The 144,179-nt window shown below is 36.8% G+C and overlaps 1 protein-coding gene and 1 pseudogene across 2 annotated transcripts; one reads left to right on the top strand and one right to left on the bottom strand.

The window, feature by feature from the left end:
- The first annotated feature begins 32,895 nt into the window (after nucleotides 1–32,895).
- On the top strand, nucleotides 32,896–136,369 carry RBM41 (RNA binding motif protein 41). 2 transcript variants are annotated; one of them, XM_054576922.1, is made up of 8 exons: nucleotides 32,896–32,952; nucleotides 36,018–36,134; nucleotides 36,703–36,895; nucleotides 37,179–37,383; nucleotides 39,337–39,408; nucleotides 85,787–86,190; nucleotides 132,957–133,104; nucleotides 134,975–136,369. In XM_054576922.1, the coding sequence occupies exons 1-8, from the start codon at nucleotides 32,945–32,947 to the stop codon at nucleotides 135,139–135,141; spliced, it is 1,314 nt and encodes a 437-aa protein (XP_054432897.1). In that variant the 5' UTR covers nucleotides 32,896–32,944; the 3' UTR covers nucleotides 135,142–136,369. The 2 variants fall into 2 exon arrangements, with proteins under 2 accessions (XP_054432897.1, XP_054432898.1); XM_054576923.1 differs by lacking the exon at nucleotides 39,337–39,408.
- On the bottom strand, nucleotides 56,976–57,864 carry LOC129073227 (AP-1 complex-associated regulatory protein-like; annotated as a pseudogene).
- Nucleotides 136,370–144,179: the final 7,810 nt, after the last annotated feature.

Raw genomic sequence — 144,179 nt, 5'->3', positions numbered from 1 at the left:
AATCAGTTGATTATAATTAGGAGTGGAACCAGGATTTGGGTAGGTGAATGACAAATACGAGGTCTGCTCAGAAGGCATCCAGCCATGTAATTTGTAAAATAGAGACATTTACTGAAGAAGATACAAGATACAAGAAACATTGTACATAGAACAATGACACCTTAGTCCCCTTCAAAGTAGGCACTGTAGGACCTCACAGAGTTCTCCTATTTGCCACCAGCTGCTCCGTTATATTTTCCTGAACCTGATCAATAGTCTGAGCTCTCTTCCCTTTTAAAGGTGATTTTAGTTTTGGGAAAAGCCAGAAGTCAAAGGGCACCATATCTGGACTGTAGGGGGGGCTGAATCACCTGGGTGATTTGATGTTTTACAAAAAGACTCTGCGCAAGACATGATGCATGAGTGGGCACTTTGTCACGATAAATCTGCCAATCACCAGTTGCCCATAGTTGCAGACACCTGAATCATCCAAATAGTTTCCACAGAGGAATGTTCAGGCTTAACGCAAAATCTGATGCAGATTTGTTGCTCTGTTCACTCAGTCATGTTGAATGTGATGGCCACACAGAACACATGCTTACTCAACCGTGTCTACCGCCCCCACTGACTAGTACAGTGAAGTTGTCATTGTTCATGTGAGTGCATTCCAGTCCACTCTCCTTGCCTTCCAGGTTACATATATGCCAAGAAAACTGCTCTTGTTATATTAACAATGCCTGGAATTTTTCCGCACAGACCTCATATATGTATATAATTCGTAATTATTTTTTAGTAAGCTCTTTTTCCAATTATATACCGACAGATATTTATCTACATACATGTTACTAGCTTTTTTAATTGTAAAGAGACAGTGTAGTGTATTAAGAAAGTAAAAGATGTGCATTTAAGTCACTTAATCTCTCTGGGTCTTGGGTCCTTCTTTTGCAAAATACAAGGGTGAACAAAATGATCTTGAAGTCCCCTCCAGCTAAAACATTATGCCATTCTCTACTTTTGGTGACTCTAAAGTTGAACAAAGGAAAATACAAATTTACTTGGTATTATCAATGCTACCATCTCCCTGTGTCCCCACAAATGATGAAGAGTTGACATAATATAGCTTTTCCTTTTAATGAAATGTTAGATCACTGTTGTGATTCCAAATTTCAAAATTATTTTGCTGTAATACAATTAAATGCACAGTTATGTATATGCAGATTTAGGCATGAAGCAGAGCTGATATCTAGTCTCTGTGTTGAATTAATATATGTTCAAGCAGAGTAAATAAAAGGAGACTGTAATCCTATCCTTATCCTTTTTCTCTATTTAGCTTTGGCTTGTTTTATTTTATTTTAGTAGTGGGGAGTAAGTAGTTTCAGTCTTGTGTTTTTGTTTTACCTTGCCAAGGAGATTGGATGTTCAAAATTAGAGAATGAAAGGATAATTTCTGCTTGATAACCAGACAAAATAAACAAGAAATCAGGAACAAGTCATCTATCTCCTCAGATAGCATAAACCATTAACCAGTAAGCAAAGAACACACTTGCTGAACAATAATATTTTATAGATAATTTATTCTAACCAGATCAACAAAGCTTCATTGCTATGAGCCATATACCAGGGTAGAAAAATAGGAACTGTGTTTAACAGTATTCACAGTGAACTGTGATGAGAGTTACTTCTTTATTTTGACCTTTTTAAGGGGGAGAAGTGAGAGCCCACCTAATAGCTAAAATTTTTATTAAGCAAGTCCATTATATGGTGAATGATGCTCAGTCACATTTTCTTACAAAAACTCATTTATCCTACTACAAATTATATTTCTATTTGTTATTTTAGAATACACTAAATTTGCTGTGATCATTACATATAACTGTTCTTTTAAATTTGGCTTAGCATAATGCTCTCCAAGCGAAATAAGCCAGGGAGCGAAAGACAAATACCATAGGATTTCACCTATAAGTGGAACCTAACCAATACAAAGATGCAAGGAAAATAAAACCAGCAACACTGAAAGGAAAAGAAACCAACAGAGACAAGAGGGAAGGAAGGGGGTGGGGAAAAGGAAGGGAAGGGGAAAGTCAAGGAACATACAGCAAGGACTCATGGACAAAACCAAAGGGGAAGAGCTGAGGGAGGGAATGAGGGAGGGGGCAAGGGAAAATGATGGGGGGGTAGGCAGAGACAAATGTATTTGAAAAAGTAAAGTAATTAATTAAAAAAACAAACAGATAAAAATTAAAAAAAGGAAACATTTTTATTTCCTATTTTAAATAACATCTGGACTTTGCAGGAAAATTAATCAAAAATGTTCTAAAATTTTTTAAATGTTCAGTATTTTTTATTGGAAAGTTAATACATATATTTGTTAAATGTGTTAAGCTTAGAAAATATGGAAATCTGTAAAGAAAATTAAATCACCTATGTTACTAGTACTCTGCTAATATATTGGTTTATTTCCTTCAAGTCTTTTTAATGATGCTGATAAAAAATATTTGTTTTGAACAGCACTGGAAACTTACCTATATAAAGTTTTGTATTCTGTCTTTATTTAATATTCTTTCATGGAATTTTCCCAAAATTGTAACCATTCTTTGAAAACATTTTATTTTATTTTACATTTCTTTCAGGAGTACAGCATAGTAGATAGACAATTATATTTATGAAGTAACCCCTCTGATAATTTTAATACCCACCTGGCACCATACATAGTTCTTACAATATTATTGACTATATCCCATATGCTGTACTTTACATTCTGGTGATTATTTTGTAACTTCTTACTCCCTACACTTTTTTTACCCATCCTCTATCCTCCTCCCATCTTGAAACCCTCAGTTTGTTCACTGTATCTGTGGGTCTGTTTCTGTTTTGGAAAATATGGTTTTAATGACTCTATAATATTTTACCAGAGATAACCTTACCATAATATATTTACTCATTTTTTATTGATGGAGATATCATTTTCAATGTTCTGCCCTGTAATAACTAGTTATGTTTAGATTTGATTATTTCTTCTGGATGGCTCCCAAGAAGTTGAATATACTGGGTTAAAAAGTATGAATATTTTAAGACTTTTGATATAAAATGTACAATGTTACATTTTGAAGGATTGGATCAATTTATATTACTATTGGCTTTATATGAATGTACCTATTTCCCCCACACACTTGACAGCTGAGTATTACCATTTATTTAAAATTGCCAATTTAGAAATGATGCCATTTGTGATACCGTGAATGGACCTTGAGGGCATTATGCTAAGTAAAATAAGTCAGACATTGAAAGAAAACATTGGATGATTTCATATATATATATGTAGAATTTTTAAACAAAAAGAAACTGAGCTAAAACATACAGAGAACAGATCTGTGGTTGTCAGGTGGGGATGGGCAAATTGAGTGAAGGAGTACAAAAGTTACAAACTTTCAGTTATAAAATAACGAAGTCATGGGGATGTAATACACAGCATGGTGACTATAGTTAATAATACTGTATTGCATATTCGAAAATTTTGAAGATTGTAGAACTTAAAAGTCCTTATCACAAAAATATTGTAACAATTTATGGTGGCAGAAGTTAACTAGACGTATCGTGGTGATCATTTCACAATATATACAGATACTGAATTATGCTGTACACCTGAAACTAATAAAATGTTATAAATCAGTTATACCTCAATAAAAAGTGCTGATACAGTTGAATAATGGTAATATTTTAAGTTTTTACATGAGTTTCTTATCTTGTGAAATGTCTCTTAATGTTCTTATGTTTGTAATTTAGTAGTCAGTTTCTTATTTAATTGTAGGAATTGGAGTCTTGACTGTTGCAAAGTAATTAGATTGAACTAATATATAGATGCAGTGAACATTACAAATATGATATAGTAAAAGAAGCTGTTAATATTTAATACATTCACAGTCTATTTTTTTACCAGAAAAAAATGAAGTCTCTTTCTAATTTCAATTTTTTTTAAGATTTTATTTATTTTCAGAGAGAGGGAAGGGAGGAAGAAAGAGAGGGAGAGAAACATGGATGTGAGAGAGAAACATTTTGCATGCCTCCAACTGGGGACCTGTCTTACAACCCAGGCATGTGCCCTGTCTTGGAATCGAACCCACAACCTTTTGGTTCGCAGGCAGGCACTAAACCCATTGAGCCACACCAGCCAGGGCCTAATTTCAAATTTTTGTTTACTTTGTGTTTACCATATCAGAAATTGTAATCTAAAAATCTTGTTTTGTTTTTAGTTTCAGGAGATCTACGGAATTTTTAATGCTCATATCAACTCTCTACAGTGGATTAGCCAGAATTCAAGTGGAAGTTTCTTTGTATATACCAAGCTATCTGTACTGAAAACAGAAAATGTGATACAAATCAGGTTTTTGCGCACCATAAGCACACTCAAAAAAGAGTTCACTTATAGGGGTATTGCTTAACTCATGGTATATTAACATTATTTCTAAAGAAGTATAATTGCTTATTTTTATCAAAGGAAAAACAATGGTAAACTAGAAACTAATGAAAATAGGGGATGTATAGAATTGTTGTGGAGGAGACAGGGATAGAAGCAGGACTTCTGTGAGTATACCTTTTAATACAGTTTTGAAGTTTAGCCTATATAAAAATTTAAAAAAACATCAGTGTACAGACAAAAATAATGGGAAGAAAACAAGTGTTAAATTTGGATACCAACTGAAACCAGACAAACCTGTGTAACTAATTTATAAAATACAGTTCAAATAGCTTTTTTATGCTCCATAATTTTATTTTTTTAATTTATGATTCAGTTACAGTTGTCCTGCCTTTTTCCCCTTGCTCACCCCAGTCCCATCCCCGCAATTCCTACAGTCAATCCCCCACATTGTCTGTGCCCATGAGTCCTCTATTTGTGTTCCTTTGCTTGCCCCTTCCCCACTTTCCCCTCTTATCCCTCTCCCCCTCCCATCTGGTCACTGTCAACTTGTTCTTTATTCCTAGTCTCTGGTTCTGTTTTGCTCATATGTTTGTTTTGTTGATTAGGTTCCACTTGTAGCTGAGATCATATGCTATTTGTCTTTTCTGCCTGGCTTATTTCACTTAATGTAATGCTCTCCATGCTATCAGAGAGTAGGAATTCCATCCTTCTTTCTGCTATGTAGTATTCCATTGTGGATATGTACCACAGTTTTTTGATCCATTCATATACTGATGGGCAATTAGGCTGTTTCCAGTAGTTGGCTATTGTAAACAAAGCTGCTATGAACATCGGGACATTGCAGTGCATAGGTTTTTTTGAATTGGTGACTCAGAATTCTTAGGGTATAGTCCCAGCAGTGGGATTGCTGGATCAAAATGCAGTTCCATCTTTATTTTTTCCATACTGTTTTCCACAGTGGCTGCACCAGTCTGCATTCCTACCAGCAGTGTACAAGGGTTCCATTTTCTCCACAACCTTGTCAGCACTTGTTGCTTGTTGATTTATTAATGATAGCCATTCTGATCCGTGTAAAGTGGTATCTCATTGTGGTTTTAATTTTTGCATCTTTCTAATGGCTAGTGATGATGAGCATCCTTTCATATGTCTCTGGGCCCTGTTTATGTCCTCCTTGGAGAAGTGTCTGTTCAGGTCCTTTGCCCATTTTTTAATGGAATTATTTGTCTTCCTGGAGTGAAGCCATGTGAGTTCTTTATATATTTTGATCAAACCCTTATCCAAGGTATCATTGGCAAATATATTTTCTCATACATTTGGTTCCCTTTTCATTTTGCTGATGTTTTCTTTAGCCATGCGGAAGCTTTTTGGTTTGATGTAGTCCCATTTGTTCATTTTTCCTTTTATGTCCCTTGCTTTAGGGGACATATCAATGAAAATATTGCTGCATGGAATATCTGAGATTTTCCTGCCTATGTTCTTCTCTAGGACTTTTATGGTGTTGAGACATATTTGTCTTTTTTCCACTTTGAGATTATTTTTGTGTATGGAATAAGTTGGTGGTTGAGTTTCATTTTTTTTTTTTTTTTGCATGTAGCTGTCCAGATCTCCCAACACCATTTGTTGAGGAGGCTATTTTTACTCTATTATAAACTCCTGCCCCCATTTTTGAGTATTAATTGACCATATAGACATGGGTTTATTCCTGGGTTCTCTATTCTGTTCCATTGATCTATCTGTCTGTTCTTATGCCAGCACCAGACTGTCATGATTACAGTGGCCTTGTCCTATAGTTTGATATCAAATATTGTGATCCCTCCTACTTTGTTCTTCTTTCTCAAAATTGCTGGGGCTATTTGTGGTTGTTTATGATTCCATATAAATTTTTGGAATGTTTTTTCTATATCTGTGAATTATGTCATTGGTATTTTAATAGGGATTGCATTGAATCTATAGAGTGCTTTGCGTAGTATGAACATTTTGATGATATTAATTCTTCTAGTATTGGTTTCTAATGCCATTCCCATTAAAAAGAGTCAAGTCTTCTTGGGGAAGTATTTGATCTCAGGTCTCAGGCAGGAAAAGTGCAGGGTGAGTTTGGGAATTTTTATGTCAGAAAACAAAGATTGTTCAAAGACTAATGGGGTTATATCAGGAAACAAGATTGTGCTGGAATGGGCTCCTACCAGCCAAATTAAGATGGTTTGAACATCAATAAGAATAATCACAGCAATCGATTCTAATACACTGGGTGGGGGGGACCATGAGTTCACACTGATACTCCAAGACAGAGAGAGAAATATGAGGTGCAGGGATAAGACTTTATAGAAGCATATCATCTAGTAATTGAAGAAAGTATGAAAGAATTGGAGAACCACCATTAAAATAATTTCAAGCCCTGGCCCAGTGGCTCAGTTGGGTAGAGCATGATCCTGTACACCAAAAAGTTGTGGGTTCAATCCACAGTCAGGGAGAGTACCGGATGCAACTGACTCTCCCTTTCTTCCTCCCTCTCCCTCTCTCCGCTTTCTCTTTCTCTAAAGTCAATAATAAGATACCCTCCAGTGAGGATTAAAAAATTATAAAAGGAGAAAAAATACCTTTACAACAACAGAGTTATCTGACAAGTAACACTTTAATCAAGTGATGAGATATAATATCAGCAATAGTGGGATAACTTGACATTATGTTCCTCTTGATAAGAAGTACACAATACCACATATGTAGTATTCTTATCAAAAATGTTTAACCTGAATTTAATCATAAGAAAATAATCAGGTATTTTTTTTGCAAGTCAACAATATTTATTGCTGATCAGCTTGGTGCATGTTATTTATTAGGCACTGTGAAAGTAAAGGGAGAGTCAAAAATTCCCATGCATACATATGGAAATGGATTAAGGCATTCTTTGTGTGACATATCCTGAAAGGTAATGTAGTATTCTAGTCAAAATGTTTAAGTGAATCAAATCACAAGAAAATCAGTCTATGTGTGAGACATTGTGAAAGGTAATTGGCTTGGACTCTTTAAAAGATAGTCATGAGGAAAGAATTCCAAACAAAAAAAATTTAGGGGATTGTTTTAGATTAAAAGATACATAATAATCAAGTCTACATATTAACTTTGATTAGATTCTGGATCAAAATCAAGAACACATTATTTAGAACAATTGGAAAAAACTGAATATGGACTACATATTAAATGATATTAAGGATTTTTAAAAATTTCCTATGTGTGTTATTGTGGTTATATAGGAAAACATTTTTATTCCTAGAAGCTGCATTCTATCAATACATTATTAAAAACAGTGTCATATCTATAGTTTTCTCTCAAGTGGTTCAGTTAAAACCATTGTGAATAGAAAGGGATTGAGCAGTTTGTGGCAAAATGATAACAGTGGGTAAATCTAGATAAAGGGCATACAAGTTTGCGATTTTTATTTTTCTCTTAGATATTTGTTTATTTATTTATTTATTTTTATTTTTATTTTATTTTAATTTATTTTTTCAAATACATTTGTCTCTGCCTCCCCCCCCCCACCACTTTCCCTGGCCCCCTTCCTCCTTCCTCCCTCCCTCAGCTCTTCCCCTTTGGTTTTGTCCATGAGTCCTTAGTTAAAATAAAAATTGGGGGGAAATCATGTTTATAAAATTTGACCTAAATATACAATTTAATGAGACTTCAGTAATTGAGGCAAATGGGTTAGTCAGCCATTAAGGTTACTATTTTTAAAGACATAGCATGAAAATAATACAAATTTTCTTATTTGGAACTCTAGATTCTTTTTTTCTCTGCATTAATAAAGATCATCAAACATGAACTTCTTCAGCTTCTATCCCTTCATACATGTATCATCATCCATCTTGACTTTCATCTCTTCTGTGTTAGAGTAAAAAATGTCCTGTCCTTTTTTAAACTGTGTTTTGAATCATCAGAAGGATGTTAAATTCTATATTGCTTTATTCTTGATTACCTAATCAGGAGAGGTTTCTAAGTCAGATAGATATGGGTTCAAATCAAGACATTGCCTCTTAATAGTTTTGTGATCTTAACTGTTACTTAATCTCTCTGAGTCTGTATACTCATTTTTAAAATGGGGGATAATATTTTCCTTGTATGGTTTTTGTAAAGATTAAAACAAGCAATGTTGAACTTTCCTTGAGAAGTGACTGACCCATGGTTGATGGTCAGCAAATGACAGTGGCACAACTGGTTATCAGCGTTTACTATGAGTATGTGATGCATGTTTGTGAGTGAGAGAGAGAGACAGAGAGAAATGAGAGAGAGAGGGAGGAAGAGAGGAAGAGAGAGAGAGATCTTTGATTCAAAGGTAGCTATTAAATTAGGTAAGAGAAGGTAGATTATCACTGAAAGCCACTTACCTGGATGAATTGTAAGAACAGCTGGGATATGGGAGAATGTCAGTGGCTAGAAGCACTGAGGAATGATTCTGTTGTCTTACTGTCACATATTGTCCTACAATGAGGTGGAGTTGGGGGGGGTGATATCAAAATATAATTAGGGATGGAATCAAGATGACGGAGGAGTGAATGGAAGTCACAATGAACTCCTAATGACCAACCTGGAATTACAACTAAATTGTGGAGAAATCACCTGGAACAAACAACTGAACAATTGTGAGAGAGGAGCCTTATAACCTTGGACAGACAGAAGAATAGGCTTTAGCACAGTCTAACTGGAAAGGAGTGCGGTAGAGACTCGAGAAGGTGGGAGGGGCACCCATGGGCGGCAACACCATAAGGATATTGAAATTGTCAGTTGGATCCCCCTGAGAACAGCAGGATCTAAACCATAGTGGGGATCTCCAGTCTACAGCACCAGAGCCCAAAAAGTACACAGATAACAACCATCTGCGAAAAGCAACAGGGTGGCTCTCTGCCAGAGACAGGCAGCAGGAGTTGCAAAGAACCATTTACAGGGCCAATGCATAAATTTTTATTTCAGCCACTTACAGTGGGCTTCAACAAAGGTGGGGCAGAGTGGGCTAGAGACTCTGAAGGAGAGATGGGATGGAGGCTTTGGGGAGAGAACTGAGAGAGCAGCGGTGGGATCCTGGCGCTGACTCATTCACCGCACAGCAACAGCCATCTTGCTCAGGCAGACCATGCTGCTGAGTGGCAGAAGCATGAGAGGACACAACAGCCCCGCCCCCAGGAGGGACTTGGCTCTGATGAGTACAGAGTGGCAGTCACAGGTAGTAGATCCCTGGTTAAAGAGGGTGCACAGTGGGCTGGAGGCACTTGAGGAGAGAATGGGGACAGGATTTGGGGAGAACGGAGAGAGTACCTGGTGGAGTCCCAGTGCTGACTCCTCCCCCATATGGCAGCAGTGTGAGAGGACCCAATAACCCTGCCCCCATGAGGGACTCTGCCCCTCCCTGAGCTGTCTAATGCTGCCTTCTGAGTGCAGAGTGACTAGATTAACAGCTGAAGGAAACAGCCACAAACAGCAGATTCCTGGAAGTCCCAAACAGATTGACTAAGGTCAGAGAGGGATGACATCTGACATCATCAGAGGCAGATTCAGAAAGTAAAAACAGCCATCTCCTACCATAGAAGTTCACAACACAAAGTCAGGAAATCAAGACAGATCAATTTAAGAAGCAGACGCAAAAAAGAAATGTCTCACAAATAGTGGGAACACAAAGAAATGACCTCCAATGGAAGGGAAAGGAAGAAACCCTAGAAAGAGAACTAAATGAAAGAGAAGCAAGTAAACTATCAGATATTGAGTACAAAACAATGATTCTAAAGAAGCTTAGTGAGCTCACTGTGCTCAAAGAGAATTACCAAAAACTAGAGGGAAACTACAAAAAACTCACTGCAAACTATATCAGCATGAAACAGGACACAGAAACTATCAACAAGAAGAAAGAAAGATTAAGAATAAAATTTCTGACTTGAAGAACACAGTAGAAGGAATCAAAAACAGCCTAGATGAAGCAGAGGACCGAATCAGTGAGCTGGAGGAAAAGGTAGAAAAAATGTCCCAGAAAGAGCAAGTAAATGAACAAATACTCAAAAAGACTGAAGAGTCATTCAGGGAAATGCAGGACAACCTGAAAAGTAATAATATTCATATAATAAGGAGACCAGAAGTAGAAGAGGATGAAGGGATAGAGAACCTGTTTGAAAAACTAATGATGGAAAACTTCCCTAATTTGAGGAGAAAAAAAGTCACACAAGTCCAGGAATCACAGAGGATCCTTTTCAAGAGGAACCCAATGAGGTCTTCTCCAAGACACATTATAATTAAAATGGGAAATATCAAAGACAGAGAATCCTAAGGGCAGCAAGGAAGAAATAGATAGTAACATATAAGGGAGCCCTGTTACAGCTAGCAGCTGACTTCTCAACAGAAACACTGCAAGCCAGAAGGGAATGGCAAGAAATATTCCAAGTCATGAAAAGCAAAGGCCTGCAACCAAGATTGCTTTATGCAGGAAGACTCTCAATTAACATGGAAGGTGAAATAAGGAGTATTCCAGACAAAAGAAAGCTAAAAATGTACCTCCACCAAACCAGCAGCACAAAATATGCTAAAAGGACTGCTTTAAGAAGATGAAGAAAAAGAGGCTTTGAATGAATACCCAGTTCCTTTCACAGTCACCAATACTAGATATTACCAATATTTTTAATCCTTAATCTGGTTGTGACAATTATGTGTTATTTTAATTGTCCCTTGATTATTTGTTGAAACTAATTTCCTGTTTTGTAGGTTTCTTTGCCTATTTCTATTATTTTTAAAAAAGCTTTAAATGACTTTTTTGGTATTCTTTATCCGTTTTTTGAATAAATGTTTGTAGAATTTCCCCCCCCCAAAAAAAACCCAAAATACTATTAACCCATTTTTAGATGTGTTGCAAATACTTTCCTATTCTATTACTTGTCCTTAACTTTTGTATATGTATATTATATAGTCTTAAATGTTTAATATGGTCATATTGTCAAGCTTATTTTATAGGTTCTGGGTTTGATATTTTACTTCAGGGTACAAAATATTTTGTATTTTCTCCTAAAACTCCTTAGATTTTACATTTTGATTTTTAACTCACCTGAATATTTTTTTGTATAATGTGTGAAACAAGGCTCTATATTTGTTTTATTTCAAGTGATAGTGATCCATGTACCTTATTTGTTGAATAAGCTTTATTTTCCCCACTGATTTGAAATATCAATTTAATCATATATTACATTGTTAGAGAGATATATACATTTGTCTCTACAATGCTCATTTCATTGGTCTACATGATTATTGCTGTGCTGGTGTCATGTTGTGTTAATTGCTGAGACTTTACAATAGATTTAATTTTTTTTCATATTTTATAATGAATCTTCACATTTAACATAAATAAATAAAATCAATCTGCATTAGAAAAAAAGAAGAAAAGAAGGAACTCCTACCTTTTTCTACAACATGGATGGAACTGGAGAATATTATGCTAAGTGAAATAAGCCAGTCAGTGAAAGAAACATACCATATGATCTCACCTTTATGTGGAATCTATTCAACAAAATAAACTGATGAACAAAATGAACCAGAGGCAAGGAAATTTGGAGCAAACTGAAAGTGACCAGAGGGTATGGCTAATGAGGACAATGGTGGAAAGAAGGAGAAGGGACTAAACAAAGAACATGTATGAATGACACATGGACATGGACAATAGAGTGGTAATTGACTGTGGGAGAGGGGGTTGGTGTGCATCAGTTGAGGTAGGCAAATGGGGAAAATTTGAGACAGTTGTAATAGAATAAACATGATATTAAAATAAAAAACTAAAAATATTGTAATTAGGGTTGTAGATTAAGATTATAGTGATTTTTTCACCCTGACTAGATTCTCTGTGTCATAAATGAAATTTCAAGGCTCTCAAGAAGTGTTTTCCTTTAAAAAAAATCTTTTATTTATTTTTAGAGAGAGGGGAAGAGAGGAAGGGGGAGGAGAAGAGAAACATCAATGTGTCGTTGCCTCTGCACGTCGCTTACTCAGGACCTGGCCAAAGGCATATGCCCTGACTTGGAATCAAACCACTGACCCTTTGACTCACAGGTCAGCATGCAATCCAGTGAACCACCCCAGCCAGGGCAAGGAATGTGTTCTTAGTAATAAAATGAAAATTGGTCACTCTGCAAAGAACTTGACTTTATGTGAATGAAAGAGAACTATGGCCCAAAGAGGTTAAATGACTTCCCTAGGAACACACAACTAATTCATGGCAGAGCTAGGACCAGAATCCAAATTTCCTAATTACCAGAACAGTATTCTTTCTATTATGTTCTCAGAAGAGTTCTAATGTAGGCATCACTGCTATAAAAATAAACTTTAATCATGTACCTAACAGTAGAGGATGAGAATATGATGATGTTAGTACAAGTACGTTAGGTGGAATATAATTTCTAGTTGTCTAGGTAAAATTCTCAGTCAACACAGAGTAAAAAGAGTAAGAAAATGGAGAGTAATGATTACTGGGAGTTTTCTGCTAAATATTCAATTGAGCTGTAGAGGCAGTGAGATCTATAGGTTCTCAACTGAGACAAGGAGGCCATGATTAAGAATGGGAAAAAGCTTGGTAATTCTTGATACTGTGGGCTCCTTTTTGCTGTTCTCACACAGGGAACCTTTCCTTTTCATATCAGGAAATGACATGAACAAGTAATGGAGAGTGGCAGGGTTTAATTATGCTGTCTAAGAGTATTTTCTTTTTGGTTGTGGGTGGCTTCTTTAGCTTTGTAATGGTTAATGGCATCAAGCCAGCTAAATGGTCTGCAGACTGAGAAGTTTCAAGGTTAAAATTCCCAATAAGTCCATGTATTCTGATCCAAATAAGAGTTGTAAATAAACCTAATGCATGTCTTACTTTAACAATAGAAATAGTATATTGTTTCTACTAAAGAGAAATCTCTAACATATTTTTAAATGATTTTACAGTTAAAATACGTATTTTAAAAGATTTCTGGGGAATGATTTTATGATTTAATATCTTTGACATTGGTACACTTTTTTTACTATAAAACATAGCAACTGTTATGCTAATCGGATCATGTGTTTAACTTAAAAAATTAACTTTTAGGGAGTGGAAAAGATGGCCGAGAAGTGAATGGAAGTCACGCTGACCTCCTCCCAAGACCCAACTGGAATTGTGACTAAATTGTGGAGAAATCAGCTGGAGAACAATGGAATGATAGAGTGAGAGCTGCCTTGGTGCCGCGGAAAGACAGTGGAATCAACTTTCACACATTCTAATGGGTGAGAAGTGCAGTGGAGGCTCGACAGGGTGGGCTGGGCACCCACAGGCACCAGCACCAGAGGGACATTGAAATAGCCAGTTGGATCCCCCTGAGAAGAACAGGGTCTGAATCATAAGCAGGGACCCCTAGACTAGAACATCTGAAACCAGAAAAACACACAGACAAAACACAACTGTCAAAAGTTAGGGGGGTGCTCTGCCAGAGATAGGTGGTTGGAGATGCAGAGACGTTTAAAGGGCCAACACAAAAATTTGCAGTGGCAGCCGCCTTCCTTGATCTCTGGATATAGGTGGCAGCAGAGTGGGCTGGTGCCTGAGGAAAGATTGGTGAGGAAAACTTTGTGAAGAGAACTGAGATGGTGGCCAGTGGAGCCCCAGTGATAACTCACCTCCCACTCTGCAGCTACCATCTCACTCAGGCATAGGTGAATCAATAAACCTGCCTTCTGTGCGCTCCACCCAGGGCTTGCACGCGCGTGGGCTGGGGTGCTGAGTGCAGCGTCGCTGGCAGAAATAGAGGATCCCTGGCCAAAAGTGTCACAGAGCTGCCTAGCGACCTTTGAGGAGAGACTGGAGACAGAGGCATTGGGGAAAAAACTGGAGGAGTAGCTGGGGCTTCCTGGAGCTAACTCCTTCATCATTCCAAGTCTCCAATTTTAGAAGGAAGACCATGCCCCAAACAGGCCGCATTGGGAAAGGAAATAATAGCCCTACCCTCAGGACAGGCCGGCCCAGAGAGGAGTTGCATGCAGGCCTTGGTGCTGAGTTCAGAGCTGCCTCCAGAGATACTAGACCCCGGGCTAAAGGGAACACAGAGCTGCCTAGAGACTCTTGAGCAGACTGGAGACAGATATGTTGGGGGAGATAACTACGGGAGTATTCTGCGGGGGATCCCGGTGCTGACTCCTTCCCCATTCCACAGTCTCCATCTTGCTAAGGCAGACCACACCCCTGAGTGACAGCAGCCTCTAAGGACACGATAGTCCTGCCCTCAGGAGGCACTGCAACATTCTGTGGTGCCTAAGATTGACAGCTGAGGGCAGAGTGACTAGATTAACAATTACAGGAGACTGACATACAGTAGATTCCTGGAAGGATCAAACAAACAGCCTACGGTCAGAGAGGGTCAACAACTGACATCATCGGAAGCAGACCCAAAAAGAAAAGAATAAACAAACAAACAAACAAACAAAGAAACCTGCCTACTACCACAGAAGTTTAATCCACCATTTCAGGAAATCTAGATGGATCAATTGTAGCAGAAGCAAAAAAACAAAAACAAAAAAACCCAAAAAACAAAAAACAAACAAACAAAAAAACCTCTCACAAATAATGGGAAGGAAAAGAAATACCCCCAAAAGAGGGGAAAGGAAGAATCCCCACAGAGATAGCTAAATCAAATAGTGGCAAGTGAACTATCAGATATTGAATGCAAAACAATGGCGATAAGGAAGCACAATGAGCTCAGCAAGCTCAAAGAGTACTATGAGAAACTACAGGGAAACTATCAAGGACTTACTGCAAACTATATCAATCTGGAAAAGGGCATAGGAACTATCAGGAGGACACAAGAGGAAATGAAGAATACTATTTCTAAATTGAAGAAAACAGTAAAAGAAATCAAAAGCAGGCTAGATGAAGGAGAGGATCAATCAGCGATCTGGAGGACGAGGTAGAAGAAAGCTCCTAGAAAGAAGAAAAAATGGAAAAGAGACTCAAAAAGAATGCAGAGGCATTTAGGGAAATGCAGGACACCCTGGAAAGCAATAATATCGGCATAATAGAGATACCAGAAGGAGAAGAAGGAGAGCAATGGATAGAGAACCTGTTTGAAAAAGTAGTAATGGAAAGTTCCCCCAATTTGGGGAGAGAAAAGGTCTCATGTGTCCAGGAAGCACAGAGGGCCCCATTCAAGAGGAACTCAATGAGGCCCGCTCCAAGACACATCATCATTGAAATGGCAAATATGAAAGACAAAGAAAGAATCCTAAAGGCAGCAAGGGAGAAATGGGTAGTAACACACAAGGGAGCTCCGATACAGCTAGCAGCTGACATCTCAACAGAAACACTAAAGCCAGAAGGGAATGACAAGAAATATTCCAAGTAATGAAAACCAAAAGCATACAACCATGACTGCTCTACCCAGCAAGGCTCTCAATTATTATATAAGGTGAAATAAGGAGCTTCCCAGACTAAAGAAGACAAAAAAAAAAAAAATACGTCTCCACCAAACCAGCACTACAAGATGTACTAAAGGGACTGGTTCAAGATGATAAAGAAAAAGTGAGAAAGAGAAAAACACTGGTTCAAAGGGAAAAAATGAATAAGTTTCTATCAATAATAACTCTCAATGTAAATGGACAAAGGGCCCCAATCAAAAGACACAGGATAGCCGAATGGATAAGAAAACTTGACCCACACATATGCTGCCTACAAGAGACCCGACTCAGAACAAAGAACCTACACAGACTGAAAGTAAAGGGATGGAAAAAAAAATATCCCAAGCAAATGGGCAAGAAAAAAAAGCAGGGGTAGCAACACTTATATCAGACAAAATAGATTTCAAAACAAAGGCCATAAAAAAAGACCCTGAGGGACAATTTATAAAAAATATTTAAAGGAAGAATCCATCAGGAAGACATAAACATTGTAAACTTATATGCACCCAACATAGGACCACCCGAATATATGAGGAAAATATTGGAAGACTTCAAGAAAGATATAGAGATCAAAACACTGATAGTAGGGGATTTTAACTCCCCACTGTCAAAAATGGACAGACCTTCCAAACAAAACATCAACAAGGATATTGTGGAGCTGAATAACGCACTGAATCAAATGGACTTAACTGACATATATAGATCCTTTCATCCCAAGGAAGCAAAATACACATTCTTTTTAAATGCAAATGGCACATTTTCAAAGATAGACCATATGATAGGACACAAAGCAAGCCTCAACAAATTCAGGAACTGCAATACTAAAAAGCATTTTCTTAGACAATACTGGCTTCAAACTCGAAATCAACCTCAAGGAGAAACCTCAGAAACTTGCAAACTCATGGAGACTGAACAGCACACTATTAAACAATGAATGGGTCAATAATGAGATAAAAGAAGAAATCAAAAAGTTTCTGGAAACAAATGAAAATAAACACACAACACTCCAAAACCTATGGGACACAGCAAAGACAGTCCTGAGAGAGAAGTTCATAGCAACACAAGCCAACCTAAAACGGATAGAAACATTTCAGATAAATGACCTAACACTACAACTTCAAGAACTAGAGGAATAATAGCAAATAAATCCCAGAGCAAGTAGAAGAAAGGAAATAATCAAGATCAGAGCAGAATTGAATGACATCGAAATGAAAAGAACAATTCAAAGGATCAACCAATCCAGGAGCTGGTTCTTTGAAAAGATAAATAAAATCTACAAGCCTTTAAACAGACTCATCAAGAAAAAAAGGGAGAGGACCCAAATAAATGATATCAGAAATGAAAGAGGAGAAATAACAACTGATACCACAGAAATACAGAGGATTGTAAGAAACTACTATGAACAATTATATGCCAAGAAATTTGAAAATCTTGATGAAATGGACAAATTTCTACAAAAGTATAATCTTCCAGCACTGAAGGAAGAAGAAGCAGAAAGCCTGAACAGACCTATAACAGCTGGGGAAATTGAAGCAGTAATCAAGAAACTCCTGGCACTCCAAAGCCCTGGACTGGACAGTTTCACAGGAGAATTTACAAAACATTTAATGAAGAGCTAACCCCTGTCCTTCTCAGACTATTCCAAGAAATCCAAGAGGAGGGAGGACTATCAGACTTTTTTTTATGAGGCCAGCATCACCCTAATCCCAAAACAAGATAAAGACCCTAGAAAGAAAGAAAACTGCAGGTCAATAGTGCTGATGAACCTTGATGCTAAAATCCTCAAGAAAATATTGGCAAACTACATCCAGCAACATTAAAAAGATTATCCTCCGTGATGAAGTGGGATTCATCGTAGGGATGCTAGGCTGTTTCAATATATGCAATTAGTAAATATGATACATCATATAAACAAATGCAAACAGAAAAAGCACATGGTCATCTCGATAGATGTTGAAAAAGCATTCAATAAGGTACAGCACCCATTTATGATCAAAACACTCAGCAAAATGGGAATAAAGGGGGCATACCTCAATGTAATAAGGCCATATATGAAAAACCCACAGCCAACATCATTCTCAATGGGCAAAAGCTAAAAGCTTTCCCACTAAGATCAGGAACAAGACAAGGATGTCCGCTGCGACCACTTCTATTCAACATACTATTGGAAGTCCTAGCCACAGTGGTCAGACAATAAAAAGAAATAAATGGCATCCAAATTGGAAACGAGAAATAAAACAATCATTGTTTGCAGATGACATGATAGTGTACATAGAAAACCCTGTAGACTCCATCAAAAAACTCCTCAACCTAATAAGTGAATTTGGCAAAACAGCAGGATACAAAGTCAGTATTCAGAAATTAAAGGCATTTTTGTACACCAGCCATGACATAGAAGCAGAAGAAATCAGAAAAAAATACCATTCGATATAGCAAGAAGAAAAATAAAGTACCTAGGAATAAATTTAACCAAGGAGGTAAAAGACCTGTCCTCAGAAATCTATACAGCATTGAAGAAATAAATTAAGGAAGAAACAAATAAATGGAAGGATATACTGTGCTAGTGGATTGGAAGACTTAATATCATCAAAATGTCCATACTACCCAAAGCAATTTATAGATTCAACACAATCCCTATTAAAATACCAATGATGTATTTCACTGACATAGAACTGACATTTCAAAAATTTATATGGAACCTCTAAAGACCCCAAATAGCCACAACAATTTTAAGAGAAACAAAGTAGGAGAGATCACAATGCTGACCATCAAACTATATGACAAAGCCACTCTAATCACAACAATCTGGTACTGGCACAAGAACAGACCCACAGACCAGTGGAACAGAATAGAAGGTGCAGAAATAAACCCATGTCTCTAAGGTCAATTAATATTTGACAAAAGGGGCAGAAGCATAAAATGGAGTAAAAATAGCCTCTTCAACAAATGCTGTTGGGAGAGCTGGACGGCTACATGCAAAAGTTTGAAATTTGATCATCAGCTGACACCATACACCAAGATAAACTCAAGATGAATAAAAAACTTAAATGTAAGTCATGACACCATAAAAGTCTTAGAGGAGAACACAGTCAGGATGCTTGGATATCCTACATAACAATATTTTCACTGATATGTCCCATAGAGCATGGGACATAAAGTAAAGAATAAGCAAGAGGGACCTCATCAAAATAAGAAGCTTCTGCATGGCTAAAGAAAACATCAGCAAAATGAAAAGGGAGCCAACCCTGTGGGAAAATACATTTGTTATTGATACATCAGGTAGAGGTTTGATCTCCAAAATATATAAAGAACTCACACAACTTCATTCCAAGAAGCCAAATGATCCAATCAAAAAATGGGCAAAGGACCCGAGCAGATGCTTTTCCAAGGAAGAGATACAGAGGGCCCAGAGACTTTTGAAAGGATGCTTAGCATCACTAGCCATCAGAGAAATGCAGATCAAAACCACCATGAGGTACTATCTCACACCGGTAAGAATGGCCATCATAAATAGATCAACAAACAACAGGTGTGGCGAGTCCATGGAGAAAAGGGAACCCTAGTGCACTGTTAGTGAGAATGCAGACTGGTGCAGCCATTGTGGAAAGCAGTGTGGCATTTCCTCAAAAAGCTGAAAATGGAACTGCCTTTTGATCCAGTGGTTCCCCTGCTTGGACTATACTCTAAGAATCCCAAAATGCCAATTCAAAAGATCCTATGCACCCCAATGTACATAGCAGCACAATTTACACTAACCAAGGAGTGGAAGCAGCCTAAATGCCCATCAGTAGATGATCAGATCACCAAACTATGGTACATTTACACAATGGAATACTATGCAGCAGAAAGAAAAAAGAACTACTAAACTTTGCGACAGCATGGATGGAACTAGAGAGCATTATGCTAAGAGAAATAAGACAGGGGGCAAAAGACAAATACCATATGATCTCACCCATAAGTGGAATCTAACCAAGAAAACAAATATGCAAGGAAATATGTCTAGCAACAGTGAAAGAAAAAAGAATCCAACAGAGTCAAGAGGGAAGGAGGGAGGGATCGGCGGGGAAAAGGAAGGGAAGAGGAAAGTCAAGGAACATATAGTAAGGACTCATGGACAAAGCCAAAGTGGGGAAGGACGAGGGAGGGAAATGGGGGCGTGAGGCAGGGGAAAGTGGTGGGGGGAAGGTTGAGAAAAATGTATTTGAACAAAAAAATAAATTTAAAAAATTAACTTTTATTTTAAAGTCACTTGGAAGTCATACATTATACTTTCAATGTTAAAATATTACACTGTCCAATCAACTTGTCAATATCCTTGAGCAAGTTATAGAGAACCAGTCCCCTTTCTCCCTCTAAGCTGTATAGAACTGGCTGTGATGGAACTGATTTGGGAAGGAGTCCGAGATTAGTATTAAATTAAGGAGTATCTAAAGATGTGCCTTTATTGATGAGTTTTCTCATTTTATATTTATCCATTGTTTAACATTATCTATGCCTCTTTTCCTCCAGATTAGTATTGATAATTAAGGATTAATAGTAACTAGTCCAATAACAGTTCCCTTTCTTGTCTTTCTCTTTGTATAATTTACAGCATTATTTTGAGGTTGGTTGATGGCAGTGCTGCAGCCACCCATATGTCTTCTAAGTAGGCAGTCACTGAAACCACAGCAACTCCAGCTCTTCTGGGACCACTTAGGACATATCTGAACCAATTTGTTACTCATTTTAAAGTAGATGGAGCTATGCCCTGACCGGTGTGACTCAGTGGGTTGGGCATATTCCTGCAAAGCAAAGGGCTGCAGGTTCGATTCCTGGTCAGGGCACATGCCTAAGTTTAGATTCAGTCCCTGGTCAGGGCGTATACAAGAGGCAATCAATTGATGTTTCTCTCTCTCATCTACATTTCTCTCCCTTTCTTTCTCCATCCTGTCCCTTTTCTCTAAAAATGAAACCAAAAAATAGTAAATATATGGAGCTACTTCTTTTAGAGAGGGATGTAGGAATGGAGGTTAAGCATTTTTTGTTTGTTCGCATCCTAAAGCATTGTGTCTATTAATATTTATCAAACATCTCAATAAAGGGATGGGCAGTGGAAAATCTTACACTTGCCATTATTGAAAGTTCCTTGCATTTTGTTACTTTCATGAAATGTCCTAAAGCTATGTAACTTTGGACACTTTGCATAATCATTGCAGTCTTGAATGGGTTAGAACCTCATAATTATTTAATAGCTGCTGACAACATTTTGACTGCTATTCACAGCAGAAAAGAATTCTTAGAGTAATTGAAACGCCATAAGAAATTTTGTGACATTTCCAAGATATAGTCCCATTAATACTGGTCTATGAACACCTTATTATTATTATTTTGATATAAAACATTCTTAGTCATCCAGTGTGATATAACTAACTCTTGGCTAAAATTCTTTCAGGATCATTTTAGAGAAGCAGAGCAGCCTTTTTGTGATATGTCATAATCATACTTCATTTTTATCCAATGTCAATATTTGTTGTTTGAGGGATTTATTTTAAATTTGATATTTCAGGATTTGGTATTTTTTCTTTTTCCTTTTTTCCATCACCAGTTATCCCCCCAATACCCACTTCCAACTCCACCCACCCTGGGTATTTAAAAATGTTTTTAATTGAGGTATATTCTATATATAACATTATATTAGTTCCAGATGTATAACACAATGATTCAATATTTGTATACATTGCAAAATGATCACCACAATAAGTCTAATTAATATCTGTCACTTTATACAGCTATAATTTTTTATTGTGATGAGAACTTTAAGATCTACTTTCTTAGCAATTTTCAAATACACATTATAGTATTATTAACTATAGTCCCGATGCTTTGATCCAGATAAAAAGTGCTTTATGGTGTGTGTGTGTGTGTGTGTGTGTGTGTGTGTGTGTGTGTGTGTAAAAGATTCTATGTACTTATTTTTAGAGAGGGGAAGAAAGGGAGAATGAGAAGAAGAGAAACATCGATGTGAGAAACATGGATCAGTTGCCTCTCACGTGTCCCCAACTGGGGGCCTGGCCCACAACTCAGGCATGTGCCCTGATAGGGAATCGAACTGGCACCCTTTTGGTTCACAGAACAATGCCCAATCCACTGAGCCACATCAGTCAGGGCTAAAAATATTTTTATCAATTACTTTCAGCCCCCTCACGTATAAAGAATATCAAGTGCTGAGATGTCAAAAGTTGCCTTTAGCTCTGGCTTTTGTGGCTCAGTGGATTGAATGCCAGCCTACAAACAAAAGGGTTGCCAGTTCGATTCCCAGTCAGGTCACCTGCCTTGGTTGTGGGCTGGGTCCCCATTTGGGGGCGTGTGAGAGGAAACCACACATCTATGTTTCTTTCCTTCTCTTTCTCCTTCCCCCCTCTCTAAAAATAAATCAATAAAATCTTTTTAAAAATTCTTTGGGAAAACTTAGTGACATTGCTTGATCAATGAGGTCATCTCTTGTGTTCTGGAGTATAATGTTTCACTTCAGACTCTTTAGAGGTGAATTCTCTTGATCTGCCAGAGAAGTGGCAACACAAACAAACTCACTTGAAGGATCTTTAAACTCAACAGAGACAAGTACTTACTTGCTTCTCCCCATCGCAGTTAATTGACAGGTATTTTATATCTTTCCACTGTTTAATGAGCTACGTGCTCTTCTCTGCTCCCCTTTACAAAATGGACTCATTGTCACACCATTGTTCCTTGATTCTAAAAAAATTCTTGTAGGTTAAAGTACTATGATTAAAAATGATCAAGTTGTCAGCCCCTGTTAGGAAAGAATGCATGATACTTAACATTTGCAGAGCTCCATTTCCCAAACAGCCTTTTCTATAGGTAAATCCAGATTTGAAATACAGTCAATACATCTGCAAAATTAGATTTCTCACTAATTTTACTTATGTACATTTTGTGCTCAAGTGAATTTCCTCAAGCTGGAGAGCCTCTCAGATAAATTATTTGTAACATGACTTAAATCACTCCCAAATAGTATAATTTATATTGTTTGTGACATATACAGATTTTTCTCCAAAGCACTTTTCTTCCTGCTAGTAGCTAAAAACTATAAATATATTGGATCCTTTTTATAATGCTGTTTTTAGATCCAGTACTCTTTTGCCACCTCATAGGTAAAATGGCCTGATAGTGTTTCACCAACGAAATCTCCCCAGATGGTACTCAGATAGCCCTATCTTATTTTGGGCACTTCAGTGTGTGAAGGGACAACAAAATAGCATTATTCTGTGGTGCCAATTATTAGCTCAGCCTAATACTTTTTATTTAAAATTTTCACCACATTCAACAGATAGGTGCACTGTAATATAAAAAGTACTCTTAATGGAAGTCTGAAGATACTAGTACTAGTTTTGTTTTTGGTGATATTGGATGAGTCAAGAAGTAAAGTTGAATCCTAGGTTTATGAGATGAATATTTTAGGTGTTGCCTTTAAGCTCCATGAGAATTTTTTTTTTTTACCTTGAAAAATTTACAACATTCCTATTACTAAATAAATTCTTTCGCTTTGACATACTACAATTCCCAGAGCCACGCTCTCCACCACAATCATTTAACAGTCTGCCACACAGAGTTCTGGGACTTGAAGTCTGTGGCCTGTTTATCCACATTCAAGATGGGGGCCTGTCCACATTCATCATATAATATTGCAGTTATATACTTGCATGTCTGTCTCCCTTACTGGAATTTAAGCCCCTTGATGATAGAGATTATATCATAGCTATTTTTGTATCTTCACAACTCAAAAATGTTTGACATGAGCTTAGGAGCTAATATACTTTAAAAAAATTGACCCTGCTAGGTACACAGCACAGTGTACTCAGCTTTTTGTGGAAAAAGAGATAGATAGCTAACAGAAAGTTGTACATGAATATCATTTCATACTATTGAATATTCTACATTTGCATGGCTGCTTTTTTTAATTATATGAATATATCATAGTTTAACTATTATCCCAGTATTAGGTAGTGGTTAATTGTTAGGTATTAGTTTCCAACATTTTGCTACTTTCAATTGTGTTATAGTGAACATAGATGTAGCTATATTTTAGGGTAAATATATGGTTATTGGACATAGATAAAAAATTTTAGAAGTTAAAATGCTGGATTAGGAGTAATGCCTTTTTTAAAGACTTTTTATTTATAGTTCTTTTAGTAAGTTGTACCAATTTATATTTTCACCACCAAATCATTAGGGTTCCCATTTTTCACATTCTTACCACTACTACTACTATAATTATCACTACCACCACCACTACCTTTATCATTCTTTGCTAATGTTTAAAGGTGAAAATAATATTTCCCTGTTTTAATTGCATTCCTCTGGTTACTAATGAGGTTGGGTATTTTAAAAATGTTTATAAACAATTCATATTACCTTTTCTAATTTACCAATTGGTTTCTTTTGACCATTTTTTTCAAGATTTTTTTTCTTATGGCTCCAATTGTTTTTATAGAAGGAGAATAAGAGGTGTACTATAGAAGTGTTTATGGAACTACCTTGTTTAACGTGGCTGGTGTGGTTCAGTAGATTGAGTGCCAGCATGCAAACCAAAGAGTCTCTGGTTTGACTCCCAGTCAGGGCACATGTCTGGGTTGCAGGCCAGGTCCCTAGAAGTGGGTGTGCAAGAGACAACCTCACATTGATGTTTCTCTCCCTCTCTTTCTCCCTCCCTCCCCCTCTCTCTAAAAATAAATAAATAAAATCTTTAAAAATATTTTAAGAAAGTACATTGTTTATTTGAAAGTGAATTTAATATCATTTAATAATATTTATATGCATACCTTAAAAATAATTACACTAAAAAATCTATGTTTGGCTTTAGTGACCAGTTATTTTTATAACTTTCTGTGACAGTCTTTTCATCTACCTGAAATATTTGCAATAGGCTAAGATGAAGAAAACATCTGTCCCTTAAACAGAACGGGACTGGCTGGGAGAAGTTTTACCAAAGCCTTTTTTTTTTTTTTTTTCAGGGAGAGGAGCAATTTTTAAGAAATATAGGGTGGGGCAAAAGTAGTTTTACAGTTGTTCATATGGAAAAATAATACAATAGTTAACATAACAGTACAAGAATAAACTCTGTGTTTGGCATACTCACAACTGTAAACATACATTTGCCTCACCCTATATTTTAAATACACAGATATGCCATTTGAACCAATAGCAGTTTAACTGAAGCTATAGAGCTATGCAAACATCACATAATCCAGTTTTAAAACATTTCCATTACTCCAGAAAGTTCCCTCTTAACTGTTTGTGGTTAATTACCATTCCTACTCCTAACCCCAGGCAACCACTAGTTTACTTTCTATCATTATAGATTTGCCTTTTCAGAAAAGATTATTTAAATGCAATCATATAATATGTGGCCTTTTTTGTCTGGATTAATGTTTTCAAGGTCCATCTATGTTGTAACATGGTTCAGTACTTCACGCTTTTTTATTTCTATTTGCAATTCCAATGTGTGGACTGGACTACATTTGTTTATCCATTCATCAGTTGATTGACATGTGTTTTATTTTCCACATATTGTTTTAGTTCCAACATTTAGATCAATAACCTACCCTGAGTTGATATTTGTGCATAGTTAGAGGTAGGGGTTCAGTCTCATTTGCATGTAGATATCCAGTTTTCCCCACACCACTTGTTGAAAAAGATTATGCTCTCTTCTGTTGAATTGCCTTGGCATCTTTGTCAAAAATAAACTGACTATAAATATAAGGTTTTTATTTCTGGATTTTCTTTCTGTTCCATTGATCTCTGTGGCTATCCTATGTCAGTACCACAACGTCTCAGTTATTGTAGCTTTAATAGGACATTTTGAAATTGGGTAGTGCAATTCCTACAATTTATTCTTCTTTTTCGAGATTGTTTGGCTATTCTGGGTCCTTTGCCTATGTAAATTTTAAAAAATATTTTATTTATTTATTTTCAGACGGGGGGGGGAGAAGAAAGAGAAGGAGAGAAACATCAATGTGTGGTTGCCTCTTGCACACCCTACTGGGGGCCAGGCCTGCGACCCAGGCATGTGTCCTGAATGGGAATTGAACCATCAACCCTTGGTTCACAGGCCGGCACTCAATCCACTGAGCCATACCAGCTAGGGCTACCTATGTAAATTTTAAAGCTTGTCTCCTTCTACAAAAATAGTCTGCTGGAATTTTCATAGGGATTACACTGAATTTGTAGATCAATTTGTGGAAAACTGCCATTTTAACACTGTTGAATCTTTCAATCCATGAACATGGGCTATCTATTTATTTAGTTCTTTAGTTTCTCTTAGCAATGTTTTGTAGTTTTCAGTGTACAGGTCTTATACTTCGTTTGGTACATTTATTCTTAAGTGTTTTAATTCTTTCTGATGCTATTGTAAATGGAATTGTTTTCTTAATTTTATTTTCATATTACTCAGTACAATTATTTTTAATAATGTCAAAATGTATATAGCATATTTTCCCCCAAATTCTATTTACTAGCATGCAACTTCTAGTATGACATATAATTTAGTAGGTCTACAGAAACCAGTCACTGAAACATATTATGGAACTAGAACTCAAGGTGGTTAATTGCCTAGATGTAGATTTTGCCCGTAAAGGAAGAAACTCCTAAAAAATGTAAAGTATGTTAATATAGGAATAGTCCTGATAATTCAACTTGAAGACATGACAAAATATTTATAGTAAGGCTGTCTTAATAATGCTGACTTGTGTTTCTTGACATTTTATTGATTCTTAAATTTTTAATAAATGTATTGCTTTGCATTTATTATGTATCAATCAGCAAATTAAGTATATTGTGTTTGTGTTGATTCTGTGGCCTCAAGTTAATGATTTGTTGTAGTGTTCATTTACGTTTCTTTCACATTAAAAAAATGTTATTTAGAAGGAAAAATTTTACCCTACAGTTAGTTATTACTACAAGAAGGAGATGTGTTTTGCCAGGCTCAATGTACATTGTTTTTCTTGCCTTTCAGGAAACAAACATTTACATCACTTGTTCATAGGTGTAACCTTAAGGTGCCTATAAGATATGATAAGGTATTATACTTTAGAAACTGAATAACATTGGGACATTCCAATTGGCTGAATAAAATTAAAGTATATTGTTTCAAATTTTTAGTTTTTCTCTTACAAAGTTTTTCTTCAATTTTTGGCAACACTATCTCTTATCACCTAGTGAGCATTAATAAACAATAGAAAAAATGGCCAAGTTTATTCATGCATGTTAAAAGAAAATTCAGATTATGGTGCTTACTTCAAAAGCTTATTTTTACTATAGAAAGTTCCTGTTCTATATGGTAAAATTAATGGTATTTGTGTTGCTATGCCGCTGAGCAAATTTAAGGGCCACCAGGTTAAATAAATCATTAAAAAGAACAGAAGTGTGAATATACTCAGTGTACTAACTTTCTTATAGGCCAGCAAAGACCTACAAAATTGATACCCCCTATTTAATGACCACTCCATATTGTCACTTTTAGGCTGTAATGAATAAAAAGCAGTTAATACTTATCTTCAATAAAACATAAATGTCAAATTGAGTACTATCTGCTTGCAAGCTAGGAAGAGCAAATCAAGAACAGTCTTGTCCACTGTTTTCATAGTTTCCAAACAGATGGATGAATCTCTTTTTTATTCTGTGTTTTATAATACTTAAAGCTGTAAAAATCAATATGTAAAGTTTTATAAATCATATGTTGAAGGGACAATGTAAGTTATTATGTTCCTGGCATTTTTTGATCTCAGATTAATAATGAATGGCTCTTTCCCCCTATAGGCATGCTACAAATGTAGGTAAAAAAGGTAGCTCAGGGTTTCCAGGATCGTCTTCATAAGGAGCAAGAATGCAATATCAGGGTTGCTTTTGATTGAATGACCATATCTTTAGTATGTTATTTTTGGTTTATACATTATCTACAAATTTTGATGGTATTACAATCAATTTATAATATTTGGTTGCAATAAGGTATTTTTTTCCATTTAATATTGGCTTTTAGTGTTAGCAAATCATAGCTATATTCGCCCTTTTGTGTAGGAAGCAACCTATTAAATGTTGACTCTGTTTTGTAATTTGTATCTTACTCTCCTAGATTCCATATCCTGCCACCACGACACATTATCCTTCTCATCCCCACTAGATCATGGAGAAATGCTTGCCAAAAAATAAATGCCAACTAGTTTTTGATGGGTGCATATTACATAGTAGAAGTAGATATTGTAAAGTCTCTCTTCTTGAGAGAACTTGCTATATAGCTTGAGATAAAATTATTCCCCATCTGTATAAAAGCAATATAGACAATACAAGGAAGTGTGCTATGAATTACAGAAAGTGTGCTATAGAAATTCAGAGACAGGAGGAAAAGTTAGAATGGGTTTGGGACTTGAATTAGTTTATTTTTAAAAGGGCAAGTTTTGAGAAATTTGTTTATTCTTGATGTACATTTATCCTGGTGTTTTACTTGTTCTGAGCTCGAAAACAATCTTACCTTTTGTGTTTCATGTTTCACCTAAGTCACAAATAAAGGTGATCTTCTAAAAAATAAAAGTATATCACCAAAACAAAATATTCGAAAGTTTTTCAGTGACAAAAGCTTAGTTCCTTAGAATTAGTGAGTTGAATTTCTGTTGTACTAAGTGCACATGACCATCCCGAGGGGTACATATTAAGGGAAGAAAATATTTTTCAAATGAGTATTAGTGATTTTCATCACCTTATGAGTAAACTAAATAGAACTTACACGGCATCATTTTTTCCTGCCCAAACTTCTCAGAATAGAAGCTTCTTGTTAGGTAAGTTTCCGTTACCACTCAAATTCTAGAATATGAAAATAGTCCAGAGACCATTTAATTTTGTGGGTGATTTCCATAGGTAAAGGGTTTTTGAGTATAATCTTGAGTAATCTTTATTTTTAAGTCCACTATTATTACTATTATACCCTATATAAAAACACATTCCCTATTGTTTTTGGAGATCCAACTCCAGTAGTCTGTTCATAAATTAAGTTGCACATTCAGTAGTGGAGTAAACACTAGATTTTGTCTTGTTGCTTCTTAATTAACTAGACAATTTCTTTTAGACATTATTTTTTGTCTATAACATGGAAAAGTTGGATCATGTTAAATTTTTCCCAACTGAAAGTTTTCATTTTTTGAAGTTGTGTGATTCTTTTATGTCTCTTCCCTACCAATAAGTGTTTACTCTAAAACTCTAAACTTTCTTAGTAAAATTTTAAAAAAAGAAGGCTACAGTACTATAGATTTTGTACTGAAAGCACTAGTGTTTTTTCCAGGACATAGAAGCGGTCAGTGGATGAAGTGGCTGTAATATCAATACAGTAACACTGAAGAACTTACTGGTAGATTTCAATGTACTGTCTGGAATCTGGAGCCTTGGACTAAATCATCTCTAAGATTCCTTCTGACTTTGCTCAACATATTGTTAAACAAATATTAAGTAAACGATGAGAAATAACATATTTTTGCCAGTAATTTAAAGGTAATATTTATGTAAGGTGCTGGACTCTTAAGCCCCTCCTAACCATTGTTAAAGACCAGCTAAGAGTTGCTGAAGGAGAATTTTTTTTTTTAAGATTTTATTTATTTTCAGAGAGGGGGAAGGGAGAGAGAGAAACATCAATGTATGGTTGCCTCTCACACGCCCCTTACTGGATACTTGGCCCGCAACCCAAGCCTGTGCCCTGACTGGAAATCAAACTGGTGACCCTTTGGTTCGCAGGCTAGCACTCAATCTACTGAGCCACACCAGCCAGGACTGAAGGAGAATATTTTAATTTGTTGTGTTTACACTTTCCCAGTGCTTGAATATTTTTTTTGTTCTTTGAAAAAGATGCAATATTTTTTCTCTGTAACAACATTTATGCTATCTCATTTTGGGAACATGAAAGGCATGTACAAGCCCTAGCTGGTGTGGTTCAGTGCATTGAGTGCCGGCCTGCAAATTGAATCCCAGTCAGGGCATATGCCTGGGTTGCATGCAGGCGAGGTACCCCCGTAGGGGGACCCATGAGAGGCAACCACATGTTGATGTTTCTCTCCCTCCCTTCCCCTCTCTGTAAATAAATAAATAAAATCTTAAAAAAAGGCATGTACAATTGTTTACACATAATATTAGACAAATGATGCTATCCCTATTCAAGGAAAGATTTTTGGTTTTAGCATCTTCCATTTCTGGAAATTACAATTGCTTCATACTCTATTCATCAGAAGCTGTGAACAAAGCGCCCAAAAAGAACAAATCCTGAAAATATGTCTATGTTAAGGAGAAGCTTCAGGCTTAATTAAACTAACCTTGTTAAATTGTCTGAAAGACAAATAATGCATATTTTTCAGTTTGTCATAAATTCTTCTACGGATGAAATTGCCTCCTAGTAATATCTCTGTGCCCATGAATAACATCTAGAAACCTCAAAGCTTTTTTTATATACTGTCTGATGTCCTTTTAAAGTGGGGAGAGGGATTTCATGGGAAACAGAATAGCTATTATTCCACTGTTAATGGGTTTGTCAGAGCTAGAAATAGCCTGGTTTTCCTTCTAGTGCAATTTTCTGAATGTTTGTCCCTTGGTACCTACCACTTGGTCTGCCTACAGACATACACAGGTACATAGAGTATTTCCTTATGACCTTGCTTTCCAGTTCCAATTTCAGCCTATGTGAGTATATATTTTTAGCCATTTATTCTCCTTTCATCCCACCTAGTGGTTTTGTAATGTAGTATGTACCACATCGGTACCAAGGGGCTGTATGTTTTATTAGAAGTTGTGTAAAAGTCTGGTATGATGGTCAGTATAGTTTGGTTTCACCCTTTGCCAACTTCCCAAGGGACAAACACACTAGCAGCATTGGTGTATTTTTCCATTTCCTTATTGATTAGTGTGTAAATTGGACATTTTGGATGAGTAGCAGAATTCAGCCTCACCACCATATAGGATTTACCTGGTGCAGGCTATGATATGACCCACACTAATGCTTCTTATGAGATTCTTCAATCTGTTAGTTCACAGGATAGGAGATACAGTATTGTCTAGTAGCTGCTCTTTGGTTTTGTCTTCTAAGTTGCGGTATGTCTGTACCTACTGGATAACCTTGGAGTAACTGGATAACTCATAGATGACCACTCTGTCAAGTGACTTTAAAACCATAGTTTTTAATAGTACTTTATAGTCACTCTATTCTGAGGTATTATCCCCATTTTACAGATGAGGAAACTTGCCTAGATAGGTTAAAGAAACTTATTGAAACTCATATAGTCTCGTAACTTGCCAAAGCAAAAGTTCAGGTCCAGATTGGCTCTTATGCTCTGTTGTCAATAACTGTGGCAACTGAGAAATCCAAACATTATGACAATCCCTGCCAAATCCTTGATCTTTTTCCTCTTTGGCTTTTTGTGATATAAAAAGCGGTCCATTTAACTTAAAAATAATTAAGTAATATAATTATGTAGTTCAAAATTCAAAGGGTACAAAAAGATATCAAGAGTTTTTCCCACTCTTGTCCCTTGCCATCCAGTTCTCCTACCTGAAGACATTCACTTACTACTTGCCTGTATGTTTTCCCAGAGGTATTTTATGCATATATAAGCAAACACATACACATATCCCCCCTTTTTACTCAAATGTAAGCATACTATAAACATTGTTCTGCATTTTGTTATGGCAGTAAATATATTTTAGGATTGTTCAGTAGCAGTCCATAGAGAACTTGGTCCTCTTTGGGACGGCTTCAGTTTTCCTTTGAATGGATATATCACATTCATAGATATTTCCATTGTTTTCAGTATTTTGTTATTATAAGCAACATTGCAGTGAATATATATGCACATACATACTTAAGGATATGTAACATTGAGGATAACATTCATACACATTCAATTGCTGTGCTAAAGAGAATGTGCATTTATGATTTTGATTGCTTTTCGCAGAGGTTGTACCAATTTACGTTCCTAGTAGCAATGTATTGAGAATGCTTATGTTCCCTCAATCTCAACAAAACAAGTGTGTTCTCAAACTTGTGGATGTTTACCAATGTGGTAGGTCAACAATGTCACTTTAGTGTGCTTTTTAAAAATAAACTTTATTTTTTAGAACAGTTTTGAGTTTACAGAAAAGTTGCACAGTACAGAGTTCCATATATCTTCACTCAGTTTCCCTTAGTGTTAACATCTTAACATTACTGTCACAGCTCATGAATCTTATCATTAAGTAAAGTAAAAGTTTATTCATATTGCCTTAGTTTTTACTAGGGCCATTTTTTCTGTTCCAGGATGCCATCCAGGTTACCACATTATATTTAGTCATTACCACGTCTCTTTTGGTTCCTTTGCCTGTGACAGTTTCTTAGACTTTCCCATGTTTTTGATGAGCTTGATAGGTCAGGTGTTTTTTAGTCAATGTACTTTGAAATTTCCATGTCACTTGTGAGATTAAACAACTTTCTTTTCGTACATTATTTCCCTTTCTGGGAAGTAAGAGCTCATGCTCTTAAGCACTATGCTAAATCCCTCTTTTGATTCACTATAATTAAAATGTTCACGGGCCTGAATATATATGGAATTCTGAATGTGAGGAAGTAAACGTCTTGTAAACCTCTGTTACAAGAGGAGCACCATTATTACAAGTGATGTCGTCAAACTTGTTTCTGAGCATTCTGGCTGCATTGGTGGATTGACCAGAGGCTCCGCTGGAAACAGCAGGTAGGCCGGATAATATGTCCTTGGAGGCAGAAGCATGGCTAACCAGGATACATTTGAGAGAAACTGGAGGCGCCAGGATTTGGTGATACCGAATCAAAGAGTCAGGAAGTCAAAGGTGATTCCTCGGTTTATGAGCTGAATATTTTGGGCGTTGCCTTTAACTTCTAAAAGAAATTCAAGAGAAATACTTGAACGATTTACAAGATACCGGGTTACTCAATAGGTACTTTTCCTTTCCCTTTCTTTAGTTCTGCGTTACTACAATTCCCAGAGCTCCGCACTCCACCACAATCTCCTTCGAGTCGGCCGCGCAGAGTTCTGGGACTTGAAGTCCGCGGTCTATTTACCCAAGTTAGAGATAAGGGCCTGTGGAAACATGAAGAGGTAAGGTCTCGTCTGAGAGCAGGCGACGACGGGAGCTCTGTTTTACCTTTTAACTTAAAATGGCTTTTATTGTTTTGTGTTTGGGGTATGTCACATTCTCGGGGTGCGGTTTCGTGGGGGGAGAGAAGACAAAAGAGGATGAAGGGGAGACAGGCTAGGCGGGCCTGCAGGGCGAAGTTGAGGGAGGGCCGCCGCGGCTGCGGGTTCCCATAGGAATGCCCGTCCAGCCCAGGTATCTAAGCCACGGCGCGGGCGCCGGGAGCCGGACGGACGCTGTGGCTTTTTCCTATTGCACATGGAACCCCTCAGGTAAAGGTTCTTGGCCGCCTGATGTCTAGCGCCTGAGAAACCCAGGCCAGCTCCAACCCTGTACCTCCACCCTATTCTCACAAAGGGGACCAGGGTGGGCCCTTTATTTGTAGTATTTGTGTATGAAAGAAGAGTTGCTAGGGCCCCGCGGGCAAGTAGCGTTTTCAAATCTTAAAGTAAGTCATACTTTGTTTCTGCAAATTTAGAAGGGAAGTACAAAACCGGTTCAGGGTCAGGAAAAGGAAGGCATTGCTATGAGCAGTTCCCCCTACTGGTTTTCCAGGAAATGGCAGCTTTAACTTGGCGGGTCATTGTTAAAAGCCTGAGCTTTTCAATTAGCACACAAGCCTTTTTAAAGGATCCTCATTAAATGAGTTTTGTATTCATTCTTAAAGGAAGATAATTGCTCTGACATAGGGCGGTGTATTTAAAATTCTTACTGTTACTGTGCTCTCCTACAGTGTCATTTTCTTCATCTTTTAAAAAACTGGTTCTGATTTACCCTGCCTCAAAATGACTTTTTAAAAAATATTTCTTATCATATATCTCATACATGCAAAATAATGTATATATAAACTTTAAAGAAGAATACTAGACTCATACCCACTGCAAGCTTTAGAGCTGGAATAGTACCAGTACCTTAGAAGTCCCTTGTGTGCCCCATGCCATTGCTTCTCTCTCCGTCCTGAGGGGACCACTATCCAGAATTTTGTGCTGACCATTCTTTTGCTTTAAAAAAAGTAGTATTACCACCGAGGAATTTATCCCTAAACAAAATGTTGCTCCTTTTATCCATATTTAACTTTATATCAATCGACACATATTGTATACGTTTTTCTGTGACTTGCTCTTTTTTACTCAACATTTCTTTTTGGGATGCATGTGTACTGATATATTTAGCTATGATTTATTCATTTCAAAGCCACTTTAAACTGAGTAAGAACTTTGTGAATTCTAAGTAACAAATAAAAATTAAGATATTTAAAAGGAATTTTTTAAAAACCCTGGGCCTAAGTATATTTTAACATATCCCAAAATAGGTATGTCTTTCTAGAGCATGACATTTTTCTTTTAAAGATTGTAAGGGAGAGAAACATCAATGTGCAGTTGCCTCTCCTGCGCCCCCTACTGGAGGCCTGGCCTGCAACCCAGGCATGTGACCTGACTGGGAATCCTAACCGGGACCCTTTGGTTCGCAGGCCAGTGCTCAAACCTCTTCCCTCCCCTCCCCTCTCTGCCACTCCCCTCTCTGCCAGGCACATGGACACAACAGCCAGGGCTGAAAATCTTGCTTATAATCATGAGGCATACTGTCCCTAGGCCCCAGTAATAAAGGGTTATTTTATAAGGAAAGTATGTTAATATTTATTTTCCTCATGGAGTTAGCTCAATCTTTTTGTCTTTTATAATCTGTTGCCTATTTAAATGGTTCTTTTATTTCATTATACTCTAATAAGTGTTTTCAGTTGTTTACAGTGAGTTGGCTCATGTTAGCATTACCTAGATTTCTACACTGCAGTACCTAGTCTATAAAATGTTAAGACCCTTTCACATTTGTTTTGACACTTTTTCCTTTGGAGATCTCCTCTTTCACAGCTCTAGATCCTGACACTACTAATGACTTGGTATTTCCACGTTCAGCCTGAGACTTATCTGTGCAACAATTCTCTCATATCTCACTTTCCTTTTAGCCAATATCACTTATACTGTCACCTCGGACTCAATATGTTTTTTAATATTTCCTGGAACTTCATGATGGTGTTTCAATTGTAATAGGTAGCTCTCTCAACATGGCTAAAACAATACTGATGTTCCCTTTCCAAACCATTTATTTCATGTGGAGCTCCCTCTTTCTTTCATTGCTACCATAGTTCTCTCAGTTTCACAGCTTGAAATCTTGGACTTATCTTTTACTTCTCTTTGACCCCTACCTTCAAAAGGCCTCTCTCATCTATCTCTTCATTTATGACCACTATTAGCACTTCAGTTTGGACTTTCATCACCTTATCCTTGATAAATTGAATAGTTTTCTAGTTAGTTTTTCTGATTTCTTTCCTACTAATCCATAAGGCATGTTATGACCACATTCTTTTTCCTAAACCATCACTTGTACCATGTCGCTTAACTACCTAATAAATTACTTTCTAATACCTATAAATTAAGGCCCAGACCCTTTAGTTGGAGTATTTAAGGTCATTCACAATCTGAATCTAATTACTCCTCCAATGCCAGCTAAATTGCACTTGGCATTATCCCCCAGAACATCTCCTCATACTTGTTCTCTGTCTTCTTTCCTTCATTTACCCTCCTAGCACCTAATTATATCTTTCTTCTGTGAACTCCTGTTAATTTGGCATATACTTCTTTGTATTGTCATTCTTCACCCTTCCTGTCCTCTTCCCTCCCCTCCCCTCCCCTCCCTTCTCCTTTCTCCTACTCTCCTCTCTTCCAGGCACACGGACACAACACATACACACATATATGGTCCCTCCCCATAAATAAGTTGGGAACTCCTTGAGGATAGTGCGTATGTCTTGAAAATACTTTCGAGTCCATTGGTACCTTACAATGTGCTATGTGTAAGTAGGTATTTAATAAATGTTTGCAGAATGAATAATAAAGGGCAATGAATTGTTAGAGAAGGGTCTTTGAACAAATGAGATCACTAAAAGTAGATAATATAGGTAAAGAATATATTTTGAGATTTCACTATCTCTTCTACTTTCTGTATCTATCCCTGCATCTATCTACTTCAGGGTAAACAGCTGTGTGAAGAGTGATGAGCATGTCCTGGAAGAGTTGGAAACAGAAGGGGAGAGGCAGCTGAAAAGCCTCCTTCAGCATCAACTTGACACCTCTGTCTCCATTGAGGAGTACGTATTGATTTTGCAAACAAGTGGAATGTCACAGACTCTCACCTCCAGGTGATATCTTCTAAAACCTGGGTGGACCACTCCTCCCCTACCCCCCTTTCTTTGGCGAACATCTACATATTAGGCAGGGTTTTGCTTCTGTGCCTCTTCCTCTACAAATCCTCCCAAATTCCACTAAGTACCTTTCCTGTGTCTTCCTCTAACACACATAGCACTTACAACCCAATATTATCATTGTTTGTTTACTTGCTTCTCCCTCTACTGTTTTTCCACAGAAGCAGAAACCATTTTTTAATCTTTTTTCACTCTTAAATCCTCAGTACCCAGCACAGTGTCTGATGTATAGTAGGTACCCAATAAATAAATATTTGACTCAGTTATTTATTAGTCCTGGATGAGGGGACTATTGGTGGAATTCCATATTGTTGCAATGGTACTTCAGTCTAGAAACAGGGCATGAGAACAAGTTGCCTGTGAGTTTCATCATGCCTCTTTAAATGGTGAGCCCCATTTCTGTGAATTGTGGTAACCTGAAGATGTTCTTACTCTTTTCCTTCTTGGTTTGCAGATGTGTATCTAAGAAGGAGAGCTTTGCTCCTGGTACTATGTACAAGCCCTTTGGGAAGGAAGCAGCTGGGACTATGACTTTGTCCCAGTTCCAAACTCTACATGAGAAGGACCAGGAAACTGCTTCTCTCAGGGAACTAGGGCTCAATGAAACAGAAATCTTGATATGGAAGAGCCATGTTTCAGGTGAAAAGGTGAGTGGAGCAATTTTGTTTTGGACAATAAAGAGTAATATCTCTGCATTTGGCACTGAAAACCTTTTTATTTTTAGTTATCTCATATCTGAGTTTTATGTCTGAATCTTCTTTAGTTTCTAGGACAGGGACCTAGGGAAAAGAGAAGCTATTCCTTGACTTATTAGCTACCACATTGATAAATGCTCATTTCTGGGCTATGATCATCTTTCTTGAGGCATCAGACCATCCCTTTCAGGGTGTGTCCTCTATGATGTATGCCCTCTCCTTTCTCTGGTTTCAGAGGACGAGACTGAGGGCAACCCCTGAAGCAATACAGAACTGTCTTCAAGATATTGAAGAAAGGATCTCAGAGCGTCAGCGCATCCTTTGCCTGCCACAGAGATTTGCAAAGAGCAAACAGCTGACCCGGCGAGAAATGGAAATAGAAAAGTCTTTATTTCAGGGAGCTGATCGTCACTCCTTCCTTAGGGCCCTTTATTACCAAGGTATGTGATCTCCACTAACTTTGATATGTTCTTTCACTGAGAGAGAGATTCACCCTCAGGGCATTATATATGAAGAGTTAGCGAAGGGGGTAGAAGAAAGACAACCTATCACTACTCTTGAAAAATGTGTAGTCATGTATTTAATTGCTGCCTGTAGACATGTGAATAAAATACTGAGGGAGCACAGAACATAGAACATCTAAGTCTAGCTGGAGGAGTCAGGAATTGACAATTGTACTAAGTCTTGATGGATTAATGGGCATTTGTCAGGTTAACAAGGGAAAGAGGGAATTACCAGTAACAGGTGAATAGGAACAGGCTTGTAAAAGGACCTGGTATGTCTGGAGAACAATGAAAAGTTCAGTGTGGCAGGCAGTATAAGGCTTGGTAGGGAATTACAGGAGATGACACTGGAAAGGTAAGTGAGACTAGACTGTAAAAGGTCTTTGCACTAAACTGTAAATTCACACAAAATATATAGAGTGATGGTCTTTGTCTTAACCAGAAAGTATGAGTTTAATAGATAAGCTTTGCTAGGCACTGGGGAAAGTGCACAGAAGTTTAAGAAATGGTTCCTGGCTTTGCACCAATTACAGTCTGATTTGAGAGAAACATGACATTTTAGTAACAATGCTAGGTACGGTTGTTAAGTGCTGTAGGAGTTCAGAGGAGGGAAAGGCTACTATGCATTGGCATGACTCAAGAAGGCCTCTCAGAGGAGGTAAGATTTAAATGTTCTTTTAATACTACCTATTGTTTAGGAAGCAGAGGGAAAAGCATTTCAGTTGCAGCAGATGTTGTCAGCACTATGGTGTATTCAGGGGTGTTGTGATAGACAAGGTAAATAAAATATTTTACCTTTCTTTGGTGAGCAGTATAGGCCTGTACAAAGTAATTCAGTTAGTTTGGATATGGTTAAAGGTTTTTAAGCCAGGAGTAACATGAGAAAAACAGTGTTTGAAAATGACTACTCTGGTGACCAAGAACTACAGGGTGGCGCAAAAGTAGGTTTACAGTTATTTTTATGGAAAATAATACAATAATTAATAAATAGTAATACAAGAATAAACTACGTGTTTCTCATACTCACAACTGTAAACCTACTTTTGCCCCACCCTGTATGATGAGAGAAAGGAAGAAATGGGAGCAGGGGAAATGATTTAGGAGGTAATACAGTCATTTAGGCATGAAGATATGGACTGGAATGATGGTAATGGAATTAGAAAGAGAAGTAGGTATGGTTGTAAGAGACATTACACAGGAAGAATTGGTAAAACTTGTTGCATGAGACCTAAAGGAGGGTCAGTGGAGAGGAATGTGTCAAAGGCAATCCAGATATTTCAAGGCTGTGTGACTTAATAGTTGTCAACATTAAGAAAGTTTTATGGGGAAATTTTGAGGAAAATGATGAGTTTGATTTTTGAACATGTTGAATTTTTGAGAATGGCAGGATCATTAAACGCAGATATTGAGGAGGCAGTTCGAAATGCAACAGTTGAAGCTCAGGAGAGAGGTCAGAACTAGATCTACAGAATTGGGAATCATCTATGCTTAGATGAGAGGTAAAGCCATGAGAATGAATGAATGATTTGTTAGAGACCATAGACCTGGAAGAGCAGTGGTGAAGGAAGGAAAAGAACAAATGAACAGGCTTTTGTAGAGAAACATAGCACACTGATTAAGACCATGGGTTCTGCAGGCAGACTCCTGGGAAATTTCTGGTTCCCCACTTACTAGCTATAAGATTTTGGGCAAGTTACCACTCTATGCTTCAGTTCTTCATTTGTAAAATGAGAATATATTAATAGTAGCTATATAGTAGAATTGTTAGGAGGGTTGAGGTAATACGTGTAAATCACTTAAGAGTAGTGCCTAGTATTTGGGGGGGGGTGGGTGGTGTATGAATCTGTTCTGTTTCCTATCTTTGAAACTCCTTGCTTTAAACCTTCACAGCATACCACAAAAAGACAAGTGCAGACAAGTACATGACCTCAATGAAGAGGAAGATAAAATTAGGCACAAAAGGCAAGTCGAGAGTTTTCTTACAGTGTTAGATTTAGGAATGTAACCTAGGGTCCCAGACTTCTAAGTTGAGTGCTATTTAATTCCATATCCAGTATATGACAATGTTTAATAGGAAATGATCCAGAGGGAGCATATTATCCTGATACAGAATATTAAAGAAAGGAGCTAGTAGAAGTTGTAAAACTTTTACATTTAGTGTTGTTGATTTTTTTCTTTATACCTTTAAGTTTATTGTACCAGGCATAAAACAGCCTTAATGTTTTTGAGATCCTATTTCACAAGTAATTTTGAATATTTTTATTAATCAGTAAAATAAAACTATTGATGATAATGATGATATAATAGCTAATATTTTCTTTTATTTTTGAAATGAACTTACAATAAAATTGCCTGATTTTTTTATGGTGTACAATTCTGTGAATTGTAAATCATGTAAGTTGTGTAAATTCATGTAATCACCACCACAGTCAGGATAGAGAACAGCTCCATCACCTTAAAACTTCCTCATACTGTCCATTGATAGTCACTCCCAACTGCACCCATAATCTCTGGCAATCACTGATCTGTTTTCCATCACTGTAGTTTTATCTTTTATACAATGTCATAGAAATGGAATCACATGATATGTAATATTTTGAGAGTGGCCTCTTTCATTCAGCATAATGCCTTTGAGATTCATCTAAGCTGTGTGTACCAAATAGTTCATTCGTTTTGCTAAGTAATGTTCCATTGTATGGATGTTCCAAAGTTTGTTTATCCATTCACACACTGATGTGTATTTGAGCTATTTTCAGGTTATAGTGATTATGAATAATACTGATATGAACATTCTTGTACAGGTTTTTGTGTGAACATAAAATTTTTATTTCTCTAAGGTAAATATCTAAGAGTGGGATTACTGGGTCATATGGTAAGTGTTTGTTTAACTTCATAAGAAACTGCTAAACCATTTTCCAGAGTGGCTGAACCATTTTACATTCCCACCAGCAATGTATGAGATTACCAGTTGCTCAACATCTTTGACAGCCATTTGGTATTGTTGGTATTTTAGTTATTCAATTAGCTGTGAAGTGGTATTTCATTGTAGTTTTAATTTGCATTTTCTTAGTGGCTAATGATGTTGAACATCTTTTTATATGCTATTTGCCATCCTTATATCCTGTTTGCTAAAGTGTCCAAGTCTTTTACTCTTTTTTAATTGGGTTGTTTATTTTCTTCCTGATGACTTTCGAGAGTTCTTTGTTCTAACCACAGTTCTTTGTTGGATATCTGATTTGCAAATATTTATCCCAGGTGTATAGCTTGTCTTTTCATTCTTTTAACTCTGTCTTTTGCAGAGCAAATTTTTTATTGTGGTAGAATATATCTAACTAAAAGTGATCATTTTAACCATTTTGAAGTGTTCAGTTGTATGGCATTAAGTATATTCACATTGTTGTACAATCATTACCACCATCCATCTACACAACTTTTTCATCTCCCCAACCTGAAACCCTGTACCAATTAAACAGTAACTCCCCATTCCCCCCCCTTCCTCTTCATCCCTGACATCCACCATTTTACTTTCCATCTCTATGAATTTGACTCTAGGTGCCTCATGTAAGTGGGATCATATAGTATTTGTTCTTTTGTGTTTGGCTTATTTCACTTAGCAGAATATCCTCAAGGTTATCCATGTTGTAGCATGTGTTAGAATTTCCTTCCTTTTTGAAAAAATATATTTCTTTACTTTTAGAGAGGGTGAAGGCAGGGAGAAAGAGGGAGAAAAACATCGATGTGAGGGAGAAACATCCATCTGTTGCTTCTCGTACGTGCTACTGAACCCGCAATCCAGGCGTGTGCCCTGACCAGGAATCAGACTGGCAACCTTTAGCTTTGCAGGATGACACCCAACCAACTGGGCCACATCGCTCAGGGCAAATCCTTTTGAAGTCTGAATAATATTCCATTGTATAGATACATCCCGTTTTTAAAATCCATTCATCTGTCAATAGACCTTTGTATTGCTTTTACCTTTCAACTACTGTGAATAATACTGCTATGAACCTGGATGTACAAGTATCTGTTTGAGCCCCTGCTTTCAATTCTTTTTGGTATATACTCAGAAGTAGTATCATATGGTAATTCTGTGTTTAATCTTTTGAGTAAACACTGTACTGGTTTCCATAGAGGCTGTACCATTTTACATACCCACCAGCAATGCACAAGAACTCCAACTTCTCCATACCATTGCCAACACTTATTTTCTTCTATTATTTTTTTTACAATAGCCATCCTAATGGTTGTGAAGTGGTATTTCCTTTTAGTTTTGATTTGCATTTCCCTAGTGACTAATGTTGTTGAACATCTTTTCATGTGGTTTTTGGCCATTTGTATATCTTTGGAGAAATGTCTATGTAAGTCCTTTGCTATTTTTTAAATGGGTTGTTTGTTTAGTTGTTGAGTTGTAGGAGTTCTTTATATATTCTGGATATTGATCCCTTATCAGATATATGTTTTGCCAGTATTTTCTCACATTCTTTAGGTTGTCTTCTCACTCTATTGATAGTGTCCTTTGATGCACAGAAGATTTATTTTTGATGAAGTCCAGTTTCTCAATTTTTTCTTTTGTTACCAGTGTTTTTGCTGTCATGTCCAATAAATCACTACCAAATCTAATGTCATAAGGCTTTTCTCCTATATTATCTTCTGAGAGTTTTATAGTTTTAGCTCTTACATTTAAGTCTTTAGTCCATTTTGAGTTACTTATTGTATATGGTATAAAGCTCCAACTTCATTTTTTAAATGTTAGTATTTAGTTTTTCCAGTACTACTTGTTGAAAAGACTGTCCTTCCCCATTGAATGGACTTAACATCCTCCCTGAGAATAATTTGACCATTAATATGAGAGGTCCTCCATTCTGTTCCATTGGTATACTTGTATATGTCTGTTTTTATGCTAGTGCCACACTGTTTTAATTATTGTAGATTTGTAGTAAGTTTCAAAATCAGTGAGCGTAAGACCTTCACCTTTGTTCTTTTTCAAGATTGTTTTCTCTATTTGTGGTCCTTGAAATAACATAATAAGTGTTGGATGGCTTTTCCTATTTCTGTAAAAGTTGTCATTGGGATTTTGATAGAGATTTTACTGAACTTGGAGATCACTTAGGGTAATATTAACATCTAAATAATATTAAGTCTTCAATCCATGAACATGGGATGTCTTTCCATTTATTTGTTCCTTTTTCTTTCAGCAACATTTTGTAGTTTTCAGTGTACAAGTTTTTTGCCTCAGAGCAAATGTTTTAAACTTTGATACAATCCAGTTTCTTATTTTTTTCTTTCATGGATCATGATTTGTTTTTTTTTCATATCTAAGAACCCTTTGTCTAATACCAGATTATGAAAAAGATTTTTTCCTTTGTCTCCTTCTATCAGTTTTATAGTTGTATATTTTACATTTAGATCTGTGATCCGTTTTGACCTGATGTCTATATAAAGTGTGAGGTTTAGGTTGAGGTTCATTTCTTTTCCTATGAATATCTAATTATTCCAACATTAATTGTTCAAAAGAGCATTCTTTCTCCATTTACTTGCTTTTGCATTATTGCCTGAAATCAATTAGTCATATAGTTATGTTAATAGTGAGCATCGTAATTAATGGTGAAAGGTTTAAAAATTTCCTCCAATATCAGGAATAAGACAAGGATGTCCACTCTTACCACTTTCATTCACATTAGAATAAAATTAAAAGTCAATGATAGAAGGACATTAAGAAATTTACGTATATGTGGAAATTAAATAACACTCTACTGAATAACCAGTGTATCAAAAAAAATCACAAGGGAAATTAGAAAATACTTTGAGATGAATAAAAACAAAACTTAACCCTGGCTGGTGTGGCTGAGCGGATTGAGCACCAGCCTGTGAAGCAAAGGGCCACTGATTTGATTCCCAGTGTAGGGCACATGCCTGGGTTGTGGCCCAGGTCTGCAGTAGGGGGCACGTGAAATGCAACCACACACTGATGTTTCTCTCCCTCTCTTTCTCCCCCCACCCCGCTTCTCCTCTCTAAAAATAAATAAAGTCTTAAAAAATGTTAAAAAAAAACTCAAAACAGGACATCTTAACTTATGAAATGTAGAAAAAGCATTATTTAAGGGGATATTTAAAGGTGTAAGTGCTCATATTAGTAAAGAAAGATCTCAAATTCATAACCAAAACTTCTACCTTAAGAAACTATCAAAATTTGTTCAAACCTATAGAATGTTCAACACCAAGAGTAAACTGTAATGTAAATTATAGACTGGGTAATTAAAATGTGTCAATGCAGGTGCATTATTTGTAACAAATGTACCACTCTGATAGGAAATATTGACGGTGGAGGAGGCTATGAATATGTGGGGACAGGGTACTGTGTGGGAAATTTCTATACCTTTCTTTCAATTTTGCTGTGAACCTATAACTGATCTAAGAAAATAAAATCTTAATGAAATAAAAATGAAACTATAAAAAGAAGAGCAAACTAAGCCCACATAAAGCTTATGGGAGGAAATAATTAGAGTCAATATAAATGAAATAGAGAATTGAAAATATAGAGAAAATCAACAAACCCAAAGTTGGTTCTTTAGAAAGAGCAACAAAATTCAGAATCCTTTAGCTAGACTTACAAAGGTAAAAAGAAGGAAGACTCAAAATTCTCATACCTTGCTCTACTTTGCTGCTTTTTTTCATTTCATTTCATATCTTTTTTCTATCCTTTTACTTTCAACCTTTTTAAAGCAACTAAACTGTAGACAGCAAATAGTTAGATCATGTTTTCTTATTAACCCATTCTCCAATTCAGTAAAGTGTTTAGTTCATTTATATTTAAGGTATTTAATTGAAGTCAGTTAATAAAGTAGTCTTTATAAAATCTGCCATTTTGATATTTTTGTGTGTATATGTCTTATATCTTTTTTGTTCCTCTCTTACTCCATTTATTCCTTAATGTTAAATGGGTTTTTCCAGTATATCATTTTAATTAACTTGTTTCTTTTACTATTTTGAAAGTTGTTCTTTTAGTAGTTGCCCTGGGGATTATAATTAACATCTTATCTTAAACAAGTTAGTTTTTATTAATACCAACTTCAACAATATTCAAAAACTTTGTTTCTATTTAGGCCTGTTCCCTTTCTCCTTTGTACTGGGTCAGCCAAAAAGTTCTTAAGTTTTTACTGTAAAATAAGACACATTTTTTCATTTTCACCAGTAACTTTATTGCTTTAGGTATTTTGACTATTTTGGCCATCTCCCATGGTGTATAACTGATTGTTTTCAATGTTTCAATTTGATTGCTGTCAACTTCGACTGGTCTGCCTGACTGTGGAGCACCATCCCGCGAGAAATCTGTAGCCTGAAACTTCATATACCATTTTGACATGTTTGATCAGTCACAGCATCTTCTCCACACACTGCACCAATCTTATTTTTTGCATTTCAGTTACGTTTTTACATTTCTTGAAATAATAAAGCATAATAAGCCAAAAAGGTTGCTTATTTTCTTCCACCTTCAATATTAAAATGGCTACACAAAAACTCACCAATTTTGATAAGTTTTTTTAAATGCACACTGTTATGACAGCTGTAACAATACAACCTAACAAAATTGTTTCGAGTGAAGTTAAAGACAACTAAGCGCTACTAGAGCCATCCTACAGAAAAGACCAAAAGAACTCTTTGGCCAACCCGATACTATTATTGTCATACAGATTACCTTTTTATTAATTTTAAGCTCATCAACAGTTTTATGATTATTGCTTTGCGCCTTTATCTTATAAGTCAGATAGGACTAGAAAAAGTTGCCCCCCACCTCTCACCCCCAATCCTACTCTGCTTTGGCTTTGTCCATGGGTCCTTTATACATGTTCCTTGATTTGACCCTTCCCCTTCTTTCCCTCTATACCCCCCTACCCCAACCCCTCTGGTTACTGTCAATTTGTTCTTTATTTCAATGTCTCTGGTTATATTTTGCTTGTTTGTGTGTTTTGTTGATTAGGTTCCACTTGTAGGTGAGATCGTGTGGTATTTGCCTTTCACCGCCTGGCTTATTTCACTTAGCATAATGCTTTCCAGTTCCATTCATGCTGTTGTGAAGGGTAGGAGCTCCTTTTTTCTATCTGCTGCATAGTATTCCATTGTGTGAAGGTACCACAGTTTGGGGATCATTCATTTACAGATGGGCACTTAGGCTGTTTCCAGGACTAAACTATTATAAATTGTGCAACTATAAACATTGGGGTGCATAAGTTCTTCAGAATTGGTGTTTCAGGATTCTTTTGCTATAATCCCAGCACAGGAATTGCTGGATCAAAAGGCAGTTCCATTTTTAGTTTTTTTGAGTGAACACCATAAAGTTTTCCACAGTGGCTGCACCAGTCTGCATTCCCACCAACAGTGCACTAGGGTTCCCTTTTGTCCACAACCTCGCCAGAACTTGTTGTTTGTTGATTTGTTCATGACAACCATTCTGACTGGTGTGAAGTGGTGTCTCATTGTGGTTTTAATTTGCATTTCTCTGATGGCTAGTGATGCCGAGAATCCTTTCACATGTCTCTGGGCCCTGTGTATGTCCTCCTCGGAGAAGTGTCTGTTCAGGTCCTTTGCCCATTTTTTAATGGAATTGTTTGTCTTCCTTGAGTGGAGTTGTGTGAGTTCTTTATATATTTTGGAGATCAAACCCTTGTCCCATGTATTGCTGGAAAATATATTTTCCCATACAGTTTGTTCACTTTTCATTTTGCTGATGTTTTATTTAGCCGTGCAGAAGCTTTTTATTTTGATGAAGTCCCATTTGTTTATTCTTTGCTTTAGGTCCCTTGGTCTAGGGGACATATAGGTGAAAATATTGCTGTATGGGATATCTGAAATTTTCCTGCTTATGTTCTCTAGGACATTTACAGTGTCAAGACTTATATTTGTCTTTTTTCCATCTTGAGTTTATTTTTGTATATGGTATAAGTTGGTGGCTGAGTTTCAGTTTCTTGCATGTAGCTGTCCAGCTCTACCAACACCATTTGTCAAAGAAGCTATTTTTACTCCATTTTATGCTTCTGCTCCCTTTGTCAAATATTAATTTACCATAGAGACATGGGTTTATTTCTGGTCTCTCATCTGTTCCATTGATTTATGTGTCTGTTCTTATGCCAGTACTATACTGTTTTGATTACAGTGGTCTTATAGTATTGTTTGATGTCAGGTATTGAGATCCCTTCAACTTTGTCCTTCTTTCTCAAAATTGTTGTGGCTATTTGGGGTTGTTTATGGTTCCATATGCATTTTTGGAATGTTTGTCCTATATCTGTGATGTATTTCATTGGTGTTATAATAGGGATTGCTTTGAATCCATGAATTGGTTTGGGTAGTATGGACGTTTTGATGATATTAATTCTTCCAATCCATGAACATTATATATGCTTCCATTTATTTGTGTCTTCCTTAATTTCTTCAGTGTTGTGTAGTTTTCTGAGTACAGACAGGTCTTTTACCTCTTTGGTTAGGTTTATTCCTAGGTACTTTATTTTTTTTTGTTGCTATAGCAAATGGGTTTTTTTTTTTCCTGATTTCTGTTTCTGATATTTTATTGTTGGTGTGCAAAAATGCCTTCAATTTCTGAATATTGATTTTGTATCCTGCTGCTTTGCCAAATTCACTTGTTAGGTTAAGTGATTTTTTTCGTGGACACCAATAGGGTGTTCTAGGTACACTACCATGTCATTTGCAAACAATGAGAATTTTACTTCCTCCTTTCCAGTTTGGATGTCTTTTTTTTCTTTTTCTCGTGGGATCACTGTGGCTAGGACTTCCAATATTATGTTGAATAGAGGTGGTGAAAGCAGACAACCTTGTCTTGTTCCCGATCTTAGTTGGAAGGCTTTTAGTTTTTGCCCGTTGTGTATGATTTTGGCTGGAGGTTTCTTGTATATGACCTTTATTATTTTGAGGTGTGCTCCCTCTGCTCCTTTTTTGCTGAGTGTTTTTATCATATATGGGTCGTGTACTTTCTCAAATGCTTTTTCACATCTATTGATATGATCATGTGGTTTTTGTCTTTTATATTGCTTATGTGATGATGCATTTATTGATTTGTGTATATTGTACCATCTTTTCATTCCTGGGATGAGCTCCACTTGATCCTGGTGTATTATCTTTTTAATGTATTGCTGGATATCATTTGCCAAATTTTGTTGATGATTTTAGCATCTATGATCATCAGTGATTTTGCCCTGTAGTTTTCTTTCTTTGTTGTGTCTTTATCTGATTTTAGATAGGATAATATTGGCCTAATAAAGGAGTTTGGGAGTCTTCCCTCTTGGGTTTTTTGGTACAGTTTGAGAAGAATTAGGATTAGCTCTTCCCTAAATGTTTGGTAAAATTCTCCTGTGAAGCTGTCTGGTCCAGGGCTTTTGTGTGCTGTGAGTTTTTTGATCACTGCTTCAATTTTACTAACTAGTTTTGGTCCATTCAGTATTTTTCCTTCTCTTGACTCAGTTTTGGAGAATTGTATGTTTCTAGAAATTTGTAAATTTCTCCCAGGATTTCAAATTTCTTGGCATCTAGTTATTTGTAGTGCTTTCTTATGATTCTTCATATTTCTGTTGTATCTATTGTAATTTCTCGTCTTTGGTGTCTGATTTTATTTATTTGGGTACTCTCTCTGTTTTTTCTTGGTGAGTCTGGTTCAAGGCATGTCGATTTTGTTTATCTTTTCAAAGAACCAGCTCCTGGGTTTTATTAATCCTTTGAATTGTGTTTTTAGTCTCTATTTCATTTCATTCTGCTCTGATCTTGATTTTTTCCTTCTGTCCACTCACTCTGGGCTTTGTTGTTGTTGTACCTCTGGTTCTTGTAGATGCAGGGTTAGGTTTTTATTTGAATTAATGATGTTAAGTTCTTTTGAATTAGTCTTTCAGGATTTTTAGGGTATAATCCCAGCAGCAGAACCAGTGGCTCTGAAGACAGTTCCATCTTTAATCTTTTGAGGAAATTCCATACTGTACTCCACAGTGGCTGCACCATCTGGATTCCCACCATCAGTGCACTAGGTTTCCCTTTTCTCCATAGCCTCGCCAGTGCTTGTTGTTTGTTGATTTATTAATGATGGCCATTCTGACAGGTATGAGGTCATATGTCATTGTGGTTTTAATTTGCATCTCTCTGAGGGCTAGTGATGTTGAGCATCTTTGGTTATGTTTGTGGGCTTTCTGTATGTCCTCCTTGGAGAAGTGTCTATTCAGGTCCTATGTCCATTTTTTTTTTAAAAAATTTGTTATTATTTTTTTAAATGTAAAAATGTGTTTATTTACAATACTTGAAAAGTTACCTTTCCTTCAGAAATGTTTTTATGAACAAAATGCCAAAAAAATTACAATAGTAGCTTATGGCAAACCAAAAATATACATCTGATATATACAAACTTTAAAAAGCATAGCACAGGCACTGGGAATACAAATTACCTTTAAAATATTTCCCATGACATAGTTACAACTTAAATTTTAAGACATAAATAATAACATTACCTAATATGTTTACATACTTTAAGTGTCATATTTATTTCTATGAGATAAAAAGAGTTGAAACTATAGATTTCATTGCCTAGCATTTCAACTAGGGAAAGGACCATGTGATTTTTTTTTAAGTACAGCAAGGACTTTGAGTTACTATTTACATCTGACTTTCCTGCATCGTTGAGAACATGCACTGTCACTGCTGAAAGAAAAAGAAACACAGAAGCAAAAATCAAGAGTTTACTTCCTCAAATTATATCAATCCTCAGCAAATTCAAAGCAAGCAATTAGGGAATGCCTTGTATCCTTAGCCTTTTAAACTGATACCTAAGGTTTAGAGAAGAGTTTGTTGTGTATCACAAAAAGTAGTTACATAAATTGATATATTTACTTCTACCCCATTAATTTGTATTTCAAGACAAAGGAAAACAATATAAATCAACAGATCCTTTCACATCAGAAAGGAGTTTATTTACTTTGAAATACCCATATTACCTTTTAAGGTTTTCTTTCTTACTAAACCATTCACAAAGATGATGTTCTGTGTAAAATCTTTGTAAGACCAATCATTGGAAATACAATATTAAAAAAAAAAGACACCTAGAAATTTAATATATCAACAAACTTAAAGTCAATATGGATTTATAGTGCATGTAAAAAGAAGAGAAAAACCTATGTATATTTATTTTCTTCAATATTACTTTTTTTAAATTAATTTTCTTTATTTTTTCAAATACATTGTCTCTGCCTTCCCCCCACCACCTTCCCGAGCCCCCTCCCCCTTTCCCTCCCTCAATCCTTCCCCTTTGGTTTTGTCCATGAGACCTTGCTACACGTTCCCTGACCCTCCCATTCCCTTCCTTTTCCCCGTCCCCCCCCTCCCTCCATCCCTCTTCTCTCTGTTCATTTTTTTTCCTTTCAGTGTTGTTGGTCTTATTTTCCTTCCATTTTTGTATTGTTGGTTAGGGTCCACTTATAGGTGAGATCATATGGTATTTGTCTTTTCCCCCTGTCTTATTTCGCTTAGTATAATGCTCTTGTTCCATCCATGCTGTCGCGAAGTTTAGTAGTTCTTTTTTCTTTCTGCTGCGTAGTATTCCATTGTGTAAATGTACCATGCTTTTTTGATCCAGTCATCTACTGATGGGCATTTAGGTTACTTCCAACACTTGGCTACTGAAAATTGTGCTGCTATGAATACTGGGGTGCATAGGGTCTTTTGAATTGGCGTTTTGGAATTCTTAGGGTATAGTCCCAGGAGAGGAATCATGGGATCAAAAGGCAGTTCCATTTTCAGCTTTTTGAGGAAATGCCACACTGCTTTCCACAATGGCTGCAACAGTCTGCATTCCCACCAACAGTGGACTAGGGTTCCCTTTTCTCCACAGCCTCGCCAGCACCTGTTGTTTGTGGATCTGTTTATGATGACCATTCTGACCGGTGTGAGATGGTACCTCATGGTGGTTTTGATCTGTATTTCTCTGATGGGTAGTGATGCCGAGCATCCTTTCAAATGTCTCTGAGCTCTCTGTATCTCTTCCATGGAAAATCATCGGGCCAGGTCCTTTGCCCATTTTTTGATTGGATCATTTGCCTTCTTGGAGTGGAGTTGAGTGAGTTCTTTATATATTTTGGAGATCAAACCTCTACCTGATGTATCATTAGCGAATATATTTTCCCATTTGGTTGGCTCCCTTTTCATTTTGCTGATGTTTTCTTTTGCCGTGCAGAAGCTTTTTATTTTGATGAGGTTCCACTTGTTTATTCTTTCCTTTATATCCCTTGCTTTAGGAGACATATCAGTGAAAAAACTGCTGCGTGGGATATTTGAGAGTTTCCTGCCAATGTTCTCCTCTAGGACTTTGATGGTGTTGCGACTTCTGTTTAACTCTTTTAGGCATCTTGAGTTTATTTTTGTGTATGGTGTCAGCTGATGATCCAATTTCAATTTTTTGCATGTAGCCGTCCAGCTCTCCCAACACCATTTGTTGAAGAGGCTATTATTGCTCCATTTTGTGCTTCTGCCTCCTTTGTCAAATATTAGTTGCCCATATAGACCTGGGCTTTTTTCTGGACTTTCTATCCTGTTCCACTGGTCTATGAGTCTGTTCTTGTGCCAGTACCAGATTGTTTTGAGTATAATGGCTTTGTAGTAGAGTTTGATGTCCAGTATTGTGATCCCGCCTACTTTGTGTTTCTTCTCAAAATTGCCGCGGGTATTCGCGGTAGTTTATGGTTCCATATAATTTTTGAAATATCTGTTCTATTTCTGTGAAATACGTCATTAGTATCTTAATAGGGATTGCGTAGAATCTATCAATTGCTTTCGGTAGTATGGACATTTTGATGATATCAATTCTACCAATCCATGAGCATGGTATATGCTTCCATTTATTTGTGTCGTCCTTCATTTCTTTCTTCAGTGTTATATAGTTTTCCACGTACAGGTCTTTTACCTCCTTGGTTAAATTTATTCCTAAGTACTTTATTTTTCTTCTTGCTATATCGAATGGTATTTTTGTTTCTGAATTCTTCTTCGTCTATTTCATTGCTGGTGTACAAAAATGCCTTTGATTTCTGAATATTGACTTTGTATCCTGCTCTTTTGTCAAATTCACATATTAGGTTGAGGAGTTTTTTGGTAGAGTCTACAGGATTCTCTATACACACTGTCAGGTCATCTGCAAACAATGATAGCTTTATTTCCTCCTTTCCTATTTGGATGCCTTTTATCTCTTTCTCTTGTCTGACCGCTGTGGCTAGGACTTCCAATACAATGTTGAGAAGAAGCGGTGAGAGTGGACATCATGTCGTGTTCCCGATCTTAGTGGGAAAGCTTTCAGTTTTTGCCCGTTGAGTATGATATTGGCTGTAGGTTTTTCATATATGGCCTTTTTTATGTTGAGGAATGCCCCATTTATTCCCATTTTGCTGAGTGTTTTGATCATAAATGGGTGCTGTACCTTATCAAATGCTTTTTCTGTGTCTATCGAGATGATTATGTGGTTTTGTCTTCCATTTATGTGATGTATTACATTTATTGACTTGCATATATTGAACCATCCCTGCATCCCTGGGATGAATCCCTCTTGATCATGGTGGATAATCTTTTTCATGTATTGCTGGATGCAGTTTGCCAATATTTTGTTGAGGATTTTAGCGTCAAGGTTCATCAGCAATATTGACTTCTAGTTTTCTTTGTTTCTAGGGTCTTTATCTTGTTTTGGGATTAGCGTGATGCTGCCCTCATAAAAAGAGTCTGAGAGTCTTCCCTCCTCTTCGATTTTTTGGAATAGTCTGAGAAGGACATGTGTTAGGTCTTCCTTAAATGGTTTGTAAAATTCTCCTTTGAATCTGTCTGGCCGAGGGCTTTTGTGTGCCGGGAGTTTCTTGATGACGGCTTCAATTTCCCCAGCTGTTATCGGTCTGTTCAAGCTTTCTGTTTCTTCCTCCTTCAGTGCTGGAAGATTATACTTTTCTAGAAGTGTGTCCATTTCATCAAGGTTTTCAAACTTCTTGGCATATAATTGTTCATAGTAGTTTCTGACAATCCTTTGTATTTCTGTGGTATCCGTTGTTATTTCTCCTCTTTCATTTCAGATATTATTTATTTGGGCCCTCTCCCTTTTTTTCTTGATGAGTCTGCTTAAAGGCTTGTCGATTTTATTTATCTTTTCAAAGAACCAGCTTCTGGCTTGGTTGATACTTTGAATTGTTCTTTTCGTCTGTATGTCATTTAGTTCTGTTCTGATCTTCATTATTTCCTTCCTTCTACTTGCTCTGGGATTTCTTTGTTGTTGTTCCTCCAGTTCTTGAAGTTGTAGTGTTAGGTCTTTTATTTGAAATGTTTCTGTCTTTTTTAGGTAAGCCTGTATTGCTATGAACTTCCCTCTCAGGACTGCCTTTGCTGTGTTCCATAGGTTTTGGTCTGTTCTCTGTTCATTTTCATTTGTTTCCTGAAATTTTTAAATTTCTTCTTTTATCTCATTATTGACTCATTCGTTGTTCAATATTCTACTGTTCAGTCTCCATGAGTTTGCAAGTTTTTGAAGTTTCTCTTTGAGGTTGATTTCCAGTTTCAATCCCTTGTGGTCCGAGAAAAAGTTTGGTATTATTTCAATTTTCCTGAATTTGCTGAGGCTTGCTTTGTGTCCTATCATGTGGTCTATCTTTGAAAAACTGCCATAAGCATTTGAAAAGAATGTATATTTTTCTTCTTTGGGATGTAAGGTTCTATATATGTCAGTTAAGTCTATTTGATTCAGTGCATCATTCAGCTCCCCATTATCCTTCTTGATGTTTTCTTTGGAAGATCTGTCCATTTTTGACACGGGGGTGTTGAAATCCCCTACTATCACTGTCTTGCTGTCTATATCTTTTTTGACGTCGTCCTAGATTTTCCTTATAAACTTGGGAGCCCCTCTATTGGGTGCATATTTGTTAATTATGTCTTTTTGATAGATTTTTCCTTTAAATGTTATAAAGTGCCCCTCTGAGTGTCTTTTTATGGCCTTTGTTTTAAAATCTATTTTATCTGATATAATTATTGAAACTCCGGCTTTTTTCTCTTGCCCATTTGCTTGGAATATTTTTTTCCATCCTTTACTTTCAGTCTGTGTAGGTCTCTTGCTCTGAGGTGGGTCTCTTGTAGGCAGCATATGTGTGGGTCATGTTTTCTTATCCATCAGCTATCCTGTGTCTTTTGATTGGGACATTTAATCCATTTACTTTGAGAGTTATTACTGATAGAAACCTATTCATTTTTTTCTCTTTGTACCTGTGTTTTTCTCTTTCTCACTCTTTTCCTTCTTCTTAAACCAGTCACTTTAGCATATCTTGTAGTGCTGGTTTGGTGGAGATTTATTCTTTTAGCCTTCTTTCATCTGGGAAACTCCTTATTTCCCCTTCTATTTTAATTGAGAGCCTTGCTGGGTAGAGCAGCCTAGGGTGTAGGCCATTGCTTTTCCTTATTGGGAATATTTGTTGCCATTCTCTTCTGGCTTGTAGTGTTTCTGTTGAAAAGTCAGCTCCTAGGCCTATCGGGGCCCCCTTGTATGTTACTTTCCTCTTCTCCCTTGCTGCCTTGAGGATTTTCTCTTTTTCTTTGACATTTGTCATTTTAACGTTATATCTTGGAGTGAACCTCCTTGGGTCCCTCTTGAGTGGGGCCCTCTGTGCCTCCTGGATCCATGAGACCCTCTCTCTCCTCAAATTGGGGAAATTTTCCATCATTACTTTTTCATACAGATTCTCTATCCCTTGCTCCTCCTCTTCTCCTTTTGGTATCCCTATTATGCAGATATTATTGCGTTTCAGTGTGTCCTGCATTTCCCTAAATTTCTCTTCATTCTTTTTGAGTCCTTTTACCATTTGTTGTTCTTTCTGAGAGCTTTTTTCTACCTTATCCTCCATCTCACTGATTCGATCCTCGGCTTCATCCAACCTGCTTTGGATTCCTTCTTCTGTGTTCTTCAATTCAGAAATGATATTCTTCATATCCTATTGTGTCTTCTTGATAGTTTCTTTGTCCTTTTCCAGGCTGATGTAGTTTGCTGTAAGATCCTGATAGTTTCTCTGCAGTTTCTCAAAGTTATCTTTGAGCTGGTTGAGCTCATTGAGCTTCCTTAGAACCACTGTTTTGAATTCAGTATCTGATAGTTCCCTTGCCTCTATTTCATTTAGCTCTCTCTGTGGGGATTCCACTTTTCCACTCATTTGGCGGGAGCTTCTTTTTCTTCCCACTTTTGTGAGAGTGTATTAAGTAATTAATTAATTTATTTATTTAATTTTGCTTCTGCTTCAACTCATCTGTCTAGATTTCCTGATTTTGTGAATTAAAGTTCTATAGTACTAGGCGGCTCTTTTTATTCATTTATTCATTCATTTATTCATTCATTTATTTATTTATTTTGCCCCTTTACTTTTCTTTCTGGGCCTGCCTGTGATGATGTCAGTTGTTGACCCTATGTGACCTTGGGTCATTTGTTTGAGCCTTACAGGAGTCTACTGTCTGTCTGACTCCTGCTTTGGGCAACTCTGTGACCCCTTTGGCCCAGGATCCACTATTTCTGCTTACTGCTCTGCACTCGCGGTCTCGCGGGGGTCCATTTACACCTGCTCCTGCCTATCTGCGCACTCCCTCGCAGGCCCTGTAGGCGCCAAACTTCAGGAGTCCTCGCCAGCCCACGCTGGTACACACACACACTCGCCAACCCTCACCAGTCACTTGGCGCGGCGAGTGTGCGCGCCTGCACTGGGTGGTTTTGGGCTGTCTATTGTGTGTTTTTCAGCTTTTCGCTCTTTGGGGGTGTGGTTTGTTACTACGCAGTGGAGACTACGGAAAGGAGAAGGAGTCCGGACTCCCGGTTCCTCTTCCCATTCTTTCCCCAACACCTGTGGCTCCAGTCTCTCCTCAGGGGTCTCTGAGCAGTTCTGTGACCCCTTCGGCCAGGGATCCACTATTTCTGCAGACCACGTTGTAATTGCGGGCCGTCTGGCGCCCTGCTTCTGCCTCTTTGGGGGCGCTTCCTCCAGCACCAAAATGGAGACTACAGAATGGGGAGGGAGTCGGGACTCCCAGGTTCCTCCTCCTGTTCTTTCCCCAATGCCTCCGTCTGTAGTCTCTCCTCAAGGCTCTCTATGCAGCTGTGTGACTCCTTTGGCCAGGAAACTGTTATTTCTTCCAGCTTGTCTGCACTTAGCCCTCCAGCTCACAGGCGCACAAGCTGTGTGCGGAGCGCACAAAAGGCAGGTTAATTGATTCCCTTATGCCTGAGCGAGATGGTAGCTGCAGAGTGGGAGGTGTGTTATCACCGGGGCTCCGCCAGCCACAGTCTCAGTTCTCTTCACAAAGTTTTCCTCACCAATCTTTTCCCAGCCACCAGCCAACTCTGCTGCCGCCTCTACCCTGAGATGAAGGAGGGCGGCTGCCACTGCAAATTTTTGTGTTGGCCCTTTAAATGTCTCTTTGAGTCCCCAGCCGCCTGTCTCTGGCAGAGAGCGCCCCTAAGCTTTTCGGGGTTGCGTTTTGTCTGTGTGTTTTCCTAATTTCAGCTGCTGTAGTCTAGGGGTCCCTGTTTATGGTTCAGACCCTGTTCTTCTCAGGAGGTTCCAACTGGCCGTTTCAATGTCCCTCTGGTGCTGGTGCCCGTGGGCGCCTAGCCCACCCTCTCAAGCCTCCACCACACTTCTCACCCGTTGGGATGTTTGTGAATTGAATCCACTGTCTGTCCGCGGCTCCAAGGCTTCTCTCCCTCTATTGTTCCATTGTTTTCCAGGTGATTTCTCCACTGTTTAGTCGCAATTCCAGTTCGGTCTTGGAAGGAGGTCAGCGTGACTCCCATTCACTCCTTCACCATCTTAGCTCCTCTCTTCAGTATTACTTTTGATTACCAACTTTGTGTCCAAATTCTGAAGGCTAATTTTGTCACATCATATCCTTTGTTTCAGACTAAATCAACATCATCATACTTGGATGCATAGTAAGTTTAGGGGAAAAAAATGATACTTGAGCATTTCTTTATGGTCATCTAATATTAGTTGTAGTTACTAAGAGACAGTAAAATTTAAATCAGTGGCAGGAATAAACAATGTTGGGGAAAAATACTGTTCTGAACCAGAATCTGGCATCTGTGCTCCTGCTCCCTCACGGCTGCTGGGCATTGACACAAAATGCCTTAACATTTTCATGATTAGCTACTGAAATAAGCTTATGAAAACATACTAAGTCAAACTAATAAAATTATTTTAAAAAGGAAAATCTACAAATAGTAAACAGGAACGCTATGAAGGAGTTAAAATAAATGTAATTGATACCATGACAGAACCATTCACTTTTCTTGGAAAACAGAAGGCAGGCAATGCAATTGTACTTCATTGTGAGGCACTTTAGATGCAGCCCGTCGCTCTTGGCCTTCCCTGCAGCAGTGACACCAGGTCCCTGCTGCCCTGCGCAGTGCCCCACTGTCCTGGCTCCAGCCCCCTGTCCTGGCCTAAGCAGGGTCACAGGATCTCACCCTCTCGCTTCTGCTGATCTGCCAGGTACTACCCAGCGCCAGAGTCTGCCAGTTTCAGGACAGGGTTCATAAAGCTGGAGTACTCAGAATTCCCGTTGTCAACCCTGTCTGCACCCATGAAGTCGCTCTTCCACTCCAGCCTGTTGGAGTCATCGGAGGCCACAAAGGCTGTGTGGCTTCTGGCTGCGCCACCTGAGCGCCACCTGGGGGGTGTGTTCCTCTGTCTTAAAGAGCTCCCTCAGGGGGTACATTCGAGTGATGCCTTCTTCATCTTCCCACTCTAGGTCTAAGGATGTGCTGTCATCATTCCCACTAGTCGATTTCGTTTTGGTTGTTAAATCACAGCTGCTTTCTGTGTTTGGTGTCAAAACGGTGGCATCCGACGAGAGTCTACTGCTTCAAAAAACTTCATATTTTGACTTTATATTTCTCAAACAAAATTCAAAGTCTGATCCTGGTCCTGAACTTGGACACTCGGCAATGGCGGGGGCAGCATCCATGCCCTTCGCTGATTCTTCCCTGCTCCTTGCTCTTTTGTTGCATGGCTGCCCTGGCTGCTTCACGCTGGGCAGCGTATGAAGCTGCTTCTAGTATTAACTTCTCTTGTAAGGCTAAATCTTTTTGAATTTTCATATCAGGATCTTTCTGTTTTTCAGAAACAGAATCCATGCCTCTCTCAAGTCAACAATTTCTTTTCAGTAAGAGGCCTGTGACTCCTTCCTTGGCTTTCCCCTTCATCACTTTTTACGAGATTCTCAAACTCTTATAGTTAAATGCTCACCTCTTGAGCATGCTCTAAAATATTTGAACCCTAAGCCGTGAGGCAGCCACCCAGCATGCAGCAGTTGCCCACCCGGGCCACCACCGCCTTTTCCGTCCACTCCAGACCTGGTCTGCAGCTGCATCTGCAGCCCCATCTGCCCCGCCCTGCGACGCAAGGCTGGCTGGCCAGGCAGTGGGAGGGGGGTGCAGCGCGGCTGGAACAAAGGCGGTGTCTACCCATGCGGTGTCGATGGCGGCTGCATGGCACTGCATGGCACCGCATGAGCCTCAGCCCTCAGCCCCGCGCTAGGGGCTGCTTATTTTAGAGAGGGGAAGAGAGAGAGGGGGAAACAGCGATGTGATGGATGTGTGGTTGCATTTCAAGTGCCCCTGCCCCCTGCTGGGGACCTGTCCTCCAACCCAGGCATGTGCCCTGCACTGGGAATTGAACTGGTGACCCTTTGGTTCACAGGCCAGTGCTCAATTCACTCAGCTACACCAACTAGGGCTCTTTGTCCATTTTGTAATTGACTTGTTTGTCTTCCTTGTGTTGAGTCGTTTATATATTTTGGAGATTAAATAAGCCCTTGTCCAATGTATCAGTGCAAATATGTTTTCCTATACGGTCATTTCCTTTTTCTTTTTGATGTGGGTTTCTTTAGCCATGCAGAAGCTTTTTTAAATTGGTGTAGTTCCATTTGTTAATTTTTTTTCTTTTTTTCCCTTGCCACATGAGATTTATCAGCAAAAAAATATTGCTATGTGAGATGCCTATTTTTCCCCTAGGACTTTTATGGTGTCACAACTTATTTTTAAGTCTTTTCTCCATTTTTAGTTTATTCTTGTGCATAGTGTAACTTGGTAGCGTTTATTTATTTATTTATTTATTTGTGTATGTACAACTCCGTTTTGAAGGAACTGTCTTTACTATAATTTTGTGCCCCATTTGTCAAATATTGACAGTAAAGACATGGATTTGTTTCTGGGCTCTCTATTCTTTTCTATTGATTGAGGTATCTGTTCTTATGCCAGTACCAGCCTGTTTTGATTACAGTGGTCTTGTAGTATAGTTTGATATCAGGTATTGTGATCCCTCCAACATTGTTCCTTCTCAAGATTGCTGAGGCTTTTTGGTTCCATATATATTTTTGGAATATTCACTCAAGTCTGCGAAATATATCATTGGTATTTTAATGGTAATTCTGTCAAATTTATAGATTGCTTTGGGTAGTATGGACATTTTGATGAAGTTAAATCTTTCAATCCATGAACACGGTATATGCTTCCATTTTTTGTGTCTTCTTCAGTTTCTTTCCTCAGTGTTCTATCATTTCTGAGTACAGGTCTTTTATCTTCTTGGTTAAATTTATCCCTAAATACTTTATTTTATTTTTTTCATTGCAATAGTAAATAGGATTTTTTTTTTCAGTTTGTCTTTGTGATAGTCCATTGTTGGTGTACAAAAATGCCATTTTTATCCCACTACTTTGCTGAATTCACTTATTTGGTCGAGTAGTTCTTTGGTGGAGCCTGTAGATTTTTCTATATATGCTATCATGTTGTGTGTGAATAATTTTTACTTCAGTTTTACTTCATCCTTCCAATTTGATTGCTGTGACTAGGACTTGCTGTATTATGTAGAATAAGAGGACACTCTTGTCTTGTTCCTGATCTAAAGGGAGAAGCTTTTAGTTTTTGCCCATTGAGTATGATGTTGGCAGTAGGTTTTTCATATATGGCCATTATTATGTTGAGGTATGCTCCCTGTATTTCAATTTTACGGAGTGTTTTTATCAGAAATGGTGCTGTATTTTTCTCAGTTGCTGTTTCTGCATCTTCTGATATGATCGTGTGGTTTTTGTATTTCATTTTGTTTATTTGATGTATCACATTTATTTACTTGCAAATAGTGTACCATCCTTGAATCCTTGGAATAATTCCCACTTGATCATGGTATATGGTCTTTTTAACATATTGCTGGATCTGGCTTTCTAGTATTTGTTAAGGATTTTGGCATCTAAGTTCATTAGAGATATTGGATATTGGCCTGTAATATTCTTTCTTTCTTGTGTCTTTACCTGGTGTTGGGATTAGGATAAACTGGCCTCATAAAAAGAGTTTAGGAGTCTTCCATCTTCTTGAATTTTTTGGAGTAGTTTGAGAAGGATAGGAGTTAGCTCTTCTTTGAATGTTTCATGAAATTCACCTGTGAAGCCATCTGGTCCAGGGATTTTGTATGCTGGAAGTTTTTTGGTTACTTCTTTAATTTCACTAGTTGTTATGAGTCTATTCAGGCTTTCTGCTTCTTCCTGATTCAGTTTTGGAAGATTGTGTTCCCAGAAAGTCATCCACTTCTCCCAGGCAGTCCAGTTTCTTGGTATATAGTTGTTCATAGTAATTTTTTACAATCCTTTTTATTTCTGTGGTATTGTTTGTTACTTCTCTTTTATTTCTGATTTTATTTATCTGTGTCCTCTTTTTTTCTTGATGAGTCTAGTTACGGTTTGTCCTTTTCCTTTTTTTTTAAATCATTTCAAAGGACCAGCTCCTGGATTTATTGATCCTTTGAATTGTTCTTTTAGTCTCTACATCATTTAATTCTTCTCTGATCTTGATTATTTCCTTTTTTCTACTACATCTGAGCTGTGTTTGTTGTTGTTCTTCTAGATCTCTCAGATGTAGTGTTAGGTTATTTATTTGAGATTTTTCTATCTTTATTAGGTAGGCCTGTATTGCTCTGAATATCCCTCTCAGGACTACTTTTAATGTGTCCCATAGGTTTTGGGTTGTTGTATATTCATTTTCATTTGTTTCCAGGTACTTTTTGATTTCCTTCTTGATCTCATTGTTAACCCATTAATTATTTAATAACATGTTATTTAACCTCCATGTATTTGAATGGTTTTGAGTTCTTTTTCTTCAGGTTGATTCTAGTTTCAAGCCGTTGTAATATGCTTGACAGGATTTAAATTTTCTTGAACTTGTTAAGGCTTGTTTTCTGTCCTACTATGTTGTATGTCTTTGAAAATGATCCATGTGGGTTTGATAACAATGTATATTTTGCTTCTTTGGGGTGAAATGTTCTGTAAATATCAATTAAGTTCATTGTATCTTGTCATTCAATTTTTCAATATCCCTTGTTGATACTTAGTTTGGAAGATCTGTCCATTGTTAACTGTGGGGTATTAAAATCCCCTTCAATGACTGTATTGCTGTATATCTGTTTCTTAAAATCCTCCAAGATTTTCTTTATATATTTACATGCTCCTATATTGGGTGCATATTTTTATAAGTGTTATATCCTTTTCTTGGACTGGTCCCTTAAATAATGTAGTGACCTTCTTTGTCTTTTGTTATGTCCTTAGTTTTGAGGACTGTTTTCTCTGATACAAGTATTGCTACTTCAGCTTTTTTTTTATGTTCATTTGCAAGGAATATTTTTTTCCATCCCTTCACTTTCATCATGTGTAAATCTTTTGTTCTGAGGTGTATCTCTTGTAGTCAGCATTCGTGTGAGTCATGTTTTCTTATGCATTCAGCTACCCTTTGTCTCTTGATTGGAGCATTTAATCCATTCACATTTAAGGTTATTATTGATAAGTACTTATTCTTTGCCCTTTCCTCCCTTTTTAACCTGTGTTCCTCTCTCTTTTTTCTTCTTCTTAGAGCACTCCCTTTTTCATCTCTTGCAATGCTGGCTTTGTGGAAATGTATTCCTTTAGCCTATTTTTATATCTGGGGAACACTTTTTTCCACCTTCCATTTAAATGAGACTCTTGCTGGACAGAGTAGTCTTGGTTGCAGGTCCTTTCTTTTCCTTACTCGGAATATTTCAGGCCAGTCCCTCTGGCCTGTAGTTTTGTGTTAAGAAATCAGCTGATATACTTAACTGAGCTACTTTGCAGGTAACTAGCTGTTTCACTCCTGCTGCCCTTAAGATACTCTCTTTGTCTTTAAATTTTATCATTTTTTTGTGTTTTTCTATTTGTTCTATTTTTTAAATTTTTGAATCATGTTTATTCTATTACAGTTGTCTCAATTTTTGCCCCTTTGCCCACCTCCACCTGTCCTACTCCCACCCCCTGCTCCCACTGTCAATTCCCACTCTGTTGCCCATGTCCATGGGTCATTCATACATGTTCTTTGTCGAGTCCCTTCCCCTTCTTTCCACCATTGTCCTCTTTCCCCATCCCCTCTCATCACTTTGTCTGATCCATGTTTCCATGCCTGTGGTTTATTTTGTTCATTAGTTTATTTTATTGGATAGATTCCAAATATAGGTGAGATCATATGGTATTTGTCTTTTACTGACTGTCTTATTTCACTTAGCATAATATTCTCCAGTTCCATCCATGTCGTCACAAAAGGTAGGAGCTCTTTCTTTCTTTCTTTCTTTCTTTCAATGCAGATTGATTTTATTTATTTTTTAAATGTCAAAATCCATTATAAAATATGAAAAAAATTAAATCTATTATAAAGTCTCAGCATTAAATCAACATGACACCAGCACAGAAATAATCAAGTAGATCAATGAAATATAATAAGCACTCTAGAAACAAACATATTTCTGTCTAACAATGTAATATAGGATTAAATTGATGTATCAAATCCATGGGGAAAAGGAGGCTTATTTAACAAATAAGGTGCATGGACCACTATTACTTGAAATAAAACAAATGTAGAGCCCTATATCACACATTATACAAGAAATATTCAGGTGAGTTAAAAATCAATATGTTAAATCCAAGGAGTTTATACAAAGGAAAAAATACAAACTAATATTTTTCTTCCCCTGAAGTTAAATATTCCATCCCAGAAGGTATAAAATAAAATATTGAAAATATGACTATATGAAGCATAAGACCATATAGTAATGTACATATAAAAAAAGTTAAAGGAGAAGTAATAGAATAAGGACGTGTTTGCCACACATATAAAAAAGGGTTAATAGTTTAATCTCTTTTTTTTTTTTTAGGGAAAAAATTCTATATACCTTTAATTAAAAAATGGATAAAGAATACCAAAAGTCGTTTAAAGCTTTTTAAAAATAATAGAAATAGGCAATAAATATCCAAAACAGGTTTAATTTCAACAATGAACCAATGAGCAATTAAAATAACACATCAATGTGACAATCAGATTAATAAGTATTAAAAATTTTGGTACTGTCAAGTGTTAGTAACTGTGAAAGGAGCTGGGTATTCATAGACTCTTTTTCTTCATTTTAAAGCAGTGTCTTTAGCATATTTTCCAGTACTGGTTTGATGGAGGTGTATTTTTTAGCTTTCTTTTGTCTGAGAAGCTCCTTATTTTGCCTTCCATTTTAACTGAGAGCTTTGCTGGGTGGAGCAGTGTTGGTTGCAGGCCTTTGCTTTTCATGACTTGGAATGTTTCTTGCCACTCCCTTCTGCCTTGTAGTGTTTCTATTGAGAGGTCAGCTGCTTGCCGCACTGCGGCTCCCTTATGTTACTACCTGTTTCTCCCTTGTTTCCTTTAGGATTCTCTGTTTGCCTTTGATATTTGCCATTTTAATGATGGTGTGTCACGGAGTGGGTCTCATTGGGTTCCTCTTGAATGGGACCCTCTGTGCTTCCTGGACTTGGGTGACTTTTTCTCTCCTCCAATTAGGGAAGTTTTCCATCATGACTTTTTCAAACAGGTTCTCTATTCCTTCCTCCTCCTCTTCTCCTTCTGGTATCCTTATAATATGGATATTATTACATTTCAGATTGTCCTGCATTTCCCTAAATGTCTCTTCATTCTTTTTGAGTCTTTTTTCATTTTCTTGCTCTTTCTGGGAGCTTTTTTCTACATTTTCCTCCAGCCCACTGATTCGGTCGTCAGCTTCATCTAGCCTGCTTTTGATTCCTTCTACTCTGTTCTTCACTTCGGAAATTGTATTCTTCATTTCCTCTTGTCTCTTATTGATAGTTTCTATGTCCTTTTTCATGCTGATATAGTTTGCAGTAAGTTTCTCGTAGTTTCCCTGTAGTTTTTGGTAACTCTCTGTAAGCTCACTGAGCTCATTGAGCTTCCTTAGAAACATTGTTTGGAACTCAATATCTGATAGTTTACTTGCCTCTATTTGATTTATTTCTTTGTGGGATTCCTCCATTCCCTTAGATTGGGGGGGGGTTGTCTTCCCATTATTTGTGAGACTCTTCTGTATTGCTTCTGCTTCTTAAATTGATCTGTTTTGATTTCCTGACTCTTTAGTGTAAACTTATATGGTAGGAGGCGACTGTTTTTTCTTTCTGGATCCGCCTCTGATGATGTCAATGTTGACTGCGTCTCACCTTAGGCAGCCTGTTCGAGACTTCCAGGAATCCACTGTCTGTGGCTGTCTCCTTCCGCTGTTAATATAGTCACTCTGCATTCAGCAGCCTGTCTTAGAGACACCACAGGCAGGGCAGAGTTCCTCCTGGGGGCTCGTTTATTGAGTACTCCCATGCTATTGCCACTAAAGGGACTGTTCTTCCTGAGCAAGATGGCTGCTGCTGTATGGGGGAAGAATAAGCACCAGGATCCCACCGGCTACTTTCTCTGTTTTCTCCGCAAAGACTCTCTCTCATGTCTCTGCTCAAGTGTCTCTAGCCCACTCTGCCCCCACCTTTGCTGGAGACCAGTGTAAATCATTAGAAATAAAAATTCATGCATTGGCCCTTTAAACGGCTCTTTGCGTCTCCAGCCGTCTGTCTGTGGCAGAGAGCAACCCTCCTGCTTTTTGCACCTGGTTGTTATCTGTGTACTTTTTGGGCTCTGGTGCTATGGGCTGGAGATGCCCACTTATGGTTTAGATCCCGCTCTTCTCAGGGATCCAGCTGGCTGTTTCAATATCCTTCTGGTGCTGCCACTCATGGGCACACTGCCCACCTTCTCAAGTCTCTACCACACTCCTTACCAATTTGGTTGTGCTAAAGCTGATTCTTCTGTCTGTCTGAGGTATGAAGGCTCCTCTCTTGCTATTGTTCAGTTGTTTGTTCCAGGTGGTTTCCCCACAATTCAGCTGTAATTTCAGGTTGGTCCTGGGAGGAGGTCAGTGTTACATCCACTCACTCCTCCACCATCTTGATTCTCCCTAAATTTTGTCATTTTAATGTGATGTTTCTTGGTTTAGATCTCTTTCTGATCATCTTTTTTGGGATTCTCTGTGCTTCCTGAATATGCGTTACTCTCTGTCTAACCAAATTTGGAAAGTTTTCTCTCATATTCAAAGGAGTTTTGTATCCATTACTCCCTTCCTTTTCTTCTGGTATCCCTGTGATTCAAAATTTTTTTTTGTTACTGGTTGTCCCAAAACTGTCTTAAATATCCTCGTTCTTCTTGATTCTTTTTTCTTTTTGTTGCTCTGGCTGGGTGTTTTTTTCTACCTTGTATTCCAACTTGCCTGTTCAGTGCTCTGCTTTGTCTAGCCTACTTTCAGTTCCTTCTCATGTATTCTTCATTTCAGATACTGTACTCTTCATTTCCAACTAGTTTGTCTTCAAGGTTTCTATGTCTTTTTTTTTATGTTGATATAGTTCCCACTCTGTTCCTTGTAGTTCTCACTGTTTCTTGCGCATTCTTATAACCATTACTTTGAACTCTATATCTGATAAATTGCTTGTCTCGATTTCATTTAGCTCTTTTGTGGAGATTATCCCTTTTATTTCTCCTGGAGGTTGTTCGTTTGTCTCCCTATTTTAGTTGTGTCTTTGTGTTGTTCCTATGTAATAGATTGATCTATTTTGACTTTATTTCTGTCTTGTGGGTTTGCCTTATATTTTAGGAGTCCTCTGGGATCCAATGGTGCAGACTCCTTGATCTCCTGATCTAGGTGCTCTAGCAGTGCCCTTTTTATGAGTTACTTTGATTATCTTGTTGTATTTTGATCCTGATTGTTATTGGCCCATTCATTTGTGGGAACTCCCCTCCAGCTGGCTAAGACGCTCAACCCTGACTACATGTTGGATGCTGCTGTATAGGTGCTGGCTGAACAAAGCAAAACAACACCAAAACAAGTGCTGCCCCTCCCCCTGACCACAACAGCAACATCAATCACAAGAGAGCAAAGCATAATAAAAGTGGAACGAGAAATGAAATAGTAGAGGAAGAGGAAACAAAAAGACAAATGGGAGGACCAAAGGAAAGACAAGTGATTATGAGAGGAAAAAAGGGAAAAGAACTGTAACTACTAGTGATTTGAAAGAGGAAAACAGGGAAAAGGAACACAGAAAGAGTAACAAAAATAATAGAAGGAGAGAAGAAGGGAGAATGGAGTAATCAAAGGTAAGAGTAAAATAGGAGATATTAAATAACAATTATAGCACCAAAAATAAAATAAATAATAGACAAAAAGAAAAAATAGTAAAAAGGGTATGGAAAAGAAAAACATATCCAAAATAATGAAAAAAGAACCAAGTGGATTTGGCTCAGCAGACGCCAGTGCTTGCCTCTGGTCTCTCCCTTTGGATACCATTCTGATCTCTGAGCCTGGTGTAAGCCAATGTCAGGTGCTGTCCATGTTTGGCCCTCAGCAGCCTTTCAATGCTCAAGTGATCCACAGTTTGTGGCTGATTCCTCTGGGCTTGGCTGCTCTCATGGTTGGCCCAGATGCTCTGCAAAGCTGGCTTTTATCAGCACTGGGTCCAAAGGCGTGTCAGCAAATGTCCCAAGTCATCACAGGTTCCACCTCTGCCTGTCTTTGCCTGCTGGCCTGCTGTCAATCTTAGAGTAGTCACTGACCCATCTATTTCTGAAAGGGCTTCTGGAAGAAACAGGGGGCTGTAATTCCTGGATCTCCCATGGCAGGTGCCTTTTAGACTTCAGGGAAGATGGTGGGTGTGTTTCCTCCTCCCCCAAGGCACTAGTGTGAGTCTGCCTGGGATTATTTCCCTGTACTCAGCAGGGCAGTGCAGGGTCCCTAGTAGGCCTCCAGAACCCAGATTTTTGGTCTGCTGGATGCCAGGAGGGTGTTTCTCTGCCTCTCCTGTGAGTGGGAAATACCAGTCTGTTTCCAAGGATAGTGTATGGATTGGCTGTACCCTACGGCCAGGCTCTGACCACCCAAGTCCATTTGTGTTGCTGTCTCTTCAGCAAGGGTTATGGTGCTGGATGGGAGAAAAGAAAGGAAAACAAACAAATCAAACAATACACCAAGATAGAGCAAAACTGAAAAAAGAACAAATAGAGTTGTTGAGTGAAGCGAACAGGATTTCAGAGGTTGTTGAGAGGGGATTTCTAGACTGTGGGGAGAGCAAATCCCGCAGGGTAAGGTAATTGATTTTTCCCTGGGAGGGGCTCTTTTCAAGAAAGATCGCTGCTGTGGAGCCCAGGTATATCCAGCCCTTAAAATCCTACCGCCATTCCCCTTAGTCTCTCCTCAGTGCCTCCCACTCCAGACTCTCCTCCCTCGACTCCAATCTGAGCCGCCCTCCCTTCACTGGGGCCCAAAGTGTGTACCTACAAACACAAAACCAGTGCTTTGCCCCTTTAAGGAGAAAAAAAAAAAGATGTTGGCTTTGTCTCCAGCTGTTTTCCCTCTCTCCCCATCAGAGAGAGCCCCTGTGGCCTTTCACTGCTGGATGCTGCAAGGTGGGCCAGTCTTGGCACTGGCTCTCTGTGCTTGGGAGCCTGGTCTTTGGTCCTGTCTTCACTCCTCAAGGGGAAGCTCCCACAGCTATGACACCACTTTGGGCTGCTGACCTGCGCTCCCCTCCCTCTTCCCGAGTGTGCGGGGGCCTGCTCCTTTAATGTGTTCCTGCCCTTCTTAGCAGTCTAGGGGTGGTCATTTGGCCATCTCTGGTTAGAAGTCTCTTTTTCTGGTAGCCTTTGGTTTAACCCAGGTGATTGTTCTCTTTAATTTTATTTCCAGTCTGGTCTGGGAGGTGGGGCACAATGTCTTCTTCTGCTTGGCTGCAATCTTACCAGATCCACTCCACCCCTCAATGTTTCTTTTAAAAGTTTTTATTTTATCAAGATTCTTGTTAGTACCCAACTGGTAATGCCATCTCAAGCAGCTGCAACATTAAACAATCCCCATTGATTGGTTTTGACAAATGCCCTAGGGATGGGATATTAAAACATAGTGAGATGTGAACCAAGTCAAAAACAAGCCCTCAGAATATAGCTTTTCATTGAAGTGCTAGCCAGGGCAAACAGTGACAGTTCTTTTAGGATGGGGCTTTGGGGAGCTCCAGAACTGCTCTGTTTCCTCTACTATTGTTTAGTCGGCTGTTTTTTGTTTTTGTTTTGTTTTGTTTTACACAACTACCATAGTTGTGAATTACTGGTTTACAAGGCTACTGCAAAGCTGGAGAGAGGGGAGTGGGATTATGGAAAGTTGAAATGCAAAAAATATTCCTTTTCTTACTGAGACTCAGCTATTTTTCTTGAGTAAGTGTTCCTTATATTGTTGCAAGCATTTAATTAATTTCTAGACTTACCAAGTTTGATTTTGACAATTTTTGCATGTTCTTTTTTATTTTTTCAATTTTTAAAACATAATCTTTATTATATTTTTCCATTATCATTTAGTCCCCTCATACCCCCCACTTCCCAGCTATCCTTTTTCCTTTGTCCATGAATACTTTTTCCTTTTTGCTCAATCTCTCCACCCCCTAACCCCCCCGCCCCCGACTAACTGTAATCCTGCTCTCCATCTATGAGTCTGTCTCTGTTTTGTTTATTAGTTCATTTTGTTTATTAGATTCCACATATTGTTGACTGGAGAGACCTGGTTCTTCTTGCCGATGCATGTAAAGAACTACATATCAGCAAATCTATTAGCACACAGAGTTCATCAGTGATCCGTTCCCATGGAAGAGAATGGGCCTAGCTGAGATGGGGGGAGTGAAAGACAGAGGTTCGGGGCAAAGCAGCTTGGCAAAAGTAAGAACAGATGAAGGCTGCGGTGGCAAGCCCCCGGGAGGCCTGAGGCCAGGCTGGCCAGAGCGCCAAGAGTGCCAAGAGAGTGAGTCCTTTGTTCTGAGGACTTATAGAGCTGGCGGGATGGGAGTAAAAATGTTACATATTGATTAATGGGCAACTGTGGTGCCAGCTTTCCTGGGAGGATGTGACTACCCAAACTTAGGTATGCATGGGGGTCTGTTAGCCCGAATCCTTATCTTGCTCCAGACCATATTTGTTCATCTTGTTGTAAAACAGATATGGGACAGGAGGCCATTCATTAAAGTTGGGGCAATTACCCAAAGTTATTTATGGGCTCTTCTTTGGGCACCTGCGGACCCTCTCCTGCATTTCAGGCCTTAGGATGAAAACACAGTTTCAAGGCCTTCTTTCCCAGACAGTGGAAACGCTGCGTAGAATTTCAAGGACTTCCCTCCTTCCTTGCTAACATAGTGCTTCTTGTGATGTTGGGACACCTGGCAATATTATCAGACCAGGCTCAGGACTGCTGAGCTAGGGGGTGAGACATATCTTTGCCCTCCTCCCTGCCTTGGTTTACTATTCATTCTGCTTAAGTGATAAAGGCGTTTCCTGGCAACCAGGATGCTAGACACTGGCCAGTAACAGCATTGCAGTCTCAGAGTTCTTCCTATGCTGTCTCTTGCCCCAATATGAGTGAAATCATATGGTAATTTGTGTTTCTCTGACTAGCTTATTTCACTTAGCATAGTGCTTTCCAAGTCCATCCATACTGTTGCAAAGGATAAAACTTTCTTATTTTGCTTTTCTGGAGAAGCAGATTTTTGGAGGCCTTTCTTCAACATTCACAATTACTTTCCATTTTATTTTTATCGTACCTGTACTATATTTGCCAAGTGAGTTTTGTATTTTATAAATGTTAAGTTTCTTGTAAAATATAATTGGGTCTTTTTTTCACTGTATTGAGTTATCATTTGCATGCTATAAAGCTCATTCATTTTAAAGGTACAATTCAGTGATTTGTAGTAAATTTATAGAGTTGGTCAGCCATCACCACAGTCATTTTAGAACATTTCCTTCACCTCAAGAAGTGTTCTCAGTCCTTGTTTCCTCTCACAACCAAGGCAACCACTAATCTACTATTGGTCCTTATGGATTTGCCTATTAATGGACATTTTATATAAATGGAATCATACAATATGTGCCCTTCATTAACTTAACACAATGTTTTAATTATGTCTAGAACACTTTTCCCATTACTGAAGAATTTCCGAAGTACTGAGTGATTTGTGTGCAAGCTGAGTATATCTTCAACAGTCAGCCAGACAATTTACAATTTCATCTTAGCCTTCACTTCCTGTTTGCTCAGAGACTCAGAGGTGAGAATTTAGGGCTTTCTCAGGTCTTTCCTGAGCACTTAGAAGTCTCTGGCCATGTGAGCAGTCCTATCATGTACATGTGTGGCCCTCTTGTTCCCTAGGAGTAATGTTGGAGCTTTTCAGAGCTCCCTAAGGACATACATTTCCCCAGGATTTCTTTCTCAACTTTTGGTTAACCTATTATTTGCCCCAAACTGCTTCACCTCAGATGGCTGTACCATTCAACAACTGCCTCTGTTTTTGGCCAAAGTTGGGAATCAGGCTATTGGCCCTGGGTGATCTTTGAGTTAGGTCAAATAAAAGCAGCATTGCCTGTGGGATCTTTCAGGTCAGGTAATCAAGACTCTCTGAGAATGGTGCATTGAAGGAATTTCAACCCTGTTCTTTGTTCTCCTGTGTCCGCCAGGCTGCTGGTTTTCACTCTGATTTGGGGCTTTTGTCAACGTTATGGCAAACCTGTGAGAAAGGATGAGAAAGGTCATGTTAAAATGCCACAAAACTTACTATTATTATTGAGATTCAGCTCAATAATAAATGTTCTTGAGTTTTTCTTGAATAAATGTTCCCCAGAGTGCTGCAAGCGTTCTGTTAATTTCCAGAGTTCTGAAAAAGTTCATTCTGACAGTTCCTGTCAGCGTTGTCATTGCTTTTATGAAGGAGAGAATTTTATGGGGTCCTTATTCTGCCATTTTCACTGATGTCACCTCTCTTGATAGCATCCCTTGAAGCTTGAAAGTTTGTGATTTTGATTGAAGTCTAGCTTTCTAATATATTTTATGATTTCTGCTTTTGGCCTTGTAACTATTATTTCTTTCTAACCCAAGCTCACTAGATTTTCTTATATGTGTTTTTCTAGCAGACTTATACTTTTAGCTCATGCATTTAGGTCTATGAACCATTTTCAGTTAATTTCTGAATTACATGTATGGTGTAAGGTTCAGTTTATATTAATGTCATTGCATATGGATGTCCAATTGTCCTGGCACCTTTAGTTGAAAAGACTCTCCTTTCTCAATTAAACTGGCTCTTTTTACTTCTTTTGTTTACTTTTCAGCAATTTGATTATACAGTGTGCGGGCATGGGTTCTTTATTATTCAAAATCTGGGCTTCTTATCTGTTCCACCTGCTACTATGTACTGTTCGGTCTTTGAATGCTCCATGCATTCTCTCTAGGTTTTGTAACTGTATTTGGTGAGAGAGAGGAAAATGTGCTGCTTTTTCTTATCCAGAAATAGAAGTCCTAATAGCTAATGATTATTTTGAGGGCTTATTTGCAATGGTCCTTGTGCTTAAACATTTTGAACATTAATTTATTTAAGCCTTACAATAACCCTATGAGACAGTGGCAGTGTTATACCCATTTTACAGATATCAAAATTGAGCTTCTGAGAGAGTAAGTAACTCTCTCAAGGTCAATTATTAAGTGGCCATGCTATGACTTAAATATGGCTCTGTTTTCACATGTAAGTGTGTGATATTGATCATGGCACTTGTATATGTGTTTTTAAAAGGTTTCTTTGGTTTATTAATGTGATTTTACTATATCTTGAGATAATTTTTTCAGGGGAAGTAACACGTTTCCTTTTTTCTAACCTTAAATCAGTGGGAAAACAGTATATACTATCTCTAGAAATATACTTCCTCTGAAACCTTATACTCCATTATTTTACTCTGCGACCACAACCTTTTTCTAATCCTGGCTGTCATAACTCTCTTACACCCATTATAAGATCTCTTCAACCCTGTTAAAATATCTAATTCCTTGATCTTTCTGTTTTCTCCCAATATGTCATTCCCTTCTTTCCTTCCACATCTCACTTAGACTTGACCATCCATTATTTACCCCATATTCTTGGCAATGAATCATTCTCCTTGCTTTCTTGTCTATGAATCATACCCACTGAGCAAAACCTGAACTCTGAATCGATCCAACTAATTGCCTTCTTTATTTCTGCATGATGGGTTTTGAGCACTACTGGAGAAAAATCATGTAACTTTGTTGATTAGTGCTCCTACAAGTTTCTCATCTCTGGTATTGTCTAGAGCATTCTTCTTTGTTCAGCAGTGTCTCTCCTAGTCCCTAGTAAGCTCTCTGTTTCGTCCCTATACAAGTATTATTTTAGATCTTCATTATTCATTCCCATTCTACTGTTTCATTATTTTTAACAGATAGTCTTTCCTCCTACTTCAAAGGAAACACTGCTGTTGGCAAGAATTTTCATCTACTCTCTGCCTGACTCTCTGCTAATTTCTGCATTCTAACTCTCATTTTTTTGTTTTTTTCCATCTCAACTCAATGCTGGGGACTTCTTTCCTGCCTAAGGTTAATCTTTATACCTTTGTGCTGGATCCTATTCCTCTTCTTTCCCCAAGAGGCCTCAATTAGTTATCCCCAGTATTGCTTCTTTCCTTTTAGGATGTTAATATGGTTTGTACCACTTGCCAGTTTCCATGGTTTACATGCTTGTACCATGGACTATTTTTAAAAAATGACTTTTAAAAATGCCTTTCAATTATTTAGCTACTTTAGCAAATAATACACTTAGATTCCCTTTCTTCATCATATACCATAATAAGTAGCAATTGGTTTTAAAAATGGAATATAAAAATTGAAGCCCTCAAAAGATAGAATTAAGGACCTATGTTAATATTTTTGATAACCAAATGGGAAAACATTTTTTCCAGTCTTTAATGAAAATTGTCAGAGACAGAAAGGCTGAAAGAATTTTATCACAAACATCTATTACATTACCAACTAGATTCTACCATTAATATTTTACTTTATCGCATACCTTTCTACCCCTCTATGAATCTGTCTTATTTTTTGATATATTTAAAAGTTAACATAAATATATGTTCCCTCTAAATACTTCAGTATGCATATTGTTAGTTAGAATTAAATATTTATGTGCTTCCTTGATTTAAAATTTGAATGAAATGAAATGCATAAATCTTGAGTGTTCATTTGGTGACTTATGACCAATGTGTACATCTCTGTAGAGGTGTGTTGGTAAACGTATAACATCCAGCTCTTCAGAAAGAAAAAGGCTCTGATTTGTATCATTTGCAGTTTCCATGGTTTGCATACTCCACTATAGCCAATTTTAAGCTACCAATTGTTATCATTGAACAGGGAGTTGGAAGGAGATGTGCCATCATTGACCCATCTCCACACCACTGCATATGTGTAACCTTACCCCTATTAAAACAGAGAAGGTGTGTCACCCCAGGAAATTTCATTATACTTCTCAGTAATTACCTCCTCCCTAGAAGCAAATAGTGTATTAATCTTTTTAGTATAGTTTTGCCTGTTTTAGAACTTAGATAACTGAAACCATACACTATGTATTCTTTTATAATGTTTCTTTAACTCACCATAATCTTTTTGAGATTCATTCATATCGTGTGTATCAACAGTTTTTCTTTCTTTCTACAACAGAATTTCATGGAAGAGTTTTCTATAATCACTGTAGTATTTTTCTAGGCCTGCCATAACATATTACCATAAATCTAGTGGCTTAGAACAACAAGAATTTGTCCTCTTACCGTGGCTATAAGTCTGAAATCAAAGTGTTGGAAGAGTCATGCTCTTTCTGAAGGTTCTAGAAGATCATTCCTTGTCTCTTGGCTTCTGGTGGTTGTTAGCATTCCTTAGCATTGTAGATGCATCATTCCAGTCTCTGCCTTTGTCATCATGTGCCAATCTCCTTGTGGGTCTGTGTCTCTGTCTTCAAATGGCCACTGTTTGAACACTAATATAAGAACACTAGTCCTGGATTCAGGACTGACCCTAATCCAATGTGACCTCATCTTAACGAATTAAATCTGCAAAGACCCAATAAAGTTACATTATAAGGCTTCGGATGGATATGAGTTTTGAGGTATGCTGTTCAACCCAGCACAATCCTCCCTCTGAACTCTAACTGTTCATATCCATTTCACATGCAAAATACATTCACCCCATCACAATATTTCCAAAAGTCTTCCCTGTCCCAGCATCAAATCTAAGTCTCAAGTCTCATCTAAATATCAACTCAAAAAGTCCCAAATCTCTTTATCTAAACCATCTAAATCAGATTTCCATTAGGCTCTGAGTATGTCCCATCCTAAGCAAAATCCTCTCTGTCCAGAGACCTGCGTAATTAGAGAAGATACCAGTTTCCAAAGTACAGTGGTGAGACTGGCATAGGATAGGTATCCCCATTCTGAAAGGGCAAGGAGGGGAGGAATAAAGGGGTTACTGGTCTAAAGCAAGTTAGTGGCCCAGCATGGCAAATACCATTAGGTTTCAAGGCCTAAGAAAAACGCTTTGGGCTCAGTGCTCTCTCTTCTGGCCCCAGGGGTAGCCTCGCTCCCTGGGCCTCCGGGACAGCCTCCCTTTCTCGGCCTCCCATCCTCTCTAGTTTTTGCATCTGTGGCTGTGCCCTCAGAGTCATCCTTCATCTTGTCCTGTCTCTGTCACTTTCATACCATGCTGGCACTCTTTATGCTTTTATAAAATTTGTAAAAGCCTTATCAGTTTCTCAGGTATGTCAAGAGATTCAACCATTAGATACGAGCTTTCACAGATTTTTTTCACGATAGCCCTTTCTGTTTCTGTTCCTGGTTTCTGCTCAGATGGTTTGTTGGATCCATGAGTCACACACCTAATCTATTGAGGGAAAGTTTGTCCAGCCACACTAACTGGCCCTGTTTCTAAAGCACATTAGCTTAGATAGGCTGAGAATTCTCCAGATTATCAAATGCCGCTTCCTTTTTTATTTTAATAACAGGACCTTTCTCAATTTATCTCTCCTCCCATTTTATTACAAGCATCAGGGAGAACACAGGCTGAATCTCCCATACTTTTCTTGGAAATCTCCACTAAATATCCAAATTCATCACTTACAAGTTATACTTTTCATCCAGCAGCAGAACTCAATTCAACCAAGTTTCTGCCACTTTATAAAAAAAGACCACCCTTCCTCTAGTGTCCAGTAATATGTTTATTGTTTCCTTCTAAGACCTCACCAAAAACAATTTTAATGTTCACTTCTCTAGCAACATTCTGTTCATGATTATATATGTGTTCTCTAAGATGATCGAGGCTTTCTCTACTACCCTCATTACATCTGAGCACTCACCAGAACTGCTATTAACATCCATATTTTCTACCAATCCTCTTCAAGACAACCAACCTTTTGCTGTCAAGCACTTCAAAATTTCTTTCAGCCTCTACCCATTGCCCAATTCCAAAGCCACTTCCATGTTTTTAGGTACTTGTTACAGCAGCACCCCGCTTCCCAGTACACAGTCTGTATTAGTTTCCTAGGGCTGCTTTAACAAAATACCACAAACTGGGTGGCTTAAAACAACAGAAATTCTCTCACAATTATGGAGGCTAGAAGTTCAAATCAAGGTGTTGGCAAGGTTTGTTCCTTCTGTAGGCTCTGAGGGAGAATCTGTTCCATCCCTCTCTCCTGTCTTCTAGTGGTTGCTGGCAATCCTTGGCTTGTAAATGTATGACTCCAATCTTTGCTTCTGTCATCATGTGACATTCTCTCTGTGTGTGAGGGTCCTTACGTGGCCTTCTTAATAGAGCAGCAGTTATTGGATTTAGGGCTCGCTCTAATCCAGTATGACCTATCTTAACTAATTGTATCCGTAAATACCCTATTTCCAAATAAGGTTACATTCCAGGTGGAAATGAATTTTGGGGTATACTGTTCAACCGAGTATACTTACTTATTTCTCCTTCCTCACTTCTTATTCCTTTAAAAAAATGCAATATTTTTGTAATGAAATGGATCATGGCAAAGAGTAAAACGTGATCAGTTACATCAAGAAGTGAAACATTGCCAGTACTCCAGAAGTCTCTGTATGCCCTTCAGAAATTACAACCCCCTGCCCACCAGAAATAACCACTGCCCTATCTTGTGAAAATAATTTATTTGCTTTTCTTTACACTTTACCATCCATATAGACAACACTAGACAGTGCTTAGTTTTGCCTGCTTGTAAGCATTATGTCAGTGAATTGCACTATGTGTAATGTATTGGGTCTTCCTTTTCTACTTAACATTATATTTGTGAGATTCAGCCATACTTCAGTGTGTAACCGTAGTTCATTTTCTCTGCAGTAGTATTAAGTATTTCTTTATACAAACATACCGACATTTGCTTACCTATTCTACTGGGTAAGAAGTTGGATAAGTGGGTTGTTTTCATTCAGCGAGCTGTAAGCATCAGTCCTGCTGCTGTGATCGTTCTTGTACATGTATTGTGGGATACATGTGCAAGAGTTTCTCAGGGTGTACCTAGGAGTGGAATTGCAGGGTGAAAACTTCACACACCTTCTTCTTTAACAGATGCTAGCTCTTTTGTGAACAGATTCTCCCAAGTTAAAATCTCACCAACTATATGTGAAGGTTCAGGTTGCTCCATATCCTTGTCTACACTGGATATTGTCAGACTCCAGTCTAATGGGTATTTACTTGTCTTTTATTGTGTTCTTTTTTCCTTTTTTAATAATTAGCATTCGTTTATAGTACCTTTTTTAGTCTTTAGTAAAGTGCTGTTTTCCTAAACCTTCCATTTTGAAAAATTTCAAACATGAAGAAAAAAATGAAAGAATAGTACACCCACATCCTTCATCAACATTTACCAACCGTTGGCATTTTGCTTTACTTCTTTCTTCCTCTACACAAGAATGTCCACGTGTATAGTTTGTTTATTGCTAAACTGTTTGAAAGTTTCAGACATTAAGAGGTTCTGCTCCTAAATATGTCATTATATATCTCTTAAGAACATTCTTCTATATAATCACTAACATTATCTAATATTCAGTTTGTAATTGTATTTCTCAATTTTAAATCTAGGATGCAACCAGGGATTACACATTGCATTTAGTTTGCTTTAGAACAGTTTTCCTGTCTCTGTGTGTGTCTGTTTGTCTTTTAGGACACTGATATTTTTCAAGAGTGCAGGCCTATATTGTTTGTTTCACTGTGGTTTTAATTTCATTTTTTTATATCTAATGAGGTTGGAAACATTCTCACACATTTATTAATCAATTTGGATAGCCTTCTTTATGAATGATTATTTAATTAATTATTTTGCCCATTTAGGAAATGTGGAAATGTCTGCTTCCTGTCTGAATGTCTTTCCATCTGTTTATATCTGTGTCCTCCAGATGCAGTCCAGGTTCAAAGGTCACTTAGGTATATATCAAAGCAATAGCTAAGCCCCAAAGCTTTTGGATATGGTAGATCTCAGTGATTGCTACTTAACTTCAGTGTACCTACAGAGAAGAGGGAGCTAGGAAAGTGTTGTGGTTTTATGTCATGAATATTGTGTCTTCAAATTTCTTCTCTAATCTTACATGCATTTCTTATAAACTAGTACTAGTTCTTTATTATTGTGGATACTTTCTCTTTGTTGGTTGCATGTGTTGAAAATGTCTATTCTCATTATATGGCTATCATTTTACTGCCTTTATGGTGTCTTTTGATGAATAAAAGTTCTTCATTTTTTTAATAATGAAATGTATTAATTTTTTTCCTCTCTAGTGCTTTTTGTGTTTTGATTAATAAATCCTTTCCTATGTGAACTCAGAAAGATACTATTCTTTTTCTAAAAGCTCTATACTTTTTTTTCCACATTTAAATCTTTAATGTACCTGGAATTGATTTATGTATATGATATGAAGTGAAATTCAAGTTTATTTTTATATAGGTAATCCTCTATCCCCACACCATATATTGAAATTGTTGTCCCTGCACTGTTATTGTATTGCCAGTTCTATCATATACCAGGTGTTCATATATGCATGGATGTTTTTCTGGATGCCCTCTTTTCTTCCTTTGGTCTTTTTTGGCTACTGAAAGATTGGTATCACACACTTTAGCTTTTTAAATGTTTTGATTACTGGTACAGCAGAAGAACAGTTGCTTCCACCTTATTCTTCAAAGTGTTTTGTCTACTTTCAGCATTTTGCTTTTCCATGGAAATTTTAGAATCAGCTTGTCAAGTCTCTCTCTCTCTCTCTCTCTCATTTTGATTAAGATTCCATCAAGTATTTAAATAAACTGAGGACAATTTACATATTTTCAATGTAAATCTTCAGATGTGCATATAGTATATATTTTTATTCATTTAATTATTCTTTAATGTCTCTCAATGTATCTTTCTCTGTTTTCTATTCGAACATTGTGTGAGACTGAATAGATTTTTTCTTTTTAAACAGCTTGATTGAGGTATATAACTAACACATGATATTCACTTGCTGTCAAATTTTCAGTTAGGTAATTTTCTAGTTAACTTATTGAATTGTACATCATCATTACAATTCAGTTTTTGGTTATCTCCACTATTCTGCAAAATTTCCATGAGCCTATTTGCAGTAAATCACTTCTACATCTACCCCAAGCCTTCTGTCTCTGTAAATGTGTTCTTTCTAGATATTTCATACAAGTGGAACCTTCTAGTGAGTGATCTTTGGAATCTGGATTTTTTCAGGTAGCATAATGTGACTGATGTTTGTTCATGTTTTAGCATTCAAAAAGTCACTGCTTTTTATTACTAAATAGTTTTCCATCGTATAGATATATACCCCATTTTGTTTATCCCTTCCCCACTTGATGACATTTAGATTGTATCCAATTTAGGGCTCTTATGAGCAGTGCTATGAACAAGCTTTTGTGTGGATATGTTTTCACTTCTCTTGAGTGACTGGAATTTCTGGGTCATATGGTAATTCTATGTATAACCTTTTGAGGAATTGCCAAATGTAGTTATACCATTTTACTCTCTCAGGAGTAAAAGTCAGGAGAGTAAAATTCCTACTCGTCTGCATTTTTTTGGTCAACGCTTGTTATTGCCTTTTTTTTTTTTTTTTATTGCAGCCTTTCTAGTGGGTATGTGCTGATATTTCATTGTGGTTTTAATTTGAATTTCTATAATAACAAATAATCTTGAATATTTTTTTTTAATTTTTCTGTTAGCCATTCATATGTCTTCTTTGAAATGTTCTAGTCAAGTATTTCACCAATTTTTTTTTTACAGGATTGTGTGTTTTCTTAGAATTGAGTGGTAATAGTTCTTTATACATTCTGAATATAAGGGCTGTATAAGATAGGATATGATTTGTAGATATTTTCTTCCATTCTGTAGCTTGTCTTTTTACTTTAATGGTGTCTTTTAAAGCACAGAATTTTCTAATTTTAACGAAGTTCAATTTATCAATATGTTCCTTTATAACATGTTTTTGGTATCACATCTAAGAAATCTTGGCTGAATTCAAGATCAGAAAGATATCCTTTGTTTTCTTCAGCAAATGTTTATAGTTTTAGTTCTTACAAGTAGATATATTATTCATTTTGAGTTAATTTTGGTGTGTGAGATAAAGGGTCCAAGTTCATATTTTTATAAATGGATGTCCAGTTGTCTAGCACTATTTATTGTAAAAACCATTATTTCCCCCATTGAATTGACTTGGCACCTTTGTGGAAAAGCAATAGACTATAAAGGTAAGAGTTTATTTCTGGACATTCATTTTGGTTCCATTGATCTAAATACCTATCCTTATGTTCTGAATCTCTTTATAGCAAGTATTGAAATTATGCAGTGTAACTTCTCCAACTTTGTTTCTTTTTTTCAAAATTGGTTTGGTTTATTTTAGGTCCTTTGTATCCATGTAAACTTTAGAAGCGACTTGTTGATTTTTCTACAAAAGAAGCCTGCTGGAATTTGATAAGGATTGTGTTGACTCTGTAATTGAATTTGGGGAAAATTGACTTTAATATGATTTTGAGTATTCTAATCCATGAATATAGAATATCTACTTAGATCTTTTATAATTTGTTTCAGCAATGTTTTATAGTTTTCAGTTTATAAATATTACACTTTTATTAATTTCTAAAAGTTTTAGTCATTTTATGCTGTTGTGAATATAACTGTTATTTCATTTTCTGAGTTGCATATAAATATATAGAAAAATAGTTAATTATCGTATATTGTTCTTATATTCTGTGACTAAACTTTTATTAGTTCTAGTAGTTTTATTGTAGATAGGATTTTCTACACAGACAATCATGTTATCATGTTACCTATGAATAAAGACAGTTTTAAGTTTCCTATGTAATCTGAAAGTTTTTTTTTTGTTTGTTTGTTTTGTCTATTTGCACTGTCTGGAACCTTCAGTACAGTGTTGGAGTGTTGAATGAAAGTGGTGAAAGCAGACATTCTTACTTTGGTCCCAGTTTGGGGTGGGGGACATTTTCAGTTTTTTAATCATTAACTATGATCCTAGCTCTAGATATTTTAAAATGCTCTTTAACAATATATTACTTCCCTATGGGTGCTGTAACTAGTTACCATAAATTTAGTGGCTTAAAGGAACACAGATTTCTTCTCTTATAGAACTAGAGGTCAGAAGTCCTAAAATCATTCCTTCTAGGGTTCTCTAGGGGAACTTTTGCCAGCTTCTGGAATCTACCACTCTTCATTAGCTCATGACCCCTTCTTCATCTTATTCCAACTTCTACTTCTATCTCCCACTCAGTCCCTGACTCCCTGCCTCCTTCCTATAAGGACTGTTGTGATCACATTTAGCCTATCTACAGAATGCAGGATAATCTCCCTATTTCAAGAGCTGTATCTTAATCCCATCTGTGTCCCTTTTTCCCTATAACAGTTTTTCACAGATTCCAGGTATTAGGATGTAAACACATTTGGGGTGGGGAGCCATTCTATTCAGCCAACCACTTGCAGCAGATTGAGGACATTCCCTTCAATTTCTAGTTAGTCCTGGGTGTTGGGTTTTGTTTACTTCTTTTGTGGGACCTATTGTGGTGATCACATGGTTTAAAGTTTTAATCTATTAATATAATGTATTATATTGATTGATCTTTAGATAGTAAGCCAGTATTTCGTTTCTGGGATAAATCCTACTTATATGTGTATAACAATTTTTATATGTTGCTGGATTAGGCTTGCTAATATATTATTAGATATTTTCATGTCTATGTTCATGAGGGATATTGGTTTGTAGTTTTCTTTGTGTATGGTGTCTTTCTGATGTTTAGCTTTGGTTTCCATCTAATACTGACCTCATAGAATAAGTTGGAAAATATTCTCTCTTCCTTTCTTTTCTGAAAATGTTTGTGCAGGATTAATGTTATTTCTTTAAATGTTTGGTAGAATTCACAAGTGAAGCCACCTGGATCTGGACTTTTCTTTGCAGTCAGTTTGTTGATTACTAATTCAACCTCTTTATTTATTATAGATTTATTCAGCTGTGCTCTCCCTTCTTGAGTCTGCTTTGCTAATTTGTATCTTTCTTTGAATTTGTCCATTCATCTAAGCTTCCTGATTTGTTACCCTAAAGTTATTTATAATATTCCCTTAAAATTGTTTCCATCCCTAGCCATCTCTGGTGTGGCTCAGTGGATTAAGCGCCTGTCTGAGAACCAAAGGGTCGCCAGTTGGATTCCCAGTGTAGGGCACTATGCCTGGGTTGCAGGCCAGGTCCCCAGCAGGGGACGTGCAAAATGCAACCACACATTGATGTTTCTCTCCCTCTATTTTTCCCCTCTCTAAAACATAAATAAATACAATCTTTTTAAAAAGTGTTTCCATTTCTGTAAGTTCAGTAATGGTGCTTCCTCTTTATTTCTTTGTTTTAGTCCTTTTTGTCTTCTGTCTTATTTTCTTGGTCGGCCTAGCTAAGGGTTTTTCATTTTCTTAACATTTTCAAAGAGCCAGCTTTTGGTTTCATTGATTTTTCTCCATTTTTCTGTTTTCTATTGTACTGGCTTACTCCCTAATCTTTATTATTTTCTTCTTTCTGCTTGAATTGTGTTTAGTTTGCTTTTTCTAGTTTCCAAAGTTGGAAGCTCAGGTTATAAATTTGAAACCGTTATTCTTTTCTGATGTAGGTGTTTAAAGGTACAAATTTCTCTCTGAACACTGTTTTGCCTACATCCACAAATTTGGGTATTTTGTGTTTTCATTTTCATTTAGTTCAAAATATTTTTAAATTTCTTGTGTGAGTTCTTTGACCTATAGGTTATTTTGATGTGTGTTGTATAATTTTCAAATATTTGTGTTTTCCAAGATTTCTTCCAGTAGTGGATCTCTAATGTGATTTCATTGTGGTCAGAGAAATACATTGTATGATTTCAGTCTTTTAAAACTTTGAGACATACTACCACCTTGGAATCCTCACTCTAATATCAGCATGGTAGACTCCCTCACTTTCTATAAGTCTTCTCTTAAATGTCACCTTCTCAATGAGACCCACCCAGGCCAATATAAAAAGTGCAACCAACAACACTACCACATCTTAGCACTTCCAATCATATCTTACACTGCTGTATTTTTCTTTTTCAGAGCAATCATAACCTTCTAAAAGAACCTTCTAATAATTCACCTAGCTCCATGAAGATAGAAATCTTTACTTATTGGTGTATCTCAAGAACCTAGAATAATGACAGGATCATAATAGTCACTGAATAAATATTTTTGAGTGTATACATTAAGATATTCATCCACTTGGTCATATGTAGCTGAAATTTGTTTACTTTCACTGGAATGTTAGATTTCATTATATAATCTTACCGTAATTTTATAATTGATTCTTCTGAGGACACTTGTATTTTTTTCTAGTTTCAGGCTGTTGTAAATACCCCTGATCTAAACATTCTTATTATTGTATCCTGGTGCACACATACCCAAATTTTTCTATGGTTTATATGTAGGAGTGGAATTGATGGGTCATATTTATGTGCATAAATTCAACATTAGTGAATGACGTCATAGTGGTTTGCAATGTGGTTGCCCATTCCTACCAGCAATGTATGAGGGTTTCATTTGCTTTACAATCTCACTGATATGTCATATTAGTATTTGTTTTTTTAATTTTTTTGCAGCAGTATGGCAGTTTTCTATTAGTATTTTCTTCTCTGAATTCTAATGTCATTGAGTAATTGTCGATGTGTTTATTAGCCATGTGTATAATATCTTTTTTGAGGAGCCTTTTTGATTTTTGCCCACTTTCCTAATGGTTGTATTCTTTATCAGTTGTTTGTGCAGCAAATATCTTTTCCTGTCCAAGACTTTTCTCTTTATGATATTTTTGATGAGCAGAAGTTTTTAATTTTAATGTAGTTGAATTTGTCAACATTTTTCTTTAATGGTTAGTGCTTTTGGGGACTTAAGAAATCCTTCCATATACATATTCTCATAACTTGCTGGTGGACATGCAGAATAGTACAACTTATACAATGTGGAATTTAGCAATATAGAGAAAAAGTACACACACATTTGACCCTTTGTTTTAAGAAAGCCACCTTAAAATCTATTTCAAAGACGTACTGGAAAAATGCAAAATCCTATATGTACAACATTGTTTGTCAGGGCGTTATTTATAACAGCAAAAATGACTGGATACAATACTAGTGTGCATCAGTAGGGAGTAGTTGAATAAACTATGGAACATCCACTCAGTGGAGTATTGTGCAGTTCTCAGAAGGATGGGAAAGAGCTATACATATTAATATGGAGTTATCTCAAGGGTATATTGTTAAGTGCAGAACGTACGTTGTAAACAGTAGGAGAGGGATGTAACTAATGACAAATGTACACACACATACACATATATATACATATGTATGTGTGTATATGCCTATTTGCTTATATTTCCAAAAAAGAATCAATGGAACCATAAAGCCAAAACCTAATAAAATTATTTTTTGTGAGGGAGGGAAGGAGAGAGAGGAAGGGGACAGAGATGGAAGTAAAATACCTGTGAAGGTACCGTATAACACAGCTTTCACTTTAGACCCACGTAAATGTTTTGCATAATTTTAAAAGGGAAAAAGCATCAATTTCTACAATTCATAAGCAACCTGAAGCAGATGAACCTAAAACTATAAAGTTGGTAGCATAACAACACAGAGGAAGCAATTATTTAAAATGACTTTGAAACAATATGTGCACATTCCTAAGGGGATATATTTTAAGGACAAAGGTAAATGCAAAGAAATATAAAACTATTCAGCAGTTTCATTGTTAATAGTCATATTAGTATTGTTATTGAAATGTTAAAATTCTAGAAACATATTGCAGAAAAAAGGTGATAAATAATTTTTAATCTTAAGAGCCAATATTTTAAGCATATTTGAAAACACATATACAAGTCTAAAATCAAGGAGTTTGAGTAAAAACCTTATAATCTTACATTTGAAGTGGAAATACCAGTGTAATTTATTTTTCTCTTTAAAAAAATGTCTTGGTTTTGTCCACTGAAAATGCCTAGAAGCAGTAACAACTCAATGGCAATGAACACACCTAGCAACGCATTATGCTTTCTAAATACTATTTCCCATTAAAAGGAGCCAGGAGTCCTTGGAGAAATATTCCAGGGTAGAGTCAGAAAATGTGCAAGATGAGCTTGGGGCAGCTTGCTGTGCCACAAAACTAAAAAGCAATACAGGAGTCAATTAGAAGGGACTTGTGTAGTCCTAAGTGGGGTAATTTGCCCACTGAAAAGCACACCAAGTATATGAAACTACATGATCTCACAATTATACTAAAAATAATCATTGGTTACCACTGGATATTTCTAAGATACCAAGTCATTACTCTCATAGTTGGTAAATAATGGGAAAAATCAAACATTTATCTGCCTTTCCTGTATGAACTGTATATAGAGAAGCTAATTAGTTGATGGTAAGTTTATTATAGAATTCTAGATAATAAATACAAAGAAATAATATAATTAGGAGAGCTGTGTTTCACAGCTCCTAATAAGTTATTATATCTAGGCAATAGTCATCAATGGATGTAAAACTCATTAGATGAAAGGTGAATGGGAAAACTTGATAATGGAGGGATCCAACTAATAGCACCTGAGTTCACTGATCAATTTCAGCATCACTAAAAATGGTACCACCAAACATTATGTGCCTTATGATATAATAGAAAGTACACACCTATCTATGGAGGATTCTTGCCTAAAAATATGGAACCTGAGTCCAATCAAACCTCTAGATCAGCATTATCCAATGCAATTTGTATAATGATGTAAATGGTCCTTATCTTTTTTGCCCAATATGGCATTCGCTAGCCACAGGTGGCTGTTGAACATTTGAAATGTGTCTAGTTTAACCGAGAAATTGACATTTAAAAGATTAATTTAAATAGATTTGTATGGCCAGTGGATACTGTATTAGACAGAATAGCTCTAGGTTTAACTGCCAGTTTGTAAGAAATGGAAGGGATTGAGGAACAAGTTAAATAATACCATAAAGAACAATCAGTCACATTCATTTGTTGGGTTCCTCTCATAAATCAATGGGTGGGGGAGAAAATGAGTTGGAGGATTGGGAAAGAAATGGTACTATTTTAAAATAATAGCACTTAAGAGATATAACAGCCAAAGACTGGTTTAAACAACCAAGTGTAAAAAGATATCTTTGAGATAATCAGGGCCATTTCAATATGAACTTGGTATTAGATGATATTAAAGAATTATTAATTTTGTGAAGTGTGATAATGCCATACTGGTTACATTTTTCAAATGTCCTTATCAGTTAGGTATATGTACTTGCATGACTGAGAATGAGCGCTTCTTTAAATTTTGTACCCCAGGTGCCTCACTTGCCTCAGTGTACTCCCAGCCTTGTTTGAGATGCACTGCAATAAAATAGCTATATATTATTGTCATTGGTTGTAAACACCTGCCCCAGCAGAGTTTCTATGCCTGAGATCCAAGATTTAATTTTTTATTAATTTGTTAAAGGTTTTATTGGTAGGCTTTGTAGAACTTCCATATCTCTTTGTCTTGATCCAGATGAACCCCAAAAGAAGAACAAAGGTGATCCCATGAACAACCTGGAAAGTTTTTACCAAGAGATGATAATGAAAAAACGTCTTGAAGAGTTCCAACTTATGAGAGGTGAACCCTTTGCTTCCCACTCACTGGTCTCAGCTACATCAGTGGGAGATAGTGGCACAGCTGAGAACCCGCCATTACTCCAGGACAAGGGAAAACAGGCAGCACAGGGTAAAAGTCCCAGTCTCCATGTGGCAAAAGTTATTGATAATTCACCTGAGCAGTGTTGGACTGGGCCTAAGAAGCTGACGCAGCCAATAGAATTTGTCCCAGAAGATGAGATCCAGAGAAATCGTTTGTCAGAGGAAGAGATCCGAAAAATTCCTATGTTTTCTTCATATAATCCAGGGGAACCAAACAAGGTATAGGCTAAACCAAGAAAAAAAACAAAGCAAAACAAAACACGGGTTGATTTCATTTTAATTTACCTCTACCTAAAGTAATACTTTTAAGTTCACTTTGATTATACCAAAGAGTTATGACATAGGCATAGTGATTGTGTTTTTCCTTGATCTTGACTATTCTTTCTCTGCACACTACATAAGTAGTGCATTTCCTGTGGTGTTGTTTGTGGTTTTCTAAGGTCCTAAGCTACCCTTAGTATTTTAAAGAAATCTTGAATAGACTGTAGCCCATACCTACTAGAAGACCTGAGTTGAAGGAAAGGTAACCTCCCGTTTCCTAGGCTAATAATAAATCGGGTAGTGTTGATAAAATCACCATATCTGGGAGCCATGGTGCCTCTGAAATTAGTCAATTGTTGATCTCATGGTTGTGAGTAGGATTTGCTGTTATCATGTGAGTTTTCTTTTTTTTAATTATATTTTATTGATTATGCCATTACAGTTGTCCCAATTTTTCTCCCTTTGCCCCCCTCTACCCAGCACCTCCCACTCCCTCAGGCAGTCCCCACGCCATTGTTCATTGTTCTTTGGCTACTCCAAATGTTCCACCTGGCTTTCATATGATGTATGACTTTAAGATGCTGGTAGTTAAGAGCAAAGTGAAAATACAGGGCCTCTAAATTTTGAGAAATTAACAAATATCTAAGTAAACTTGTAAATAATCTTTGTTTTATATTTTTACTACATAGCTATATATTTCTAAACAACATATAATTTTACATATTTTAAAACTATGTAGAGGAAATTATATCTACATACCTTTCTATAACTTGATTTTCATTTATTTTTTATAATGTATTTTATTTTTTTAATTTTTTAAAGATTTTATTTATTTATTTTTAGGCAGAGGGGAAGGCAGGGAGAAAGAGAGGGAGAGAAACGTCAATGTGTGGTTGCTTCTCACGCACCTGCTACTGGGGCCCTGGCCCACAACCCAGGCATGTGTCCTGACTGGGAATCAAACCAGCAACCCTTTAGTTCGCAAGATGGCGCCCAATCCACTGAGCCACACCAGCTAGGGCTGATGTTTAAACTCAATATACATGGTTTTGAAATTTATTTCTAATTCTATAAAGAACTGTGTATTCCACTGTAGAAATATAGTATAATTAATTTATCCAATCTCCTGAAGATTTTTTCTTTTAATTTTTTTATTACAGAGAATTCTGCAACAAATATTACTATACAATAAGTAAGTCACCATCGGCAAAAATATCGATATCAATAAAATATAAATATTAATTACTGTTTATTGAAGGTTTTGTTTTGCATGTATATGCACACACACATGAGAGAAGGGGGAATAGATGTGTGTGGGCCAGAATGCATTTCTTCCTGTAGGTCTTAGTCAAAAAAGCTGGAAAAATATTGCTTTGTTGCAGCAATCATTGAATGTTAGTATGCACCAGAATCACCTGACAGGCTTGTTTAAACAGATTGCTTGGCTCTGCCCCCAGAATTTTTATTCAGTAGATCTGGAGCAAGGCCTGAGAATCTGCATTTCCAAATTCCCAAGAGATGCTGCTGCTGCTGGTCTGAGAGATGTTTTAAGAATCACTGTTGTCGATTACATACCTAGGAGTGGAATTATTATGTATATAGGATATGTATATCTTCAACTCCATGAGCAGGGTTTCAGAGATCTCTTTCACATCCTTGTCAATACTTCGCAATATTAGACTTTTTATTTTTGCCAGTCTAATGCATCTGAAAGGTATTTCATTGTTTTAGTTTGTATGTTTCTGATTTCCAATGAAATTATGCATGTATTTATACATTTATTAACCTTTCAAGAACCTTCTTTAAGTTGCTTGTTCCTTTTTACCTAGGATTTAGTTGTTTAGTTTTTCATATTTCTTACAGAGATTATTTTAAAATTCTGAATACAAACCCTTTCTGCTTATTTAGCAAATATATTTTCCCAGTGAGTGGCTTATCATTTTAACATCGCTTCTGATTTAACATCACTTCTTGCATTAAGCAGAAGACTTTCATTTTAATATAATTACATCATCAGTATTTTACTTGATAGTTTGTGCCTTTTGAGTCATTTTAAGGAAATCCCTCCCTACAAATCAGTTAAGAAAAATACAAACAACCCAATATAATGGTCAGAAGATATGAATAGGCAATTCACAGAGGAGAAAACATGATTGTTCAATTAACTTATTAAGTCTCATTAGCAATCAAAGACATACAAAATAAAACTATATGAGATACCATTTACTACCCAGGATGTTAGCATAAAGGCATGACAGTGCTACGTGTTAGTGAACATATGGAACATTAAGAATTCTAATATATTTCTAGCTGTAGATAAATGAGAACAACCACTTTCAAGAACATTGTGGTGATATATAGAATAACGGAAGATGCTCATACAGTATAAATCAGCAGTGCCATTCCTAGGTATCTATCCTTGATGAATTCTTATACATGCATATTAAGTATTATAAGGATACTCATGGTAACATTATTTATAGACAACATACATGTTCATCAGTAGGAAAAGCATGGTATATTCATAAAATAGAATACTATACAGTAGAGAAAATGGATAAAATAAAACTACAGCTATCAGTGTAGATGCAGCTCACAAACAATGTTGAATGAAAAAGGTGGTTGCAGACTTCTGTTTTCAACTCCAACGTATAAAGTGCTTTGAAGTCATCACTCCTGTCTTACAACAAGAAAAACAGCCGTACAAACTAAAAATCAATGAGTCTTCCTTGGACCCATCAGAGAATTGAAGTGACAGAGCAAACTGCCACCCCTAAATCTGGAGAGACAGGCAATTACCAAGAATCACAGCCCACATCTACTTATCAGGAGCCATAAACTGGTAGGAATACTTAATTGGTAACTTTGACAAATTGCTTGAGACAGAGTAAAGATTAGTATTTGAACATAACAGGTTCTCAAGTTGAAGAGCCGAGAAAAAAATCTGTTCCTGGCTAGTAGTCAATCAGGTAGTATTCATAGAACCACCATATATGGTAGCCATGGTGCCTCTGGATTTAGTCAATAAGTACCTCCCAGAACCCCACTAGGTTCTCAAGTTGAAGAGCCAAGAAAACTATCTGTTTCTGGCACGGGAAACAGAAAAGTAGTAATTTTGAAACAGACTCAGAGCTTCCATCTAAAAAAGGACTATCCAACAAGTAAAATAACTTTACCAAAGCCTTCTCCAGTGTGGGAGAAGGGAAATCATTTAACTTAAGGCCCCTCTAACCTTCCTGTCTCATCTAAGAGAGGATGAGGGGGAAAAAAAAAAGCTCTGAAACACTTCTGAGGGTACAGGCTGGGGTCACAGGCATACTGAAAGACTGAGGCTTGAGTATAGGATTAAAGGATGTTTCCCCTTACCCTACACCTTACCACCGCATGAACAGGGCTTCAGTGCAATGACTGTGGATTACAGCTGAAAGGCCTGCAAGGCTCAGACTCTATTTAAGAAGTTTTTAGGGAAATTCAAAGGAAACATGGGAGACAAAAACAAGGACATTAGAGGAAATTGAAATCCTGTGACACCTACAGTTAGAGCAGACATTAACAAACACAGCCCAACTCCTGGCCAGATTAACATAAAACATTACACTAATGGCCTTTTTACCTCAGTTCCTGTTACATCATACATCATGTCTGGCTTTCAACATAGAAGAAATTATAAGGCATGCTCAAAGAAAAAAAAACAGTCTCAAGACAAAACAAGCATCGCAACAAAAGTCAGATACACCTCAGGTTTTGGAATGATCACATATATGGAATTTAAAATAGCTGTGATTAAATGCCAAAGAGTCTATGAGAAATATTACAGAACATGCAAAAACAAGATAGGCAATGTAAGCAGAGAAATAGAAACTCTAAGAAAGAATCAAAAGGAGATACTGGAAATGAAAAACACTATAATAGAAATGATGGTTTTGATAGGCTTATCAGTAGATGGTTACAGCCAAGGAAAGAATCAGTAATCTTCAAGACATGTCCATACAAACTTCCCAAACTGAAATGCAAACAGAAAAAAGACTTCAAAAAAAAAATGAACAGGATATTCAAAAACTATGTGACAATTTCAAAAGGTGTAACATACCCATTATTGGAATACCAGAAGGATAAGAGAGAAAGGAGCAGAAGAGATGTCTGAAGTAATGGTGGCCAATAATTTTCCAGAATTAATGACAGGTACCAGACCATTGATACAGGATCTGAGCAGAACACCAAGCAGGATAACTACCAAAAAAAATACACCTAAGCTTATCATATTCAAACACAGAAAATGGAAGACACAGAAAATGTTGAAAACAACCAGGGGTGGGGGGAAACAGTTTGCCTACAGAGAAACAAAGATAAGAACTTTATTGGATTTCTCATGAGAAACTATGCAAGCAAGAAGACAGTGGCATGAAATATTTAAAGTAATGAAAAAAGAAAAACCCCTCCTACCTAGCATTTTGTATTCAGCAAAAGTATCCTTCAAAAGTGAAGGAAACAGATTTTATCAGACAAACAAAAACTGAGGGAATTTCTTGCCAGTAAACCTGCCTTACAAGAAATGTTTTGTTTTGTTTTTAAGTTCTTCAGAGAAAAGGAAAATGATGTAGGTTAAAAAATCAGATCTCTATAAAGAAAGGAAAAGCACAGAGAGGAATACCTGAAGGTAAAATCTTTTATTTTAAGTGATCTAAAAGATAATTGCACAAAGTAATAATAGTGATGTGTTAGGTAATTTTAGAATATGGATAAGTAAAATGAATGGCAGGAATGTTATAAGGTGTAGGAGGGAGAAATTAGTATCTTAGTCTATGTAATTATTATAATGTATTGGCACTACCTGTGAAGAGGTATAGGGTTATTTGAGAGTTGACTTAATTAGTTGTAAATGAATATATTGCAAATTCTTGGCCACCCACTAAAAAATATATAAACAGAAGTAAAATCGATATGCTGAGAGGGGTAAAAGTGAAATCATATAAAGTGATACTCATTCTCTACAATCTTTAGAAGGAAAGGGAACATTTTCTCACTCATTTTATGAGAACCAGCCTTGGCTTAATACCAAAACCAGATACAGATATTACATTAAAGAAAAACTAATGGCCAATCTCATTATCATAGATGCAAAAATCCTAAATATTAGGAAAATCAAAATAGTTGATTGAAATATTTTTATTTAAAAGTCAAATTATTGGAAAATGAAATCCAACAATGTATCAAAAGAATTCTATATTATGAACAAGTGGGATTTTTTACAAGTATCCAAGACTGGTTCAACATTTCAAACTCAGGTAATATAATCCATCACATCAACAGACTAAAGGAAAATAATCACATCATTATTTCAATTGATGTAGAAAGTACTTGACAAAATTCAACATCATTAATGACAAAAACTCTCATCAAACTAAAAAAGAGGTGAACATCCTCAACTTGATAAAGAATATCTACAAGCTCTGGAACTAACAACATACTTAATGTTAAGAAACTGGATGTTTTCCCCTTTGATCAGAAACAAGGCAAGGGTATCTCCTCTCCCCACTTCTTAAAATATTGTACTGGAAATGCTAAATAGTGAAATAAAACAAGAAAAAGAAATAAAAAGCACATATATTAGAAAGGAAAATATAAAACTGTCTTTGTCCATAGATGACATGTAGTTCTATATGGAAAATCTCAAACAATCAACCTAAAACAATTGTGGAACTAGTAAGTGAGTATAGCAAGGTTAGAAGATACAAAGTTTATATATAAAAGTCAATTGTTTTCCTGTATACCAAGAAATGAAGGATTGAAATTGAAATAAAAACACTATTTACAATACTACCACAAAAGAGTAAAATAATTAGATATAAATCTAATGAAATTTGTACAGGATCTATATGCAGAAAACTATAAAACTCTGCTGAAAAATTAAAGATGTAAATAAATGCAGAGATGTCTAGTGTTTATGGATTGAATGACTTAATATTAAGGTGTCAATTTTTCCCATGTTAATATGTAGATTCCACACAGTCCCACCAAAATCCCAGTAACCTATTTTGTGGATATAGATGAATTGATTCTAAGTTTCTATGAAGATAAAAGATCCAGAATATCTAATACAGTACTGAAGAACAACAACAAAGTTGAAGGACTGACACTACTCAATTTCAAGATTTAGTATAATTAAGTAATTCAGTTTAGGTGAAAAAGACACACAACCAATTGAGCAGAATAAAGACTCCAGAAATAGACTCACACAGATATAGTGAACTGATCATTGACAAAGGAACAAAGGCAATTAAATGGAGAAAGGATAGTCTTTTCATCAAATTGTGCTGAACAACTGGATATCAACACTAAAATAAAAAGAATAACAGATTTTACATTCTGCAATAAACTAACTCAAAATAGATTGTAGGTTCAAATGCAAAACACAATACCGTAAAACTTCTAGAAGAAAACAGGAGAAAATCTAAGTGGCCTTGTGTTTGGTGATACAATTATAGATACAACACCAAAAGCATGATTTATGAGAAGAAAATATGTCAGATTTTCTTAAAATAATAAACTGCTATATGAAAAATACTTTTAAAAGAATCAAAAATCAAGCAACAGACTGGAAGAAAATATTTTCCAAACACATGCCTAATAAAAAACTTGTATCCAAAATACACAAAGAATTTCTAAAACTCACCAGTAGTAAACTACCCAATTAAAAATGGTCAAAAGAACAGCTACCTTCCCAGAGAAGTTATGTGCATGTCTAATAAGTATATAAAAAGGAGCTCACCATTATTTGTCATAAGGGAACTTCAGAATAAAACAATAATGAGATGACATTATACACTTATTAGAATATCTAAAAAAATTGCAATAAAATTGACTGTACCAAATGCTATTGGGGATGCTGACCAACAGGAACTCATATTCATTGCTGGTGAGAATACAAAATGATACAATCTCTTTGGAAGTTAGTTTGACAGTCTCTTACAAAGCTTAATGTTGTTTTTACCATATGATCCCATAATTGTTCTTCTAGTTATTTACCACAATTGATTTGAAAACCTCTATTTATATAAAACCCAGCATGTGAATGAAAACCCAGCAGTTTTACTCATAAGTGCCAAAAACTTGCAATCAAGATGTTCTATAGACGAATGGAAATGTTCACCTGTGCTACATCTATACAGGGTCTGGCACGAATAATGTCCCTTTTTTGTTACAAAATCATAAGCATGTAATTCTGTAACATAACAATATCACACTCAAGCACACCATGTGACATTTTAGGTGACATGTTCAAATTGCTGTCTATCTCGTGTGAGACATTCACGTACCCTACCAACTACACTCAAGCAAGTCTTAACTTCTACCAGACCCTGTACAATGGAATATAGTTCAGCAATGAAAAGAAATGAACTGTCAAGCTACAAAAAGACATAGAGGAGCTATAAATGCACTTTAATAGGTGAAAGAAGCCAATATGAAAAAATTGTATATTGTATCATTTCAATTATACGACATTTTTGTAAACACAAAACTATAGCAACAGTAAATGATCAATAGTTGCCAAGAGTTTGGGTAAATGAGAGAGAGAGGAATAGATGAAACACAGGATTTGTAGGGCAGTAAAATTATTCTCTATGATAATGTAACATTGAATGCTAGACATGCATCTGCCAAAACCCATAACACTGTACAACATAAAGAGTGACCCTTGATGTATACAAATATTAAAAGATCATTTAGGAGGTTGGGGAATCCCAGGAAAGAATGCAGACTGACAAGGGAATCTAACTGTGTTACTAATATATGAAGCAACCTCACTGAAGGTATGGGGGAAAAGGTGCTGACCTAAGTATCTTTGGAAATGTGTGGAATGCGGAAGCAACAGACAGGCAAACAGGACTGCACATAATCACCATACCCTAGTTGATATGATTGTGTAACATGGGGGTACAGGTTAACAATTCTGATGTTTATACATGTAAAATGAAATGGAGCAATTAAGTAAATGGATGGTAGATGATGGGAGCCAGGTTTCTCACCCTTGGAATTTACAGATAAGCAAAAAAGGGAGGAAACTAGAATGATCCATGTGGTAATGGTTTATAATTGGAGACAATATGAACTCATGTTTAATTTAATATATGGATGACTATATATAGAAATATTTATAAATATGTGCACATACATAGGTTAGTATTAAACTTTTTTTTATTTCTGTCAGCTGAGAGGGTCTAAATGAAGTGATACTCCAGGAGCAACAAGCATGTTCAGCACCCAGATCTTAGTTTCTAATACCATTCTCTAATAAAAATAACCAGGGTTCCTTAGATAAATGGCTGATTCTAGCAGTGGGCGCAGGAAATATACAAGATGAGCCTTGGGCATTTTGTAGTGCCAGAAAATAAGGAAATGTCACAAACAACGTAAAAATATTGGAGGTCTGTCAAAGGAGCACAGAAGCCAACTGAAAGAATTTGCAATAGCCAAAGTTGGAACAATTTGTTTAGCAAACTAAATTAGTATTGGACTATACCCCAAAGTATAAAATAAATATGTATGAGTCCACATTGATAATAAATAAAACAATTGAGTAAGTTGATAAATGAGGGAGAGAAGACAAATATCCCATGCAGAAGAACTCTAAATAATTTGTGTAGATGCTCCACCTCTAGGTTCTTGAGCTACTTATAGTGACTTCTTTAAAGAGTACAGTATGGAAAGGCAGGAAACAAATTAATATTACAGAGTAGAAATCTAAAACTGCCTCAGCCAGGTTATCAAGGCCAACATCAAAAGTGGAAAGTCATGTTGATAGTATGAAAGCTTGGTATGATGAGATCAAAGCTGCACTTTTCCTCTGTGGTCTTTTTCCTAGTAATTCATAACCCAAATCTAACCATAAGAAGAACGCCAGAAAAATTCTAGTAGTACGGCATCCTACCAAGTACCTGATCAGCTTTCCTCAAAATTGTCAAGATCATAAAAAACAAAGTCTGATTAACTGCCACAGCCAAGAGGAACCTAAAGACACATGAAAACTAAGTTACTGTAGTATCCTGGATGGGATCCTGGAAAACAAAAAGGACATTAGGGAAAAACTAAAGAAATATGAATAAACTATAGATTTTAGTTAATAATAATGTATTGATATTAATTCATTTATTTTAACAGTGCACCATAGTAGTTAGAGTAAGATGTTAATAAGGGAAACTGGGTGTGGGTATGTGGGAACTCTGAACCAGCTTCTCAGTTTATCTGTCAATGTGTAAGTTTTTCTGTTCTAAAAAAAAAGTCTGTTTTAAAAAATTAAAACAACTGAAAAAGAATGCATATTGTATAATACCATTTATAGAAAGTTTTAAGATACAAAACAATACTGTGTATTGCAGAGACATACCAGGAAGAGACACATTCTCTGTTGTCACTTGCAGTTTGCTTTTCTGTCTCACAGAAGTGTTTATCATGTTTTCTAGCCAAGCTATAACATTGGGTTTACCTTTTTATATATGCATACATATGTTGTGGATATATACATACATACTTGTATATATATATATGCACATATATATGCATGCATGCATGTATGTATATTTTTGGAGCAGAGAAGATACATCCTAGCAAGAAGTGACCAAGCCACCATGACAGAAGTCTTCTTGATTTTTCCAAAAATGTTCATATTAAAGGGAGCAACCTTAGTATGGATCTTTCCTACTTGGTGAGAAACTTGCCATATGTTTTACATACACGTTTCTTTGGTCATTGAATTTGATGAAGCTTTCATGATGAGTATTTCAGAACCAAAACTCTAGATCACTTGAAATTACTTAAGTAACACACAAGGCAGTTATTCTGTGTACTTGTCTTTAAATACACAGTGAAGTCCTAAATTTGTGAATATTCAGCTTCTAAAGACTTTGAGACATAGAAAAAAATCTGCTTATTACACTGTTTAATGTATTTATTTACATGTTTCAGGAGTTAACTCATTAAGTGGGCTTTATTTTCTAGCTTTTTGCTTTTGCTGCCCCATCTGAATTCTTCTCATGTTCTTTTAGTAAACAATACATGTTATGCTAGTAAATATAGAGATCTCTTTTTTCTCCCTATATTTTTTATTGTAGTGAAATACACATAATCTGAGATCTACCATCTTAACAAAATGCAAAGTGTACGTTACAGCATTGTTAACTATAGACATAATGCTGTACAGAAGATAACTAGAACTTAGTCATCTTGCTTGACTGAACTTTATACCCATTGAACAGCAACTCCTCATTTTCCCCTTTCCACAACCCCTAGCAACCACCATTCTACGTTCTGCTCCCATTAGTTTGACTACTGTAGATACCACAAGTGATACCATGCAGTATTACTCCTATTGTGACTGGCTTATTTCACTTATCATAATGCCATCAAGGTTCCTTCATGTTGCATATGACAAGATTTTTTTTCTTTTCCGGGCTGTATAATATTCCATTATATGCTATGCCACATATTCCTTATCTATTCTTCCATGATGGGCTTTTAGGTTTTCATCTCTTGGCTATTGTGCACAGTGCTGCAATGAACATGTGAATTCAGATATCTCTTGAAAATCTTAATTTTAATTTTTTTCAATAAGTGCCCATAAATAGCATTGCTGGATCATTTGATAGCTCTAGTTTTAAATTTTGGAGGAACCTACATGCTGTTCTCCATAGGGGCTACACCATTCTACATTTCTTTTTTTTTTTTTTATTGTTCAAATACATTTCTCTCCATTTCCCCACCACCATTTCCCCCTGCCACACCCACACCCACACCCCACCCTTGATCCTTCCCAGTTTGGCTTTCTCCATGGGTCTTTTACATGTTCCTTGACTTGACCCTTCCCCTTCTTTTCGTTGTTACCTGCCTCCCTCCTCCGCTCTGGTCATTGTCAGTTTGTTTTTTCCTTCAATGTTACCGGCTATATTTTTCTTGCTGCTTTTGTTGATTAGGTTCCACTTATAGGTGAGATCATAGAGTATTTGTGTTTAACTACCTGGCTTATTTCACTTAGCATTATGCTCTCCAGTTCCATCCATGCTGTCACGAAGAGTAGTAGCTTTTTCTTTCTGCTGCGCAGTATTTCATCCTGTAAATGTACTATAGTTTTTTCTGATCCACTCATTTATCGATGGGCATTTAGGTTGCTTCCAGCACTTGGCTATTGTCAATTGTGCTGCTGTGAACATTGGGTGCGTAGGTTCTTATAAATTGGTGTTTCAGGATTCTTCTGCTATAATCCCAGCAGTAGAATCCCTGGGTGAAAAGGCAGTTCCATTTTTTAGCTTTTTGAGGAAATTCCTAACTGTTTTCCACACTGGCTGAATCAGTCTGCATTCCCACCAACAGCGTACTAACTAGGGTTCCCTTTTCTCCACAACCTCACCAGCACTTGTTCATTTGTTTATGATGGCCATTCTGACCAGTGTGAAGTGGTATCTCATTTTTGTTTTAATTTGCATTTCTCTGATGGCTAGTGATGTTACACATCCCTTCATATGTCTCTGGGCCTTCTGTATCTCTTCCTTGGAGAAGGGTCTATTCAGGTCCTTTGCCCATATTTTAATTGGATTATTTGTCTTCCTGGAGTAGAACCATGTGAGTTATTTTTATACTTTGGAGATCAAACCCTTGTCCAAGGTATCATTGACAAATATATTTTCCCATTCAGTTGGTTCCCTTTTCATTTTGCTGATGTTTTCTTTAGTCGTGCAGAAGCTTCTTATTTTGATGAATTCCCATTTGTTTATTATTTCCTTTAGGTACCTTGATCTAGGGGGCATATGAGTGAAAATATTTCTTGCTGGAATATCTGAGTTTCCTACCTATGTCCTCCTCTAGAACTTTTATAGTGACGGGACTTATATTTAAATCTTTAAGTCTTTTATCCATCTTGAGTTTATTTTTGGGTATGGTGTAAATTGGTCAAATTTCATTTCTTTGCATGTATCTGTCCAGCTCTCCCAACACCATTTGCTGGAGAGGCATTTTTATTCCATTTTATGCTTCTGCCCCATTTGTTGAATATTAATTGACCATAGAGACATGGGTTTATTTCTGGGCTTTCTGTTCTGTTCCATTGATCTATGTGTCTAATGCCAGTACCAGACTGTTTTGATTACAGTGGCCTTATAATATAGTTTGATGTCACGTATTGTGATCCCTCCTACTTTGTTCATCTTTCTCAAAATTGCTGCAGCTATTTGGGGTCATTTATGGTTTCATATAGATTTTTGAATGTTTTTTCTATATCTGTGAAATACGTCATTGGTATTTAAATAAGGATTCTGGTAAATCTATTAATTGCTTTGGGTAGTGTGGACATTTTGATGCTGTTAATTATTCCAGTCCATGAACACGGTATATATTTCCATTTTTTGTGTGTCTTCCTTAATTTCTTCCTTCAGTGTTATGTAGTGTTATGAGTACAGGTCTTTTACCTCCTTTGTTAACTGTATTCCCAGGTACTTTATTTTTCTCATTGCTATAGCAAATTGATTTATATCCTGATTTCTGATTCTGAGATTTCATTGTTGTTATACAAGAATGCCTTTGATTTCTGAATATTGACTTTGTATCCCACCGTTTTGGCAAATTTACTTATTAGTTCAAATAGATTTTTTTTTTTTTTGTGAAGTCTATAAGGTTTTCTATATACACTATCACATCATCTGCAAACAATGACGGTTTATCTTCCTCCTTTCCAGTATGGGTGCCTTTTATTTCTTTTTCTTCTCTGATCTCTGGCCAGGCCTTCCAATACAGTGTTGAATGGAAGTGGTGAAAGCAGACCACCTTGCCTTTTTCCCAACTTAGTGGGAAAGCATTTAGTTTTGTCCATTGAGTATAATGTTGGCTATAGTTTTTTCATATATGGCCTTTATCACGTTAAAGTATGCCCCCCTTTACTCACACTTTGCTGAGTGTTTTTATCATAAGTGGCTGTTATACCTTATCAAATTCTTTTTCTGTACCTATTGATATGATCAGGTGATTTTTGTCTTTACTTTTGTTTGTATGATATATTACGTTTATTGATTTGCAAATATTGTACCATCCTGGCATCCCTGGGATGAATCCCACTTGATCATGGTGGATGATCTTTTTAATGTATTGCTGGATGCGGTTTGCCAATATTTTGTTGAGGATTTTGGCTTCTATGTTCATCAGTGATATCGGCCTGTAGTTTTCTCTTTCTTGTGTCTTTATCTGGTTTTAGTATTACGAATGTTGCTGGCCTCATAAAAGGGATTTGGGAGTCTTCTCTTTTCTTGAATTTTTTCGAATAGTCTGAGAAGGATGAGGGTTAGCTCTCCCTTAAATGTTTTGTAAAATTCTCCTGTGAAACCTTCCAGTTCAGGGCTTTTGTGTGCCGGGTGTTTTTTGATTACAGCTTCAATTTCACCAGCTGTTATCAGTCTGTTCAGTCTTTCTGCTGCTTCTTCATTCAGTGGTGAAAGATTATATTTTTCCAGAAATGTGACCATTTCACCCAGGTTTTCAAATTTCTTGGCATATAATTGTTCATCGTAGTTTCTTACAATCCTTTGTATTTCTGTGGTATCAGTTGTTATTTCTCCTCTTTCATTTCTGATATTATGTATTTGCGTCCTCTCCCTTTTTTTCTTGATGAGTCCGCTTAAAGGCTTGTCAATTTTGTTTATCTTTCCAAGGAACCAGTTCCTGGATTTCTTTATCTTTTGAATTGTTCTTTTAGTCTCTCCCTTATTGAGTTCTGCTCTGATCTTGATTATTTCCTTCCTTATACCCTCTCTGGACTTTTTTTGCTTTTGTTTCTTCAGTTCCTGAAGCTTTATGGTTAGGTTGTTTATTTGAAATGTTTCTATCTTTTTTAGGTAGTCTGTATTCCTATGAACTTCCCACTGGGGACTGCCTTTGCTCTGTCCCATAGGTTTTGGACTTGTGTGTTCATTTTCATTTGTTTCCAGAATTTTTTAAAATTTATTCTTTGATCCCATTATTAACCAGTTCATTCCTTAATAGCATGCTATTCAGTCTCCATGAGTTTGAATGTTTTTGAGTTTTTTCCTTGAGGTTGGTTTTTAGTTTCAAGCCCTTGTGGCCCGAGCAAATGCTTGTTATGATTTCAGTTTTCTTGAAATGTTGAGGCTTGTTTTGTATCCTATCATGTGGTCTATGTCTGAAAATGTTCCACATGCATTTAAAAGGAATGTGTATTTTCCTTCTCTGGGATGAAAGGAGAATACACACACACACACACACACACACACACACACACACACACACACATTTATATAAAATCTCCATAATCAGTTAATTCCATTATATCTAATGTATCATTCAGTGCTACAATATCTTTACTGATATTTCGTTTGGAAGATCTATCCATTGTTGACAGTGGGGTGTTAAAATCCCCTGCTATCAGTGTGTTGCTGTCTATATCTTTCTTTAAGTCCACCAAGATTTTCCTTATGTATTGGGATACTCCTATGTTTGGTCCATATAAGTTTACAATGTTTATGTCTTCTTGATGGATTCTTCCTTTGAGTATTATGAAATGTCCTTCTGTGTCTCTTTTAATGAGCTTTGTTTTGAAATCTATTTTGTCTGATATGAGTATTGCTACCCCAGCTTTTATTTCCGGTCCATTTTCTTGGAATATTTTTTTCCATCCCTTTACTTTCAGTCTGTGTAGGCCCTGTGTTCTGAGGTGGAACTCTTGGAGTTACGTTTGTGTGGGTCATGTTTTCTTATCCATGTTGCTACCCTATGTCTTTCGATTGGAGCATTTAACTCATTTAAAGTTATTATTGATAGGTACTTATACAATTTTTCCCTTTGTACCTGTGTTCTCCTCTTTCTCACTCTTTTTCTTCATCTTCTTAAAGCAGTCCCATTAGTATATCTTGCAGTTCTGGTTTGGTGGAGGTGTATTCTTTTACCCTTCTTTTGTCTGAGAAGCTCCTTATTTCACCTTCCATTTTAATTGAGAGCCTTGCTGGTTTGAGCAGTCTTGGTTGCAAGTCTTTGCTTTTCATAACTTGGAATGTTTCTTGCCCTTCCTTTGTGCCTTGTAGTGTTTCTCTTGAGAAGTCGGCTGTTATCTGCATCGAGGTCCCTTGTATATTACTACCTGTTTCTCCCTTGCTGCTTTCAAGATTCTCTCTTTGTCTTTGATGTTTGCCATTTTGATTGTGATGTGTCTTGCAAAGGGCCTCATTGGGTTCATCTTGATTAGTACCATCTGTTCTTTCTGGATTTGTATGACTTTTTTATCATCTAACTGGGGAAGTTTTCCATCAGTAGTTTTTCAAACAGATTTTTCTCTCCTATGCTCCTCCTGTTCTGCTTTTGGTACCCCTATTTTAAGGATATATTACGTATCATATTGTCCTACATTTCCCTAAATGCCTCTTCATCCTTTTTGAGTCTCTTCCTTTGCTTGCTCTTGGAATTTTGTTCTACCTTGTCCCTCTGCTTGCTGATTTGATCCTCTACTTCTTCTAGCCTGCTTTTGATTCCTTTGCTGCGTTCTTCTATTCAGATATCGTGTTTTTTTTCAATAATACTTACTGTATTACAGTGCTCTCAGTTTTTCCCCCTTTGCCATCCTCCTCTCATCCCACCCTGCTCCCCGCTCCCACAGTCAATTCCCACTCTGTTGTCCATGTCCATGGGTCATTCATACATGTCCTTTGTCTAGTCCCTTCGCCTTATTTCCACCATTGTCCTCGTTCCCCATACCCTCTGGTCACTTTCAGTCTGCTCCATGTTTCCTTGCCTGTGGTTTATTTTGTTCATTAGTTTATTTTGTTGACTAGAATACACTTATAGGTGAGATCATATGGTATTTGTCTTTTACCGACTGGCTTACTTCACTGAGCATAATATTCTCGAGTTCAATCCGTGTTGTCACAACAGGTAGGAGTTCCTTCTTTCTTTCTCTTTTTAAGTGCAGATTGATTTTATTTATTTATTTTTTAATCTGAAGATCCATTATAAAATATTTAAAAATTTAAATGCATTATAAAGTCTCAGCCATTAAAACAGCATTACAGCAGCACAGAAATAATTAAGTAGATCAATGAAATAAAATGAGTATTGTAGAAACAAATGTATATATCTGTCTAACAATGTAATATATGATTAAATTGATATTTCAAATATCAATGAGGATATTTGATCCCCATTGGGGAAAATGAGGCTTATTCAACAGATAAGGTTCATGAACCACTATTACTTGAAATAAAACAAATATAGAGCACTATTTCACACATTGTACAAAAAATATTCAGGGGAGTTAAAAATCAATATGTAAAATCTCAGGAGTCTTAGGAGAAAATACAAAATAATATTTTTCTTACCCCAAAGTAACATACTCTAACCCAGAAGCTATAAAGTAAAATACTGACAATATGATTATATGAAACATTTAAGACTATATAGTAATATACATATAAAAAATGTTAAAGGACAAGTAATAGAACAGGAAAGTATTTGTAACACATATAAGGGTTAATAGTTTTGTATTGTTTTATGGAAAAATTCTAAAAACATTTAATCACAAAATGGATGAAGAGTATCAAAAAGTCTTTTAAAGCATTTTAAAAATAATAGAAATAGGCAAGAAATATACAGAAACAGTTTTAATTTCAAAAAATAAAGTAATTAAAATAACATCATTGTCACAATCAGATTAATTAGTATTAAAATATTGGTAATATCAAGTATTGGTGACTGTGAAAGAAAGTATTTATAGATTCTTTTTCTTCATCTTCTTAAAGCAGTCCCTTTAGCATATTTTGCAATACTGGTCTTGTGGAGGTGTATCCTTTTAGCTTTCTTTTGTCTGGGAAACTCCTTATTTCACCTTCCATTTTAATTGAAAGCCCTGCTGGGTAGAGCAGTCTTGGTTGTAGGCCCTTGCTTTTCAGTACTTGGAATATTTCTTGCCACTCCCTTCTGGCTTGCAGTTTTTCTGTTGAGAAGTCAGCTGCTAGCCATTTCAGGGTTCCATTGTATGTTACTGCCTCTTTCTCCCTTGCTGCCTTTATGATTCTCTGTTTTTGATATTTGCCATTTTAATGATGATGTGTCTTGGAGTGGGCCTCTTTGGGTTTCTCTTGAGTGGAACCCTCTGTTCTTCCTGGACTTGTGTACCTTTTTTTCTCCTTAAATTAAGGAATTTTTCCATCATTACTTTTTCAAACAGGTTCTCTATCCCTTCTTCTTCTTCTCTTCCTTCTGGTATTCCTATTATATGGATATTATTACGTGTCAGGTTGTCCTGCATTTCCCTAAGTGCCTCTTCATTGTTTTTTAGTCTTTTTCTCATTTTTTTGCTCTTTCTGGGAGCTCTTTTTACAGTATCCTCCAGTTTGCTGATTCGATCCTCTGCTTCATCTAGCCTACTTCTGATGCCTTCTACTGTGTTGTTCACTTCAGAAATTATATTCTTCATTTCCTCTTGTCTCTTCTTGATCATTTCTTCGTCCTTTTTCACGCTGATATTGTTTGCAGTGAGTTCCTTGTAGTATCCCTTTAGTTTTTTGTAGTTCTCTCGGAGCTCACTGAGAGCATTCAGCTTCCTTAGTAGTGTTGTTTTGAACTCAATATCTGATAGTTTACTTGCCTCTATTTTATTTAGTTCTCTTTGTGGGGATTCCTCCTTTCCCTTAGACTGGGCAGTGTTTGTTTGTCTTCCCATTATGTGTGAGACTCTCGTCTTTTGCTTCTGCTTCTTAAATTGATCTGTCTTGATTTCCTGGCTTTGTGGTGTCTGTATTTTTCATTTCATCCTGGCTGTTTTTGATAGTTTCTGTTTCTTTTTTTTCATGCTGACGTGGTTCGCAGTAAGTGTCTTGTGGCTCTCTTGTAGTTTTTTGTAAATCTCTCTTATCTCATCGAGCTCATTGAGCTTCCTTTGAACATTTGTTTTGAACTCAGTATCTGAGAGTTTTCTTGCCTCTATTTAGCACTCTTTTTGGGGTTCCTCCTTTCCTTCCAGGTGGAGATTGTTTCTTTGTCGTTCTATTTTTTGGCAGGCTCTTCTTATTTGCTTCTGTTTCTTAAAATGTTCTTAAATTTTTTGTTTTGACTCTCTGTCTTTTTATTGGGAACTTCTATGGTATGAGACCTGTGTGATTCAGTGGTGCTGTTTCCTTGATCTAAACTTTATGCCCTTGTGATGCCCTTTATGCCATTCATGATGGCTTTCTGGTTGTAAGCGGAGAGCCTCTGTGGGTCATACTTCTGTGGGCCCTTCCCTCCAGCTGTTTGGCTGAGTGTGACTTGGCACACCATGTCTTGTATGTTGTTGTGCAGGGTCTGAGGAACAAAACCACAAAGCCACAGCTGCAGAATAACCCCCACCCACTATCACACTTCAACAGCAAATGAGCCTGTATTAATAAACATGTAAAGAGATTAAGGCTTTTTTAAGAAAGGAGAAATGAATTTGAGATGACCACTGAAAGAAAAATGATTTTTAGATGATGGAGTACTAATAAGAGTAGGGAATCGCAGCAACATAGAAAGAGAAAGTAAAATTTACGTCATAAATAAAAGAGGGAATCAAGAAGGTAGAATGGAGTAAGAGAAGGGCAATGTATAGTATTAGTTTTAAACAGAAATTAAAATAAATTGAGAAAGAAAAGTAAATAAATAATAAAAAATAGGATCCAAATTGGACAGAAAGATTCACTACAGCACTATGAACAACAAATAAGCTGAAATTAGCATAGGTAGGATGGGAATAAGAGGGGAAAAAGAAAGAAAATGAAGTTTAAGGGATGTCTAGAGGAAAGAGAAGTGATTTAGAGATGACAGGAGGAGAGGGAATATTAAGAGTGATAAATTAAAACCACGTTAAGGCAGGACAAAATTAAAATTTGAGACAAAATCAGAGTAGGGAGGAGAATGGTAAAATTTGAGATTTGAAATCCAAAATTTGTGAAGATCTAGAGATGAAATTGAAAAAATGCAACAACTACCCTATCTTTCTTTCTCACTATTGTTCAGCTGTTTGTTCCAAGTTATTTCTCCACAATTCAGTTGTAATTTCAGATTGGACCTGGGAGAAGGCTAGTTTAACTTCCACTCACTCCTCCACCATCTTGGGTCCTCCTTGAGTTGTAGGAATTTCTTATGTATCTTATATGTTAACCTCTGGTCAGATACATGATTTCCAAATATTTTCTCCCATTGTGTATGTTGCCTTTTCACTTTGCTGAGTATTTCACTTTGTTGTGCAGAAGCGTTTTGTTTGATGTAGTCCCACCTTATTTTTACTTTGTTGCCTGTGCCTCTGATGTAATATCCAAGAAATCACTTCCAAGGCCAGTGTCATAAAGCTTTCCCCCTAGGGTTTCTTCTGGGAATTTTAGAGTTTCTGTTCTCTTTTTAAAATTGTATTTTTGTTTATTATGCTATTACAGTTGTCCAGATCTTTCCCCCTATTCCCCCCTCCACCCAGCACCCCCACTCTCTAAGGCAATCCCCCACCATTATTCACATCCATGGGTCATGCATGTAAGTTCTTTGGGTACTCCATTTCCTATCCTGTACTTTATACCCCTATGGGTATTCTGTAACTACCTATTTATACACCTTTTTTTTCAAGATGTGGTTTATTTATTCTTAGAGAGAGGGGAAGGGAGGAAGAAAAAAAAGGGAGAGATACATCACTGTGTGGTTGCCTTTTGCACACCCCCTACTAGGCACATGGCCCACAACCCAGGCATGTGCCCTGACTGGGAATCGAACTGGGAACCCTTTGGTTTGCATGCCAGCACACAATCCACTGGGTCACACCAGCCAGGGCTACATATTTGTACTTCTTTTTCTTTTTCTTTTTTTTTCATATGTAGACCTTTTATTTTTTAACCACATTGAGTGTTTGTATTGAAAGTAATAACCTTCTGTAGATCATTTAGCACTATGCTTGAAATTGATATCACAAAGTAAGAACATTTATGGATTAAAAATCATGTGACTAGCTTTGAGTTATTTACTTAATTTATTTCTTAATGCTCTCACCTATCCACCCATTCCCCCACACCCCGCTCCACTGTGCAACCATCAAAACATTCTCCATGTCCATGATTCTGTCTCTTTCTTGTTTGCTTAGTTTTTTTAGATTCAGTTGTTGGTACATTTCTATTTATTTCCACATTATTGTTCATAGTTTTAAACTTATTTTTCTTAAATTATTCCCTTTAACATTTCATATAATAATGGTTTGGTGATGATGAACTCCTTTAGTTTCTTCTTGTCTGGGAAGCTCTTTATCTGTCCTTTGATTCTACATGATATCATTGCTAGGTAGAACAGTCTTGGCTGTCGGTCCCTCCTTTTCATGACTTTAAATATTTCTTACCAGTCCCCTTTAGTCTGCAAGATTTGTTTTGAGAATTCAGCTGACAGTCTTATGGGAACTCCCCTGTAAGTAACTAACTTCTTTTCTCTTGCTGCTTTTATGATCTCTCTTTATCTTTAACCTTTGGTTATGATATGTATTAGAGAGGACCTCTTTGTGTCCATCTTGTTTGGGACTCTGTGCTTCATGGAGTTGCATGTCTATTTCCTTCACCAAATTAGGGAAGTTTTCTTTCGTTATTTTTTCAAATAGGTTTCCAATTTCATGCTCTCTCTCTTTTGGCACGACTGTGATGCAAACATTGAACCTCTTGAAGTTGTCCCAGAGGCTGCTTATAGTAACCTCTTTCTTTTGGATTCTTTTTTCTTCTTGTTGTTCTGATTGGTTGTTTTTTGTTTCCTTTTGTTCCATATCATTGATTTGATTCTCAGCTTCATCCAGTCTACTGTTGTTTCCCTGTATATCATTCTTTATTTCAGTGAGTGTATCCTTCATTTCTGATTGGATCTTTTTTATGCTTTTGATGTCCTCACTAAGTTCCTCAAGCATCCTTATAACCAGTGTTTTTAACTCTGCATCTGATACGTTGCTTATCTCCATTTCATTTAGCTCTTTTTCTTGAGTTTTGATCTGCTTTTCATTTGGGCCATGTTTCTTTGTCTCCTCATTTTGGCAGCCTCCCTGTTTGTTTCTATGTATTTATTAGGGAGAGTTGCTTTGAATCTGTGTCTTCGTAGTGTGACCTAATGTAGTAGGTGTCCTGTAGGGTCCAGTGGCACAGCTTCCTCTTTCACTCAAACTGAATATTCAAGGTGCACCCTTTGTGAGGGCTGAGTGCACCCTGCTCTTGTAGTTGAGCCTTGGTTGCTGTTGGCAGATCAATGGGAGAGATTTACCCAGGCCAGCCAGCTGCAAGTATTGGCTGTGACCACTTACCACCAACCTCCATTGTGTGTAGGGGATTAGCTGTGCAGGGGCATGGTGGTGATGCTCCAGTGGGTTCTGTAGCTGTTCTCTGCGTGTGCTGGCCCTGGGGTTCCCCGGGTGGTGTAGGCCAAAGGCAGCCCCCATCTGTGTTTTGCCCAGGGCCACCCTTCCTGAGCTATAAAGGAATCTGAGATGGCTGCTAGTAATGCTGGCCTTGGAGATTCCCAGATGAAGCCCAAAGTGTGACTCTAGGCTGGCAGCTGCTAATCCTGGGACTGGGGCTCACTGAAGCCAGCTGTTGCTTGTTTGATAGGATTTAGGAAATTGTGAAGCAGGAGCCAAAACAAGCCATTTATATGGAAAAGCAGCTTGGGTGGGCCCGTAAGTTGGGTGGGCTGGAGTCTCTGGAGATCCCCAAGGCGGGTCAAACAGTGTTAAGCAGGCTGATGCAGTCTGAGATATGGCACCAGCTTGCTGGGGGGAGGGTTTAGCAAAGGGACAATGGCCTCTGCTTGCCTTGATGCCAAGCACTTTAGTTTTACCCTGTATACAACTGGTGCCTTTCAAGGTGCTACCGTAATTCTGGATCTCAGAGAGAGTGAGTCTGAGTAGGTGAGTCTGTGTGTGGATTCTTTAAAAGGAACTTCTTGAGGCTCCAGAAGTTTCTTCCCCTGACTCAATTCCCACTGGTTTTTGCAGCCAGAAGTTGTGGGGACTTAATCTTCCTGGCACCAGAACTCTGGGCTGGGGGACCTGGTGTGGCGCAGGGACTCTTCACTCTGAGATATCTCTGCCGAATATTTATCCACCACATATGGTTGTGGGACCAGCCTGTTCCACATCTGTGTCCCTTCTACCAGTATAGATGGATGTGGTTTATTTAATTCCACACTTGTCAGACTTCCATTCAACTCGATTTCTGACAGTTATGGGTGATGGTTTTATATTTTAGTTGTAATTTTGATGTGGTTATGCAAAGTGGCGAGCCATGTCTGTCTATACTTCCAGCCATCTTGACTGGAAGTATAGAGTTTCTGTTCTTATATTTAATCCATTTTAAGTTGGCTTTTGTATATGATGTTAAAGAAGAGTCCAATTTTATTCTTTTACCTCTGGATAAATCTTTTCCCAACACTGTTTGTTGAAAGGACTGTCCTTTTGCTGTTGTGTATCTTGCATCCCTCCCTTGTCAATCATTTGTTTGTTTCTAGGCTCTATGTTTTGAAATAAAGAAGTGTGAGGCTTTCAGTTTACTTTTCATTTCTCAGGATTGCTTTGGCTCTTTGGGGTCTCTCATAGTTCCATTTGAATTTTAGGATTTTTTTCTATTTTTATGAAAATACTATTGGGATTTTAACATTAATTAGATTAACTCTGTAGATGTTTTGGGTAGTGTGGACATTTTACCAATAATATTGATTTCCAGTCCGTGGAAGCATTATTTTAGTCTTTAAATCTTTTGAGCAATGTTTTGTGGTTTTCAGTGTACAGGTCTTTCACATCTTTGGTTATTTCTTTTTTAATTGATATATGATTGACATACAAAAAGCTGTACATATTTAATGTATGCTTCTTGAAGAGTTTGAAAATAAGTATACATCATGAAACTGTCACCATTTACAGTGCCCTAAACTTAAGCATCACCTCTTTTTTGTTGTTGTTGATAACATTTAACATAATAATATCTGCTCTCAGCAAAATTTTAAGTATCTAGTACAGTATTGTTAGGTATATGCATTATACTGTGTTATAGTTCTGTAGGACTTATTCATCTTGCATAAGTGAAACTATCTACCCCTTGATGAATACTTTTCTGATTATCTCCGCCTCTGGTAAACAGAATTCTCCTCTCTACATCTATGAATTTGACTATTTTAGATTCCTAATATAAGCAGGATCATATAGTGTTTGTTCTTCTGTGTTTGCTATATTTCACTTAGTATATGTCTTTCAGGTTCATCTGTGTTGTAGTGAATGACAATATTTCTTTCTCTTATATGGCTGAATAATATTCCATTGTATTTATACACCATATTTTTTTTATCCATTCATTTGTCAATGGATATTTTTGTTGTTTCCATGTCTTCACTATTGTAAATAATGCTACAGTGTATAAGAGAATGCAGATTTTTTTTTTAAATCCTGATTACAGTTCCTTTGGGTATAAAAACCTAGAAATCGAATTGCTAGATTATATGTAGTTCCATTTTTAATTTTTTTGAGGAACCGCCATACTATTTTTTATAGAGGCTGTACCAAGTTATATTCCCACCAACAGTGTTCAAGGGTTAAAGTGTCTTCACATCCTCAGGAACACTTACTTTTGTTGTTATAATAGCCATTCTAGCAGGCATGAAGTGATATTCCATTGAGGTTTTGATTTGCATTTCTTTCATGAATAGTAATGTTGAACACCCATTCATATGCCTATTGGAAATTTGTGTATCCTTTTTGAAGAAATGTCTGTTCAGGGCTTTGGCCCATTTTTAAAATTGGGTTATTTGTTTTGGGGAGTTTAACTGATAGGATTTTCTCTTTTATTTTAGATATTAACCTTTATCAGATATATGATTTGTAAAATATTCACCCATTTCATAGGTTGCCTTTCACTTTGCTGATTGTTTCCTTTGCATAGGTTTTTTATTGATATAATCCTACTTACCTTTTTTTTTTTGCTTTTCTTGCTTGTGCTTTTTTTAAATGAATATTTTTATTGTTTTTTCCATTATCATTTATCCCCATTTTACCCCTGCCCCCCACAGTCACCACATTGTTGTCTATGACCATGACTCCTTTTCCTTTTTGCTCAATCCCTCGATCCCTTAACCCTCCCCCCATAGCTGTCAACCTGTTCTCCATCTTTGAGCCTGTCTCTATTTTGCTTGTTAGTTCAGCTTGTTTATTAGATTCCACATAGGATTGAAATCCTGTGGCATTTGTCTTTCTCTGACTGGCTTATTTCACTTAGCATAATGTTCTCGAGGTCCATCCATTGCTGTCGCAAAGGGTAAAATTTCCTTGTTTTCTATAGCCGAATAGTATTCCATTCTGTAAATGTACCACACCTTTTTCTTTTTTTATCAGTTCATCTGCTGATGGGCACATGGGGTGCTTCCAAATCTTGGTTGTTATAAATAATGCTGCAATGAACATAGGGGTGCATATCTACTTTCAAATTAGTGTTTTGGGTTTCTTCAGATATATTCCCAAAAGTGAAATCATTGGGTCATGAGGTAGTTTGATTTTGAATTTTTTGAGGTGTCTCCACACTGTTTTCCACAGTGGCTGCACCAATCTATATTCCCACCAACAATACAAAAGGGTTCCCATTTCTCCATTTTCTCACCAGCACTGTTGGTTGATTTATTGATGATAGCCATTCTGACAGCTGTGAGGTGATATCTCCTTCTAGTTTTAATTTGCATTTCTATGATAAGTAGTGACGTTGAGCATCTTTTCATGTGTCTTTAGGCCATCTGTATGTCCTCTTCAGAAAGGTGTCTATTCAGGTCCTTTATCCTATTTTAACTGGATACTTCATTTTTTTGATGTTGAGTTTTGTAAGTTTTTTATAAATTTGTATATTAATCCCTTATCAGATGTATCAGTTAATATGTTCTCACATTCCATGGGTTGTCTTTTTACTTGCTGATGGTTTCATTTGCTGTGCAAACATTTTTATTTTGATGTAGTCTCATTTGTTTTTTTTTCTTTTGTTTTCCTTGCCTGAGGAAATTTTATCACATAAAATTATTGCTTTGAGCAAGGTCCAAGATTTAACTGCTTATGTTTTCTTCTAGGATTTTTATGGTTTCAGGTCCAATATTTAAGTCTTTAATACATTCTGAATCTATTCTTTTGTGTGGCATAAGAAGGTGGTTTAATTTGATTTTTCTGCACATATCTGTCCAGTTTCTCCCAACACCATTTATTAAATGAACTGTCTTTAGTCCATTGCATCGCTTGCTTCCTTGTCAAATCTTAAATTACTCTAAAGGTGTGGGTTTATTTCTGGGCTCTCTATTGTGTTCCATTGATCCATGTGTCTCTTTTTATGCCAGTACCATGCTGTTTTGATTACTATGGCCTTATAATATAGCTTGATATTAGGTAGTATAATTCCTGCAACTTTGTTCTTCTTTCTCAGGATTGCTGTTGCTATGTGGAGCCATTTGTGTTTCCAAATACATTTTTGAAATATTTGTTCTAGTTCTGTAAAATACATCTTTGGTATCTTGATAGGAATTGTTTTAAATCTATAGATTGCTTTGCATAGCATGGACATTTTAATGATGTTAATCCTTCCTATCCATGAACATTGTATGTGCTTCCACTTATTTGTATCTTCTTCAATTCCTTTATTCAGTGTCCTATAATCTTCTGAGTACAGCTCTTTTACATCCTTGATTAGATTTATTCCTAAGTATTTTATTCTTGAAGCAATTGTGAGTAGGATTGTTTCCTTAATTTCCTTTTCTGTTAGTTCATTATTGGTGTATGAACATGGAAGTGATTTCTGGATATTAATTTTGTATCCTATTTACTAAATTCATTTATCAGTTCTACTAGTTTATTGGTGGAACTTTTCAGGTTCTCTATGTACAGTATGAAGTCACTTGCAAATGATAGTTTTACTTCTTCCACTCCAATTTGGAAGGCTTTTATCTATTCTTCTTTTCTGACTGCTATGGCTAGGACTTGCAGTGCTATGTTGCATGAGAGAGGTGAAAGCAAACATCCCTGTCTTGTTCATGATCTTAAGGGGAATGCTTGTTGTTTTTGCCTGTTGAGTATGATGCTGGTACAGTTTGTCATATTTCACCTTTGTTTTGCTTGGTTTTATTCCTTATATTCCCACGTCGATGAGAATTTTTATCATACATGGGTTCTGTATTTTATCAAATGCTTTTTCTGCATTTATTGATATGATCATGTGGTTTTTATCATTCATTTTGTTTATGTGGTGTATCACATTTATTGATTTGCAAATGTTATACCACCCTTGCATTCCCAGAATAAATCCCACTTGATCATGTTGTTTGATGTTTTTGATGTATTGATATATTTTGTTTGCTAATATGTATTGAGAACTTTATGATATATGTACATCAGGGATATAGGCTGATAATTTTTTTCTAGTGTCTTTTCTTAATTAATTAATTTATTTTTCCAAATACATTTGTCTCTGCCTACCCCCGACAACTTTCCCCAGCCCCCCTCCCCGATCTCCCTCCCTCAGTCTTTCCCCACTTTGGATTTGTCCATGAGTCCTTGCTATATGTTCCTTGACTTGACCCTTCCTTTTCTTTTCCCCCACCCACCCCACCCTCCTTCCCTCTTGTTTCTGTTTTTTTTTTTTTTTCTTTCAGCGTTGCTGGTCTTATTTTCCTTACACCATTGCTTTCTTGGTTACCTTCCGCTTATAGGTGACATAGTATTTCTCTTTTGCCCCCTGCCTTATTTCACTTAGCATAATGCTCTCTAGTTCTATCCATGCTGTCATGAAGTGTAGTAGTTCTTTTTTTCTTTATGCTGTATAGTATGCCATTGTGTAAATGTACCATAATTTTGTGATCCAGTCATCTACTGATGGGTATTTAGGCTGCTTCCAACACTTGGCCATTGTAAATTGTGTTACTATGAACATTGGGGTGCATAGGTTCTTTTGAATTGGTGTTTTGGGATTCTTAGGGTATAGTCGCAGCAGGGGAATCACTGGATCAAAAGGCAGTTCCATTTTCAGCTTTTTGAGGAAATTCCACACTGCTTTCCACAGTGGCTGCACCAGTCTGCATTCCCACCAACAGTGTACTAGGGTTCCCTTTTCTCCACAGCCTCGCCAGCACCTGTTGTTTGTTGATTTGTTTATGATGGCGATTCTGACCTGTGTGATGTGGTATCTCATTGCAGTTTTGATCTGCACTTCTCTGATGGCTAATGATGCTGAACATCTTTTCATATGGCTCTGGGCCCTCTGTATCTCTTCCTTGGAAAAACATCTGCCGAGGTCCTTTGCCCATTTTTGATTGGATTATTTATCTTCTTGGAGTTGAGTCCTGTGAGTGTTTTATATATCTTGGAGATCTAACCTCTATCTGATGTATCATTAGCAAATATATTTTCCCATATGGTTGGCTCCATTTTCATTTTGCTGATGTTTTCTTTAGCCATGCAGAAGCTTCTTATTTTGATGAGGTCCCACTTGTTTATTCTTTCCTTTATGTCCCTTGCTTGAGGAGACATATCAGTGAAAATATTACTGCGTGGGATATCTGAGAGTTTCCTGGCAATGTTCTCCTCTAGAACTTTTATGGTGTTGTGACTTATATTTAAGTCTTTTATCCATCTTGAGTTTATTTTTGTGTATGGTGTCAGCTGATGTCAAACTTCAATTTTTTGCATATAGCCGTCCAGCTCTTTCAACACCATTTGTTGAAGAGGCTATTATTACTCCATTTTATGCTTCTGCTCCCTTTGTCAAATATTAGTTGCCCATATACACCTGGGTTTACTTCTGGGCTTTCTATTCTGTTCCACTGGTCTATGAGTCTGTTCTTGTGCCAGTACTAGATTGTTTTGAGTATAGTACCTTTGTAATATACTTTGATATCCAGTATTGTGATCCTTCTTACTTTGTTTTTCTTTCTCAAAATTGCTGCAGCTATTCGGGGTCGTTTATGGTTCCATACAAATTTTTGAAAGGTCTGTTCTATTTCTGTGAAATACGTCATTGGTATCTTAATAGGGATTGCGTTGAATCTATAAATTGCTTTGGGTAGTATGGACATTTTGATGATATTAATTCTTCCAGTCCATGAGCACGGTATATGCTTCCATTTATCTGTGTCTTCCTTAATTTCTTTCTTCAATGTTGTATAGTTTTCTGCTTTCAGGTCTCTTACCACCTTGTTTAAAACAATTTATTCCTACATACTGTATTTTTCTTGTTGCTATATCGAATGGTATTTTTTTTCTGATTTCTTCTTCTATTTCATTGCTGGTGTACAAAAATGCCTTTGATGTCTGAATATTGATTTTGTATTGTGCTGTTTAGGCAAATTCACTTATTAGGTTGAGTATTTTTTTGGTGGAGTCTACAGGGTGTTCTATATACACTATCATGTCATCTGCAAACAATGATAGTTTTACTTCCTCCTTTCCTATTTGGATGCCTTTTATTTCTTTTTCTTGTCTTACTGCTGTGGCTAGGATTTCCAATACTACGTTGAATAGAAGTGGTAAAAGCAGACAACTTTGTCGTGTTCCCGATCTTCGTGGGAAAGCTTTTAGTTTTGCCTGTAGAGTATGATGTTGGCTGTAGGTTTTTTATATATGGCCTTTATTATGTTGAGGAATGCCCCATTTGTTCCTGTTTTGCTGAGTGTTTTAATCATAAATGGGTGCTGTACCTTATTAAATACTTTTTCTGGATATATCGAGGTGATCATGTGTTTTTTTTCCTTTCCTTTTGTTTATGTGATGTATTACATTTATTGATTTGCGTATATTGACCCATCCCTGCATCCCTGGGGTGAATCCCACTTGATCATGGTTGATGATCTTTTTAATGTATTGCTGGATGTGGTTTGCCAATATTTTGGTGAGGATTTTAGCGTCTATGTTCATCAGTGAAATTGGCCTGTAGTTTTCTTTCTTTGTAGGATCTTTATCTGGTTTTGGGATCAGGGTGATGCTGGCCTCATAAAGAATCTTGGAGTCTTCTCTCCTCTTGGGTTTTTTGGAATAGTCTGAGCACAGGGGTTAGCTCTTAAACATTTTGCATAATTCTCCTGTGAAACCATCTGGCCAAGGCCTTTTGTGTGCCGGGAGTTGCTTGATTACAGCTTCAGTTTCCCCAGATGTTTTGGTCTGTTCAAGCTTTTTGTTTCTTCCTCCTTCAGTGTTGGAAGATTATACTTTTCTAGAAATTTGCCCATTTCATCGAGGTTTTGAAATTTCTTGAAATATAATTTTTAATAGTAGTTTCTTACAATCTTTTGTATTTCTGTGGTATCAGTTGTTATTTTTCCTCTTTGATTTATGATATTATTTATTTGGGACGTCTTCCTTTTTTTCTTGATGGGACTGCTTAAAGGATTATCGATTTTATTTCTCTTTTCAAAGAATGAGCTCCTGGGTTGGTTGGTGCTTTGAATTGTTCTTATCGTCTCTATGTCATTCAGTTCTGCTCTGATCTTCATTATTTCCTTCCTTCTACTTGCTCTGGGATTTCTTTGTTGTTGTTGCTCCATTCTTGAAGTTGTAGTGTTAGGTCTTTTATTTGAAATGTTTCTATCATTTTTAGGTAAGCCTGTATTGCTATGAACTTCCCTCTCAGGACTGCCTTTGCTATGTCCCATAGATATTGGACTGTTGTATGTTCATTTTCATTTGTTTCCTGAAACTTTATTTCTTCTTTTATCTCATTATTGACCCATTCATTATTTAATAGTCTACTGTTCAGTCTCCATGAGTTTGCAAGTTTTTGATGTTTCTCTTTGACCGTTGCTTTCCAGTTTCAACCCCTTGTGGTCCAAGAAAAAGCTCGGTATTATTTCAGTTTTCCTGAATTTGGTGAGGCTTAACTTTGTGTCCTATGACGTGGTGTATTTTTTAAAAAGCTCCATGTGCATTTGAAAAGAATGTGTGTTTTGCTTCTTTGGGATGTAAGGTTCTATATATGTCAGTTAAGTCCATTTGATTCAGTGCATTATTCAGCTCCACAATATCCTTGTTGATATTTTGTTTGGAAGATCTGTCCATTTTTGACAGTGGGGTGTTAAAATCCCCTACTATCAGTGTGTTGCTGTGTATATCTTTTTTAAAGTCTTCCAAGATTTTCCTTATATATTTGGGTGCTTTTGTGTTGGGTGCATATATGTTTAAAGTGTCTGTATCTTCTTGATGGATTCTTCCTTTATGTATTAAAAAGTGTCCCTCTGGGTATCTTTTTATGGCCTGTGGTTTGATATCTATTTTGTCTGATATAATTGTTCCTTCCCCTGCTTTCTTCTCTTGCCCATTTGCTTGGAATATTTTTTTCCATCCGTTTACTTTCAATCTGTATAGGTCATTTGTTTTTAGGTGGGTCTCTTGAAGGCAGTATATGTGTGGGTTTTTTTCTTATCCGTTCAGCTATCCTGTGTCTTTTGATTGGGGCATTTAGTCCATTTACATTGAGTATTATTATTGATAGAAACTTACTCATTTTTTCTCTTTGTTCCTGTGTTTTTGTCTTTCTCACTCTTCCTTCATCTTCTTAAACCAATCCCATTAGCATATCTCTTTGTGCTGGTTTGGTGGAGAGGTATTCTTTTAGCTGTCTTTTTTCTGGGAAACTTTATTTCCCCTTCTATTTTAATTGAGAGCCTTGCTGGGTAAAGCAGCCTTGGTTGTAGGCCCTTGCTTTTCATTACTTGGAATATTTGTTGCCATTCTCTTCTGGCTCATAGTGTTTCTGTTGAGAAGTCAGCTGCTAACCGTATCAGGGCTCCCTTGTATTTTACTACCTGTTTCTCCCTTCCTGCCTTTAGGATTCTTTCTTTATCTTTGATATTTGCCATTTTAATGATGTGTGTTGGAGTGAGCCTCATTGGGTTCCACTTGAATGGGGCCCTCTGTGCTTCCTGGATCCATTAGACATTTTCTCTCCTTAAATTTTGGAAATTTTCCATCATTACTTTTTTAAAGAGGTTCTCTACCCCTTGCTCTTCTTCTTCTCCTTCTGGTATCCCTATTATACGGATATTATTGCTATTCAGGGTGTCCTGCATTTTCCTCAATGCCTCTTCATTCTTTTTTGTGTCTTTTTTCCATATTTTGTTTTTCCTCGGAGCTTTTTTCTACCTTGTCCTCCAGCTCGCTGATCGATCCTGTGCTTCATCTAGCCTGCTTTTGATTCCTTCTACTGCGTTCTTTAGTTTAGAAATGGTATTCTTCATATCCTCTTGTGTCTTCTTGATAGTTTCTATGTCCTTTTCCAGGATGATATAGTTTGCCATATGTTCGTGATAGTTTCTCTGCAGTTTCTCATAGTTATCTTTGAGCTGGCTGAGCTCATTGAGCTTCTTTAGAGCCATTGTTTTCAATTCAGTATCTGAGTTCATTTGCCTGTATTTCATTAAGCTCTCTCTGTGGGGATTCCTCCTTTCCCTTCATTTTGGGGGAACTTCTTTTTCTTCCCATTTTTCTAAGAGTCTGTGTTTTATTTTTATTTTTTTGCTTCTGCTACAATTGATCTCTGTAAATTTCCTTACTTTGTGGATTAAACTTCTATGGTAGTAGGCGGGTCTTTTTATTTATTTAGTTTTCTTTCAGGCTCTGCCTATGATGATGTCCGTTGGTGACCCTATCTGACCTTAGGCCATTTGTTTGAGCCTTCCAGGAATATACTGTCTGTGCATGCCTCCTGTGATTGTCAGTCTGGTCACTCTCTCCTCATCTGTGAGGCTTAGACACCACATGGCAGAGCAGTGCCTCCTAATGGCGGATCTATCATGCCCTTATAGGCTTTTGTCACTCAGAGGAGTAGTCCACCTGAGCCAGATGGAGATCGTGGACTGGGAAAGAGTCAGCACCGGGACTCCCCAAAGCCTCTGTCTCCAGTCTCTCCACGAGGGTCTCTGGGCAGCTCTGTGACCGCATAAACTTGGGATCCACTATTTCTGTGGAACGCGTTGTAATTGCGCACCTTCTGCCTCGCATGCTGGCTTCTGCCTCTTTGGGGGCATGGCCTGCCTGTGCAAAATAGGGACTATGGAATGGGGAGGGAGTCTGCTAAGGGAATCTTTTATAATCCTCCAGTTCTTTCCCCAACCCCTCCGTCTCCAGTCTCTCCGCAAGGGTCTCTAGGCAGCCGTGTGTCCTCTTTGGCCAGGGATCCTCTATTTCTTCCGGCTTGTCTGCACTCAGCGCCCAGCCCCACACGTGCACAAGCTGTGTGCTGAACGTGCAAAAGGCAGGTTAATTGATTCCGTTATGCCTGGAGCGAGATGGTGGCTGCAGAGTGGGATGTGAGTTATCACTGGGGCTCCGCCGGCCAGTGTCTCTGTTCTCTTCACAAAGTTTTCCTCACCAATCTTTCCTCAGACACCAGCCCACTCTCCTACCACCTCTACCCAAAGATCAGGAAGGTGGCTGCCACTGCAAATTTTTGCGTTGGCCCTTTAAATGTCTCTTTGCATCTCCAGCTGCCTGTCTCTGGCAAAGAGTGCCCCTAAGCTTTTGGGGGTTTTGTTTTGTCTGTGCGTTTTCCTGGTTTCAGCTGCTGTAGTCTAGGGGTCACTGCTTATGATTCAGACCCTGTTTTCGGGGGATCCAGCTGGCTGTGTCAATGTCCCTCTGGTGCTGGTGCCCGTGGGCCCCCTGCCCACCTTCTCAAGCCTCCACCGCACTTCTCACCCGTTAGGATGTGTGAAAGTTGATTCCACTGTCCGGCCGCAGCTCCAAGACTCTTCTCCCTCTATCATTCCATTGTTTTCCAGGTGATTTCTCCACTATTTAGTCACAATTCCTGTATGGTCTTGGAAGGAGGTCCTCATGACTCCCATTCACTCCTCTGCCCTCTTTTTCTCCCTCTTTGTAGTGTCTCTATCTGGTTTTGGAATTAGGATAATGCTGTCCCCGTAAATTGAGCTTGGTGTTCTTCTGTCCTTATAACTTGAGCTTGAGGGTCTTCCCTTCTCTTGAATTTTTAAAAAAATAGTTGGAGAAGTGTTAATTCTTCTTGGGATGTTTGGTAAAATTTACCTGGGAATCCATCCAATCCAGGGATTTTGTATCTTGGGAGTTTTTTTTAATTTTTGCTTCAGTTTCTCTAGGTGTACTTTGTCTATTCCAATTCTCTGATTCTCTGAGTTATAAGATTATATGTTTCTAAGAATTTATCCATTTCATCCAGGTTGTCCAATTTTTTGGCATATAGTTGTTCATAATATTTTCTTGCTATCTTTTGTATTTTTTTGGTGTCATTTTTTATTTCTCCTCTGTCATTTGTCATTTTATTTATTTGGGTCTTCTCTATTTTTCTTTTTTCTTGATGAGTCTTGTTAAAGATTTGTCAATCTTGTTTATCTTTTCCAAAAACTCTTTTGGTTTCATTGATCTTTTGTATTATTTTTTTAGACTCTATTTCATTTATTTCTGCCCTGATTTTTATTTCCTTCCTTATATTCTATTTGGACTTTCTTTGTTGTTCTTTTTCAAGTTTCTTCAAGTGTAAAGTTAGATTATTGATTTGACATTTTGCTTTTTTCTTGATATAGGCCTATAATGCTTTGAATGTCCCTCTAAGGATTGCTTTCCCAGTGTCCCACAGATTTTGGTATGTTGTGTTCTCATTTCCTTTGGTTTCAAGTTATCTTTTGATTTCTTCCTTGATCTCATCTCATGTTGTTTAGCTCCCATGACTTGTGTATTTTTTCATTTTTCTTCTTGTCATTAATTTCCAGTATCATAGCATTGTGGTCAGAGAAGATGCTTGATATGGTATCTATCTTCTTAAATTTTATGACTTGTTTACTGTGCTAATATGTGGTCTATGCTAGAAAACGTTACATATGCACTTGAAAAGTATGTAGTGTATTCTGCAGCTATGAAGTGAAATGTGCTGGACATATCAATTAAATTAATTTGGTCTAGTGTGTCATTTAAGGCCACTGTCTCTTTGTTGACTTTCTGTCTGGAAGGTCTATCCACGAAAGTCAATTAGGTGTTAAAGTCCCCTACTATAAATGTACTTCTGTCAGTCTCTCATTTTTGTCCATCACAAATTGCTTCACATGTTTAGGTTCGCCTGTGTTGGGTACATAAATGTTTACTATGGTTATACACTCTTGTTGGATTGTCCCCGTTATCATTATGTATTATCCTTCTTCGTCTCTTACTCTAGCCTTGGTTTCAAAGTCTGTTTTATCACATGTAAGTATTGCTACCCCAGTTTTTTTTTTCTTTTCCATTTACATGAAATATGTTTTTTCATCCCTTTACTTTTAGTCAGTATGTACCTTTTGATCTGAGGCAGGTTCTTGAGGCAGCATATATATGGTTCCTGTTTTTAATCTGTTCGCCTACTCTATGTCTTTTGGCACATTCAAGCCATTTACATATAAAGTGATTATTTTATTTTTTTAATTGTTGTTCAAGAACTGTTATCTCATTGTCCACCCACAATTGCCCCCGGCCCGCCAATCCTCACCTTCCACCTTCCTACATATGCCCTTTGGTTTGTGCATGTGTTCTCCATACATGTTCCATGATAAGTGTTCCCCTACTTTTCCCCATTATCCCTCTCCCCTCCCCCACTTTTGTCACTGTCAGTCTGTTCTTTACTTCAGTGTCTCTGGTTATGTTTTGCTTGCCTGTTTGTTTTGTAGATTAGGTTCAACTTATAGGGGAAATCAAATGGTATTTGTCTTTCACCGCCAGAGTTATTTCACTTAGCATAATGCTCTCCAGTTCCATCCATGCTGTCGTGAAGGGTTGTAGCTCTTTCTTTCTTTCTGCTGCATAGTATTCCATTGTGTAAATGTACCATACTTTTTTGATCCAATCATCTACTGATGGGCACTTAGGTTGCTTCCAACACTTGGCTATTGTACATTGTGCTGCTATGCACATTGGAGTGCACAGATTCTTTTGAATTGATTTTTCAGAACTCTTCAGGTATAATCCCAGCAGTTCCATCTTTAGTTTTCTGAGGAAATTCCAAACTATTTTCCACAGTGGCTGCATCAGTTTGCATTGCCGCCAACAGTGCACAAGGTTTCCTTTTCTCCACAACCTCTCTAGCACTTTTTGTTTGTTGATTTGGTTATGATAGCCATTCTGACCGGTGTGTACTGGTATCTCATTGTAGTTTTAATTTTCATCTTTCTGATGGCTAGTGACGCTAAACATCCTTCCATATGTCTCTGTGTATGTCCCCCTTGGAGAAGTGTCTGTTCAGGTTCTTTGCCTATTTTTTAATTGGGTTGTTTGTCTTCCTGGAGTAGAATTGCGTGAGTTCCTTACATGTTTTGGGATCAAACCCTTGTCAGAGGTATCATTGGCAAATATATTTTCCCAAATGGTTGAATCTCTTTTCATTATACTGATGTTTTCTTTAGCTGTGCAAAAGCTTTTTGTTTTGATGAGGTTCCATTTGTTTATTCTTTCCTTTAGGTCCCTTGCTCTAGGGGATATATTGGTGAAAATATTGCTACATGGAATATCTGAGATTTTCTGGCCTATATTCTCCTCTAGGACTTTTATGGTGTTTCAACTTATATTTAAGTCTCTTATCCACCTTGAATTTACTTTTGTGTATGGTGTAATTTTATGGCCAAGTTTCATGTTGTTTTGCATGTAGCTGTCCCGCTCTCCCAACACCATTTGTTGAAGAGGTTATTTTTGCTCCATTTTATGCTTCTGCCGCCTTTGTCAAATATTAATTGACCATAGAGACATGGGTTTATTTCTGGGCTCTCAAGGTTATATTTAATGTTATTTTTGATAGGTACTTATTCATTTTCCCCCTTTGTACTTGTGTACCTCTCTGTCACACTTTTTTTCTTCCCCTTCTAAAAGCAGTCCCTTTAGCGTATCTTGCAGTGCTGGTTTGGTGGACATATATTCTTTTAGCCTTCTTTTGTCTGGGAAACTCCTTAATTCACCTTCCACTTTATTTGAGAGCCTGGCTGGGTAGGGCAGTCTTGGTTGTAGATCCTTGCTTTTCATGACTTGGAATATTTCTTGCCATTCCCTTCTGGCTTGTAGTGTTTCTGTTGAGAAATCAGCTGCTAGCCTTATCGCAGTTCCCTTGTATCTTACTCCTTGTTTCTCGCTTGCTGTTTTTAAGATTCTCTCTTTGTCTTTAAAACTGGGTATTTTAATTATGAGGTGTCTTGGCGTAGGCCTCTGTGGGTTCATCTTGAGTGGGACTTTCTGTGCTTCCTGCACTTGCGTGTCTGTTCCTCTCTCCAGGTTAGGGAAGTTCAAACAGGGTTTCTATCCCTTCCCCCTTTTCATTTTCTTCTGGCATTCCTCTGATTCGAATGGTGTTGCATTTCATGTTGTCTTGCAGTTCCCTTAAACTATCTTCATATCTTTTTAGTCTTTTTGTGTGTGTGTGCAGCTGCTCTCTCTGGGTATTTCTTTCTATCTTGTCTTCTAGCTCACTAATTCAGTCCTCTGCTTGATCCAGCCTGCTTATAATTCCTTCTAGTATATTTTTTATTTCAGAAATTGTATTCTTCATTTCTTTATGGTTCTTGCTTATAGTTTCTATTTCCCTTTTCATACTGTTGTAGTTCCTACTCAGTTCCTTTAGTTGCCTGTGAGTTCCTCGAGCATCCTTGTAACTATACTTTAGAATTCTGTATGTGATAGTTTGCTTGTCTGTATTTCATTTAGCTCTTTCACTGGAGAGTCTCCCTTCCTTTCAATTGCAGGTTCTTTCTTTGTATTCCCATTTTAGGTGACTCTTTTTGTCTGTTTCTGTGATTCCCAGTGCTCTGCTTTGCCAGCTGTCTTTGTAGGATGACCTTCTGTGGTAGAATTTCTGTGGGGGTCAGTGGTGTGGTCTTTTCGATCTCCTTATCTGGATGCTCAAAGGTTGCCCTTTCTTCGTTTGTGTGGGCTCTCTTATTGTACTTAGGTTTTACCTATTGGTGGCTCCTTTAGTGGTAGGTTCTCCTCTTCAGTGGGTTTACTCGTATTCACCACTTCCATCTTGTCTTGTATGTGATCAGGGGCAGGTTGAAGGCAAAATGGAGTAAGACAGCGGGACAGTGTTCTGTGGGATTTAATGTACCAAAAAGTAGAGAACAGATAGGAGATCCTTTGGAAAAGTACACCAATAACTGTGATATTTCACCGAACTAGCCACTTTTCATGAAAAGGTGAAAAGGAGATAAGACTCTTATTGAAGGGGCAAATGAACGTGAGCTGACTCCAAAAAGCAGAGCAGCTATGCAAGGTTAGATGGTGAGATATAGTGAGAGTAAGGGTAGAAACTTGAGGTAGTATGAGAGAGAAGAAAGTTAACCACAACAGTAAAAGCTCAGGAAGATAGTGAAATGGACCAAGACCAGGGGAGGATACTGTGTGGGATTTGGAACAATGACAAGAAATATATAATCTGAATAAAAAGAATTAAAAGTAAAAGACTAAGAGTAGTGTGTTTATTGGAATACGAATGAAATGAAAGAAGAATAAAAATGCAATATGAAAAGGAGAACAAAGAAAACCAATCAAACAATGAAATCAAACAAACAAAACAAAACAATAAAAACCTGCACGGAAAGAAGAGAAATAAAAAAATAAAAGTCACACAAAAAAATAAAGTGCAAATTCCGAAGAATAGCAAAGTGAAATTTGTCTCAGTTGTTAGTGTTAGCTTTCTGACCTTTCTCTGGATCTGTCTTTGGTGGTGCTTTCACAGCACCAGGTCTTATTATCTTACACTTGTAAAAAAAAAGAAGGAAAAAAAAAAAAAGTCTTCTGTTGACTTTAAACCCACCAAGCAGGTTCTGCTGGTCTTCCTGTATGCCACCTGCAGAGTGGGGCTGGGCTCTATTTTTTTTTTTTTTTTTTTCATTTCTGTGGTTCTGAGAGGATGGGGGCTTGCTCTGGGTTACACTATTCACAGGTGGCCAGCATCCAGCTCACTCCCTCAGAGTGAGCCCTGTGCAGCCCACATTGTCCATATGTACCAGGCCAGTGCCTTTAATCTACCTCATTGTACAACCCCTTGATTAGTCCATGAGGTTCACCAAGTGGGAGCAAATGGCACCCCTGCTCCTCCCTCTTTGCTGGATTGAACGCTGTGTGCACAAAGCCCCTTCAGGGCAGTTTAGTTCACCTATTGAATTAAATCTCTCTGGGAACTGCTACATCTCTGAGCCCTGGCTGCACCCCTTTGATAAATCTGTGAGATGCCCTGAGTGGAAGAAAATCATGCCCCTCCCTCCCTCTTCACTGGCCCAGCCGATGAGCTCAAGAGGTCCTTGCACAGTGGCTGAGAGCCATTTTTTTTTTTTTTGAGAGAATTCCCCGTGGTTGCGATTGGCCATTCTCAATAAACGACTGGATTTTCACACAGCCAAACTCTCTGACCAGTCCCCAAACTGTCTGGGTCACAGCTACCCAGTCTTGACCCATCTCTTTTTCCCATCTCCTGGTGTCACCCAGCTCTCCAGTTTCTCTGGTATTGTCCCAGCCAGGACCACAGTCCCAGAAGGGGTACACTACCTGCTATGTGTCTCCCGCTGCGCCTTTATCCACCCCCACCTCCACCAGTGACTTAAAGTGTCTAGGTCTTTCCAGGCACAGGCCTGTGACTTCCCCACTCTGGAAGGGGAGGGAGCTGCCGAGTTACAATAACTAACCTGGTTCCCTTCCAAAGCTCCTGCAGCAGCTGTGGTCCCCAGGGACCTTCTTTTTTGCCTACAGAATCTCCTTACTGTCTGTTTTTAATCGTCCTCTGCAATCTTTGGCTTCCAAACTTAATGTATGCTGGGATTCTGTTAGCTGCTCAGTCTATTCTTGTGAAGATTGGTTCAGTGTCCCAGTTGGGTGCACAAGCAAGTGGGTTCAGCTCCCACCTACATCACTGTCTTCTTCACCTCTCTAAAGTGATTACTTTTAGATACGTATTTATTGTCATTTTTTAACTATTTTCCTCTTCTTATTCAAACAGGCCCTTTAACATTTATTGCAGCACTAGTTTGGTATTAACAAACTCCTTTAGCTTTTTATTGCCTGGGAAGCTCTTTATTTCTCCTTCAATTTTAAATATCCTTGCTGGGTAAAGTAGCCTTGGTTGTAAGTCCTTGCTTTTCATCACCTTGAATATTTCATGCCACTTCCTTCTGGTCTGAAATGTTTCTGTTGAGTAATCAGATGATAGTCTAATTGGAGGTTCCTTGTAAGTACTGCTCTTTTCTTGTGTCTTTTAAGATTCTCTTTTTTCTTTAAGCTTTCATTTTAATTACAATGTGTCTTGATGTGGGCCTCGTTGGGTCCATCTTGTTTGGAACTTTCTATGCTTCTTGGATTTGTGTATCTTTTTCCTTCACCATGTTAGGGAAGTTTTTAGTCATTATTTCTTCAAATAAGTTCTTGATCTCTTGCTCACTCTCTTCTCCTTCTGGTATTCCCATGATGTGGATGTTGTTACACTTCATGTTGTCCCAAATGTTTCTTAAACTGTCCTCTTTTTTTAATTATTTTTTGCTTTTGCCGCTCTGCTTGCATGTTTCTATCTTGTCTTAAAACTTGCTGAGTTGATCCTCTGCTTCATCTAACTTACTATTTACTCCTTCCAGTGTACTACTTATTTCAGATGTTGCATTCTTTATTTCTGACTGGTCCTTTAGTGTTTCTATGTTTTTACATGCTGTTTAGTATCCTTATAATCATTCCTGTAAACTATGTGATAAATTGCTTGCATCCATTTAATTTAGTTCTTTTTCTCTCATTTCATTTGGTGCCTTTTTTTTTAACTTTGAAAAAACATTTTATTGATTATGCTATTATAGTTGTCCCATTCCTCCCTCTTTTATTTCCCTCCACCCTACACTGCCCTACTGCCCAGCATTCCACCCCCTGCCTTAGTTTATGACCATGGGTTGTGCGTACAAGTTCTTTGGCTTCTCCATTTCCAATACTATTCTTAACCTCCCCCTGCCTATTTTGTACCTACTATTTATGCTGCTTATTCCCTCTACCTTTTCCCCCATTTTCCCCCCTCTCCTTTCCCTCTGTTTTACTGTTCATAGTTTTTGATATTCTTCTTCTTAGATAAGTCCATTTAACATTTCATATAAGAAGGGCTTGGTGATGATGAACTCCTTTAAATTGACCTTGTCAGGGAAGCACGTTATCTGCCCTTCCATTCTAAATGATAGCTTTACTGGATAGAGGAATCTTGGATGTAGGTCCTTGTCTTTCATGATTTTGAATACTTATTGCCTGCCCCTTCTTGCCTGCCAGGTTTCTTTAGAGAAATCAGCTGATAATCTTATGAGCACTCCTTTGTAGGTAACTGCCTCCTTTTCTCATGCTGCTTTTAAGAGTCTCTCCTTATCTTTAATCTTGGATAATGTAATGATGATGTGCCTTGGTGTGTGCTTCCTTGGGTCCAACTTCTTTGGGACTCTCTGAGCTTCCTGGATCTCCTGGAAGTCTATTTCCTTGGCCAGATTGGGGAAGTTCTCCTTCATTATTTTTTCAAACAAGTTTCCAATTTCTTGCTCTTCCTCTTCTCCTTCTGGCATCCCTATGATTCGGATGTTGGAACATTTAAAGTTGTCCCGGAGGTTCCTAAGCCTCTCCTCATTTTTTTGAATTCTTGTTTCTTCCTTCTGTTCTGGCTGAATGTTTATCTCTTTCTTCTGCTCCCAATCATTGATGTGAGTCCCAGTTTCCTTCCCTTTACCGTTGGTTCCCTGTATATTTTTCTTTATTTCACTTTGCGTAGGCTTCACTTTTTCCTCCATTTTGCGACCATATTCAACCAATTCAGTGAGCATCCAGATTACCAGTGGTTTGAACTTTGCATCTAATAGGTTGGCTATCTATTCATCGCTTCGTTCTATTTTTGGAGCTTTGATCTATTCTTTCATTTGGGCCATATTTCTTTGTCTCAGCGCACCTGTTATGTTGGAAGGGGCAGAGCCTTAGGTATTCACCAGGATGGGGCAACCCAGGTGACTGAGTTATGATGCTGTGTTGAGGGAGGGGTCCAAGAAGGAACAATGCCACTTGCTCGGCTCTCCTCCAGCTTTATTACTTCCCCCACTACCCACAAATTTGGCCCTTCTAGTGCTGAATCCCAGGTAGGTGGGTTTGTGTACATTCTAGGACCCTGTAGGTCTCTTCAAGGAACTATCCTGTGAGGCTGGGAGTTTCTCCCAATGCCACAAACCCCACAGGTTTTTACCTACAGAGGTATGGAGGCTTTCTTTTCCTGCACTGGAACCCTGGGTTGCACGACCTGTCTCACTCCCCAGCTGCTTCTTACAGCTTATCCACATGCAAATATGGGTCCGCCCAGTCTGCCAGCTGCCACTGCCCACCCAGTCCTCCAGCTGCTGCCTTGCCGTGTGTCCTCTCCACCCGGCTGCCCGTCTCTGCCCTTCCTACCAGTCTAGGTGAATGTTTCTTCTCTAACTCCTTGGCTGTTGGACTCCTATACAGTTCAATTTTCTGTCAGTTCTGGTTATTTTTTGTTTTAAAATTTGTTGTTGTCCTTTTGGTTGTGCAAGGAGGCAAAGTATATCTACCTACACCTCCATCTTGGCTGGAAGTCCTGATGCCTGTTTCTTTGTTTTCCTATTTTGGCTGCCTCTTTGTATCTGTTTCTAGGTATTAGGCAGAGCTTCAAATACTGTTCCAGGCCTTTGCCAGACACTGCCTCTGACTGTCCCTGGACAACCTGTTTGGAGCTGCCAGTAATCCACATCTTGTGGTTCACTCTGCTGGACCTGGGTGTGTGCAGAAAGAACCAAGCTGCTCACCAATGCTGGCCTTTACCAGCACCGGTCTGAAGAGGGTCAGCTAAGTCTCAAAGCTCCCAGAGATCCACCTTTACCTGCAGTCTTTCTGTTAAGCTTAAATACTGAAATTGCCTCCAGCTGTACTCTTCTGCCCTCAGCTTAAGCTCTACTGGGTGAGGAGAGAGATTACTGCAGGTGGGACTATTGCTTCCCCTGAGGCTGATGCTGAATAGAGGCGAGTGCTCTGCCTAAGAAAGATGACTTCTGCAGAATGGGGAATGACTCAGCATAGGGATCTTAGTGATCGTTCCTTCAGCTCTCTCTCCAGAGCCACAAACCCCAGAATCTCCTCATCCATCTCTAGTCCACTCTGCCCTCTCCCTGCTGGAGCCCAGGGTAAGTGGCTGCAAACGCAATTTTGTGCATTGGCCCTTTAAGAGGCCCTCTGCATCTCCAGCCATCTCTCCCTGGTAGACATAAACCCCAGTGCTTTTCACAGGCAGATGTTATTTGGGTTCCTTTCCGTGCTCTGTTGCTTTGGCTGAGGAGCCTAGCTTGGGTTTAGACACCACACTTCTCTGGGGGGACTCCCCAGTCACTGAAATATTCCCCCAGAACATCAGCTGCTGCCTGTGGGAGCCCAGCCAGCCCTCTCGTGCCTCCTCTGTACTCCCTACCAGTCATGTTATGGTGAACTGGTTTCTCCTGTAAGTCCTTGATTATAACGCTTCTCTCCAGCTATTGTTCAGTTGGTTATTCAGGATGATTTGTCTTTAATTTAGTTGTAATTCCAGTTTGGTCCTGGGGGAAGATAAGTGCAGCTTCCACCTACTCTGCCTCCATTTTGCACCTCCTCACTTGTGCTTTTAATGTCATATTCAAGAAATCATTGACAATGCCAAGGAGCTTTTCCCTTTGTTTTCTTCTGGGAGTTTTAAAGTTTCAGATATTATTTTTAAGTCTTTAATTTATTTTTAGGGGTGTGTGTGTGTGTGTGTGTGTGTGTGTAGTGTAAGATAAGTATCCAATTTAATTTTTTTTTACACTGGATATCCATTTTCCCAACAATTTATTGCAGAGACTATCATTTCTCCTTTGTGTATTCTTGTCCCCCTTGTTGAAGATCAGTTCATAAATGTGTGGTTTATTTCTGGGCTCTTTATTCTGTTCCACTGGTCAATGTCTCTTGTGCCAGTATCATATTATTTTCTTAATGGTAGTTTGAAATTAGGAAATGTGATGCCTCCTAATTTGTTCTTCTTCAACCATGCTTTGTCTAGTTGAGGTCTCTTGAGATTCCATATGAATTTTAGGATTTTTCTTTGCATAAATTAATTGGGACCTTGATAGAATTGCATTTAATCTGTAGATAGCTTTGGGTAGTTTGGACATTTTGACAATATTAGTATGAAATATCTTTTCATCTATTTGTGTCTTTTTTAATCTTTTTCATCAGTGTTTTATAGTTTTCTATATATGTCTTTATTGCTAAGTATATTATGCTTTTTGTATGCTAGTGTAAATGGGATTTTTTTTTATTTCTAATAGTTTATTGTTAAAGAAATTCTACTGAATTTATTTATTACTTTTAACAGTTTTATTGTGAAGTCTTTAGGGTTTTCTACACATACATTGAATCATTTTATATACAGAGATAAGTTTACTTGTTTCTTTCCAATTTGGATGCCTTTTATTTAATTTTTTTTCTTGCTCTAATTGCCCTCACTAGGACTTCTATTACTGTGTTGAGTAGAAGTAAGAAAAATGGGCATCCTTGCCTTGTTCCTAATCTTAGGGTAACAGTTTTCAGTTTTTAACTGTTGAGTGTGAGGTTAGCTGTGAGCTTTTCATATATGGCCTTCAATATGTTTAGGTAAATTCTTCCTATTCCTAGTTTATTAAGCATTTTTATCATGAAAGGATGTTGGATTTTGTCAGTATTTTTGTTGCTTCAATTGATATGATTATGTGATTTTAATTCATCATTCTGTTAATGTGATGTTTCACAATTATTGACTTTCATATGTTGAAACATCCTCATGTCACAGGGATAGATACCACTTGGTCATGGTGTAAAACCCTTTTAACGTGCTTTTGAATTCAGCTTGCAAGTTTTCTGTTGAGGATTTTTGCATCTGTAGTCATCTGGAATACTGTCCTATAGTTTTATTTTCTTTTAAAGTCTTTTGCTTTTGCTATGAGTGTAATGCTGGTCTCATAAAGCTACTTGGAAGTGTTCCCTCCCATTTAATATTTTGGAAGAGTTTGAGCAGGATTGTCCTTAATTCTTCTTTCAGTGTTTGACAGAGTTCACCCATGAATCTATCTGGTTCTGGTACTTTCTTGGGATGTTTTTTATTACTGATTTAATCTCATTACTAGTTATAAATCTGTTCAAATTGTCTATTTACACATAATTTAGTCTTAGTATAGATTGTGTGTTTCTAGAAATTTGTTATTTTCCAGATTAACCACTTTCTTGGCACAGAATTATTCACAGTAGTCTTTTATAATCCTTTCTAGTTTTGTGGCACTAGTTGTAATGTGTCCTCTTTCATTTCTGATTTTATTTGTCCTCTCTTTTTTATTCTTAGTCCATTTAAAGGTAGTCAATTTTGTTGATCTTTAAAAAAACAGCTTTCAATTTAGTTGATTTAAAAAAATTATTTTTATAATCTGTGTTTTGTTTATTTCTGCTCTAATCTTTATTATTATTTTTTTATTTCTGCTAACTTTGGGCTTAGTTCTTTCTCTAGTTCCTTGAGGTGTAAAGTTCTTTATTTGAAGTTTTTCTTCTTTTTTTAATGTAGGGACTTACTATAAACCTCCTTAGTACTGCTCTTGCTGTATCCCATCAATGTTGTTATGTTTTGGTTTCATTTTTGTTTGCCTCAAGATATTTTCTAATTTCTCTCTTTATTTACTTGACCCATTAGTTGATCAAGAGTATTTTTTATATTTCACATTATTTGTGAATTTTCTAGCTTTCCTTATGCTATTGGAAACAAAGTATTGTAATCTTCTGATGTTATTGTGTTGCTATTTTCTCCCTTCAGTTCCCTCAGCATTTGCTTTATATATTTAGGTGTTCTCATGTTAGCTGCATATATATTTATAGTTGTCATATCTTCCTGGTGAATTGATGCTTTTATCATTATATAATGTCCTTTCTTGTCTCTTGTGATAGTTTTGACTTAAAGTCTATTCAGTCTGATACCCCTGCTCTCTTTTGGTTATCATGTTCAGGGAATTTTTCTGTTCTTTAATTTTCAACCTATGTGTGGCCTTAAATCTAAAGTGAGTTTTCTGCAGACAGCATACATTGGATCTTACTTTTTATTCATTTGGCCACTCTATGTCTTTGAAAGGGAATTTAATCCACTTATATGTAAAGTGACTATTGTTAGGGAAGGACTTACTATTGCTATTTATTTGTTGTTTTTTGCCTTGTAATTCTTTCGTCCTTTTTTTCTCTCTTAGTGTCTACTTTTGTGTTTCACTGATTTTTTGTGTCATGATATGCTTTTTCTTTCTCATTTTCTTTTTCTGCATGTTCTATAGGTATTTTCTCTTTTTTTAATAATTTATTTATTTTTAGAGAAGGGAAAGGAGGGAGAGAAACATCAATATGTGATTGCATCTCATGCACCCCCTACTGGGGACCTGGCCTGCAACCCAGGCATGTGTCCTACACTGGGAATCGAACCAGCAACCCTTTGGTTTGCAGGCCAGTGCTCAATCCACTAAGCCACACCAGCTAGGCCTATAGGTATTTTCTTCATGATTACAATCAACCTTACTTAAAATTATAGCAAGTTACTTAGAGTTATAGCAATCTATTCTAAGACAATAGTAGTTAAGTTCAATCTCATTGAAGAGCTCTATTTTATTTTCTTGAATGTTATTTTTTTTAAATAGCATCCAATTTCCAATAGATAGGTTTCTGAAGATTATTTTTTTCTTTGCATGGTCTCTGGTTTTCCTATTTGCTTTCATTTCTGTTTTTGTTTGTTTGTTTGTTTTGTTTTGTTTTCTTTCACATTAGAGGCTTTCCTCAGATGCCTGATAATCCATGCTTGCATTTATGAGTCAGGACCAAAAACAAATTGGAAGCTTTTAGTACATGAGTGGTCCTTGTTGACTTTGAGCTTCACTTTAAAGTCATCTGGCTCCTCTATTTGTTGGAGAAATTCCCCATCCAAAATTAGAATTTTTAGATTTTTCCTCTTGGGGCTAATCCAGTTCTTCAGATAAAACATTTATAAACTCTTGTTTGGAAAGCTACTACTACCAACACTGTAGGAGCCAAAAGGGGGAAATTGTCTGGGGTATCCTCAGCATTCAGTATGCATTATTTATCTTAATTTTCTTGCTTTCAGAAACAGTATTTACACCTTCATTTGGGCCTGGCATTCCCTATATCTAGAGAATGAACCTCCAGTATTCACCAGGATTGGGAGTGGCCTTTTACCCAGTAGCATGTTGTAGGGGAGGATATTTTAAGGTCTAGTTGGTTTTTAAACAGCTTTCAACCTACCCACCTTGTCTTAACTCCATCCCCTTACATCTGTTTCCAGAGATACCTGAAGCTATCAATTTCTGAATTGTTTTAGAATACTTAGGTATAGATTGTATTGGTTCCTGGCTTTCCCCACTGCTAGTTGAAGATTCAGCTTTCTTGAGTATGCTTACCCAATATTTCCCAGCTCACCCCATATTTCCCAGAGTATTGTTGCTATTGCTTCTTTTCCTTGTTCTTCCTGACCTTGTAGGTTTGTTTAAAAAAGAAAAATCCTACAGTTTTTGAGAGTTTTCTGGAGGGAATGAAATTAAATACATGTGTTCAATCCACTATCTTGATCTGAAACTAATGAATTATAACCACAATGAAGTAGTTGCCTTACCTCCCTCATGTGATATTTCTCTTGATCTTCTGTTCATATTAGGTGTTATACTTGAAGAACCTTAGCCCTCAGGCAACCGAAAGAGATCTTGTCTCATTGTTCGCTCGATTCCAGGAGAAAAAAGGACCTCCAATTCAATTCAGAATGATGACTGGACGAATGAAGGGACAAGCTTTTATTACCTTTCCCAGTAAGTAACTTTATCTGGGTAATTACTCAGTTGTAGCATCGTCATTAGAGACTACTTATGCCATCTCTAATTTAAATACAGTCCTTTGACTTCTCCATAACACATGAAAAACATTTGCTTAAACAAGCACACGGGAAGAGGAGAAGAGAAGTAAGCAAAATACGAATTCAGTGTTCCTCTATCCTCACTTCTGGGCTTCCTCTCCACTACTGAGTGTGTGTGCATGACCACCTTACCCCATTGTACTCAATTTTCCTCAATCTTTGCACTTTCTTCTAACTTTATGAAAATTTACTTCACCTTTGAAAATTTTACTTTACCTTTGCTCACAATAGTATTTGTAGTCTAAGTTATAATTATATTACTTATTAATATATTGGTATTCTGATCAGAACACTTATACTTGCTTAATGTATAATTTAGGACTAAGAGACTGTAAGCTAATATGCTAGTTCACTAGTAATTCACAACTAGTGGATGATTTTTTTAAATTTTTTTGTTAAAATTTTATTTATTTATTTTTTTAGAGATGGGAAGGGAGGGAGAAAGAGAGGGAGAGAAACATCAAAGTGTGGTTGCATCTCACAGATCCCCTGCTGAGAACCTGGCCTGCAACTCAGGCATGTGCCCTGACTGGGAATCAAACCAACAACCCTTTGGTTTGCAGTCTGGCACTCAATCCACTGAGCCACACCAGCTAGGGCATATTCTTATTACTATTATTTACATCTTAACACATGATTTGAGTATCCTAATCCAAAGGGAACAAATAATATAGGAATTTTGGTTTCTCTGACAGACCGTACTATCTTTTTTTTCTTTTTTTTTGGCTGTAGGCTGGGTATGAACTGTACTTTTCATTATTCCTAAGATATCAGCCTAATAATCTATATACAGGCAAGTGATTTACACTTGAGCAGTTCCAAACTCCACTCTTCTCATGTAGTCTTGTACCATCTTTCCTATCTCATTGAAGGTTTGTGGATTATCTACACCAGTAATTTTCAGCCTTTTAAGTGTGAAGATTCTTTCTAAACTTAAAAAAAATCTTTTATGGACCCCACCTACTATGATCCTTTAATTGAAAATATATACATATAATAAAAAGGCTTTATAAACTAAGTATTTTCAAATGGATAACTGTTTTACTACTCATAGTAGCAGCCATCCACATTTGAAAATTTGTAGTACATATGTAAATTGTGACATAAATTGGTTCAGTGTAAAAATATTGCTTGTGTACTTTTGATTTCACAAACTTCGGACAATAATTCCATTCCTTCCTGATTTTCTACATCAAGGCTCTAGTACTCATAAGTTGAATACTCCTGCTGTACACTCTGTATTCTCACATCTCAAGTTTTCATATGCTTACAAGGATTAATCATTAGACTTATTTATCCCAATGAGGGTTCCCACAATCACTCTCCTATCAAAACATAAGAAGGAGCAAAATATCCTTAATACCATGATAACCTCTTTTATTTGTGTTGACCATTTTGAAAATGATTTCATTCTCACAATACCCATAATCTGTTATCTAAGATAGAGGTTTGTGTATTAGTAGTTATAACTTAGACTTCTTTAGCACACTATATTCTTGTTTCTTTACCTATATCTTTAAATTAGGAGGCACTCCCAAACATCTATTTTAAGTTTTTCTTGTCATTATAATTAGCCATTAGTTTAATCTTGCTGAGTTATACAAATTTGAGGTTACGGGAAAGATAATAAAATCAAATAGCTATATGGTCTTATACCCTACATTTAACTCCAAGATAAAAATAAATAAATAAATACATAAACTAAGCTTGGAATGGAATTGAATTATTAAATCCTGTGTAAATTGATATTTTTCTTTTTTTTTTAGATAAGGAGATAGCATGGCAAGCATTTCATCTAGTAAATGGATATAAACTTCATGGGAAAATATTGGTGATAGAATTTGGAAAGAACAAAAAGCAACAGTCAGATCTCCAAGCTGCCTCTCTCATATCATCTGCTACAGAAAGCACTACAGAAATGAGTGGTAGCTAGAAGATATATACATTGTGAGTCCCAGGAAGTCTTTCTGGCATCAGAATCTCTGATCTAGGATTTCTATATAGACAGCACTTTGTTTGGAATTGAAGAAGAGAAACTGAAGAAGAGAAAAATCTAGTTAAGATAATCCCTTTAGCTTTTAGAAAGAATTGGTAGAAAACATTTTTTATAATCAAAGACTGTATAGGTCAGACAAGATGCTGAGTCTGCAGTGTAGGGTACAAAGAATATAATTTTCATGGGATAAATTATAAAGGATTATTTCCAAGGATTTAACAAAATATTTATAGTTTATCTGTGGTCCTAAATATTTGTCCCTAGAGATAACATTCTTTCCAAGACTGCCTCCTATACACAGAACTAAAAAACTAAATACTGAAATACTTATTTATTAGAGCCCATTTGTCACTAATTGTATTCATGTAGTAAATAAATTACCAGGACCCCAGGCCTAGACATCAACAAATGCTGTTAAATGAGAACTATCAGCAGTAACAGTAGTTTCATAAATCAGTACGCATATCTAATTATACTTCCCATTAAGTTATCAGCGCATTCAGTAAGCCATATATTTTTCTAATGAAAGCATCTAGATGTAAATATTGATGTTCTCCTGGTCATTTATAGCTAACTACCATTGAGTAATCATTGAATTCAAAGCAATATGCATCAGATAAACATCTAATATATGTTAGGTATTAGGTATATGCATTTAAGAGGAACATACTAGCAAAAAATACTAAAGGAGAAATGGGTGGAAAGAGTTATCTAGAAGAGAGGAAGCCAGTCCCAAATACCCCAGTTGTTTTTTTATAGTTGCTGGAGAATAGAAAGACAAGGTATAGAGAAGATAGTACAAACTTTGGACTCAGACCTGTGTTTGAATTTCACAGCCACACTTATCACTCCATGACCTTGGCAAGCCATTAATCTGAACCTCTGATTTCTCATCTATAAAATGAGGAAAATAATACTATTCACCTTGTTGGGTTGTGAGAATTAAATGAGATGATATTATCCAGATTAAAGAGCAGGAAAAAAAAAAAAGAAGGAAAAACTAAACAGAGTATAGCACAATTAACCCTGCAGATGTCAAAGTCAAAAAAAAAAATACAGCATAGGTCTCGTGTGTGCAAGAGATACATTAATTACTAGTATGTGCTGAAATGTGAAAAAAAACAGCAGATTTGCATTTATTATACTTATATAATACAAGATTTTTATTTATTTTCCATTACAGTGTAGAAATTAAAGAAATATAAAAACGTAAAGAATAATTTTTCAAATAATAAAAATAATATTGCTAAAAATATAACCAAAAAAAGTATAACATTAATTAATGAGAATCTTCAATAGTTGGCTTTGCAAAATGTTTGTAACAGTCATTGCAAACAGTATTGCTATGCTCAAGGCAAAAATACTTTTCACAACACTTGCAAAAATATTTTGATAAGCTCCTTGTTTTGAATGCATAGCACCTAACACATCTTACGAAACACATTTTAACCAAACTGATGGCTTAAAGATTATGGTTTAACATTAGTCACATTTAAACATGCAGTTAGTCATGACCTTGAACCTCTCCACTGGATATGAGTAACGATATTTAAGAAAAGAGTTTGTATCTCTCAAATCAGCCACGATCTTTACAGGTTAAGTACTCCAACATACTTGTAATGGGAGTACCAGAAAAAAAGAGAAAGAAAGCAGAAAAAATTTCCTAACAAGTAAAGGCTGTAAACATCCAAAATTTCATGAGAAACATTATCTACTCATCCAAGAATTTCAGGGAACCCCAAGTACGGTAAACTGGAAGAAATCCACAGGTACGTTATAATAAAAATGCTAAAACAAAGACAAAGTTTGGAAGCAGTATGAGAAAAAGGAACTATCACTCTCAACAGAACCCTAATAAGGTTAATAGCTGGCTTCTCATCAGAAATAATGGATATGGCAGTGGGATAACATATTCATAGGGCTCAAAGAGAAAAAAAAAACTGTCAATATAGAATCCTACATCCAATAAAACTAATTTTCAAAAATGAAGATTAAATAAAGACATCCCCACACAATCAAATCTACACATATGAAAATATAACATGGGTGAAGTTAATTATATAATTATAAATGTCAGTCTAAATGCATTTTCCTAATTATTTTAATTGATTAAAAATCAGTTTTATAAAACAGTATGTATATAGTTGCACTTTCGGTCCAATAACATGAAACTGTAATATATTTGCCAATAACAGGACAAAGGAGGTGGGTGGAAGGAAAACTTAAAGTGACTCCAGGTGATAACTCAAATATACTGAAACAATTGAAGAAAACAAAAAATGGGAAATAAGGTTAATATTAAAAAGCTATAAATATATACTTGCTCTTCTCTTGCCTTCTTTAAAAGACAAAATTATGTTAAATTATTACAATGTATTGTTGGGTTTATAACATGTAGAAATATATAACAATAATGTAAAGTAGTAGAGAAACGAATAGGTTTCTATAGGAATAAAGTTTTTATATCTCATTGGAATTATGATATATTTGAAGCCAATTCAGTTAAGATGTTCACGGTAAAGCTTTAGAGCAATCACTAAGAAATAACTGAAAATACATAGTGAAAATATTATTAAACAAATTTAAGTGTTGCATTATAAAAATTTCAATGTAAAGACATATAAAAGGAGAAATGGAGAAACAAAAACAAGAAAAACTTGAGACGTATGGAAAACAAACAATGGTAAAATGGCCATCTTAAATACACCTATATGAATAATAACAATGAATGTGAATGGATTAAACAATGCAATCAAAAGGCAGAGATTGTCAGACTGGGGGGAAAACAATTTACCTCTATGCTATTTATCAGAGTCATACTTTAAATTAAAGGCGCAGACAGATCAAAGGTAAAAAGAGAGAAAGAAATATCAGGCAAATGGCAACTATAAGAAGCTGGAGTGGCCATACTAATAACATCACACAAAATGACTTTAAAACAAAGATTGTCGCTAGAGATAGAGAGTGACATCTTATAATGATAAAAGAATCAATGCGCAAGAAAGAAAAATTATAAATACATATGCTCAACAACAAAGCATCAAAATACGTGAAGCAAAACTGAACTGAATAAAGGAAGAAATATTCAAGTCTACAATAAGAGTTGGGGAATTTAATATCCCATTTTCAATAATAGAATAACTAGACAGAAGATAACCAATGACCTAAAGGATTCGAAAAATGCTATAAATCATGAAGACCTTAAAGAGAAATCTCTTCACACAGCAAGAGCAGAATACACACTCTTCTGCAGTGCACATGATGTTTCTTCAGGAAATACAATAAATTTACTCAAGTATACACTCAAATCTAAGTGGACTGAAGTCATGCAAACTATTTTCTCTGATTACATGGAGTAAAACTAGAAATCAATAACAGAAAGTTGGAAAACTCACAAATGTGAATTAAACATGCCTTTAAGTGACCAATGGGTTAAAGAAGATACCACCAAGGAAATAAGGAAATCTTTTTAGGTGAATGAAAAGACACAACATACCAAGACTTACAGGATACACCTAAAGCAATACTTAGAAAATTTTAAGTACAAATGCCTATGTTTTTAAAAAGACCACATATCAGTAACCTCACTTTATACCCTTAAGACACTGGAAAAAGAGGCACAAACTAAACCTAGAGCAAGCAGAAGGAAGAAAAAAATTAATAAATGATGTGAAGAATAACAAAACAGTAATGTCAATGAAACAAAATTGGGTCTATAAAAAGCTCTACGACAGTGACAAACTTTTTGCTGGACTGACCAGGAAAATAATGAAAACCCAAATTACTAGACTCAGAAATAAAGGAGGGACAACCTTATAGAAATAAAAAGGATTATGAAGGAACACTGAATAATTGTATGCCAAGAAATATTATACACAAACCACTGAAACCAATGGAAAAAATCTGAAAAGACCTGTAACAAGAGATTAATTCGTAATTTTTTAAAAAATACCCACCCACAAGGAAAAGCCCAGGCTCAAGTAGCTTCTCAGGTGAATTCTAGTAAACATTAAAGAAGAATTAATACAGATTCTTCACAAATTCTTCCAAAACCTAAGAGGAACACTTAGTTTTTGGAACACTTCTGATATATGCTACAATGTGTAAAAAACCTGAAAATACAATAAATGAAATAGCAATCACAAAAGACTATGTATTATATGATTCCATTTATATAAAATATCTAGAATTGGCAAATACAGAAACAGTGGATTAATGATTGCTTAGGACTGGGGGTGATACCGGAAGAGTATGAGATTTCTTTAGAGGTTGATGAAAATGTTATAAAATGGACTGTGGTCATGATTGTACAACCCTGAATATTCTACAACCAACTTTAAATGGGTAACTTTTATGGTGTTTGAATTATATCTCAAATTCACAAAAAGAACTGAACGCAACCCAAATGTCCATCAGTAGGAGAATGGATGGATAGATAATGGAATATCCATTTAGTGCAATACTGTATACCCATTAAAATAATGGGATATATGTATGAATAAAATCTGAACTGTTTGGTGTCCAGGATTTCATATTAAGTTAAAAAGCAAGAGATACGCACAGTTGACCCTTAAACAACATGGATTTCAACTATGCAGGTCCATTTATACATGGATTTTTTTTTCAATAAATACCTGTAATGTTTTTGATCTGTGGTTGGGAGTCTGTAATGGAAACAGAGGGCTGACTGCATTGATCATTTTATATACAGGACTTGAGCATCCATGGATTTTAGTATTTACAGGGGATGCTGGAACCAATCCTTCATGAATACCAAGGGACAACTAAGTTTTAGGGGAGTCAAAAGTCATATGTGGATTTCTAACTGTGGGATGTTGGTGCCCCCAACTCCCTCATTGTTCAAAGGTCAACTGTGTAATATGAATACATTTTTGTAAACAAAAACATTTGTATATATATGATATATGAATATATTTCTAAATAAATTTAGGAGAAATCTGGGAAATATACATTCCAAATTCTAAGCCTTTTAGAGTTGGGATTGGATGGGCTTAAATTTTTAAAGTCATGTAGTTTGAAGTGAATTTTTTACTTCAGCATTTTCTTTAAATACTCGGCCAATGACAGCTCCCAGAATATGTGTTAAACCTGCTCTGAGGGTATCACCTAACTATACTCAGGACAAACTCCTATTCTTTTGATATACTGCTCACTTAGGATTAAGTCTCCAATTTTAAATATAGTTTAATGGACAAGAAGTTATCTTGTTATAACCTCTTGCACATGCTACCCAGGGGCATACTTCTAACCTAGACTTCTCAAAAGGAATTTCTTCCTGCTGAGTGGAAAACCTCACATCTTCCCTCTCGTAGACCTACGACCACCAACAACAGAGGAAAATTAAAATGAATGATGACCTTCAACTGGTGCATAGATAAACTAAACTGTAAAATATCCATGGAATCCTATTCAGCAATAAAAACTATGATGAACAATGACACATGCATCAACTTGAGTGAATCTTAAATGCATTTTGGTAAGCAAAAGAAGGCAAATTCAAAATGCTACTTACAGTTTGATTCTGCATATATGATATTCTGAAAAACAAAACTATAGGAACAGAACAAATAAGTGGATGTCAAGGGTTAAAAATGGGAAACTGATGACAAAATGGTAGCACAGGAATTTGTCTTAATAGAATTTCTGTATCTTGATTATAGTTACCTGAGTGTATGCGTTTGTCAAAACTATAATTGTACACCAAAATAGACTAATTTTACTGTATGTGAATTTTCAAATAAATGTAATTTTTAATGGAGGAAAGAAAAAGTTTCTCAAAATCATGTATATGAAGTAGTGTTTCTATTCTGTGGTCTTTTGATTATGGGAGACTTAAAGCCACTTGGCTATCCTTATTTTCTGCCCAGAGGTCAGCAGAAATTGTCAGTTAAAATCATCCTATATACACATACACACACAAACCTACCATTAAAAATATCAGTAGGAACAGGAAAATAATTTGGTACACATGAGATCATTTTCTTAACATAAAATGTATATAATTTCTTAATATATTAAAGTCAATAATCCAATTAGAAATAGGTAAACGTTTATAGAAACTGAAATGTAAATGACTGATAAGCTGAGAAAAATGCTCAGAGTAGTAATACACATTAGGACAATGAGCTCTCTTAAAAGTCACAAAAATAGTAAAAGAGTTTCCATATACCCTTTGCCCAATTTCCCCTAATGTTAGCATCCTGCATAACTACAATTACCAAAACCAGGAAAATAATATTGATACTGTACTGTTAACTGTTTTACAGAACTTCTTTGATTTTTCCATTTGTCCCACCAGTGTTCTTTTCTAAAACTAGGGTTCTTTAATTTTTTTAAGTTTTTTTAATTACACTTTACATTCAGTATTATTTTGTATTTGTTTCAAGTGTACAGCATAGTGGTTAGATCCTTTTAGGATCAAATTCAGGTTCTCTGTCTTTGATTACCTTGGCAATTTTGAAGAGTACTGGTTTGTTATTTTGTATAATACCCAAAATTGGGATTAGTCTGATGCTTTCCTGTAATTAGATTATGGTTATGCATTTTTTGGTAAAAATACCACAGGAGTGATGTCCTTAGTGCATTATATCAGGAGGTACTTGCTTATATGTCTTAATACTGGTGATGCTAACCTTGGCTATCTCTTGGTTAAGGTAGTGTCTGCTATACCTCTTCACTGTAGGAAGATACATTGAGACTATTCAAATATTCTGTTTCTTATCATACTTTTCCCCACTAATTTTAGCATTCATCAATGGTTCCTGATTCTGACAGTTACTACTGTGGTGTTTACCTATTGGTGATTTTCTATTTCTTTCATTTCTCCTATGTTAACTGAAATTCTGTAGGGAATATATCCCACCTACCCATTTATTTACTCATTTACTTATATCAGTGTGGACTAATATATGTTTATTCTATGACTTATAACCTAATTTCATCATTATTTTGTTGCTCAAATTGTTCCACCTTTGCCCTTTAGGAGATTCTATATAATTTTGATGTTTTTATTTTTGTCTGCTTCCTTATTTTCTCACAGCACAAGGTCTTCCTGCATCATCTTAAATTTTCTCTACCCCAGTGCTGGAATCAACCATTCTATGTGTAGCCCTAGTTCTTTTTATTGGAAAAAAATGGTATTTACAAACCAAGATCTGGGCACTAGGTGTTATCTTTTTATAACATGTCAGAATGTCAAATATGAAAGTTGATAACACCAAATGTTTCCAAAGGTATGGAAAATAGACACTCAGACATATTGGGTGGGAGTATGAATAAGTATAACCTTTTGGGAGAACAATTTGGCAATATCTATTAAAATTTTAATTGTAAAGTCTGCAAAATCTACTTCCAGAAATCTATTATACAGAAATACTTATACTCAAAGAAATATACACAGGAATATTCATTACAACATTGTAATAGCAAAAGCCTGGAAACAAAAGTTCATCAGTAGGGGCTGGTTAGTTAAGTAAATTGTGGTACAACCGTACAATGAAAGACATTCACATTAAAAGAATAAGGCATTGTGACAGCATCAATGTACCTGGTGAGCATTATGCTAAGTAAAATAAGTCAGTCAGAGAAAGACAAGTATCAAAGAAGGTCTGCCCAGAAGATATGCAGCCATGTAATATGACAAATAGAGACATTTATTGAAGAAGATAAAAGAAACATTGTACATAAGACAATGATGACTCAGTCTCCTTGAAAGTGTCTTGGGAACCCACACAGTCCTCCCAATCACCATCAGCTGCCCTGTTGTATTTCCCTAAATTTCATCGATGGTCTGAAAGCTCATCCCTTTCAAAGGTGATTTTTGTTTTAGGAAAAGCCAGAATTTGCAGGCTGCCTAGTCTGGACTGTAGTGGGACTGAGTCACCTGGGTGATTTGAGGTTTCACCAAAAGACTGCATAAGATGTTATGCATGAGCAGGTGCATTGTCATGATGAAGCTGCCAATCACCAGCTGAGCATAGCTGCGATATTCTGAGTCATCCAAATCATTTCCACGGAGGAATGTTCAAGCTTAACCCAAAATTTGATGCAAATTTCTTGTTCTAATTGCTCAATCATTTTGATTGTCTTTTTTCTTTTTTTTTTTCATGCTTGCACCCATTTTATTAGTGAAGAATTATAGATGTAGAAGTGTTTAAAAACAAATCAGCAGGTATACAGACTTACCCACATTTATAAATCAAGTAAGGTTCCAGAAGGAATTCAAGTCCAGGCCTATGTAAAGTAACACTGCTTCCATCTCATCCTCCACTCAATGAGTAGTTGCTAAAAACAGCAGGATATTTTCTCAAGCACTTTCCAATAGAATAGTGGAGAATGTCTTAGGGATTGCCCACAAAAGCCATGGTAGAATGAAGTTTTATTTAGAGTAAGCAAATTAGGCCAATTCTACAAGTTTAGTGAAACTATAGTAGGGAAAAGGCAAACTCAGACAATACTATCTAGGAGCTTGAGTCACAGGACAATTTTAAAAATGATTGTGTACCATAAACAAGAAGATTGCTCAGTCATTTTGAATGCAACAGCCACACAGTACACATGCTCACTCAACGGTGTCTACCGCGCCCATTGACTAGTACAGTGAAGTCATCATTGTTCACACGTGTGCATTCCAGTCTACTCTCCTGGGCTACCAGGTTACACTGATGTCGTGTACACCATTCTTACTATATTAACAATGACTGGACTTTTTCTAGACAGTCTTGTATGATTTCACTCATATGTGGAATTTAATTTAAAAAATTAACAAAATAGAAACATTCATAGATAGAGAGTAGGCTGGCAGCTGTGAGATGAGAGGAAAGTTACAGGGCTGAAGGAAAAACGTGAAAAAATTAAGAAAAACCCTTATATAAAGACAACAGTATCATGATTACCAGAGCAAAAAGGGTTGGGGGGAATTAGGAGAGGATAAAGGGATAAATGGTAATGGGAGG

This window comes from Pteronotus mesoamericanus, unplaced genomic scaffold, assembly GCF_021234165.1.
Source record: "Pteronotus mesoamericanus isolate MK-2021 breed Mesoamerican mustached bat unplaced genomic scaffold, CSHL_Meso_final contig_37, whole genome shotgun sequence".
Lineage (NCBI taxonomy): Eukaryota > Metazoa > Chordata > Mammalia > Chiroptera > Mormoopidae > Pteronotus > Pteronotus mesoamericanus.
The sequence above is the reverse complement of the archived record's forward strand: the minus strand, read 5'-3'. Positions and strand labels throughout refer to the sequence as shown.

Excerpts from the sequence above, each read along its gene's own strand:
- RBM41 (XM_054576922.1), top strand. Across the intron at positions 37,384-39,336 it reads TAGGGCCCTTTATTACCAAG|CATACCACAAAAAGACAAGT; the intron begins GTATGTGATCTC and ends AAACCTTCACAG. Across the intron at positions 86,191-132,956 it reads ATCCAGGGGAACCAAACAAG|GTGTTATACTTGAAGAACCT; the intron begins GTATAGGCTAAA and ends TGTTCATATTAG.